This window comes from Lampris incognitus, chromosome 10 (genome assembly GCF_029633865.1).
Source record: "Lampris incognitus isolate fLamInc1 chromosome 10, fLamInc1.hap2, whole genome shotgun sequence".
In the NCBI taxonomy this organism is placed as follows: domain Eukaryota; kingdom Metazoa; phylum Chordata; class Actinopteri; order Lampriformes; family Lampridae; genus Lampris; species Lampris incognitus.
In genome coordinates this window covers 55,744,438-55,887,035 of record NC_079220.1, presented here as the reverse complement: position 1 = coordinate 55,887,035, position 142,598 = coordinate 55,744,438, and the positions used below count along the sequence as shown (strand labels likewise).

The following is a 142,598-nucleotide window of genomic DNA, read 5'->3' as shown; positions in this document are numbered from 1 at the left end:
TCTTTTTGTGTTTGCAAGAGCCAAGGCAAAGGCAGAGGGAAGATATGTGTTGAAACAACAAGGGCTCGAGATCCAGCTGTCTCAACACAGGCTTTCCTTAACGGCGGCGTGCCCTTGTGTAAACGGCAATGTCAATTCCGAACTGGCGCTGGGGAGGACAGACGATCCATGAAAACAGCCGGTGGCCACGTCTACACTTGGACCGCCATACGTTGTGCGCACGCATAGAAACACACACACACACATACGCACAGATGCGCGCACAGCAGCCACACACACACACACACACAAGGCCACAAGCGACGGGCGCACAATCTGAAAAGGTTTCGACGCTACTCGGGGTACATCTGCTCCTGATCGTCACTCAGTGATCCAAATTTTCCCGTTCCACGCCCCCCCGTCAGGACGCAACACGTCGGCACGGTTACGAGCTGCCGATGAGTGGCAGCCCGCAGGGGCCTCGTGGTTTATGGTTTAAGGGCCCCGCTTCCTACGCGGCAGTGCTCGGGAGATCGCCGGACGCCGCTCGCAAAGCGACACACGTCGGGGACCGAGGTGAGGCGTTGGACAGCGTCCGTCGACCAGAACGCCGTCATTAGAGGGGAAGGGAAGGAATGAGCTCATAGACATTAATGGCTGCGGGTTTGACGGGGAGGGGATAAGGGGAGGGGTGACGGAGGGGAAGGCAGAAACCGATGGAAAAGATGAAAAGGCAGAGAAAATAACACACAAGAAGAGCCACCGCCAGATGAAAGGATGGCGGGATGGCGGGCTTTAGGTTGATGGAGGAGGGGAATTAAAGAGGAGTTAGCGTGCCGTCTTTGATGACTGCACATGGACCTGGAATGACCTTGTGCCGTCATCGGCCTCCTCTTATGGTGAACATATGGATTCGGAGACGGACCCGCTGAGGGATATGCACTCCACCATAGATTTCATACGCCCGTATATGACACACCCGACACACGACCGCTGCTCTTTCCCGTCCAACGCGGCGTTAACAAGGGGCCGGTTTTGGGGCACGGATTAGGTTTTCGCCACCGTTCGACGAACCGGCTGACTCGACAGCAGCCCGCTCCGTGAAAAGGGATATCTCCGTATAACTCGGTTTGACCTTAGCACGGGGTCGGTGCAGCGCCGGCCTAAAATAAAAGCACGCTTATCTGCGATCTGTGTGAAGGACGGGCAGAAATCAACCGTGCCCTTCGGCCCTCTTTCAGCGCCGTGTAAAATCACAGGGCGCTCTGTGGCGGTGGATGCGATGCCTCTGGTCGACTTGCACCATAGGCCCAGAAATAGACATTCTAGCAGGAGGAGACGAGCCAGTGTCTGCGCGTTAACGTGCACGTGATGCGAGGAATCTCACGGCACGCCGTGTTGCCCGGTTCAACGGGGATTCTTTAAATACTCATCTGATATTTAAACGCTGAAGATGCACATGACCTCTAAGCGCACGTGCCAAGAAGCTGGCGCTCTGCCACTTTCTGATGTTAGCGTTCACATTTTGCTCGAGTTTCTGACCTGGTTTCATCTGGTTGGGAGCGACAGTGAGTCAGCGTGTCAACAGTAGTCCTACTCCCCCGATTCGCTATTGTCCTGCACTGTCCTCTCTTGCCCCCCGTGCTCCGGCAGGGTCAAATCTGACGACAGGCGCAAACCTATTTAGAGTTTGGAGTTCCCCAAAAGTATGTCAATGAGTCATGTCTGAGTCACACACCCAAAACAGGGTACTTTTAGAATATCTAGCTTCAGTAGACCACAATAGATGGAAAAGTAGCTTATTGGAGACGTTAAGATCAGAACGGCGTCAAATTGTCAAAATGCCTTCAACGCGGGTGGCCTACAAACAGGAAGACCACCCGGTTCATTTAGTAGAAAGGGTCGATATTTTTGCGTCACACCTCTGGTCCATCTAAACCGGGGGGGAAAAAAAGAGAAAAGCTCAGGATGTAATCACATGGCACTCGGCAGAAAATGGCGGCGATCGATCCCATCTTCGAAAATGTCCGGCGCCGAATCGATAGCTAACGGGAATAGGCCAGCTCCGGTCGAGGGACGCGGACCCGAGCGGAGCTGGCCTGCCGCCTTAATGGGAGCGCCACTTCATTCTAACCTGATTCTCCATGCTGTCATTGAAAAGCTATTTTTATAAGAGGGCCATGGGAAGAAAGACGGCTGAGGAGGAGCGCAGCTCACACACACACAGGGAGGGCTGAGAGAGGCCACGGGCTGTGGCCCCTGAATGACAACGGCAAGAAATAGCAAATCAGATGACCACATTTAAATTAGTCTCCATTGATCAAACCTCTGTATGCACACACAATCAAACACATCTACGCAGGTGAGGGGGGATGGCGGTATCGAAACAACACCCGGAGGCAAGTGTGGTAAAATTCGAGCCATTCTGTTTTGTGACTTCCAGAAGTAGCGGCGACAATGACACACGCATAGCACGAAGTTGTCTGAGCGGCGCTGCAGGCGGAGGTCTTCCGACGCTATAAACTGTTTAGTCTGTTCTGCTGGCCAGGGGAATTCCTGGCAGAGTGATTTTTGAGACTAAAGGACTGAATCACATTGCCAGGGATTTCCAATGGCTGGCATGAAGAAGGCAACCAGGAGCTGGAACGCACATGGGCCTGCGTTTGTCCATACTGGCACACTAACACGCCCATATTTCCCTCCCTCGTCTCATATAAACACAACACTACACACACCTGGTTGCGTGGCAGCAGGACTTAACCCACATGTGAACAGTGTTAAATGCTCTCCATGTTCACAGTGGTTAAGTTCTGCCACCACTGTGCCACAGTCTGCAGGTATGGGCCCGGGATAGGGGGCACCGTCTGGCGGGCACACGCCTGCATCAAACTCCTGCTCTCCACTTGGGAGTTTGCGCTACATCATCGCCAGACTTCCTCGAGGCCCGACAGCGTTTAGCATCGAGGGGGATTCGTTCGACGGACCCCGGTTTGGGGTTTTGCGTCCGCCAGTGCCAGACGTCGCTTGTCAAGACGCTCGGTTTACTTCCTGTGACTCACGAAGGCGTTCGGGTAGCTGCCGTGGCCATATTAGTGAGAATACAGAGGCCCTGAACTCACTGACAAACACGCTGCATTACTGAAAGGACGGGGGGAAGCCGGTGCTAGCGTAGAAGCTACGTCTCGACCGGCAGGTTCTGTGCATCAGCTGCAGCTCGCTCGTTCCGCAGGTTCTCGCAGCCGCCGCAGCACAGAGAACATGGCGTGGCAGCTAGGTTTTGTTATCCTGTGTCTGAGACCGGGCTGGCTTTTTATGGGTGTAACCAGCCTCAGACTCGCGCCTAATCATTTCTGCTCTCATGGCGTGCCTTGAAGGTATGTGTGGCTGAGTGGGTGGGTGCTTGTGGCGTTCCCAAATGACTCACTGTTCTTGTGATGATTGTGACCGTGTTGGGCAGATGCCCCAGTAATGTGGCCGGGGTGGGGGGGGGGTGGGTGGGTGGGGGGGTTATGATTGGGAAGTATCGTTGTTTCTCAGCATCTGGTATTACCACTGATAATCTGTCAAATCGACTGAAGTCGCTTGACTTCGGTTCGGTCTCTTTGGTTTCTCACAAGGTTCCCGTAGCACGAGCAGCAGAATCATCGTTTTATCGACAGACGCCATCGGCGGTCTGAAGGGGGCTGACCTTCTCCAACCTTCTGTTTATATCTATACTCTCGTTCGTGTACTTCCTTCCGCCTGTTAGTCCCCGTGTGGCTGCATGTGTCTATACTTACCACTGCTCGGCCACGTGTGCATGTGTGTGTGTCAGGGTCTCTCTTGGCCACAGACCCCCACCACCCAAACCCCAACCCACCCACTGGGCTGGTCTCCTGTGCCTGCTGTGCTGATAATCAGTGTGTGACATCGGCTGGCTCAGTTCAGCAGGAACAGGAGACTCGTCTTGCCACCACACACAAAGAGAAAGAGAGAGAGACACACACACACACACACACACACACACACACACACACACACACACACACACAGGTCATCCATCTTCAGCACCACTGTAATGACTGTATGCTGCCGTCTGTGTTGCAAGCATTAACTGAATGTGTGAAAATATTTATTTTGAATTAAAGCATCCGTCATGTTTAAACAGCGATTCCACTTCGCTCCTCGCTCTTTAAAACAAACCAAACAAAACAAATTTTTTTTCTTTTTTTTTTTTGCACGGAAGAAAAACATGTTGTTCAGCTGCTGAGCTTTGACCCGAGTGTTGAAGACAGAGACGTTTTTGCCAATGTAAAGATATGGATCAGTGTGTCCCGGTGATAACCTTTACCCCACACCGAATGGGGCCCGTTCCATAATGAGACAGATTAGCCACTCGTCTGCTCGGTAACTGCATTTGAAATGGACCAACACATCACACGTCCCACTTCGCCAGCTCCACGTCAGCAGCTAAAAGCATCCACCGGGAGGAGGAGGAGGAGGAGGAGGAGGAGAAGTGACGTTACAACCAAGTCCCTGTGCAGCTCAGCCTGGTGCTCCTCAATTAAACCCCCAGACAGGCGACGGGGGGGCTGTAAACTCACTGTGGAGGAGAGTTTTATTGGTCAGAGTCGCTTACCTAGCGGTCTGTTCTGTTGCCTACCAACACGGGGATCGCCGGTTCGAATCCCCACGTTACCTCCGGCTTGGTCAGGCGTCCCTACAGACACAATTGGCCGTGTCTGCGGGTAGGAAGCCAGATGTGGGTGTGTGTCCTGGTTGCTGCATTAGCGCCTCCTCTGGTCGGTCCGGGCGCCTGTTCAGGGGGGACAGCGTGATCCTCCCACGTGCTACGTCCCCCTGGCGAAACGCCTCACTGTCAGGTGAAAAGAAGCAGCTGGTGACTCCACATGTATGGGAGGAGGCATGTGGTAGTCTGCAGCGGGGGTGGAGCAGAGACCGGGACGGCTCGGAAGAGTGGGGTAACTGACCGGATACAGTTGGGGAGAAAATTTTAAAAAAAGAAAAAGAAAAAGTGGCTCACCTTGGATTTGAGTGTAAAGTCCAAACAACCTGAAGTGTTGTGTCCTGAAGTGTTGTGTCCTGAAGTGTTGTGTCTATCATCAGTGTGTTGTAAATACAAACCTACGGTCACGTCTCCTGCTGTACGAGGGATTTAGCTGCAGCATCTCCGCCCGTTTTCTTATCGGTGTGTGTGTGTGTGTGTGGGGGGTTATTCTCAGCATATGGGAACCAACAAAAAAAGAAAACTAAAACACGGTGACTGAATAAATGAAGCTTGTACCATCACTACGCCCATCATCCGTGTGTACTATGTCCTCCGTGCCTTTTCCCAACGTGTTAATAAAACCAACTTCATGTACGTTGTGTGTCCCTGCCCTCTGTGACTCGTGTCTTTCCTTTGATAAGATCAGCGAAGACGTTACGAAACATATTCTGGATCGCACACGCTCGATTTCTGGTGTGTCATCCACACTTCACCGCTCTGTCTTCACTCACTCCCGCCTCGCTCTCGGCCTCGCCTCGTTGCACTCTGTGCACACGACGTGTTGGTTAAAAAGTTATAAGAGATACAAAAGCCTCACTTTAAGTGGACCTAGCTATACTGTTGTTGTGGGTGGGGGGGGGGGGTTTGACATTGACCTTCGGCCTTTTGTGATTTGTCTGTGATTCACCACCAGAGACAAGACCGCAGAGGAAACAGCCGGCAACGCCCGGCGACACTTAATCCCGTCCATGAGACTGTCCTCCACCAAAGAACCACCCCATAGGTCGTCTGTACAAGCAGCTTATTACGACCTATAGTTATGTTTTCAAGTTAAGCGACCTCTAGCGGCCGGGCTGCCAACAGCACTCTTAGTTGCTATACTAGACGGCAAAACAACGCAAAAACTCACCGACTACATATCCTGTCGTTCCACCGTTGTGTTTATCACTGTTTACTGACGACTCACCTCTGTTAGCCCGTTGTAAAAAGGACGTCAGCCAGCAGATAAAGAACCCACAATGCACAGAGGCGAGAAGTATCTGTGGCACATCTCCTGCTGCTGGTAGGGGCGCTAATTTAGGAAAGGCTCCTGTGGGTCGTATCGGAGGGTATACGACCCATGTGGCGGTATGGGCTGGAGGACAGTCTCAGTATTTACACAGAAAACACTCCCCAGTGTACCGACGCTGCACACTCGGGTCACGGCGAGAGCTGACGACTGCAGCTGAACCGATGCCCGTCTCACAAGAACGCCGACACAGAACGTGATGAATCCATACACCGAGACGGCCACATGCCACCACAACGTCACACCTGCGGGTTGGTATGATGAAGAAAATATTCATATATAATGGGGTCAACGAGGCCGGACGACACCTGACCTCATCATTTCGTCCTCATCTGCAGAACCCAGAGTCCAGGTAGACGGCTAGGGGCCCCCTTTCTCTCCACCTGCCCATTATCATCTCACGTTATCATGCTATACTAGTGGCCACCCGTGGCGGTGTGACACGGTTATGGCGGATCTGATAAAACCAGAGATAGGGCAGCTACAAGTCATGCAGATGTTTGTCCTTGCCTGGTCCGTCACTATGGCAACAGATACACGTGTCCGTCATCGGCGTCAGCCAGCTGCGTCAGTCGAGGAGACGGCGGTTCAACTGACAACTTCCTGTTTCTGCGAAAGCAGCGTGAGGTGCCCGCACGTTCCCTCCAGCCATTGCACCCTCTCACACTTCACCTCTGCTTTCCTCCTCCATCTGCCTCGCTGTCACTCACTTTACCCTCCTCCATCCGCCTCTCCTTCTCTATCACCTGCCACGAGCATATCACTCGCTTTGTCCACACCTGTACCCGTCTGTTTGTCTTTCTGTCTCAGTCAACCACTCCTTAGTCTCTCCGTCTCGCTCTCTCAGACCTGCACGCCCACACACACCCGCTCCCTCACCTGCTGCTACCTCTCAAGGTTGGCCAATGGGGTTGCTGAGGCGGGAGTTGCTATAGCAACATAACAGGTAAACACTAGTAGAGATAAGGAAGGCGGGACGTTATCCCACGATGGCTCTTGAGCGCACACACACACACAAAATACCTGGTAAATTGATAAATATGCAAATGAGCCCGTGTCTTTCCGTACCACTTAACGTGCGCCCTCTCTCGAACTCAAATTTACCAGACTTTATTGGCACAACGGGGACAGCGCCTTTATCCAATAACACAGCAGCACTAATGGCGGCAGTAAACATTAGAAAATAATGAATAATCTGCCTCTCTCGCCATGTCCGTCTCTCTCTCTCTCTCTCTCTCTCTCTCTCTCTCGGAGCAGACTCACCCCGCCCTGCAGCTGTGCAGCCGGTCAACGCTGGCCTCCCCCTCCCTGTCTGGCCCCTCGGTTCTCACAGTAAATGGCTGCCAATCTGGCTGGGAGAAGGCATAATTGCCATTATGACTGCTGTGGCACAGCACATCACACAGTGTGCCGATTGTTCGGCAGGGGAGGGGGCAAACAGTGCGTGCTCTGTTGCAGACGCCACACAATATTATCATAGCGTGACTACAGCTCATCCATACACGCACGGCTTCTATCTCCGTCCCTCCGCCTCGCCGTCTCCCTGTCATCTTTCCATTAAGCACTAAATAAACATATAGGCTACGTGATGGAAACTCTCTATAGTCTACCGGGGCCTTCTGGGCCACCTTTTAACTGTCAAGCCCCGGGTGAATACACACACACATGCTGTCAAACATACACACACACACACACAGACACTCACACGCACACTGCCACAGCCAATAGGAAATGATAGAAAGATTGAATGGAAAAGCAGTTTGGGCTGAAAGAGGAACGCCCAAATTGAGTGTCGGGGTGTGTGCGCGCACACAAGTGTGTGTGAGGCGTTACCTTGCACTGCTGAAAAGAGTGTGTGATTTTTACGCATTTGCATGTGTGTATGTGCGAGAGTGACACGTTGGGCTGAGGTTTGGGAAAGTTGACCTTATCCTAGTTCTATTCCACTTCAGTCTCCATGTCCAGAACTGAAAAGGTCATCAAACTCGCTCAAAATGAGACACTGACAGACGAAAATTCCCCACACCACCAAGGCTTCAACGCACACACTCTTCTGGTATGAGCCACATTTCCATTCCAGGGCTTGCACATATAATTGGACTGAGGATATGACGTCAACCGGATATAAGAACTGCTATTAGCCATGGGAAAAATCCATTCCCAAAACAGGAGAATGGGACATTGCTTTTGCCCCGTGTGTCTCGGTCGCTGATAAATGAGGACTACGGGGTTTCTCTTGCGTTGCATGCACGCCCCCTGATGGGCGGAAACCTGTGTTACAGCAGAACGGCATACACGCTTCAATCTTGGAGGCCTTCGTCCGACCATTTCCGGAGGAAATGACGGCCATGACCTCACAAACATCAGGCCTTCTGGAGGACTCATCACCGGAGGTGACTTGGGGTCTGGAGCAGCTTCCCATGCACCTATTCTGACTGACTGACTCACACACACACACACACACACACACTTCTCAAGTTCACTGGGTGAAGTGATTACAGCTGACCTACTATAGTCGGGGTCTGCTTGCAGGTTCACATATTGCTCAGCACGCTAAATTTGGCGTTCCCCGTTAACAAAGTAGCATAAGGCTTTTCTAATAGGATTTCAGGAATACTATTACAGTTACGATGTCAAGTAACGCGTTACCACCCGAAATACACCCGGCATGGAGTTTCCCTATTGCCTGTGAATCAGCGCAGTGGTTCGCATGCTAACAAATGCAATATACCGCTGCTCGTGGACACTACCGAAACACCTCATTGCGAAAAAGGCCAATTGACAAACTCACGAGCCACCCACAGAGTGACAATTATTAGTGTCTTCAGAGAGTTCGTAACTGAATCATGAGGGCTGTCTCGCCAAGACTTTCCATGACAATGGTAGCAGCGATTGTAGCCAGGTAATTATCTTCTCATGTCATCTCATCATCAGACGCTTCTCCGGGGTGGGGTCGTGGTGGCAGCAAGCTAAGTAGGGCCCTCCAGACGTCCCTCTCCCCAGTAACGCCCTCCAGCTCCTCCTGGGGGATCCCAAGGCGTTCCCAGGCCAGATTGGACATGTAGTCCCTCCGGCGAGTTCTGGGTCTACCCCGGGGTCTCCTCCCAGTTGGACGTGCCCGGAAAATCTCCAAAGGAAGGCGCCCAGGAGGCATCCTGATCAGATGCCCGAACAACATCAACTGGCTCCATTAAACACAAAGGAGCAGCGTCTCTACTCCGAGCTCCCTCCGGATGTCCGAGCTCCTCCCCCTATCTCTAAGGCTGAGCCCAGACACCCTATGGAGAAAACTAATTTCAGCCACTTGTATCCGCGATCTCACCCTTTCGGTCACGACCCAAAGCTCATGACCATAGGTGAGGGATGGAATGAAGATTGACTGGTAAAATGAGAGCTTTGCCCTCTGGCTCAGCTCCCTCTTCACCACAACTGTCCCGTACAACGACCGCATTACTGCTGACGCTGCACCAATCCGCCCGTCAATCTCCCGCTCCATCCTACCCTCACTCATGAACAAGACCCAAGATAACGCCTTCACACTTGAGGCAACATCTCATCCCCAACCCGGAGGGAGCAGTCCACCATGGTAATCATTTCATATAGAAAATAAATTGGCACTATATAACTGTATAAATAATCAGGGTTTGAAAAGGGCGGATCTAGAGGGGCGGATCTAGAGAAATACCCATGGGGGGGCAAGAGGGTGGCATGGAGACTTTGAGGGATGGAAGAAATATATGCACATGCTAATTTAATTGCAAACGATCACATATATCAATATTTATTTGGAAAAGCCCCCAAATTGAGATATTTGAACTTAAACATTATTGTGGCACAATTAAAACATTGAATAGAAATATCTGAAGCTAGCATTAGAAATCTTTTTTTTTAACCAAATCTTTTGATATTTTTGGATGTTCCAATAAAAGGATGAGGACAAAACCAACAAAATTGAGAAACTAAAAGTTGAGGCCAGCTTTAATCCCTCTGCAGCCTAAAAACTAGGCAAAAGCAGCAAAAACCCATTAAATTATTGCACTATATAAAAAAGCTGACTTGCCTATCCTCTTTCTTTTGCACTATTAGACCAGCACGGGTCATCAAATCTACGCAAAGACGGCTGCAATAGGTCTGTTAAATGAGTGAAGCTCATTGGTATTTGTCAGACAATTGTAGGTAAGAGTTATTCCGATCAGCTGTCAATCATAAGTCCAACTTCAGTGCAATAGTCAAATTTAGGTACAGGATGAAGCCATCCCATTCTGCTTACATTCAGTTTCCATACCTTCTACGGCAGCAATTAATCAAAAACTGGCTTCATCATTTAAGTTTTTTGTGTAAACATGAAAGTTTCAGCTGAAATGAAGTGGATGGAAACGATAGACCTGATTTTCATCAACAGTGTAATAAGATTCTTCGGACCATAAAAAGAAACGAAACAAGGATGTACATTACACATATTCGTGGCTTTCCAGAAAAAGCCTACCATTAGTGAGCAGAGCCAGTGCAGCATAAAGGTGACATGAATCTACAAGAGCTGAATACGGCGACTACCATGTTGTTCTGCAAAACACCTAACACACTCATTTAGATCCCAAGCTTTGCTGCGTTTTGATTCAACGCTGAGTATAGCCAAACTTCACAATCTGTTCCCTGTCATAGTAGACAGCAAATAATTCTGTATGATCCTGAGAGTCGAAAAACTCTGTTCACACGCTGCACTGCTCACAGACTTATACTATACTTCAGCTATAACACATCCTGACATGGCTCCAAAAACTGTGCAAATTCCATCAGAGTGCCAGGACTCCCTTTTTCTGTTTTCTGCAGTCTATCCAACACTCTCCTTGTCTGATGAAGTTCATGTTTTAGATCGTCAGCATTTGACTCATAAGCATTGGCCAATAGGAGAACGGCCTCCTCTCTCAAAAAACTACTGCTTGAAGGAGCAGGGGTGGGCAGTCTCATCCAGAAGGGTCCCGGTGTGGGTGCAGGTTTTTGTTCCAACCAAGCAGTTCCACACCTGATCCCACTGAACCAGTAGAGTCCTTGCTGAGGAACTTGATGAGGAGACACAGGTGTGTAACTGCTTGGCTGGGACAAAAACCTGCACCCACACCGACCCTCTCTAGATAAGACTGCCCACCCCTGATAGTGCCTGCACACCTTTCATGATGTTGCAGTTGGTATTTGAAAATCGTGTATTTCAGCGGTGGCTAACCATGTGGCATGGAGAGCCATGTGCATGCAGGTTTTCATTCCAACCCGACTCCACACCAGGTGAGTTCACTGACACATTCTTCCTCTTTGGTTGAAGGGTTGCTAATCGGTGAAATCACCTGGTGTGGAGTCCGGCTGGAACGGAAACCTGCATACACATGGCACTCCACGGCACATGGTTGGCCACCCCTGGTCTATTTCTCCCGCCATGTTATCCATGACTGGGTAGTACATTTTGCAGCGAATTAGGGGGGGCAGCCCGGGAACCGCCACAGCCGGGACGCGAACCCGTATCTTCCGCACCGCGGGCGACAACGTTAACCAGTCGACTAAAGGGTCCGACCCGTTAGCCCTTGGCTAACGTGTCTACTTATCCATGCACGTTACACCTTTGACACGAAAACGGTCTTTGTTATCGAGCACTACATGGTGTCCAAGCGTTGAAAGGTTCTCGTTGTCCGCGTGCACCTCTTCAGGTTGTTAAAATGTAACTTATCTTACGCGTGTCAAGTGTTCCGGTCCACACGTCCTCAACAAAGGCCTCACTAGCGTAACGCGACAGCCTCTGAGCGCTGCAGCCAGCTCAGCAGCCTTAGCATGCTCCGCTGCTTCAGACTGCAGCATTCCGGGTAACGTTAGCCGCCTGCCCCCGAACCAGACTCGCAGAAGCACCGGCGAAGACCTGCGTTAGACTTAGTCCGGTTTAATCCGTCTCAGAGACACGTTTTTATTACCAAGCAACACGCTTCTACAAAACGACCCCACCACTAACCTTGTGCGCCTGTTCTGTGACGCAACACACACACACACGCGCACACACAGTTAAGTTGGCACCGATCGCTTGGTTGCAAACGTGGCTAACGGCTAACCGTTCGCTAGCAAACGTGGCTAACCGTTCGCTAGCAAACGTGGCTAACCGTTCGCTAGCAAACGTGGCTAACCGTTCGCTAGCAAACGTGGCTAACCGTTAGCTAGCAAACGTGGCTAACCGTTAGCTAACAAACGTGGCTAACCGTTAGCTAGCAAACGTGGCTAACCGTTAGCTAACAAACGTGGCTCGTTTAGCGAGCAAGCGCTTCATGTGGTCTTCGACACACCGGCGGCGCTGCGCTTTTCTGATTCCTCTAGCGTCTTAATGGATCAGGTGCCGCAGTATTACCGTGTGGTCCGACTGCCGTCCTCCTCCCCTCCGCATCGCGGTCCGCAGGCCGAGCCGAGCAGCCCCTGTTCAGGGGGGCGTCGTGTCGCCCCGTCGCAGAATCAAGGAGTAGCGTCACGTCTTGGGACGTTGACGTGCATGCGGACGTCGGAGTTTCGCTCTTTCTTCTTCTTCTTCTTCTTCTTCTTCTTTGGGGCTTTTCGTTCTTCCCAGCCAGCCACAACTTTTCACACGTTTTCAAGGGTGGGCAGTCTTGTCCAGAAAGGGCCAGTGTGGGTGAAGGTTTTTGTTCCAAACACACCTGCGTCTGCTAATCAAGTTCCTCAGCAAAGACGCGACTGGTGGATCAGCGGGATCAGGTGTGGGACTGCTTGGCTGGAACAGAAACCTGCACCCACACCGGACCTTTCTGGGTAAGGCTGCCCACCCCTGGATTAGATTGTTCAGAGCTGGGGTGGCAAGGCATTTTCTAGTGGGGTGGGGTGGGCAGCTACCCCATGCCCCCGCCCCGGTGGAGCCGCTTCTGGTTACAGTCGACGTTCACGGAACTGACGTCATAACAGCCGCTTTATAAACGTAGTCACGCAAGACACAGCCGCTCACACGCCAGCCTTCCAGCCTCGTGTTACCTGCTACGCCACTGCGCCTGCGCTGCGTGCAGGCTACTTTGGAAAATGGGGGAGTCAAGTGGCAAATGCTTAATTAACTGGATCGTTTTGGGGGGGGGTCCCCTTTTTCTCCGTAGTTGTACTTGACCAATTACCCCACTCTTCAAGCCGTCCCGGTCGCTGCTCCACCCCCTCTGCTGATCCGGGGAGGGCTGCAGACTACCACATGCCTCCTCCCACACGTGGAGTCACCAGCCGCTTCTTTTCCCCTGAGAGTGAGGAGTTTCACCAGGGGGACGTAGCATGTGGGAGGATCACGCTATCCCCCCCCCCCAAGTTCCCCCTGAACAGGCGCCCCGACCGACCAGAGGAGGCGCTAGTGCAGCAACCAGGACACATACCCACATCCGGCTTCCCACCCGCAGCCACGGCCAATTGTGTCTGTAGGGACGCCTGACCAAGCCGGAGGTAACACGGGGATTCGAACCGGCATCCCCGTGTTGGTAGGTAACGGAATAGACCGCCATTAATATGCAATAATCATTTTTTTTTAAAACAACACACACACACACACAATGTTGCATTGCTGCGCATCGCTTATTCCTTTTTTTGTTTTTTTTTGCTAAGCCTTAGCACATGCCTAACATCACTCCACCTTACATTGTACGTAACATTAATTTTATCAACACCTCTAATCCCAAAACGATCAGTGTCAAACAGCAAAATAAATAAAATCATATGACCAGTGTCACATGGACGACCCCTTGTGGATGTCTGACCTATAGCAGTTCTATAGTATGATCCATACAGAATCTACTACTTCTACTTTCGGCTGCTCCCGTTAGGGGGCGCCACAGCGGATCATCCGTTTCCATCTCTTCCTGTCTTCTGCATCTTCCTCTGTCACACCAGCCACCTGCATGTCCTCCCTCACCACATCCATAAGCCTCCTCTTTGGCCTTCCTCTTCTCCTCTTCCCTGGCAGCTCCATATTCAGCATCCTTCTCCCAGTATACCCAGCATCTCTCCTCCACACATGTCCAAACCATCTCCATCTTGTCTCTCTTGCTTTGTCTCCAAAACGTCCAACCTGAGCTGTCCCTCTAATATACTGGTTCCTAATCCTGTCCTTCATCACTCCCAATGAAAATCTTATCATCTTCATCTCTGCCACCTCCAGCTCCACCTCCTGTCTTTTCATCAGTGTCACTGTCTCCAAACCATATAACATAGCTGGTCTCACTACCATCTTGTAAACCTTCCCTTTAACTCTTGCTGGTACCCTTCTGTCACACATCACTCCTGACACTCTTCTCCACCCACTCCACCCTGCCTGCACTCTCTTCTTCACCTCTCTTCTGCACTCCCCGTTACTTTGGATAGTTGACCCCAAGTATTTAAACTGATAAATAAAGAATAATGAGGAATATATGATTTATTGAGCTATGCAGGCACATCCCAACTCCTAAATGATGGAAACATACAGGTGTATGAATGACAGAAGCTGTGAAAAGGGTTTCCGGTGCCAACCAGAGGAACACTTGGCAAGGAAACTAAACGGGCTGAAATGGGCTGCACGGTGGCCCAGTGGTTAGTGCTGTCGCCTCACAGCAAGAAGGTCCTGGGTTCGAACCCCGGGGTTGTCCAACCTTTGGGGGGGGGGGGGATCATCCCAGGTGATCCCATCCCATCACGGAGAGAACATGCAAACTGTGTGGCGTTTGAATGGTCTCCCTGTGTCTGCGATGGGTTTTCTCCGGGTGCTCCGGTTTCCCCCACCATCAGAAGAAACATGCATGTTCGGGTTTGTACTCCTGTCTGGGCCCCTGAGCAAGGCAATGGGAAAAGAACTGGAGTCGGTCCCCAGGCGCAGCGTGACGGCGGCAGCCCGCTGCTCCGAGCTACACAGATCACAGCTAGGATGGGTTAACGTGCAGCAACTGAACTTCCCCGAGGGGCTTAATAAAGGAAACTTAATTCAATTAATTTAATAAACATGTACACTGGTCAAGTTTTCTTTTCTTTAACAAAACCAAATTTGAATTAAAAAAAAACTTGAGTAACATGACCTCATACGGCGTGCTTGTTTTACAAAAATTTCAAACACTCACACAGACATAGTGTGTGTTCACATATGTACACACATAACCCAAAATCCACTTTATTCTCCAGTCTTTGGTGCATGCTGCAGCATGCTTCCATACCCGTTCAGTACCCAAGTAAAAACAAAACACCAATACCTGTCCAAAAAATGCATATATGTATATATACATATATATACACAGCCATTATGTAAAGAATCAAGTGTAAAGTATAGTCTCGTGTAATTAAGCAATGTCTCCTGCTCAACAAGGCATCATTCTCTTTTATAATTAACCCGTTTTAGCATTAATCGCCTTTTAACTCGCTACGCCCACTACTGTGACTTCAACAGCGGTAAAGTAAAACTTGCATTTTTGAGAACAGTAAAAAGGGGAATACGAGGACAGCGAAGAGTACACCTGCTTCCCAACAGAGGACTTGAACTGGCGTCTTTTTTAATCCGTTTTCTTGCCGGCTGTCAGTTTGTCGGCGTGGCGTGCGAAGGTCTCGGCCACCAGTAGGGGGAAGACTATTGAGGCGTCCGCATACACCTGGGGAGATCAGAAAAACACACACCCAACAAGGTTAGGTACTCCTTTTCTTTGTCCACCTCCTCTTGCACTGTCTGGAGAGGACTTCGTGCCACCCTGAGAGGCAAACAGGACTTTGGGGTGAGGGGGAGAACCATCGCCATGATGAACTGTTTTGCAGTGAGCATTATTGCCTGTAATAAGCCCTCAGGGGTGAGCAGTTATGTCTTCATTTGTCTTGACATGTTGGCCTTTTTGTTGTTGCGCTGAAAAATGTGTTTTATCTGCATTTACACCTGGAAAACATCATCTAAATGTGACCCGTAACACAAGCAGACAAGACAGACGGATAGATCATTTAGAAAAACTAAAATTGCGGGGAGTCCGGGTAGCGTAGCGGTCTGTTCCGTTGCCTACCAACATGGGGATCACTGGTTCGAGTCCCTGTGTTGCCTCCGGCTTGGTCGGGCGTCCCTACAGACACAACTGGCTGTGTCTGCGGGTGGGAAGCCGGATGTGGGCATGTGTCCTGGTCGCTGCAGTAGCACCTCCTCTGGTCCGTCGGGGTGCCTATTTGGGGGGGTAGCGTAGCGTGATCCTCCCACACACTACGTCCCCCTGGTGAAACTCCTCACTGTCAGGTGAAAAGAAGCAGCTGGTAACTCCACATGTATGGGAGGAGGCATGTGGTAGTCTGCAGCCCTCCCCGGATCGGCAGAGGGGGTGAAGCAGAGACCGGGACAGCTCGGAAGAGTGGGGTAATTGGCCAAGTACAATTGGGGAGAAAAGGGGGGGCGGGGTAAAAAGTTTTAGTGAATAAATAAATAAATTTAAAAAAAATGATAGTATAGATCACTACATCAAATAGTAACAAGAGTCAAAGAGATTCAACTGTGTGTGTGTGTGTGTGTGTGTGTGTGTGTGTGCGTGTGTGTGTGTGTGTGTGTTAGCACATGTGAGAACAGAAAATGAGCATGTCCTTGTTCTTGGTATTTTCACACCTAATGCTACTGGGTGAGGAAATAGTACCTTGACGGGCTTTGCATCCATTCTGATCTTGCCCCAAGACACAGCCTCATCTGGTCTGGCTCCAGAGTCTGAGCCGTCAAACTCCTGCCCCGTGTTGACGAAGACCGAGTACTCGGCCCCGTTCCTCTGGAGGCAGATCAGAACAGTGTAAGAACACGGTGGAGAAAGACGTGAGAGTGTTTTTGTGTGTATTTGTGTGAGCGAAAGTCTTATCACACAGAGAAGATAGTGCTCCCACTTATATTTTAAGTGTCGAAATGCCCAACTTTTCCAAGACCTGGAATCCATGATCACATCTTGAGATTTTGATCAGCTTAGCTCTGCTAATGATGGATGAGTAATATGTCCACAAACCCACATCTGACTCAGTAACTAAATATTACACACAAACCATGTGTGACTTGACAATATGTCTACAGCTAAATAAAATGTATAGTCTTGTGTCCTGGGCTAAACAATATTTTTCCAAAATTTTCCAGACTATGTTCAATATATATATATATATATATATCTTTTTGATTTTCCATTGCATCCATCCATTATCTGAACTGCTCATCCTGCTCTCAGGGTCGTGGGGATGCTGGAGCCTATCCCAGCAGTCATTGGGCAGCAGACAGGGAGACACCCTGGACAGGCCATTACCGGCCCGGCCCGGCCCGCCCCACCCACCCACCCACCCACCCACCCACCCACCCACACACACACACACACACACACACACACACACACACACACACACACACTCACTCACTCACTCACTCACTCACTCACTCACACCTAGGGACAATTTAGTACGGCCGATTCACCTGACCTACATGTCTTTGGACTGTGGGAGGAAACCGGAGCACCCGGAGGAAACCCACACAGACACGGGGAGAACATGCAAACTCCAGAACAGAGGACAACCCGGGACGACCCTCAAGGTTGGACTACTCCAGGGCTCGAACCCAGGACCTTCTTACTGTGAGGCGACAATGCTAACCACTGGGCCACCATGCCGCCTTGGTTTAAAAGTCACAAGATCAAGAAATGACCAACAACCCGCCCCCCCACTTCTCTTCAAGGCTTTTCAGACCTGTGTAGTCGCCTCGGTGTGAGAGTGACTGGGGGAAAGTTAAGAATCAAACCACATAATAATGCGTTGCTTTTATATCAACAGGGTCTAAAGAATTACACCATACGGAGCTTAAACATGAACGCTGGTTACCATGAGATTGGCATTGGCGATGTGGTGCTTGACCAGGCCTCCCCCCAGGATGATCATCCCCGTCCGTTTGGCAAACACCGCCTGGCTGTTCACCCTACGGATATCTGAAATCAATTCATATTCATGATCAACTTTTTGCTTTTGTTACCTCGGAGCAGGAAATCCATTTAGCTTTTGTTTATTTTATACCAATTTGTCAGAAAGGTGGACATGTGAGAGGAAGGGAGACAGAGAAACTTTGCAGCAGGATTCGCTCACAAGGCGGCGGGGACATACAGTGTACGCCGCGCCGGTGGCAGAGATCACCACTTGACTATATTCGAGCACACGGTCGACTTATGACCCAAAGATGAATCCAGTTTGGCACCAGCGTGGTTCTGTTTACCTTCCACGATGTCCAGCACCAAGCCGGGCTTCTTGAAAGAATGGAAATAGATCATGTCTCCCAGGGAGCCGTCCGTCAGGGCAGGGCTGAACACTGGGATGTTGTTCTGCAACAGACAGCAGGCCAAAAACAGCCCAGTCACTCACACTTTTGTAGTTTTACACATCGTCGGTACTCACTGGACGGCGAATTAAGTACAAAAGGCAGGTTATCATAACCGAATGGATGGGAATCGTACATTTTTTTCCCCAGAGGACTGTTAACTGCACCGCCTCAAAAAGAGTAGAAAACACATACGTATTCATGTTGTGTTGCTGTTAAGCCCACTGAGGCAAATTTGTAATTTGTGATATTGGGCTATACAAATAAAATTGATTTGATTTGATTCATGATAAACTCTCTTCACCACTGTTCTTCCTCTGGACTGCTGGTTATGCCAGCTGCTCCCTTCTAGTTTCCTACAGTGGTTTACTAAATGTAATCCCGGGTCTCACTTTGTAAGCCCAGTAGTAGACCGAGTCGGGATTGTTAATCTCCTTGCCCAGTCGATGGATCATCTTGGATGGGGTCCAACGGGTGCCCTGAGGGAGGGAGGGAGGGGTCAAAAGTACAAAATCAAAATCCTACACACAACGATGTGACAGCCAGGTTTTGGACATCAAAACTGTACAACTGAATGGAAAATTTACCAATGACGAGAAAAAGAGTTAACCTCCACCTGTAGTCTAGCATTTTAGTTAACGTAACTAGCGAACAATGACATCTTCATCTTTTTGGATTTTTCCCTCTTTCCCCCCCAATTGTATCTGGCCAATTACCCCACTCTTCTGAGCCATTCTGGTCGCTGCTCCACCCCGTGTCGATCCGGGGAGGGCTGCAGACTACCACATGCCTCCTCCCATACATGAGGAGTCGCCAGCCGCTTCTTTTCACCTGACAGTGAGGAGTTTCGCCAGGGGGACGTAGCGCATGGGAGGATCACGCTGTTCCCCCCCAGTTCCCCCTCCCCCTTGAACAGGCATCCCGACTGCCCAGAGGAGGCGCTAGTGCAGCGACCAGGAGACACACACCCACATCCGGCTTCCCACCCGGAGACACGGCCAATTGTGTGTGTAGGGACACCCAACCAAGCCAGAGGTAACACAGGGACTCAAACCAGTGATCCCTGTGTTGATAGGCAACGGGATAGACCACCACACCACCCTGACGCCCCCCAAAACATCTTCATCTTACAGTCAAACTAACCTCTGTTTCCTGCTCCAGCACCATCTGGTCCAGAATTGGCATCAGCCAGTCTTCAAATTTACAGTAGTTAGCATTTGGCACAAGCAAGTTACCTATCCTATACAGAAAAAGAGGGGAAATGGGGTGGGGAGGGGTCAGTTTAACAAACAAAACGTGAGCTGTTTGAGCATGGAGCAACCCTGCCCTGGTTATGATGCATTTCTCAGACTGGTGGAGTGATACCAATGACAGTGCTGTAGAGGCCAACCTGTTGATACCCCTCTGGCGCAGCTCCTTGCCAGCCATGGCAAAGTCCCCTAAGTAGGTATGAGCAAGACACTTTATCAGATCCTCCTCTATACCACCAGCTGTGGTTACGATCACATCCACCTATGCAAGGCAAACAAAGACCGTACTGAGGACAGTTCAATGTCACTGAAGGTTGTCAATTACTTATTATGTATTAAATATCCATTAGCGCACTTAAGTGTACGTGTGAATTGCGGGTTGTACCATTTTGTGCTGTGCTAGGTAACGGATGCTCTCCCTAACTCCAGAACTGATGAGGTTGGAGGTATAGCCCAGGAAGATGGTACACCCTTGTCGGATGGATTCAGTCCAATCGCTGCCTTCCACGGGCTCAACTGGCTCAAGACGTTTCTCTATCTGTGGGAATAGAGTGGATGAACGAGTTCCCTTTACCAAACTTGTATCACCAGATCTGGCATCATTGAGAAGTCAGGTGATTCTCATGAACAACATCTTAGTAACAGGTGATCAGTGATATAAAGCAGCACGCAGTCACAAACCATTCTTGTGTCTGTTACTGTGCCATATATAGTAGTAATCATAAAACCAGTGTCCTCTACTGTAACAAGACTCCGCTATTTATGACACTGTAAGTCAGAGGTTTTTCTTTTAGTGGAGGGCCATTATGAGGCCTTATGCCCCACCCGGGGTGAAGACGATAAGTAAGTCGGAGGTTTTCAAAGTTCCCATATGAACACTCGGGTTTCAGCTTGCAGCAGTCATGTTAAAAATAAAATAACCCGGTATTAATTAATATACAAAACCTTGTAACTGACAATACTGACAAAGCATTGTAGCATAATATAGTTTCATTTTGGCCAGGCTACAAGTCATGGACTTTGAAATTACATATGAAATTATGACAAAATCATTCTTAAAGGCCCAGCATACCTCTAGAGTAAAGTAACTGTCCATAGAGTTGGTTGAGATTATCAACTATGTGGATGAGAACTGAATTATCAGTGCCTGCTTTGTCCACATAAATAAAAATATGGTATTAATTAGCAGGATAATCTTAAAATTTGATGAATATTCAATACTTTTACTGAATGAAGGCTGGCATTATTCAGGTTTTTTGAAGCACTGCTCTATCAAAATAAAGATTACCTCAGGCAACCCAACAAAATATAAGATGATTATTCCTACCAACGCATACGGCTCATAGAATTTTTTTTACTTTTCAAAAATGAAAGAAGTAACCATTTATGCCCATGTACACTTCTGGCTGCAGCATCCAAACTATAGGCAACAATCTAGCACACACCCACCCACCCCCTGCATCCCTCTAACCATCTTATTGATCTCCTCGACAGCCATGCCCATGCTGCTGGCCTGGAAGCCAGTAGTAAGGTAAGACTGGAGCAGCGCCCGGTGGTCGACCCCCTGGTTGAAGTCATAGCCCCGGATCTTGGGCATGTCTTCTGGAAGGTCAGTGCTTTGCTTAAGGACCGCCTCCATGGCCACTGGAGGGGCATGGTCTGCCATGTCTTCTGCAAACAAACAAAAAGTAAAGGCAGCAAGTCAGATATGTCAACAGGGTGATTTCTCATCAAGGAGAGGGATAATGGGATGCTGTAATAATGGATATTGTAATAAGGATGAATGCACAGATGGATATAATTCTCCATTTTGTGGTAGACAGATCATAGTGCTGCTTTAATCGCCACGTATGGACAAAGAGATCCAAGCTTTAGGTTTTGGTGCTCGAGCTTCATTGATATGGAGCAACGACTTTATTGGGGGCTGGGTTTTAGCCTTTGATATGTGCACAACAACATACTGTAAAGCTGGTCCCAAAATATCAGGGTGGCTCAGTGACCCTTAATGGAATAACCCAAGAACATTTGGTCATGGTCTCATGATTACACTGTTGTAATAAGTCTTCGCAGAACATCCTGAAGGAGACATTCTCCAAAAGCCCTCTAGAGGAACTTTGTGCAGTGGAATTGACCAGCAGTTTGGAAGTATTCAGATGCCTTGTATTTGTCGAACTGGTTTACTTTATTCTGGTGGTGGAGGGCTCTATATACTTAATAAATCTTGTTATTTTTTGTTTTGTTTTTTTGCAAAATTTCACATCCATGAAAGTAATTTTTTTAATAATAAACCGTTTTTCCCTGCTTTAATTATAGAAATTGGGAAATATATCTCTACCATTTCCAGAAGCACAAACAGAAAAGCAGTCAAACATATAATGCTTGCTTCCATTATAACATTTTCACTTAATGTTCACTGTAAATTTACCCCCAGACAAAAGTGCTTCAGTTTTGTTCAACATTATCATCATTATTATTGTTAATACTACAGTTCATTCATTTTCTTTATTTACTTTTGTTATGACCATGGAATGTAAAGGTGTCAGGTTGTTTATAGTTGATTGGTCTGATGATATGTATGTACAGTGTTCCTGTATCGCTTTTCTTGTCAATAATAAAACAAAAAGTGTTGTGAGTGTGCGCTCGCAAACGAGCGAGCAACAGCGGCAGCGTGTTCTTGAAAACTGTACAGCCATCCTGCAGGAAGTGGTACTGTGGAAAATGGCTTCTTTTTTTTTGGAAACCATCCATCCATCCATTATCTGAACCGCTTATCCTGCTCTCAGGGTTGCGGCGATGCTGGAGCCTATCCCAGCAGAAACCAGGGTTATATATATATTAGCCACAAATGCTTCACAACATTTTCCCTTTTTTGGGTGTGTTAGAACAGAACTACAACACCTGGTTCCAACCCGTCACCCATCCCAAATTCTCAATGAAAACAGGGGAGAAGAAAAAAAATGCACATAGAGAACTGAATAAGTAAATAAGACACATGTACACACACACACACACACACACACACACACACACACACACACACACACACACACACACACACACACACACACACACACACAGAGTTGATAAAAGGAAATACAATAAAGTAGGGAGGTCAGTGCAATAAAAAAGGAATGGATTCATTGATAATCAGCTGGGGTCCAGAGAGGTAAGAGAATTTACATACGGGATAATAGGCTGCCATCTTTTGTAGAACTTAGCAGCTGAGCCTCTTAAGGAGCACTTCGCCTTCTCTAATGGGAGGACATTAAATCCTTGGTAACACTTTAGTATGGGGAACATATTCTAAGTAAAAAAACTTAATTACTAGTGAATTAGTAATGATCAAGATGTCACTTTAGTATGGGGAACATATTCTAAGTAACAAAAACGTAATTTAGAGTAATGTAACACTATGAACACTTGTAGTTTTGTGTTTTGTTATGTAAGAACAGACCATATTCATTAAGTGTTAGTAAGGGAGAATAACTCTTCTTGTGGTACTACCACCTTATAAAGGCCATACTAAGCAAAGCATATTGAGATGGTACTACTAATAAGCAATACTTCTGAGGTTATAGAGGGAAAACTCCTAGTTAATGGCTTACTGATTGTATAATAAGGCCATGCAGAATAAGGCATTAATGAGTACGTAATAATGACCAATTAAGAGCCAATGCTGCTAATTTGCATGCTAATAAGCACCTAATTAATGGTGACTACGTTCCCCATACTAAAGTGTTACCAAATCCTTTAACCGGCAGGTGGTGGGAGGAGGATTTGGGCTTTTCCACTCTACCAGAACGCGTCTGCGGGCAATGAGTGAGGCAAAGGCAACGGCGTCAGAGATTCTTCTTGCCAAGACCGGTGGGTATGGGGGGCCCAAAGACGGCTATCGGGGGGCAGGGATCCAGTGTAATATCGAGCCCCCCCCCCCCGTCAGCTTAAACAAACCGGGCCAGAACTCAGCTAATTTTGGACAGGGGGGGAAACATGACCGGTCCGCCGGTGATGAGCCCCCATCTATCGCAGGTATCACCCGTGCCTGGCAACAGCCCACGAAGCTTAGCTTTTGTAAAACGAACTTAAACTGAGCTAAACTTAAACGGGACCATTAGCGGTTTAAACGGCTCTTTAATAAACAAACCATGACAGACCAAATAGAAACGATGCAGGCCGCGTCGGTGTGTGAAACTCCGCCCATTTCCACCCCGGCGAACCAATTCCGAGATTTGATTGGACGGGGCGTCGTTTTTCTCGGGCAAAACGTCGAACTCGATTGGTTCATGGTTAAATCAATCAGCGGGGAGGGCGGGGCTGGGCGGATCCACGCCGATGGCAAGCCGCTGTCTTGTTTGTGTCCGGCGGCTCTTTGTGAAACGCGGAGCGGCGGCGGCGGCGGATGTGAACACGCCGTTGTAAACATACCTGTCGCGGAGGAGCGTACGGAGCTGTCGGTCAGAGGACGCCGGAGGGGCCGCCGTCCGGGAGCTACTGAGTCGCGCAGGAAGCCCGCATCGCATGGCGCTTGCTCGGCGCAAGGAAACTCCTACGGAAACCAAACGCGGACAAACTTCTTCTTCTTCTGGTTTGTTGGCGAATTGCAACCAGGTGGCGCGTTATCGCCACCTACTGTTACATTAAAGAATTAATGTATATCCTTCCCCATCAATCCAGTACCCTTGAGAGAGGTGAAGATATATTTCAGCAAATCGTTCCCGGTGCTCCTTGTGAAAAGTTGAGTTTAGGTCCATGTGCATAATTCCTGTTTGTTCCAATATAGTTTGTAGTATGACTCCCTCTCTCTCTCTTGCATATGTTGGGCAAATAACAAATACATGTTCTGTTGTCTCTGGTTGGCGGCAGACATCACAGCTCCCAGTTGATGCTTCCTGGCGAGTTGCAATGAGGAATTCAGTCTTGTATGGCCAAATCTTAACCTGCTAATGATGTTCTGTTCTCTCCTTCTCTTCCCCCAAGTCCTTTCTACTCCTACTTCCTGTTGGATCCGGTGCAAATGTTTCCTTTTCTATTATCGTCCAGTAATGCCTGCCATTGTGCCTTGATTTTGGGTCTTATAAATGATTTTGTTTCTGCTTTGCTGCTTGGAACTGACAGTTCTACATGACTTGCTCTCAACCCGTTTTTGGCCCGTTGGTCCACTGTTTCATTTCCCCTAACACCTACATGAGCTGGTATCCACATAAACTGAGCGTCTATTCCCAACCTAACAGTCCTGTATAATAGCTGTTATATTTCATAGAGAATATCTTGTCGACAGTTTGAAGATGTATTTTTTTAAGCTATTTAAGTTTGCACTGGAGTCTGGGCAAATGAAAACTCGCCTTGGTTGAATTTCTTCTACCCACTGAAGAGCTATGAGATACCCAACATTTCTACTGGGATCACTCGGTCGCTTTTTCACTGACCTTTAACTCAGGAACATGAAATGCACAACCGGTGTTTCCATTCTCTGGATTCTGGGATCCATCAGTAACCTCGCTGACAGTTCGGCAGGATATTGTATTCAGCAGAAGTCATCAAAAATGAAAAAAAGTAAAAAATGAACAAAGGAACAAACACTCAGTCACATAGCTGCAACAGATAAAAGAGAAAACACAGTCTTTATATACTATGATTATACCACGTCCCTGCCTGGCATGTGTGCGTCCTACTTTAGAAAATGTTTTATGGTGGTAATATGGCATCGTTAGGAATTGCATCAAAAATAATTGCAATTTTACGTGATTTCATATGTGGGTATTTCAAATTCCTCTACAAACCATACATAGGGTTGTAAATAGCTGTAAGTAGGATTGCAAGTAGCTGTAACTGTAAGTAGGATTGTAACTAAGTAGGATTATAAGTAACTGTAAGTAGGATTGTAACTGTAAGTAGGATTATAAGTAACTGTAAGTAGGATTGTAAGTAGCTGTAAGTAGGATTATAAGTAACTGTAAGTAGGATTGTAAGCAACTGTAAGTAGGATTATAACTAACTGTAAGATTGTAAGTAGCTGTAAGTAGGATTATAAGTAACTGTAAGTAGGATTGTAAGTAGCTGTAAGTAGGATTGTAAGCAACTGTAAGTAGGATTATAAGTAACTGCAAGTAGGATTGTAACTAAGTAGGATTGTAAGTAACTAAGCAGGATTATAAGTAGCTGTAAGTAGGATTGTAAGTAGCTGTAAGTAGGATTGTAAGTAGCTGTAAGTAGGATTGTAAGTAGCTGGAAGAAGGATTGTAAGTAACTGTAAGTAGGATTATAAGTAACTGTAAGTAGGATTGTAAGTAGCTGTAAGTAGGATTGTAAGTAACTGTAAGTAGGATTGTAACTGTAAGTAGGATTGTAAGTAACTGTAAGTAGGATTGTAAGTAACTGTAAGTAGGATTGTAAGTAGCTGTAAATAGGATTGTAAGTAACTGTAAGTAGGATTGTAAGTAGCTGTAAGTAGGATTGTAACTGTAAGTAGGATTGTAAGTAGCTGTAAGTAGGATTGTAAGTAACTGTAAGTAGGATTATAAGTAGCTGTAAGTAGGATTGTAAGTAGCTGGAAGAAGGATTGTAAGTAACTGTAAGTAGGATTGTAAGTAGCTGTAAATAGGATTATAAGTAACTGTAAGTAGGATTGTAAGTAGCTGGATTGTAGTAGTTGGATTCAAGAAGAGGCTGAGAAAATATGTAATGCAGAAAGAGATTATCCAGTAGTTGTTTTTTTGTTTTGTCTAATTGGGTGTGATGGGTATAGAGGATTTCGTGTAGTGCTCAGAGCTGGTTGATGAGTTTAGTTTTGTGTGACGTGTCTGGTTGTTGCTGTGATATTGATGTATGTTCTGTTTTTGCTTCTGACTTTTGAATTAACTGTTGTGCTGTTAGACCCCAGGAAGAACAGTCGCTGCTGAGGCAGTGACTAATGGGGATCTGGAATAAAGAAAGTAGCCTAATCTGTTCATTCGATAGTTGAATATTTCACTGTTAGAGTACCGTTATTTAACTGTACGTGAGGAAATGATAATAAGCGTTTGGTTTTTGAACAGGACGTCTTTATTGTTCCATGTGAAGCAACAGGCAGTTCAGCACACATCCTTCCTCAGCTTGCACTCTCTGATGCTGCAGCATCCACCCGCCTGCCTGCCTGCCTGCCTGCAGGCCCTGGCCTCCCTCCCACCGTGCAGTCGCTGCTGACTTGCACCAACATTGAATGTGAATTTGCTCCCAACCGCCTTACAAGCACACACACACTTTAAACCCATTTGAATTGGCTGCACTAGTTTTTGATCGGCATACGAGGGTTTGGGAAACGCCGCCGCTCGCACGAACAGGTGTGTAGGTGGGGTATAGGCTGTAGCGGGACAACAGACGCAGTCCTGCGATGTCTCCGATCTTTCATCATCGGGGGAGGCCGCGAGGGGCTGTGTGATCTCTCCGTGACCTTTCCAGATGTGTGTGGCGTGACCTCTCTGCTCTTAACACATCACACGGCCCTTTGAAATACCCCCTAAAGAGAATGGCCACGAAGAGGGAGGAGACGGGGCAACAGCTAAAAAGGACACTCGCATGTTCGTCCGACCAAAAGTCCCCCAGAAGACCTCTAGTAACCTCCCAGATTGTAAAAAGTTGGGACAGCGATCAAGCACACGTCGTGCAAGACTTCATTAGAGGTGAGCTTCTGCAAACATCCAAGCTATTTCTCTGTCTGTCTTCGGGGTCGGGTGAGGGGTCAATATGAGGGGGGGGGGCAGATATTAGGACCGCTTTGAAAACCCTCTGTGGAACCTTTGTGCTTCCGTGCCCAGGAGCAGGGCGATGTCCGGAAAGGTGTGTAGTAGCAACAGCGTGGTGCAAGCCCGGCGAGTGGTGGACCAGCTGCGGGTGGAGGCCGGCATGGAGAGAACCAAGGTATGTGCGTCCACCCTTGGGTCCAGTCTGCTTCGGCTCATCTGTGCCCTGCGAATTGCTTGGCAGCATACACGCGTGTACGTCTAACGTAGCTGCTTGTGCTGCTACTAAGTAACTGCTAAGTGTCGTTTCTTGGTCGTTACAAGCGTTTCCAGATCCAGACCCGGACCCGGACCAGGACCAACTTCCTCGCTAAACGTTTAACTGACAACGATTACTAGTGCAACCCGACCCTTTAAATGGTGTTTGCATGACAAGAGTAGACTGTCACTCCCCGTTCTGGGTCCCCTGCAGGTCTCCCTGGTGGCAGCAGAGCTGGTCCAGTACTGCCAGGACCACATGCGCACTGACCCTCTGGTCACGGGCGTTGTCGCCTCCGCCAACCCATTCAAAGACAGGAAGACCTGCGCACTGCTCTAAGAGGGCTGCTCCATGAAATACCCCGCGTGACCTGCGCACCCAGCCGGGCACTACAGCAAGGCGTTTATCCAGCGCTCGGCTGGCAAACCTGTTGCACGTCACAGTAAAGCGCAACAGCGGCGGCTGTCGGTCAGAATGCGAACTGAAAAGAAGATGAAACTTTCGGGTCTTCTTCGACTCCTTGGTGCTGGCGTGTCCGTAAGTTCTCAGTTTGTTGACAAATGCGCTATTAGCTCCATGAAGTACTGCAGAATCATAGCGGTCAAAGCTAAAATGCCGGACACTTGTCGTTTTTGTTGAACTTAGTGACACCTGGTGGTACCGACGGCTAACTGCAGCGATGTTTGACCCAGACTGAGGAGGTCTCCACTACTAGCTGCCAAACAGAAAGCACGACGGAAGCTGACTTTAAGACAGTGCTGTTGCAGCATCTGTTGGTTTCCTAAAGCTCGGTCTCCCCTAGCTGCTCATTGGCCAGAACAACTCTGCCTCTCCGGACTCTCGCCCCTGCAGCTGCCCCGCTCCCAAGTGCTGCTGCTGAGCTGTCATTTGCCCCGGGAGAGTCCTGCTCAACAGAAACCACTAAACCGGACAAATGCAAAAGCAGGCAAGAGTCACGTGTTCACGGATGAGCCACTGTCCTCAGCAAGAAAGCATTAAAAAAAAAAGTCACATGCAAATCTTCACTCACGTAGCTTTAAAAGTTAAAAACTTTTATCAGTGAAGCCTCGTTTTCTCCTTTAATTCCTCCTGGTCAACGTATTTCTCAGTCATGCGCAGTGCTTTAGCAGCTTTACTGTGGCAATTCACATGGATTTTTAAAGTGAGCCCCGGAAAGCGATCTACACTCCTCCGTAGAGGAGGCGGCTAGCTCAGAAACCAGACCTCCTGGCCTACACAGTGACAGACATGTATGTTGGTCAGGGTGACAACAGTGCTTCACTTGACACAGGTCCACATTTATTATGCTTTGTGATATACAATATGCATACGTGAGTTGTGGATCATATTATTTAGACTGATATATACATGAATCTTTCTAAATCAGAGACTACACAATGTGTGAGACACACACACACACACACACACACGTACACACAAATGCTGCAAGGACAGCGCAACAATGACACGCTGAGGAGGTGTGACGGTGTAGGTACAGAGACGGTGAAGAACACACCGTGCGAGTCAGTGCTGCGTTTCGAATGAGTAGGTTCACAGACACAACCCGACACGTCGAAACAAGGCTCGGCTGTGTCAGAGGTAACCAGCACAACCACCGCGGCCACTTACAAACACAAGGGTTAGCTCACACTGTGACCAAAAAGCTGACCTTTGACACTGACGGCCCCGACATCACGGAGCAACTGCCTGGAAGGGTCTTTACTGGAGACGGACTCAAGTCAGTTGACTTCATCCAGAGAGCACTATTGTTCATATCATGAATAAATACAACAAACCACATCCAGGTTTCAAGCCTCCAGAAAGACTTTCTGGATTTGTTTGTTTGTTTGTTTTTTTTGTCTCCGTGGTGATGGCGGTCACGTGGCTCGGGTCCTGGGCTGTTCCAGTGGCGTCTGGACACTGCTTGGCATCCTCCTCCTCATCATATTCTTCATATATTTTATAATTCCATCATAACTGTGCTATCCTCTTTCAGTGTTGTATTGTGTAAGTTGTGTAAACACAACATCATGTCACGTTGTGCATCTTGGGAGAGAGAGATCCTCCTCTGTTGGTCTCCTCCTGTTTTTCCTCTCTGTTAAAGGGTTTTTAGGGAGTTGTTCCTTATCCGATGAGAAGGTCTAAGGACAGGATGTTGTGTTGCGGTAAAGCCGACTGAGGCACATTTGTAATTTGATATTGGGCTATACAAATAAAACTGACTTGACTTGGAGTATTTCTTGCCTCCGGTCTTTTTTCAGTGAAACAGACTTTGAACATAATGTCATTGAAAGCTTTGCGTGCTGGCCAAACCTTCTTTTTCTTTTAATATTCTACGGGACAAGCAGTAGCAACCACAGAGTGGAATTTTTCCGGGTTTGAAGGTAAACCCCAGTTTAGCTCTCAATGGAGATGGAAGTCCCTAACTGAATGTCCTGATGCATGCTCAATAATCCAGGTCAGAAAACCAAATAAGGTTGAATCAGTTCATCTGGACACAACATGTACTGACAGATACATTTCATCACTCACAACACGTCAGGCCAGGACTCCACAGTCTACACCATCTACAGGCCAGTGGCCACTCTTTAAAGGATGAGGATGTGCACATCCTTGATAGGGAGGAACGCTGGTTTGAACGGGGAGTCAAAGAGGCCATCTATGTGAAGAGGGAACGACCATCTCTGAACGGGGGGGGGGGGCTAAGAGTACATCTGTCACCATCTTACAATGCTGTGATTGCAACTATTCCCCAATCCTCTGTGAATAGTACACATGACTATTGTAAATCTAGTTAGTGGTCACGCCATATTTGCAGATGAAACTGGTCGTTGGTTTCGGTCGTTGTATTTTACTGTATTGTATTGTACTGTATTGTTTATAAGGGTGAGGATACCTGCAGTCAGTTGAGACTGAAGAGGCCACTCAGTTGAGGCATGAAACGTATCTGTCCATAAACGTTGTGTCCAGATGAACTGATGCACCCATCCATCCATTATCCAAGTCGCTTATCCCAACGGAGGTCGCGGGGATGCTGGAGCCTATCCCAGCAGCCAGACTGGGTGGCAGGCAGGGAGACACCCTGGACAGACCACCAGTCCATCCCAGTTGAACTGATTCAAACTTCTTTAATATTACAAAGTCTTCAACTGTTTCTGTAACGTCATCCCACATTAATTCAGAGGCGTTTGCAGGTCTTGGTTGTTCATTTTCGGGCTCGCCACACCTCCACGCACATAGTCCCTGATGCTATGGCTAGCACTCCTGCCTCCACACTCAGCTGGTAAAGACAGAAATGATGAGTTAAATTGGAGTGGTGGTTGGTGTTTTTTGTTGTTGTCTGTCATGTTGAATTAATCTTATAAAACTAAGTCAACAATATGAATGCTAACTATCTGAACTTGTAGTTGTGCGTTCTAATCAATGTGCAACACTAACCCCATTGACCCCAGCCTGGTGACGCAGTGTGCATAGTGTCCTTGGAGGAGCACAAGGGAGATGTACCTGGAGAAAAATGAACAAAAAAAAACAAAAACAAAGACTGACATCAGAGAGCATCTGTGAATGAATGAACACAAAATTATAGCAATTACATCACGATTATGAGGAAAATTTACATCACAAACTGCACAACATTAAAAAGCAGAGATGTATAGATAAATACAAAAAGTAAGGAAATGTGTATTTGGTAGATTATCTCTTTGTTCTAACAATGCTTCTTGGCAATAAATCTTATACCGTTGGAAAGCCTGTTTATTTCCCTTTTAAATGGGGCCACATGTGTAAGGAACTTGCATTTGTGGGATGAGCAGCAGAGCTGAGTATGTGGGTTGCGCCCATGAAAAATTTGCCAAATCTTCTCTGCCAATGCCAAACAGCTTATTTTGCTGTTGCTATTGACTCTTTTGAGCCTCTGGTACCCCAGGTGCTGACAATCAGGTGCCTGATATAAGACTTATTGCCAAGAAGCACTGTTACAACAAAGACATAATCTACCAAACACACATTTCCTTACTTTTTGTGCTAAGTTTACAACACAATGGACATTTGACACAATGGAATTTTCAAAGCCTTACCTTGATGGTACGATCGGATGAGCAGGTGTAGAGGCTGCCAGAAGACCTGTGGATGCCTGTGACCAGAGAGGTATGTCCCACATCAAACTGGGACAGGGTCTTTAAACACCCTGCCTGCATGGAAAATGCATGGAGCATGCCCCTGTTGTCTCCTGCCCACACCTCATTGCCGTTGTAGCTCATGGAGAGGAAGTAGGTGCTGAGCTGGGAACAGGGGGAAGGGCTAAACTCTATCATGGTGTATACAAGCACATGTGCACAAATATGTATACAATGAGACAAAGCAACTGCTCTAATGATATTATGACAGTAGTAACGATGAGTACGAGTGTGTGTATGCATGGTTACCCTGAGTCTCTTGAGGGGTTTCCCTGCCCTGCGGTCATAAATGGCCACAGTGTGGTCTTTGCTCCCAGAGATGATGTACCGTTCGTCTGCAGCCAGGCACATCACAGCATTCTTATGGAGAGGAAGGCTCTTCACCAGCGGCTCAGGCACTGCGACACACATTTATGAAATTGTAAACATTTTCTTTCTTAGATAACAGCTGATATCTAAGTAATTCTAAAAAATGCAGCGTTGTATATTCATGGTTAGAAAAGTCTCACCTCTTCATTTATCAATCAGTCAGATGACGTTGACTCATGTAGCACATTTTCAACACCTTTACAGCAAAGTATTTTAAGTAAAAAGGTCAAAACAGAAGACAAAGTTACCCCTCACCTCTGGTGTCATAGATGCTGACCCTCTTGTCAATTGTGCCAGCAAGCAGCACATCCGTCTGACAGGATAGACACAGAACAGCAGCCTGAGCCCTGATTAAGCTCCTCTCTGCCCCACCCGCCTCCAGGTCCCACAGCTTCACTGTGCTGTCGAAGCTTCCTGAAGCCAATAGGGGACCCTTTGATGCTAGGCACCACACCCAGCCTCGATGGGTGCTATAGAGGCCCTTCCCCCCCAGCGTACACAACATCCTGCCACTGGAGCCCTCTTGCAAATCCCACAAGATAACATTCCTGTCCCTAGAGCCTGAAGCACACACTGCCCCCTTGTCCCCGATCAGCAGGACTGAATCCACCTGGGCACTGTGGCCATAGGAAAGGGTGATGCGTTCTAAGGATGGTGGTGGACTTGGGGTTCTTTGAGGCTGATCTTGCTGCACCCCCATCTCCACCTCTCTATCAGCCTGATACCTGGGGTCTGGCAGGTCCTCATGGTTGTCCACTTCATCAACCACTCTTTCTCTCCCCTCGTTGTCATCAAGCACTTCTCTCTCACCTCTGCCTTCCTCCATTACTGCTGCAGCTTCCTCTTCTGGCCTCTCTTCGAAGTCCTCCCTCATTCCTCCCTCTGGGTACCTTTCTCGGTCTGGCTGCAGCTCTCTGTCCTCTCCGTCCAATGGAACCTCCCTCATTTCAGGAACACCAAAGGCTACCTCCTGTGCTGCAATTCCAACCTCATCTTCAACGTCCAACGCCTGACACCTGGGGTCTGGCAGGAACTCATGGTTGTCCACTTCATCAACCACTCTTTCTCTCCCCTCGCTGTCATCAAGCACTTCTCTCTCACCTCTGCCTTCCTCCATTACTGCTGCAGCTTCCTCTTCTGGCCTCTCTTCGAAGTCCTCCCTCATTCCTCCCTCTGGGTTGCTTTCTCGGTCTGGCTGCAGCTCTCTGTCCTCGCCATCCAATGGAACTTCCATCATTTCAGGAACACCAAAGGCTACCTCCTGTGCTGCAACTCCCACCCCGTCTTCAACGTCCACACCAGCATCTTCTTGTCCTTCGGCTTCTGGTTCTTCATCTGCCCTTGGCTGCTGTGCTTCTCTCCCCATCTCCCCATTATTCTCTTGGGTCTGTCTGGCCACCCAGTCTGCCTGACTTGCCCAGCAGTTTATCAGGTGCTCCATTTCCAGGCAGGCAGTGGGCCAGTCAAAATCCTCCCTTGGACCCACAGGGAAGCCAGCTTGGGAGCCTGTTAGCCTGCGTGCTCGGAGCTGCCAGGCTGTGCTGTCCTTACCCACATAACCCAATGCATGGCACACCTTAACAGAAAGCAGTGAATCTTAAGTTACATCGTTATTCCACTGAAGTACAAGAAAAGGCCAATTAAATACATCCTCAGTCATGTTTTTTTTAGCCATAGCTGTTTCATCACATCTTATAGGTCAAACGAAACTACTCTCAGATAAAAGCCTGCTGGCATAAACCAAACAGCTGAAGCATAGCCAATGTATCATACTGGCATACAAGGAAAACCTAGAAGATCATTATTTTAGCCAGTCAGTGTTGGGATTATGGAACATAAAGTCAAACTGTACATGCTTTATTACATTGTACAGATATGAGATAGTGAAAAGGCTGAAAATAATATCAGAAAAGATGGAGAGCAAGAATGAAAAAACATGAAAAAAGAAAACGCCTGAACTTCTCATTTGCTGTGATAATGTCCTCTACTCAACTTTTCCTCACACACACTGACTACTGACACAAACTAACCTTTGGTAGCACAGTGATGACACACTGGGCAGGGAGATGTGAGGCAATGAGGGCCATCATCTCCCAGGGCAATGACAGCAAACCACTGCTCTCAACTGAAGGAGAGGGGCTAGATTCTGTTGAGGAAGGACAGGGACCTGCTAGAGGACTGGGAGAAATATGGGGATGAGGGAAGAAAAATGAAACGCTGTCCAGAAAAACAAACAGACACTGTCACTTGTTGTGAGTATTCTGTTAAGTTAGGGTGACAACATGAAGTTACGGAAAGAAGGGCCATGAGATAATTCAATATTAACGTTTATCTTTCAACAGTACTGTATCGGGATTACATCTGAATATGGACATATTGTGACACACAAATTTTTGTCTAAATCAATAATAACAATAATAATCTATTACTTATAACTTCTTAAAAAAGAAGGTCTGAAATATTTGAGGGAGTGTCGTTTGAAAACTAGTTTTGGCTTGATATTATACAATACCAAACAGCACAATAGGATGAACTTCCGCTGGAGTCCAAAACATGGTAATTGAATATGCAAGCGTATTTATCATGATATACAGACGGGTGACAAATTAAAGGAAAAACTGATATAAAGTGTCTTAGAAAGGTGTTGGGCCACCATGAGCCTCCAGAACAGCTCTAATGCTTCTTGTCATAGATTCAACAAGTCTCTGAACTCTACTGGAGGGATGGAGCACCATTCCTCCAAGATATTCCCTCATTTGGTGTTTTGATGATGGTGTTGGAGAGCGCTGTCTAACACGTCAGTCCAAAATCTCCCATAGGTGTTCAATTGGGTTGAGATATGGTGACTGCGAAGGCCATAGCATATGATTTACATCATTTTCATACTCGTCAAACCATTCAGTGACCCCTCATGCCCTGTGGATGGGCGCATTGTCATCCCAGAATAGACATTCCTGTCGGGACAGAAAGGTCTCATAACAGGAAAAGGGTATAATAACTCAGAATCTAACTTTGTTTTGATTTTCAGTCACCCTTTCCTCTACAAGTGGACCCAAACCATACCAGGAAAATGCCCCCCACAGCATAAAAGAGCCCCCAGGCCACCTCATTGTAGGGGTCAAGCATTCAGGTTTTTCCTTTGTCACCCATCAGTATATCGATAACACATAAAATTCCTTATGAATATTGTGGTAATAACATTTTCCTTATTGCCCAGCACTAATGGAAAGCTTTACCCTAGCAGGTCATGTCTGGGCGTTTCGCTGGTAGGAGGTCTCACAGGATCAAGAAGTGGTCCGTCCTGGTCCTCTGCCCTTTGTCTGTCTATTCCTGCCTCCTCTTCCTCCATGTTCAGCCAGGCCTCAGACATCACGTTTTCTTCTCTCAGCACAAGACAGCCAACCCTACCGGTTAGCTAGTTGACTGATTTTAGGGAGGCACTCACCCACACACACGTATTACTACGATTTGATAGATCTGTTATGCTACACAAAGAATTTTAACCAGAATAAGAATCAGAATACTTTATTCATCCCCGAGGGGAAATTGGGCATGAATATTATAATAAAAAAAAAATGCAATGAAACAGCCATTAAGACCATGTCAAACAAAAGACTACCAGGGATGGGCAACATGACCCAGAAAGGGCCGGTGTGGGTGCAGGTCTTTGTTCCAACCAAGCAGTTACACACCTGAGTCTATTAGTCAACCAATAGTCTTGTTCCAACCAAGCAGTTATACGCCTGAGTCTACAAATCATGGTCAAGTCAAGTCAATTTTATTTGTATAGCCCAATATCATCAATTACAAGTTTCAAATTACAAAGGTCCTTAGCAAAGTCTATTGGTTGACTAACAGAATCAGGTGTGTAACTGCTTGGTTGGAACAAAGACCTGCACCCACCCTTTCTGGACCATGTTGCCCATCCCTGATAGACAGCAAATAGCTTCCTTTCGAAATGGAGTCATATGCAATTATGGTGTTACTTATAATCATTTACTCACCACAACTTCCGTTTTATTCAGGTCGGGTCTTCTGTGACAGTTCACCTGATATCGATCTTGGTCATCATATGTAGATGACAGTTAACAAGAATGTACTTTTATTATCAACAATAAACGGCCATATGGCTTAAATACTTTTAAACGAGTCTCGATATCGGAGGTTCCGGCCCGGCATGGTTCGGTTCGGGAGGGTGCGTTTACTAACCAACCACTGATAACGGACACATCACTAATGTCACTGAACTCACAATGTTATCGGCGTTATTAACATTGTCGTTATTGCCGAGATCTCACCCCATTGTCTTTGTTTGTAATTTTCACAAAACGTAAGCACAATAAGTGGTTAAAAACATGCCAACTGACAAATCTTCGACAGATGAGATCGGAGAAACTACAAAAACAAAAAAAATTCAAATTACCGCTTCCGGCGTTGAGAAATGTCGTCATCAGACCGCGCTTAAGGCTGATTGGACGCATCCGACGCAATAAAAACAACAAAGGATGCACGCGACGGCCCGGCAGCCTGTGGTCACGTGACGTGCACAACGTCGGCGGTTTGACGCGTCGCCTCAAGATTGTCACGGGCGCGTCCCGAGCGCTCTAAAACGATGCGTGCTTCCGTAACCTGAAGCAGTTCCACCCAATATGGCGACGTCCACCCGTCAATCAACCGTAAACTTTTAGTGGCGCAAAGCCAAGATTCACCAGCTAAGCGCTAACACGCCCCACTTTTCAAAGTTCACAGCGTTACGTCCCACCCGTCTGCCCCGGTTCACCCGGAAACACGTCACGATGCGGAAATCGGACGCACGTCTCCCGTCACCACGCCCGTGACATTTAGGTCACCTCGTGTTCATGTCTGTGGTTCTAATGCGCAGTCACAGCCGCTCCGCTCGCCTGGGTACAACGGACGACGACGGACATCACCCTCCATCCTTCCGACTGAGGAGCCATGGTGGAGGGGGGGGGGCATGGGGGGTGGGAGGGGACCCTCAGGGAGAGGGGTGTCTCCTCCAGGACAGACAGGCGTGCAGCAGGCACCGAGCCGGGGAGGTGGACAATGCGGCGGCAACAGGCTGAGAACTGAAACAGTGATTTTGTCCAGGGTGTCCCCCCCCCCCCCTCTGCCTGCCTGCCGGGATAGGCTCTAGCATCCCCGCCACCCGGAGGCCGGGATAAGCGGTTGGGATGATGGACGGATGTTTATCGTGGGATACCAATGTTAGGAGTGCTGTCTTCTCCATTTTCCTGCTGGGGCAGGGCATGGCACTGAAGGGTCCGAGTCACACCGGAGCCCCACACACTAACACTGTGTGCACTTATTTCAGCTGGGATTAAGCCAAGACGGATTAGATGGGGAGATTTGAGCTCCTTGCCAGCCCGACTGTGTCGTGAAAAGACGGCACATCAAAAGGCCATCGGGGCTGTATTGGGATAGGAGAGACGCACCCAGGTGTAATTACATCTAAACTCGATTTATATTATTCCACCCAAGTCTAGAGAGACAGACAGGCAGACAGACAGCGAGACAGATAGGCAGACAGACAGAGAGAGACAGAGAGACAGATAGGCAGACAGACAGAGACAGACAGATGTCATCGCTTTTCACTACCCCTCTATTGAGCCACCGTGGGGCGGCCCTCTCCCTGGCGGCCTGCCAGGCCGCTACAGATTAGCAGACACAAGCGGTGCCATTCGGTTTCACTTGTAGCTAATTAAACAGGGCACGTGCCAGTGTCCTCCCAACGGTGAGCCCGCGCTGTCATCAAACTTGTTTAACATATGATTGCGCCATGAAAACATTTCCCTGAGGCCAGTACCTGGGGAACCACAATCAAGGCTCAAAACCAAATCTAATAATCAGCAATATGAAGACTGTAGTCTGCACAACCTTGGTTTGGTTTTTTTTAGTAATCATTACTTAACCAACGTTGATTGGAGACCTGCTCTCAGACATTAGAATTAGCCAGTATTGTTGCTCTGTATCAGCTCCTGAGATATATATGCCAGGGTTAATTAAGATCTTACCCATTTGGCTTCCAGCACAATCAGGAGTTAAGCTCTGATAGTTTACTGTAGATGTTACGCTGCTTTGCAGGGAACGTGGAACAACAGTGTTGAGCAGCACCTTGTGGTTCTTTTTGTACCAGGCACACAACACCCAGGTGGATGTGCCCCCCCCCCCCGAATGCTGCGAACTGACCACTGTTTAGAAATGCCTTGCTGGTTGCATGGGTATGAGCAATTCTGGTTCATGTCATAAGCAATCATCGGCTGTCCATAAAGCTACCCTATATATGTGTATACAAACGCACACATTAGGTTAAATTTAAATAGGTTGCCATAGAAAGGCTTTTACAACTTGTTGGAAACAAGTACTGCATCCCCACTGAATATTTAACATCCACCAAAACAGCCTACATGTCAGTTGAGAAAGCCTGCATCATTAGGATGCAAGTCCAACTCTATTGAAATCTATTTTGGTGCAGCTATTCTCCCAACGCAACCGACCTGAGGGGTCATACAGGCTCTGTATGACCCCTCATAAGAGATATTACTTCAGAGATGATGGTAACTGGTCCGCATACAACACAGACACACCTCCCGTGGAAAAAAACAAAACACAAAAATCACCACACCTCAGTTGATTTCCAGCTTGATAGAAAACCTTTTATTTTCCCCCATTCACAAAAGTAAAATAGAAAGGGATAAAATAATTAACGTCCCATCTGCACCACAGTTGAGAAATAAAATACCAGTACTACATCCAATTCATTCGCCAGACTGATTTCAGATTTAAACAAATTATGAATGAGATCTTCACATTCTTTCCCTTCTTCCCTACGGTATGCACCAAGCTGTCTCTCACTCTCAGTCCTGCCACTCTGACATTAAATGAAGAAGAAGAAAAAAACAAACAAAAAAAAGAAAGGAAAAAAATTTTTTTTTAATGGTCCGCTATAAAACAACGAAAACAAAAAACTCTTTAAACAAAGAAAATTGCAGGAAAAGAAACTTTTAAAGTCTAAAACATTTGTGCACTTGGACACAAAATAAAAAAAAAATCAAACCAAAAAACATAAATAAAAAAAAAATCTCATAACGAGTTTCAAAATAAGAAATTAAATAAAAAAACCCTCGACTTGTGGAAAACCTTACGTTTTAGGAAGAGAGCGCGTTTGTGTGTTGAAGTTGGCGTACGGCTACGTCGCGAGGGGTGGTGGAGCCTCGACTTATCGCCCGTTATTTCCGGCACAGGACCGGGGTCCACCCTGAAGCATCTGTGCAATGGATGATTTGATAGTAAATTATTTTGTGCACATCTGTCCTACTCATGACCTGAGAGTGGCCACCCATCCCTCGACATTTGCCCGTCAGTTAACCCCGGGGAACAGTCACCGTTTGGGGGTGGAGCGACTTACAAAAGCGTTTAAAGATCCAAAATACTTTTGCAATAACTTCTCATACATCGATAGCTTTGTGCTAAAAAAATTCCAAGTAATATATATATTAAAATCTATGGCTTATCCAGAAACTACATATCCATAGATGTAAGCAGAGGCCCGAGAAAATGCTTTGAAAATGCATTTTTCTGGACAATCACATATATCTTGGTATTTTCGATTACTGGAAGGTCTGGAGAACCTCCGGATGACCTGAAGTCGAACACACAATCAAATTGAGATACTAACTGCAATGCAAATGTAGATATCCCAGGTGGCCTCATAATTCAGGCATGACGTGGGCGAAAAATACCCAGATACCTTGGGGGCCAGGGCCGGTGCAAAAATTAAGTCTAAGCGGCACTCTCTCATACACACTATTACAGTAAAACAGACAAGTAAACATCCATACAAATCAATTTCACTTTTAACAGAATAGTCCACTATGGACAATGACAAAAAGATACAGCGGGATACAACCACTCCCATACATGCGCTAACCAATGTCAGGGGAGGACAATTCGGATCAAGTCAGTGTATTCCCAGGTATATCCTACACAGTATCAACGGGTGTATATATGGCAAATGGCAACAACTCGCTTATTTGATCTTAAATCTGGAAAATGCGATTCATTAGTCCAACAGCGAGTTAGGCTGCCATCGAAAAAGCTCTTCAAACGCAGATCCCTCGGGTGGTGGGACCCGTTTTAAGATGATCTTAAAAGGGAAAAAAAAAAAAAAATGAAAAAGGAAAGATAGATCACTGAAAAGCATGCAATATTGATCATGACCGTTAAGAAGAGGCCAAAAACAACAGCCGTCTATCTCCACATCTCACGATGCTGTCATTTTACAAAAAAAAAAAAAAGCTTTTATGGAAAAGCAAGTACGTCTCTAAACACATATGGACTGGCAGGAACACCGGGATATGGATCCAAAATACTGTAATTAGGGTGTCCCCCCTCCCCTTGAAACCTTATCAATCCATTTTAGGAGGAGCTACCTTAAAGCTTACCCTATACACAGAGGCCTCAACTCTTACCTATTCGTCTTACCATTGCTTAACAATATCATTATGCTGTTCGCTTACTTTAGCAAGCCATTAACAGTCCTAAAATCACTTATCAAGAATACTATACCTTAAGATCGGTATATTATTATTACTGAGTGTCCTCACGAGTGAGATTCTAAATTTTCTTACAAAAAAAAAGGAAAAAGTGCATGTATATCCACAAGAGACAACTTATTTAACTTGATGCGCTAACTGATGCTTTACCACTCTCTTAAAGTCAATTTTGTAAATACACTAAAAATAAAGATGCAGTAGCAGCAGATGGACTCTTGTCTTGCCAAAAGTATTTGCCCTTTCGTTGCAGCGGGTGATTCTCCAGTCTATCAAATACGATGGACCCTGTTTTAATCTGCTTATAATGGGAGCACGGCGACAAGACACAACCCCACGATTAACTATGGTGACGAGCGGGAGTCGACTACACACCGGATATGGAGAAAAGGGCAAACATAACCAAGCGTCTCCTCGCCACAGCAGCCTCCTCCCGTTGCCGCAGCCGAAAGCGATGACTCAACTTAAAAGTGTGATTAATGTTGGCTCCGATGTCTGTCAGTTAACAAGAGACTGTCACACACGGTTTCATAACTCACTCGTTCTTCAGCTCTCTCGTCTCGGCAAGTAAAACTCAGTTTTCAGACTTAGGATTGCAAGGCTGCGATTCCTGGTAGGAAGGAACAACACGCGCCACGGTGTTAGAACCCTTGAGAAACAACAGACCTAATGTGTTTTTTCATTTCCCCTCAAACGGGAGGGTAAATGAAACATGATTCGAGGGGGGGAGAAGACAAATTCTGCAACCAAAGGAAGAGCAGGGAAACATTCAGTTGAACGTACACTGTAAATCAAGAGGAAAAACATGTATATGTACTCTGTGAATGGTTTATGTGATTTATGTAGTTTGCGTCAAAGGTGCAAATGACTATTGTACATCTCCCGCATTATTACGTAGAAAAGCATCTCATGCTTTTTTTGTTTACCCTCTGGTTGCCCTGGAGGTGGCTGTGATATTTGCGCTACATCTGTCCCTCCACAGTCTGTTATGGGTAATGCCTATAGTACATGAAAGCGATTGCCAGCGTTAAAGGACCTCTCAGCCAGGGCAGCTTGCCGCCGTCTTTACCCACGTTTGTGTGTGTGTGCCAGTCTACTTAATATGTGCATTGTGATATTTTAAACTGTGGCGCCCTGTGCTGGTTCAAATAATTCTTTTATATATGTACGTATCTGCCACCCCCCTCCCAGCCTTCATCTAGCACAACAGAACTATCAGATATAGAAAAGTTGGTGGTTAAAGCCAGCCCCTTCTGCCTACACTTCCCCACCCTCCCCTTTCTAGGATACTTGCGATGTTGTTGGCGAATGTCTGGTCTATTTTTCTTTTTTCTTTTGTTTTTGATTTATTGAGTGTGTCGGATTTAACTAGGCATTTATCCAAGAGGTATGTGTATATCCCCAGATTACCCTCCCACACCCACCACCCTCCTCCCACCCTAAAAGAGACACAGGGCACTGGGGGAAAAGGGGGCCGTCCGCAGAGTGGAGGATCAAGGCCGATCATGTGTCTCCCTCTCCTTTTCTCTCCCCGCGGTCAGGGCAGTGCAATTACACAGATGGATGAGTTCCCCAGCAACCCTCCCCTTAGACGAACCTGAGAAAGACAAGAAGCAGAAAAGGCCATGCATTGAACTGTGGGGAAAAGCAAAGCTGCTGAAATGTGTCAAGAGAATACAGGTCCCAGTAGTGGGCGCTACAACAGAGGAACATTATCTGGATCAGAAAATCATTTGGGAACAAAAGGTATCATTATTTATCAATGAGCTGGGTGTGTCATCATATCCAGAGAGGTGGCAAAGGTTGGGACATTTGAGTGATCTGGCAGGCTTTGTCTGTCCTACCTAACAGGCCAGTGTCCCATATGGACCAGGGAGAGGTTGGGCTAGACACCGTAGCAGGCCGACAGGCGCTCCTTCAGCAGAGGAGGGAACTGTTCCGAGAACTGTTGCCAGTTGTCCTCACCCACCTGGTCCTTGAAGCCATGAAGGATCTGACGACAGCATGCAAAGACAAGTACACAGATGTGTTTCAGAACACAACCTAAACCTCATTCAAGTGTTGTAGGGCTATATTTAAAATTATACTGACAAAAACGTTGCTGAATCTTCTCACTGGGGTTAAGTGCAGTCCTACGAAGCAGATGTTAAGCATTCATAAAGTGTGGCACATCACCTTTTTAAAAATAGGGACACGCGTAATACAGTCACACATAACTTACTATGTTCCTCTAAAAGAATACCATACTTTCTATGAAGTTAAAACACATAACATCTTCAAATATATTTTCCTTGCGTCATTTGCTCATGTTAACTATAAAATTAAAGTTGTTGCTAACACTACTGGACTGCCAGGTGAACGGACTTCCTGTTCTCACAGGTGAGGAAGTTGAAAGCTGGTTGGGATGCACTGTGTCAACTGCAACAAGCAATTCCACTTCAAATCCGATTTTGTCCCTATTCAAAACATTCCGAATAAACCAAACAAATCAAGATGTGACTGGACTGTGAGCGCCCCATTTTTGAAAAGGACATACATCATGGTTTAAGGGTTTAAATGCCTGCCCCACTGGACTGTGTAAAAGTCCAGTTATGAGATTTAGCAATGTGGTCAAGTTTCTCAATACAGAGGTCGATCAGAGTAGCCTTCCACTTTACAATCCTGACTGTCAGACCGAGATAGTTAAAGGGTAATTCCAGTATTTTTAAATCTAGTCCCTATTGTCCCATCATTTGGAGTCTAAATGACTAATCGGGACAAAAACTTTTGGAATTGGTCCAGTATCGAGTAGAGCTGTCCCTGGAATGTACTTCCAGCTGGGCCCAACTGACACTAGTCAGACACCAATAGCCCCCCACACAGCAGCAGTCCAACAGTCGAGTACTGCTCCCTCTGAGGGTCTCGTATCATACTGCAACAACCCACCGAGGGCTCGACATAGCCGACTGAAGACAAGAACCCCCTTGACCTTGCATCGAACACTGCATGGAGTACCGAGTCAGCAGTCATACCTCTGAGATATAACTGCACGAAGGTTAGAGGACCAAGAAGCCGCCAAGCAGATGTCTTCCACTGACACTCCCCTGAAAAGTGCTGTAGAGGATGCAATGCCTCTTGTACAGCACCCTCAGGCCCACAGAGGCGGGGCTGCCTATAGCATCGTAACTCTTGCGGATTGCGTCACAAATCTAGTGGGCAGGCTGTTGCACCAACAGAGTAGCTCCCTGAGCCCAACAACCATGGCAGATAAATACTCAGTCAAATTTCTTAGTAGGAGGAAAGAACGCTCTCAGACGAATGACCCTCAACCTGAATGACGTGACGACCCTCGACCAGAAGGACGGTTTGAGGCGTAATTCCACCGATCCGTTGTCGTCACTGACAGACATGCAGGAGGGATGCACCGACAAGGCTCACAGATCCCCTGCCCTCTTGGCTGAAGTAAAAGAACAGCCAAGAGAGTAGCCATCTTGATAGATAACAACTCCAAGCTCACCTGGCCAAGTAGTTCAAACGGCGGGCCAGCCAACCAGTTAGAACCGTTTGCAGGTCCCATTGAGGAACAAGGCATCGAGTAGGGAACCTCAGCCTACAGACCCCCATCAGGAAGCGTGTGGCTTGACCAAGGGGTCAAGCGCCAAGGGGTGCCCAGTTTCTCCGAGTACGTCAGTCCGGGAGGCTGGACTTGGTGAGCTAACACGTCTACACCTGTTGGGGGTAGGTGCGTTAGCTCACTACATCTGGTCGGCTATGTCCGGGGAGAGGCTCAATTCCTCCTGGAGCAGGCCCCCTCCAGACATCTTGTCTTCCCCCGCACTGAGAGACCCCAGGACATGGCGGGCTTTCAAGGAGCGGAGATGTTTATCTGCCCATATCAGCCTGGAGACCGTCATACCGTGCAGGACCGGGACTCCAGAAGGTTTATGTGGTGAGGAGCACCAGACCAAATTTCCCCCCCACACTGGTTTGATGGAGGGCCCTCCCCAGCCAGCCAGGGAAGCATCTGTGAAGACCTGAATACAGTGGGGGACGCACCCCAGCCGAACTCCCTCGCGGAGACGGCCAGGAGGGTCCCAAAAATCTCACATCTCTCCACACCAGTGCAGGGACATGGGGCTCGTGCTGTTTGTCTCCGATTGGGTTCAGTCACACGACCCAACATTGCAGATTTCTCATAGCAGCCCTAGATGCACCACTGGGGGAGCTGCGGACATCATTCCAAAGAGGGACATGGCACTCCCTCCCGGCACCGAGACCAATGGTAAAACGCATCGAGTCAGCCACAACAGAACCACCACACGCTCCTCTGACAGATGCACCATCACAGCGTGGGAGTCCAGAAGCAGACTGAGGTAGGGCCTCTGCTGGCTCAGCTGAAGGGCACTCTTGATGGGGATTATAGTGAAGCCCAGCTGCATGACGTGATGGATGACCAGGGCTGTATGTATCAGCCAGTCGTCAATATTAGTCAAGATTCTCACCCCTTTCGCCGCGAGCAGTTCCAGTGCCTTTTCCACACATTTGGAGAACGTGAGCGGAGCCAGGGAGTAACCAAACGGAGATGGGTGTATTGATAGATCTGTCCTCCCAGCGCGAAACGCAGGGACTTCTTGTGACGTGGCAGAATGGGGATGTCGAAATACGCGTCCATCACGTGTGGTTTTGGATGTTTACAAAAGAACTAGTCCCGCCGAATCTTATCAGAGCTGTCAATTTATTTCCAAAGTCATGGCTGAATATTTAGTAGCTGATTTTGACAATATGGATGAGGCATTTGAATTCGATGGCCGCCCGTATTTGTTTGAGCCAGAGTATACAAACGGAAGAGCTCCTAGAGATTGGAGAGAGATAAAGGGGCAACAGGCAGAGGAGGATGAACCAGCTTCTTTGGCAGGCAGTGGTCATCGACCGAAACCGGCAATCAGTCTCCGGTTTCATATACATGCATTTGCATTCATATGCATATGATCACAGTCATTACACATCAGAACGTGATTCCATAAAGTGGAATCAGTTCAGTTCATCTGGACACCAAGTTCAGTGGGAGAAATGTCTACACCCAACCTTATAAACAGCACAGTTGCATAACGTGATGAAACGTTTCCCCAACTAAACCTTGTGTCCAGATTAACTGAATCAATTTTCTGGGATCAAAACCTAATGTGTAATGATGGTGACCAGTTTATGAAACCGGCATATGAATGCGTATGCAACTGGCGATCACCGATCACATATGAAACAGGCGACTGACGGTTCCATATGCATTAAGTTCAGGCACCATGTCAAGTAGATGCAAAAGTAATTACTAATCACATGACATGTTAACAGGAAAGTTAACATGTCATGTTAACATGTCAAATTAAATAAATGTTTGCGCTCATATGGGGGTGCTCACCTTATAAAACATGTCTCTCAAATCATCCTTGGGGTTGACCCATGAGGCCACAGCATCACAGAAGAAAATGAAGTCCTAAAAACACACAATGAGAACACTCATTTTGTCACTTCGTTGATTTGATGCAGGTTCATTTGAAACCTCTTCTTCTCTTGCTCCAATGATCTCAGAGTGTAAAATATGTCTACCTAATTTATTCAGATTTCGAATGTCTGTTTAGGGTTCATCATAGATCCAAACAAGAGTGGGGGAGGGCATTATAAAGTAATCAATTGTTCAATACCAGATATCCCATATGCAAAAGGCCCACATCTGATAAAACTCTGAAACTCCATCACCTCACCTGAACCACACCACCGGGGTTGACGCCGATCATCATGCAGATGCCCCGGAATGCAGAATCCTTCTCTTCATTATCCCTAATATTCCTCAATGATGTACACCTGGGAAGAGAAGCAGTTAAATAAAGGGGAAATAACCATCCATGTAAGTCTAAGTCTACATTCAAAGAGTAAGCAAAGCAATTAAAACCAGTTTTTCTCAAAAACAAAAGCCTTTGCAATTCTCCTATGTTGCAACCCACAGGAGCAATAAGTCCATTATAAAAATAATTTCTCTTGATAGCATTCCAACATGCTTATAACCACCCACAAAGGGGGGGGGGGTTCTTTAAAATCTGGATCAGAGAATAACATGGGAACAAAATGTATCACTGTTTGTCAATGAGCTGGGTGTCTCATCATATCCAGATGCTAAACAGTGGGTAAGCATTCAGCAAAGGGGAACCATCTTAACCACACGCATGCACAGACAATGACTCACCATGGTCTGATGAACTGCTGCAGCTGTGGCGCCACCTCCTGGGGACAGACATAACCTAGCCTGCCAATAGTAATGGCTGCACAAACAGGGAGACACAAAAAATTCAGCTCAAAGGAGACCAGGAAAGCAGAGCATGGTCTGACAGAATCAAGGCATTTTACTGCCCACACTCAGAGCCATAACGTCTTCAAAAGAAATTCCGATTTCGAATGTCTGTTTCAGAGATCATCATTGATGAGGAACGATTGTGTGCGTGCATGCGTGTGTCTGCATTTATACCGGTGTTCTCTAGCAGGGTCTTGGGTGTGTTGGGTCTGTTGATGATCTCCACTAAGTGCGGCAGAACCATGCCCACATATGGCTGCATCTCTGCACCTACAGACAAAAGAACAGTGGGGGGGTTGGGAGTGACATTGTCAACTATCAGAATTTCCTCTGTCCACCCACGATAGTGCTCCAAAAGTGTGGAATGACCTCTTATCACTGCTGCCATTTTCACTGTGTCACTACACTTAAAACATTGAGCAAATTTGGACAGAATCAAGCCATTTGGCAGCACTTTCAATTAGTCTCAAGAATAAACATAATTGGAGGGCATTAAGAGGAAAAAAGACAGCCCGGTGATAGTTGGCTATATTTTTCAGTCATGAAAAAGGCATAATTTTCTTGTCGATATAAAATTAACAACAATGGCTGATCATCTGACCCATCAAGAATATCAATTAAACCCAGTTACTTAGAATTATAGTATAAACTATGAATTTTTTATCTTTAAAGTGCCAAGAATTTACAGCCTTCACACATATGACTCTTAACACTCAGCATATTGTTTCATGGAGTTAACTGTTAGGACATTGGATTATTGGATACCTTTCTTGTTTGCAGCATGAAGCTTTTTATACACTTGGGGAATGGAGAAAAAAACTCAAAGGATTTACAGGAGGAAAATGAGCCACTACTTGACATAAAAGTGGAGTAGAATCACAACTGGAATGACAGCCATGTTTCATCCCAGCATTTTAAGGATTCTCCCTTCAACTCAAGGAAACATGACCACCAGCAGAAAGCATTTTAATTAAAATGCGATGCAGCTCTAGTGTAGGCAGAAGACTCTGTGGTCTTCTGAGTTCACAGGACCATTTGTGACATGTCGCTTATTTTTTGTTGTGTGAAAACCAATCTAACGTTTATATTTTCCAGCCTTATAACAGCTACACAAATCTATCAATTTTCTGCAACACTGATCAAAACACCAAGAACGTAGATTGAGTTTTCTTATTTTTGCTGATTGCCTGAATTAATTTGGGTTATATGCATGAGAGGAAGTCTCAGGATCTCCGATTCTTGTTTGATTTTGCACCCTTGGACTAAAAAGTGATGATTGGTTGGTTTCCCTAAGCTCACCTGGACAATCCCCTGTCTGTGGCTTGACACTTCTGCCTGTGGGGATATCATACACACACACTGTCACTAGGCTGATTGGATGATGCACAACGGCTGACCTGGCATGCACACACTCGCGCGCACGCACATGGGTAGACGCACTGCAACTGCATAACCTGATGGGCTTTGGGGTAATGTATCATCTCAAGACGTAAAGTTACACAAATAGAGGCTTCATGCTCTGTTCAGTTACGCAAGCGGTAATCTACATCGTAATTCGGTCGGAAATTTTTTTACCAGCAAACTGCACAACACTGTTGTTTTCATGTTCAGTAGAGTCAAAGTCTGAGATGCACACAGCAATGCACACATCATTACAACTGTGCTTCCAATAACAACATTTTAGAGAGAAAAGTGCAGGAAGTCTCACAGGAAAGTCACAGCGAACACAAAGAGCTGTTGTTATCGTTGACATGCAGATTTGTTAGCACATGAGGTGCAGTCTGTTCGACCCGTTTTGGAACACCACATGGTAACCAATTGTATCAGTGTGTATCTATGAGTTGGGCCTTTCATCATATCCAGATTGTTAAGGAGAGAGCACAAAAGAAGCAAACATTTAGAAGACAGGAAAAGGACAAAATAAAATGAGACAAAAAGAGACGATAAGAGAAATGGCGAGACCGGTATCCTTACCCATCTGCATGGAGATCTCGCCAATGGCCCAGGTGGCGTTGTTACACACCGAAATAAACTCTGGGTTTAAGTTGAGACCCAGGATGGGCATGAACTCAGCTAGAGGAAGGAGACAGAAAACATAGTGGTTACAAAACAAGCAGAGTCCTCCATACACTTGGGTAGTGAAACAATTTCTCCTATAATTTCCTGCATATGCACTCGTTCACACCAAAGTAATTGGACCTGCACGAGGCAACATACAGTGGTGCTTGAACGTTTGTGAACCCTTTAGAATTTTCTATATTTCTGCATAAATATAACCTAAAACATCATCAGATTTTCACACAACTCCTAAAAGTAGATAAAGAGAACCCGGGGGTCCGCAGTGGTGTAGCGGTCTAAGCATCGGCTTTGTGTCGATGCAGTTGCCCACTGGGGACCGGGGTTCGCGCCCCGGTCTCATCAGATCCAACTATGGCCGGACTCGATGAAGCAGCGATAATTGGCAACGCTGTCTTCGGGAGGGGGGCGGAGTCAGCTTGTGTTCGTCACATGAATGCGTCTCTGTTGTGTGTGTCGGAAAAAGCAGTGGTTCGGCCTGGATTCGCCTTGTCACGAAAGTGGGGAGGCGTCTCCTTCGAGACTGCCGGCCGGAGAGATGCAGTTGGCGAATGCATGCAGCACGGGGGTGGGTGTCTGAACTAAAATAGGGATCGACTGGCCACTAAATTGGGAGAAAAAGGGAAAAATCAGAAATAAATGTATGTATATATATATGTATATATATATTTTTTTTTTTTAAAGAACCCAATTTTACAAATGAGAAAAAAATATTATATTTGGTCATTTATTTATTGAGGAAAATGATCCAATATTACATATCTGTGAGTGGCAAAAGTATGTGAACCTTTGCTTTCACTATCAGGTGTGACCCCGCTTGTGCAGCAATAACTGCAACTAAACGTTTCTGGTAACTGTTCATCAGTCCTGCACATCAGCTTGGAGGAATTTTAGTCCATTCCTCTGTACAGAACAGCTTCAACTCTGAGATGGGGATTTTTTTTTTACTACTTTATTAATCCCCGTGGGGCAATTCTTTCTCTGCATTTAACCCATCCTAGCTGTGTAGCTAGGAGCAGTAGGCAGCCGCTGTGCAGCGCCCGAGGAGTTGGTGGGTTTCCTCACATGAACTGCTCGCTTCAGGTCCTTCCACAACATTTCGATTGGATTATGGTCAGGACTTTGACTTGGCCATTCCAAAACATTAACTTTATTCTTCTTTAACCATTCTTTGGTAGAAGGGCTTGTGTGCTTAGGGTCGTTGTCTCGCTGCATGACCCACATTCTCTTGAGATTCAGTTCATGGACAGATGTCCTGCCATTTTCCTTAAGAATTTGCTGGTATAATTCAGAATTCATTGTTCCATCAGTGATGGAAAGTCGTCCTGGCCCAGATGCAGCAAAACAGGCCCAAACCATGATACTACCACCACCATGTTTCACAGATGGGATAAGGTTCTTATGCTGGAATATAGTGTTTTCCTTTCTCCAAACACAATGCTTCTCATTTATACCAAAAAGTTCTATTTTGGTCTCATCTGTCCACAAAACATTTTCCAGTAGCCCTCTGGCTTGTCCACATGATCTTTAGCAAACTGCAGGCGGGCAGCAATGTTCTTTTTGGAGAGCAGTGGCTTTCTCTTTGCAACCCTGCCATGCACACCATTGTTGTTCGGTGTTCTCCTGATGGTGGACTCATGAACAGTAGCCAATGTGAGAGAGGCCTTTAGTTGCTTAGAAGTTACACTGGGTTCCTTTGTGACCTGGCCAACTATTACACGCCTTGCTCTTGGAGTGATCTTTGATGGTCGACCACTCCTGGGGAGGTTAACAATGGTCTTGAATTTCCTCCATTTGTACACAATCTGTTTCACTGTGGATTGGTGGAGTCCAAACTCTTTAGAGATGGTTTTGTAACCTTTTCCAGCCTGATGAGCATCAACAAAGCTTTTTCTGAGGTCCTGAGAAATCTCCTTTGTTCTTGCCATGATACACTTACACAAACACTTTGTGAAGATCAGACTTGATAGATCCTTGTTCTTTAAATAAAACAGGGCACCCACTCACATCTGATTGTCATCCCATTGTTTGAAAACACATGACTCTAATTTCACCTTCAAATTAACTGCTAATCCTAGAGGGTCAAATACTTTTGCCACTCACAGATATGTAATATTGGATCATTTTCCTCAATAAATAAATTACCAAGTATAATATTTTTGTCTCATTTGTTTAATTGGGTTCTCTTTATCTACTTTTAGGACTTGCGTGAAAATCTGATGATGTTTTAGGTCATATTTATGCAGAAATATAGAAAATTCTAAAGGGTTCACAAACTTTCAAGCACCACTGTATGTTGAAAATTTTTTAATGTATAGTATTCTTTCATGGGCAGATAGTAGTGGAAAGAGGAGTAGCTCATTCCATTGTACTAAAGTCAGTCACCACTCTGGTAAAGCAGACTCACCGATACAGGGCTTGACGTGGGGGAAGCAGGCTTTGGTTAGATCACCAAGCAGAGCAAAGGAACTTTGCCTCACCTCCGGCATACTGTCCTGTAACACGGATACAAACAACCAACTGGTGTGATGTGAACACAAATACACATGTCAGACATAGAAAACTAACCCTCCATCCATCCATCCACTATCTGAACCGCTTATCCTGCTCTCAGGGTCGCGGGGATGCTGGAGCCTATCCCAGCAGTCATTGGGCGGCAGGCGGGGAGACACCTTGGACAGGCCGCCAGGCCATCACAGGGCTGACACACACACACATTCAAACCTAGGGACAATTTAGTATGGCCAATTCACCTGACCTACATGTCTTTGGACTGTGGGAGGAAACCGGAGCACCTGGAGGAAACCCATGCAGACACAGGGAGAACATGCAAACTCCACACAGAGGACAACTCGGGACGACCCCCAAGGTTGGACTACCCCGGGGCTTGAACCCAGAACCTTCTTGCTGTGAGGCGACTGCGCTAACCACTGCGCCACCGTGCCGCTGGAAAACTAACCCTATCCCAAAAATGGTCTGAAGTCAATTTCACACCATTTGGACTCTATATATTTCTTTCCTTCTCCAAGCATACACACACACACACACACACACACAAGGGAAAAATATGAAGGATCTGGATCAGAAAATAATATGGGAACAAAATGTATCACATGTGAATCAATGAGCTGGGTGTTTCATCATTTCCAGATGTAAAAAGCAAAGATCATTCTTATTGCAAACACACGGTCATTCATACCTGCATGCACTGGAAGAGCAGGGTCATAATGTTGGAGCGAGCCACAAGCTGTTCCACATGCCCCCCCAGGCCTTCAGCCAAGCCACTCAGCAGGTCCAGGGCCACTATCATAAAGTCCTTGTCAGGTGCCTCATACTGGTCCGGGTGTTGGTTGTACATCTGTGCATAATAAATGGGACATGCACATTCAATATATTGATAATGTGGACAGGTAAAAAATGACAAATTCTGTTGCACATATATATTAGGGTGTGTGTTTTGAGCGTGTGCGCTTACCATAGCCTGAGCTAGTGTTTTCTGGACTAGGGTGACGCAGCGCTGGTAGACTGGCTCACAGTATGGCAGGAAGCCACTCTGCAGAGCTGTGGCTACTGAAGATAGACACTGGATACAAACAGAAAGCTGGTCAAGTAGACAGCTCCATAACAGTGCTGGTGGCTTCCTAACAAGGGGTTAGTCTAACTAAGTCATCTCAGCCATTTTTAAGTCCACTTTAATTTATGTTTAATTCATGTTTCATCAAGCAAAAGGCAAGTAGACATGTCTGCTGCTCAAGAAAGTGTTTTATGGCTTCATTAGACTTTATGATCATGTCTGGGAGATAGTGAAAACGCTTGCACATTGTGGTGCTGAGTTTATATTAGCAGAATGTTGATGAAAGATTCACATATATTATTGGCTTTCTTTTCATGATTTGTGAAACAAAGTTACATTTAAACTTGATAGGGCGGGCGTCCGGGTAGCGTAGCGTTCTATTCCTTTGCCTACCAATACGGGGATCACTGGTTCAAATCCCCGTGTTACTTCTGGCTCGGTCGGGCGTCCCGTCCCTACAGACACAATTGGCCGTGTCTGCAGGTGAGAAGCCGGATGATGTGGGTATGTGTCCTGGTCGCTGCACTAACGCCTGTTCGGGAGGGAGGGGGAACTGGGAGGAATAGCGTGATCCTCCCACACGCGACATCTTCCTGGCAAAACTCCTCACTGTCAGGTGAAAAGAAGCGGCTGGTGACTCCATATGCATCGGAGGAGGCATGTGGTAGTCTGCAGCCCTCTCCGGATCGGCAGAGAGGGGTTGGAGCAGTGACCGGGACGGCTCGGAAGAGTTAGGTAATTGGCTGGATACAATTGGGGAGAAAAAGGGGGGAATCCAAAAAAAAAAAAAAAAAAAAACCTTGATAGGGCACTTAAACCTTTTCAGTGAGCTTTAACCACAGCAATAACGCAACAGTACTTCAATCATCAAGAGACAAAAATCAGGTCAGGGGTTAGATAAAGCACTTCTCTATACCTCTGCCCCATCAACCACCATCACAATGTATGGAGCTTGTGGAAAAAAAATCTTTTCCTGTGAATTTCCATTTTGTTTTTTGTTTTTTCCCCCTAGGAAAGTAAACTCATTGTGAGGAAGCTTTAAAAAAAAAAACTTAAGCTACCAATCCACAGTTCCACAATCTTCTTAAAGTCAATTGAATTCTGGAAAAAATATCAGAAGACTGATGCAAATCAATCCTTGAATTATCTTTCAGCTTTGAATCTGGGAGCATCACTTGTACACTTGGTTGAGTACAAGTCTTGTGTGATGGGTTTGCTGTATAAATGTTAGCTCCCCTCACCTCCAGCAGTGGGAAGAGATCCTTGTCTTCATCCTTAAGTTCGTTCCACTTGGCGATGAGCGGGGGCATCAACTTTTGGATGTACTCCTGAGTAAAGAACACCACCAAGTGAGATAATACAGATGTGTCTTTTACAACATTATGAAATGTTTTGTCGCTGTGAGAGGCCATTTGAGAGTAGGTTCCAATGGCCTTGTGTCTCATAAGTGTTGTATTGCAATTAGAGCACTTTTTAACCTTCCAAAGGGAAAACCCTTTTTCTTAATGAACAGAACATTTTAACATAAACATCTGTCCTTTAGCACGCAACTATTCACTAATAAACCTAACCTCGGGAATGTAGGAAGTGGCAGAAATTGACATCTCCCAAACTCTAGTACATGTGAGTTTGCTCCACTAATTTTTGCCGGTTCAGATATGTTCTGGGTTTGTGCAATGTGACTTACAGGCTGGTTAAGGTGGTGTCCCACGGAGTCGGCCAGGGTCCCTATGGCGTCGTAGAGGATGAGCAGGTTCTTGTGCTGGTACTTTCCAAAGGCGAAGACCAGCGTGTCCAGAATGAAGCTTAGGTAGGGCACTAGCTCTGTGCATGCTTCCTCCTCCAGGGTGGCAAATGCACTGAGAGGGGAGGAAGGAATGGGGCAGGGGGGAGAAGGAAAGGAATAAAGCATTTTTTATAATGGGCCCAAACAAGACAGTTCTTGAAGTCCAAGGAAGACAGTAGAAACTGGATCAGAGAAAAAAGGAACAATGGTCAAATCGAAGAGAGCATTAAAGTAGAAATTAAAGCTGGGACCCAAACATCATTCCTCCTTCCCACACTCCCACTCACCTGCAGGCAGCCTCCTGCACCCTTTTGTTGCCATCCAGGATGCGCTTGAGCAGCTCAGTCATGAGGGGCTTCAGGTGGGAGTCCGGGGGCTGGGAGACAACCCAGTGAGCATAGCGACTCAGGGTCCAGCAGGCAATAGAGCGCACCAGGGCCTTCTTGTCACACAGACACTGGATGAGGTGGGGAATAAGCTCTGGCAGGTATGGCACCATGCCTTGCATACAGCCTGGAGCATGGAGACAAGAGGAAAGGAGAGGATTACAAGGAAAGGAAAAGAATGTTTTAAATCATAATAGGTGTTTCAAAGTGCAACGAAAACAACAATTTTTTTCTGCTGTGTCTTTCAGCTGGCTTAACATGGTTTTCAATGAGTCACACGACAACTCTCTTACCTATACGACTCAAACACCTAAAATAAATCCAGCCTGGGAGAAGATTCACATAAAAATGGATAGGTGCAAATGAGGTTGACTGGAAGCAAATTAGATGTAGGATGCCTGCATTACCAAGGCCTAAATGAAGCTTTATTTGGGTAAGTGGGTAGCAGCTATGAATTTTTTATAATCACCTGCAATCAATATCTTAAGAGATAGCGAACATGTCCGCCAACGTGTGTGTATTTGTGAGTGTGCATGCACACGTGTATTGTCTGCTTTTTAAAAAAAATGTATTTCTAGTTTTTCCCCTTATCCCACCCGATTAACCCAATGGCATATGGCTGGAACTCTTGTCGAATAACTCCCCTGGCTCATGTTACCACAGGAAGGAGATAGTCGTAACACCAGCTTCCTTCAAACTCGTGTCGGCTGCTCTCGCTATTTTACACGCTGAAGTCTCGCATGGATTGCATTACCTTCAGGCCGCGAAGAAGACGTAGGGAGAACGCTTTCGGTTGCTTGGCTACAGGTGCCCGGATGGGCCAGAGGGGTCGCTGGAGAACGACGAGTCCCCGAACACTACACCGATCTACACCCACTATCCCTCGGGTATGGGTGGCCTAATGAATGCCTTACCCTGTGGACGCTCTGGCCGTGACCGGTTACGGTGAGTCTGGGATACGAACCTCCCAGCCACAGGACGAGGAGATGGCAAGAACGGCGGTTTAGTCCGCTCGGCCATCAGAGCGGCCTATTGTCTGCTTTAACAAAACAATATTTGCTGAGTTATATCCTATTAGGCTGCATCCTATTAGAAGTCTGTAACTGGGTCAGTGGGATATGTAGCAGTAAGTCCAGATGACTCATTAGGGCAAACTCCAGTAAGCACTACCATACCACAACATCTGTACTGGGCATCAGTACATATGTTGTACTGCCCCCTGAGGCAAATTTGTAATTTGTGATATTGGGCTATACAAATAAAATTGACTTGACTTTTAAATATGCAAGACAGCGCCCAGTAATAGTCATCCACCAATGAGCTGGAGGTTTCAACAATCTAAAGACCAGAGTAGCTTTGAGGGAAAAAAAGGAAAATGCTAGGCTTTCCAAGTCTTACCTTCAGCAATAGCACCCAGCACAAGAATCCCAGACTCCTTGATAACCCAGTCGGGGTGAAAGAGCAGGCCTTTGAGCAAGGGAAGGAGGTGGGGCAGCAGCTCATCACGGAAGACATTGGCCAGCACGTCTAGGGCTGCTGCAGAACACTTTCCTACATGAATAAAAAAAAAAATTTTTTAAATACCACTATTCTTACACACAACTGGGCAGTAGGACTGCACAATTCTGGATTGAACAGGAATTGGGATTTTCTTTGGTCTTAGAAATGACAGAACGATTTTCACTTACGATTCTTAGATGCACCAATTTTGTAAATAACAATATATGTATATTTATTACATTACTTTGTGTAATGCTGACTCAAATTTATAAAATGAACAAAATTATCATAAAAATTCCTGGGTAAATTAAGTTACCAAACTTAACCACCACTCAACCTTAACCCTACCCACTGTAACTGTAGCTGCAGTCACTAGTGCACATGGTTTGTGATGGTAAAGGTAGGAACTTGAAAAAATGAACTGCACACAAAAAAACATGAATCAGCTGCAGACTTGACATGTTCAAGTCATGTCATTTGTACACCACTAGTTGAGAATGTAAATCCGCAGGCCCTACCGATCATGACGTGTCAAAGAGAATATCTCTAAAGAGCTCTCATGGTCTTCTTGATGCGCCTGCATCATGCACGCTTGTAATTGCATAGTTAAGTGTCACTGAACACAGCAAATAAGGGGGCACTTGGTTTTAGGCATGGGTCATCCCAATGCTGCAGAATTGATGCCATTGATGATTCAAATTGCTTTGAGAAATTAATCGAGAATGTGATTTTAAGATGAATGCGATTTTAAGACGAACTGTGCAGCCCAACGCCAGCCTTATACTTTGACAACAGCTTTTTCTCAAATTTTATAGCTGGTGTAAGTGTCAACTGGGTTTCTAAATTATCATGTTTTTTGCCAATAGAACCTCAAAAAAATGGTATTAAACCAATGGAACTGAACCAAATTGGTACCAGACTACATTTGAGGATGTCCTTTAAAAGGACTCTTAAGACGCTACATCCAACTTCCACTTTAACTGAAAATTGTGCCACTGTTGTGCCAGGTCGAAAAATTCCCTTATTAGATGACTGGAATACCTGATATAACAGATAAATGTATTTAACTACCTGGCAGAAAAGAAAACCAGCAGGATTGAGGGTCCCGGAACACTGAATTGAGAACCACTGGTGTATATACATAATGGGAAGAGGCAGGGTGGAGAGAACATGTCATGCAAAGGTGCCCAGTCAGACTCCAAGGATGTCTTTTTGCCACTCCGTTCGTTGACCCTAGCTAGCACTTACGCAAGTTCCAGTCAGACAGTGTGTCATCATCGTCATCATCATCATCTTCGTCTATGTCTTCGTCCTCCTCTCCTTCCCCACCCTCATGCTGGAGGGTGACAGTGCGCGACTTGTGAAAGCGAGGCTTGATGTCCTGCTCACTGTCCGGTACTGCCTCATCCTCCTCCACATCACCCTGAACAAGCAGACAGATATGCATCACACATACAAATATTATGGCACACCTTTCATCATTGTGTTATCTTTACAAATAACAAATGGGGCAGTCTGTTCTCATCAGAAATTGTTTTCAGGGAGACAGTAAAGAGGCTGTAAGGGATATAGCATGAGACACTAAAGAGAGCAGCTTGTAGATGATAAATCCCAGGTCAACTGCTATGAGCTGAGTTAAGATGTGTTAATTTCCTCATTTATCCAGGTTAATCATGTAAGAGGATGATGCAACAGGGCACCAGTGATGTGTGCAGGGATGACGAGTTCTTCAACAACGTGCCTTCACAGTTGCCTGATATCAGACAGAATTGTCAACCCGTTACACTGCATTTCCATCTTAAGTCCGACATTGCCTCCACTCTAGCTAATTTCCATGGAGGAGGGGCATTCGATTTCCCCTAACCAATCACTAGAGACCAACATATCTGCCCGAATCTAACGTCTTTAAGTTGATAATGATGCGTAGCCATGCCAACATACTGGTTTTGCCGGGGTTTTAAAAGTGGAGCCGAGCGAAGAAAACAAACTATGATGTTGGGCGATATTGAGAAGACATGCCGTCTTAACACTGGCATTAGCCCTGCCCATGGTGCTAATTGGCTAATCATTAGTCCCCCCACAGCGCTCATTTTATTATCACTTTTTCAACCGAGAAACCACTGTTTCATGTCATGATGCCAGACCAGAAGAATCAATCAACTCAATGGAGTGAGCGAATTCAAAGATCTGGACGCAGGCAACCTTTACAGACCAGATCACACCGACTGTTAGCTATGAATGTTTCCCCAAACCCAGTTCTAATAAATCCGGGCTATAAAAATACTGTATACAAATGTTTGGGTCAGACAGTATGAATACAACACACATCACAGAGTATCTCATGTGAACAGTTGTCATCACACCCAAAGAGGAAGTGGGGAGGAGAGATGGTGAGAGACTTCAGACAGGTCTCTGTGCCAGAGGCAACACAGAAATCAGAGGCAAACTTTAGGGCTCACCTTGAGAAGTATGATGTCAATCTCTGAATACTTCATCCCATTCACCAGGATGGGAATCAGTCTAAAATGAAGGACAGAAATATTTGACAATGACACCGTCAACCAGTAAAATGAGTCTTTAAACTAGAAAAAAAAATGCAGAGTATGAATTAGAAGGGCAAAGTGCATTGTTGTGATTAGTGTGGTGTTTTCCCTATCCAGATAGAAAGAGAATGACAAATTTGTTTGTTCAACAAAGAGACAATAAAATGTTATAGAAACAAAACAGATCTCCAATCATTGTCTTATCACATTTCACTGAAGCAGCTACAAAGGGATGGTAGTTTCCTGGTTTAAAACGTCTCATACTTCAAGATCCGTCAAACAGTGAAACACACAGAAGAGTGTTTCAAAGCTTTTCCAGAATGCTGTTGAACTTTGGCCACTTGGGAATGTGGACAGGGTAAAAAAAAACTAAAAAAAACACACATCTTGAAGCATATGGACCAGCGGCTGCTGTCAACACTGCAGTAGTACTCTACTTACCTTTTGAGTAAAGGAAGGTATTTGAAAAATCAACTGTGTCAATGGATGTCTTGAAGACATATTTTTAAGCTTTGTGCTGCACACCCCATTTATATACTATGTTGAGTCATGAGTTACTTACTGCACCAGGTGCCCAGAAAGCACCTCCTTACAGATCGGCTGCTCTGCCAGGGTCAGCCAGAACTCACAGGCCTCCAGAGCAACGTTCTCGTCAGGGTCCTGGGTCCGCTGCAGCATGTACTGGAGGAGAGGACACATGGAAATGTCATTATGAGAAAGTGGGAATGGCCACACATGTGAGCTGACAACAATTTCAAGGGTTGTGGCTGGCCAACAAGGAAGAGGGTGCTGATGGGGGGAATATCTTGATTATTGAAATGTAACTTTTCTTGTCTATGTGACCTTATAGTACGAATGTGAAATCTGGATACATTTTTTTATTTTTTTTGTAGGAATTTCATACTTGGCCAATTACCTCACTCTTCCGAGCTGTCCCGGTCGCTGCTCCAACCCCTCTACTGAGCCGGAGAGGGCTGCAGACTACCACATGTCTCTTCCAATACATGTGGAGTCGCCACCAGCCACTTCTTTTCACCTGACAGTGAGGATGACGCTATTCCCCCCACCAACCCCCTGAATAAGCACCCCGACCGACCAGAGGAGGCGCTAGTGCAGCAACCAGGACACATACCCACATCTGGGCTTCCCACCCGCAGACACAGCCAATTGAGTCTGTAGGGACGTCCGACCAAGCCGGAGGTAACACGGGGATTTGAACCAGTGATCCCTGTGTTGGTAGGCAACGGAATAGACTGCCACACCACCTTGGACGCCCCCTGAATAAAATTTTTTAAATCTTAAATATGGTATATCAGTGACCTATATTTATTAACACTAGAATGGCCGGGATTTCATTCCAACCTAAAACGACCATGGGTGGTCAAAATGACCGGCGGTTCTTAAACTCTATATTGTGTCAAGATAAATACCCAATGCATTACATTTGTTATTATGTCTGTTGGGAAACGACTGACACCAAAATTAACATTTTAACAACTTTGATAGTATTTTTCAAACAATTTAAAATGGCCGCTGTCCAATGCCTGTAAATACTGCAACACCTTGGTGGTAGTCATGGTGTGTCTGTAATGACGTCTGTAACCAGACATGTTGGAAATAATCAGAAATCAAGTTTAGTTTCTCAAGTTTAGTTTCTCTGCACTGGAGGATGCTAGTGTGTTTCTAGGACAGAGCAACCAACTTCACGAAGGAAATGATGCGACCAACACACGTATAAATGTGGCATGACGCGCACGATCACGCACAAGACATGTGCGGTCATTTTGACGACTCATCGTCCTTTTAGGTAGACCTTACCATAACTTTTTTTGCAATTGATCTAAAACTCATTTTAATGCAAATACATACAATTTTAAGAGCATTCAGGGAGCGGCAGGTCTGCATCTTATTTTTTCAGTTATTAAACTTTGAAAACCCAAAACCATCAAAATGGCGGCCTTGGTCATTCTAGTGTTAAAGTAGATGCCAAGCCAACAGAAAGTTATGAACGAGAATACTTTGAATGAATAGGTGCTTGTAAGACGAACTACAAATTCAAGCCCAAGAACACTGGCAGGGTTCCCATTCTTCAAGAAGTAATTTTCCAGGACTTTAAGAACATTTCCGTGACTTTTGCTTGGCTATGACAGCCGCCGTTCACAGAAGGTCATGTTATTCAGTATTAACCATCAACAGAAGCATCATCAGCCTCTAAATGGACTGTGCAGGTTTTAGCTGGTCACTTAAAGCTGCTGTAAGCTACAGCTTTCTGTTAAGATAAGTGTTAAATAGCTCTACATTACGACGGCCATCACTGTGTTCAGTTAGTACCATGGGTCTCCCCGTCCCGCTGCTCTCAGTAAACAGAAAATGAGTTTTCTGGTATCCCGTTCGCACTTTCTCCAATTGGGAGAGAACGCCACAAAGAGGTGGTCCTCTCTGCGTGTTAACGCACGGGCAGCAGAATTTCGGTGCGACAGACCGCGGCAGAACAGGTGAAGCTACCGAGTCAGCGCTCCAGTGCTGTGCTTAATATTGTTACTGGCGAACACCGCTGCGCGTTCATGTGGTGACGTGAGGGAGGAGGGAGGGGACCGCTAACTGCAAGAATGGACAGGAAGTTAGCTAAAATGCTGATATCGCATACAGCACCTTTAACATATCCCCCAGATTTCAAGTACTGACGTGTCATTCCAGCAGATAAAAATATCTGATCTCAGCAAAAGGCTACAGGTAAAAATAAGATTTTATGAACCAACGTTAGTTTTCTATAACTTCAAAAATACTACCAGGACATCTGATCAGTTTTATCATATTCTAGGTGTTTTAAGTGACTGGCAAAATAGTTGATCCATTTCCAGGTTTTCTAAGATATGTGGGAACCCTGACTGTAAACCGTTAATAGTAATAATAAACTATTTATATCGCACCTTTCTGAACAACATTACAAGGTACCTCACACAACCAGATAAAATAATGCACAGTCGAGCTAAAACAGCAAAATACAATAAAAATATAGGACATTATGCCAGATCCGCTCCGCATAACCACGGTCAGGATAAAGTCACAAGAGCACAATTAAAACGAAGACAATTAGAGCCGATAAAACAAGGATTATGATAAAAACAATTAAAATAAGGTGATGAAAAAGAAATATAAAATATAAAGAATTAAAAATGTAAAATTATAAAAGTACAAGATACAAACAATATAACAAATAAAAATTGGGCAACAACAGATTTACTATAAAAAAGCCTTCCAGTAAAATTAGGTTTTAAGAATTGATTTAAAAGAAGGCAGTGAGTTGGATGAACAGGAGGTCTAGTGAAACCATCAACGCTGACATCACAAAATGTGGCAGTTCAGAGGGCAGGTGCAGATTTACCTGAATAATGCTGTGCATGTGAGGGATGAGCCGATCGATGCGGACCTCCAGTAGCATGACCAGGGCCCGGCACACATTCTTCCTCACCTCCGAGTCCTCATCTGCTGCCAGCGCAAACAGACTCTGGGGAGGAGTGAGGTGGGTTAGGAAATTAATGAGAAATGGTTTGGGAGAGACCAGGATGTAATTAAATCCAAGGGAGACAAAAACTTGAGGGACCAAGAGAGGCAGAGAAAGAAACAAGTCTTCTCCATGGCCCCAGGTCTCTCAGTTTAGTTAACAACATGCACCATGGCAGTTGGCTTTGTTTTTAGAGTTGACAGTCAAACTCACCTCTATGAATGTGTCTATGTTGTCCATGAGGGCTTGGGCTCTGCCAATGATGAACTGGTTCACACAGGCTATGGCATGGGACCTGAGGGGATGGGAGAGAGTCGCTGAATCCAAATGTTCACCCTTCTGGACTTGCAGACTGAGCCCTCACGGACTTCAGTCGTACATACTGTGACATGTCCACCGTCGTCACGTCAAGTCTGCGAGCGTGCGAGACTGCAGGGCTATAGAAGTTGCCAACAGACAGGCCTCAAGTCTATTTCACTCTTTGCTGTGGAAACACCTGAGCAACAACTACAATCACATACACGGAAATCGGTGCAGCACTTGCCTATTTAATCACTGTACACCTTACATGACAACAGAGGCCGAGGGTTGCCTGTATCTCCCATTTCTTTTTGGCTTGCTCACTCGACAAGACCACTGAGCTTCATTTTATTGAGAATTTTCCTGGGAAGAATCCACAGTAAGACAAGGTGTCGTTCTACATTAACAGCTCTTTCATTTTCTCATGATATGCATAATGAAACGAGCCACTACGTCATGCACAGCTTTCATAGGGTAAGCTGGAATAATAAAATGCATCTTGATTACCTCTATACTACTTCAACTATGTATTGCACAGTATGCCAGAAGTTTGAGAGCAAGGCGGATAAAAGGGGGTCGTTTTTCAAAGGCACGCCAAAGTTTCCGAAAAACATCGCTGGAGTGCCATAACAAGAGCCGACAGCATCTGGCCTGCATGGCAGCTAAGAGGGCTGCCCACGACCCCTCCTCCGGGGCCTTGCCTGTGCTTGTACGAAACATGAACCCTGAGACAAGTAAGGTAACTGCCAAACTGATCACCACAGCATATCATATTTTTAAAAACGCACAGCCATTCGCGGCGTACTCCAGTGCGATTCTTCAAGAGAAGAACTGGCTTGACCAGGGTATGCAGCACCACACAGACACGGCTTGTCGAAGGCATCTAATGTTACACTGTCATTCTGTAAGTCAACTGCACTTGCAGTTTATTTTCTATGGGTTTAGCATTTTGTGTTTTCCAGAAAAATATTTGCTAGTGATCAAACTGATTTTACAACAGGTGTTATGAAGAGCTTATCACTCGACCACATCAGAACCATGAAAAGGTAATGGGCAATTACTCACGTAAATGATAAAAACACAGAAAGTTGATTTTGTATTTTGTCAATAGAAAATTACGTGAGAGTGTAAAGTTTACGAAGTGTGTGTGTGTGTGTGTGTGTGTGTGAGCGCATGGGGTGGGGGTCTGGTCAACTTCTGTACTATTCTATAAAGGATATATGGCTATGATTTAAAAACAAAGGTGGCTGAATGAATTTTGGTTAAATGTTGGGAGTGACAGACTGGGTTTCATGAAAGCTATCCATTTGTCTCTCATAAGATTTGCCGTGGTCATATTTGGCAACCTTCGGGAGCCGTTCTTGGAGGACCTCAGAGCTACCAAGTTCCTCAGTGTCCCGGCAGACTCCGCCACTGATGTGAGCATCCATGACCTTGAGGGAGTCTATGTCAGGATCCTGAAAGATGGGGAGCCAAAGAAGGCATTCTTGGCAGTAGAAGAACTTCACCATGCCACTGATGTTGGGACACCGTGCAGCTGTTAATGCCAGTAAGTTCTAAACTCATTTGAGGAAAGAACTGTTGATGAAATTTTGTTGTTTCATTAAAAGATGTTTGATGGTAGTTAAAAAAATTGACATAATTAACTTGTCGCTCTGGAAACAGTATTTCAGAAAGCTGGCCTCCCAGAATGGAAGCAGAAGTTAGTCGGCTTTGGACCGTATGGGGCCTCAGTGATGGTCAGGAGGCATGGGGGCATCTCCTACTCTACTCCAGGAAGAAGGCCCCCACCTCATTAACATCTAGTGTTTTGCCCATGGACTAGAACTGGCAGCCATGGATGCCATGCAGGGATGACAAAATGAAGAAAGTGCTACTGCATAAATTTGAAATCAATGTATGTTTAACCCAGTAATCTTTTATTACCTATACTAATTTATTCTTCTCTTCATACAGGTGACTGAGCTTCAAAGGCCTCTACAAACAGTACCACTATTTGCCCAAAGCCTGGAGAGAGCTCAACGTGCTAATTGGAGTCCTCCACCATAAGATCTGGAAGCTGACCAATCTGGGGGGGAAGAAGGTGGCTCTCACATATGGAGAGAGCTCTTGATCTGGCGCTGGATCGGCTGGGAGAGCTTGGTCTGCTGCGGCAAAAAAAACCTGTGCGCTACTGAGAACGGTACAGTAGGATGACATAGTGGCTGGCAGAGCCATACTACCGACTGGATATTAGTAAAATTGATATTTAATATTTATGTTAATGTTCACACAGTGTTTCTTTTTCTTTTTAGATTTTATCAAAAAGTGCAATCTACATGGTTATATATTACATGTTTATTACAAAAACTGAGTCATCTAAATAGTTTTAGTGTCAGAGCCACAGATTTGTTCTTTATATTTCTGCACTTTAGTTTGTGTGATTTGTTACTGTTACTGACTGGAGATCAGTAAGACTCATTTATTTTCATGTTAATGTTCACACCAGGCCTGTTGTTCTGCAGTGCTTTATTGTTCCTTTTTCAGATTTTATTATAAAGTCACGATAATTATATTACATGTTTGCAAGGCCTGAGGCTAAATCACTCAGTCAATAGTCTACTGTGACTGAATGTTTTTCTTTTTACAGTTAAACGGTTAAAATAAAGATGTTATTCATACCAACTCATACATGAATTCATTTCATCTCATCAGAACACGCAGGCCTGGCCTACATCATAACACATAGGCATGGCCTACAAGAAAGAGCAGTATATATGTTGACTCTTATATTGGTCATACTAAGGAATGATTTATTGCTCGTTTAGCGGATAACACAGAAGAAGAAAATCAACTTAGAAAAAAAAAATCGCATACTAAATCGCAATATTGGTCTAAAAAAAAAAAAAAGAAAAAATACAAGAATCGCAATTAGATTTTCCCAAATCTTCCCGCCCTAGTATACGTCCAACTTACATAGGGTCAGGAGAACTCGTGGATACCTTTTTGAGCCCGCACATGGAGTTAGAAGGTACGTTGAACGGTACACTTGGCTCAACTGCTCGGTGTCTACTGGGATTGCTAGCAAATTCTCTCAAAAAATAGAAAATGCACTTTCAGAAGCTGATCGTTAGTACTTTTTTACTAATTATTTAATTAATTTACTCAATCTTTGTTTTCAAGTACATGCAAAATCCTAAAAATATTTTTTTAGGATTTTTAGGAAATTCCGTGTGGGAAGCCATCTTCCCTTAGTTTGTTTGACTACCTTGTAAGGCAAGCATGGCAGCCCACAGCATCCCTAGAATATTTAAATTAAAAACACCCATCCAGTCCATCTCTTTTGTTAATTTAGATGTTGAACTACATGTTCGTGTGATTTTGAGAAGTGGGTGCTTGTGATGTCTATGTAAATATTGGCCGTGATATTTGCTAGCTTGCAGTGTACCAGTGTAGCGCCCACTCAGTGGAAATGGTGCAGGTGAAGAGTTAGCTTTTCAGTTGTCTGTTATCCATCTGATGTCATTTAATGTATTTTACACTAGATCATGTTATGAATGTCTTATTTAAACACACAGTGATTTGTTGTTTTCAGTGTTATATTATTACTTTGCACCATGCACTGTTGCAATGGAACATGTTTTCTAATGTCTATGTAATGTATGCAATATGCACGTAATGTATGTAACGTAATGTATTTCGTCTTCTATGGCAAAAGGTGGTGGATAATGTGTATTATAGAAAAAGTTCTATAACCAATTTTTTAGGGTTTGCATGTAATTGTGAAACCATTGGTTAAGAAAAATTATGCTAGGCTAACGAGCAACAAAAAAAAAATCAGCTTCAGAAGGCACCATTTCCATTCTTTCCTTCTTCTAAGCTAGGCTCAGCCCACCATTCAATGTACCTTCAAACTACACAGGAAAAAAAAAAGCTATCCACAAATTTGTCTGACTCTGTACAAGTGGGCCATATAGTAAAAACCCCAGAAAACAAGCTATCCCTCCACATGGGACATTTAAGACATTATGGGTTCTGATCAATATTTTCCATTCTAAATTGTTCCAATCCAGCAATTACACCAAACCTGGGTCTTTACAACATCTCAGTGGCTTATACTGTGTGAAAGAGACAGATTCAGATAATAAGAGATTTGGAATGGAATCTTAAGTTTGCCTCAAGTTTAAATTGCAGTGCAGCTCCAGAAGTGTCAGACAAGGAAAAAAAATTTTCACTATTTCATGTGAAAATACTTTCTTCTACTTCTAGGTTAAGCATTATTACCTAATCTCATAATTCTAATTTTTTCCAATTACATTAACTCTTTAAGAGCTGTTCCAAATATTGCTTGGGTCACAAAATCCCAAACAGATTCTGAAACTGGACAGAATTGCAGTTTAACTGATTATGAGAATGTGCAGTGTTGAGTATCTGGATCAGACAGTATGAATACAAACACCTTCACAAAGAGTCAGATGTTTTTTTTATGCATCATGTCCAGAGGGCATGGGATGATGAAAAGGGAGTAAGCAAGAAGGGGAGAACAGGATTAGACTCCCTGTCCCTGACCTACCTGATCTTGGGGCTGCAGTGCTTGAAGAACTGGAGGAACTTGGGAATCATGATGTTGAGGGGTCTGTTCAGAGCATCGCTGTCCAGCAGCTCCGACGAGTCCTCACAGATCTTCTGCAACGCTCCGAATGAGCCCTGAGACACACACACACACACACACACACAACTTCATCAAATGTGAATATACAAAAGATTTAGGGAGAAAAGAAAAGAAAATGTCTTCGGAATCTGAATCAGAATGAAAATATGGGAACAAAATGTATCACCCTGAGTCAATGAGCTGGGTATTTCATCACATTCAGAGGAAGGGCAAAATAATTTAAAAAAAAGGGGGGGGTCCAGACCTCACAAGTGTTATAGTCCTCTGAGTTGAGTAGGTTGCAGAGTTGGGGCAGCAGCTCGGGCCATGTCTGAAGCTCTCCCTTGGAGGCAATAGTTGTAATCAGGATACCTGTGGAAAAAAAGAGAGAGAGGGTCAGATGATGATACAAATCAGGACTAATGCCAGTGCTTGTTAGAATTCTCTGAAATCAGACAGTATAAATACAAACGCCTCCACTGACAGATGTTTTTATGCATCATGTCCAGATGCAACAGAAGTATAGGGCAAAGGGAAAGAGAGACCGAGAGGACATCAGAAGTGGTATTTTGTTTTTTTTGGGGGGGGGGGGTCCACAAAATGTAAACTGTTTTGCAAGAACACATTTTCGCAAGTACAGACAAGTACAAATAGGCCACAACAAAGACAATAAAACATACCAATGGTGGCCCGAATGAGAGGCGAGGGGTCGCCTATGTTGTTGAGACATTCCTGCTTGATGAAGTCTGCCACAGCCGAGGGGAAGTTCTGGTAGTGGGCCTTCACGTTGTTCTTCAGGATCAGACCACTCAGAGAGCGAGTGGGCTCATCTGAGCAGAGAAAAAAGGAAAGCCAAGAGAAAAAGGTAGAAAAATAGATAAGGGAGGGTAGGATTGCATAGTGAACGATATCTTTGGCGAGAGACCAGCTGAAAAACATGGGGATGTGCCAGATAACTTTTAAATGTCTATCCAACACACAGGATCAGTTTGAAAGGCAGAACACTAGATTTTACAGTAAGAAAATTAATTTATATTCATATAGTCACCAGTCTGGGCCGATATCAAAATTAAAAACACCATTCACTGGTCCGGTGTTTAATTGCACTGCAGCAAGTCTTTTGGCAATCTTGTAAATATGCTCGTTTTCACACGTCATTAAAAAAAAAAATTAAAAAAAACACGCGGATGGTACTGGACTGATTCAGATGTAATCCATAGTTTGAAAGCTTTAATAGATTAGTAATGGACTGAAAGTAGAGCCATTGCTTCCAACATGCTTAAGAGTGCAGAACACTGAATAAATTAGTTGGGAGCACAGGGACTCACCTTCAGTTTTCAGTCGTGTGAGGACAAAGATGAGATAGTTGTTGAAGTCAGGGAATTGGTTGAGCTGTTCAAGTTTCTGGCATGACAGTTAAGGGTCATAACAATCAAAATCCAAACTTGAGCAGCTAGAACGTCACTTTCCAACACCCAAGAGATCCTAGCGTGCAATGTGACAAACTGAGAAACCCAGAACGTGTTATATTTAATCATCTAGAGGTTTTGTTGCATACCTTTCACAAGTGATAACTTGCCACAATAGCGGCACCTCGGTCAGAATTCCCAACTGCAGCCTTATACTGCAGTCACACTTGTGATAACGTCAGACAACAAGCAAGCGTGCAAAGTGGCTCATCGACACAAATGAGCGGAATCTAACTTTTTTTTTATAAATAGTTTGTTCTTTATAAACCAGACTAAAAGAGATTTTAAATTACCAGACAAATTAGCATTAGTGTCCATCAGGCCCCTAGCATCGACAAAGGCTAACAGGAAGTTTGATAAAATGCATCACTTCCTGTGTGACAATATTTTCCTACCAGCATGGTTACCAGTAAACCAGCTATTGGAATAGGCGATTGAATAGCGAAGGAACTCAAGCTAAGCTGAACACGTTGTTGCATTTCTAACAGCCTGATGACAAAATTTAAAATTAAAAGTTAATCTTACCATAAAAAGTTATCACATGGAGTTTTCAGGCAGATAAAGTTAAATTATATGTAATCCTCTGCCACTTATTCCAATTTGTCAAGAGGATAAAATAAAATAGGGGACATTAAAACATCACTTTGCACTAGTGTGAAAACAAAAAGAAATGGAAACTTTATTAAAACAGGGTATTTTGGGGTAAAAAAAAAAAAGCTTGAAGAGTCAATTTTCCCATTTAAAGTTAACTAGCGGCATCTTGCAAGCAAGCACCGGGCACAGTTAGCTCTGTAGTAGGATACTTGTTGGACAGCTCTCTGTGTGGTTGTATTTGGTGATTGAGAGTCCTTAAGGAGTTGGAGGACCTGCTGAAGTCCCTGCTCATCCGGCTGCCACTCCATCCTGAAGAACACATAGTTTACAGTCATTTAGATGATTTGTCATGCCTCAAGTAGACACATTGATTCAGTTAGGACAGAAGGACAATACATCTTTACGTGGTCTCTGGATCAAACCATCACGAAAACCATCATAGAAAGTCATTAGATTTAATTCATCATCTCACGACGACCTCTCTTTACACCAACACAAAGGGGTGCACTAATTTCGCTGCGAAAAGAATGCAAAAGAACCCAAATTATGCATCATCATGGAGCTCAAGATGGCCGAAATGTGGCCATACAGCGCTACATGGGACGTGTGCCTCGACCTTTGCACGAGGTAGAATAATCCACGAAATCAAAATTCAAGTACTTCAAGAAGAACACTGCTGTTGAGGACTCTTTTTTTTTTTTTTGCTCATCTGTACCCTCTCTTTTGTCACCAGACTCAAAACTCAAACAGTTAACAGTCATCGGTTTGTCATGAGATCTTCCTTCAGCCACAATGATATCCCCGGCTCTTCCACTTTGATTAAAGCAGCGGCTGAAAGCCAACACACTTTGCACTGGCTTTGTCAACTCTGCCCTGACCCCTTTGGTGGGTGGGTGGGGGGGGGGGTCAAACATTCGTCCGAGACGTTGTTCCGGCTCTTTAAGATACTTGGCTGGTAAAATAATGACGTGGAGGATTACATTTGGAACTCGTATTATAAGCCCTTGCAGCAACCAGCTGACCCCCCCCCCCCAAAAAAAGTTCCCCCTTCCGACTAAAAGATACATTTGATCCAAAAAAAGTAACCATTCCACGAAGGCCAGCGTCGACGAGCTACACAAGTACGTACGGAGTGAAGGGTGGCAACTTGGGCCGATCATTACCCCCTTATACCCCCTGCGGTTGATGTCGTGCCTGTGCCACGCGGCTGAGCGGCTACACAATAGCCCATATGTTGTTTAATCGTTTCGGACGACGTAAAGGTGAACAGTGCACATGGTGCCCGGGTCATGGTGGGGGAGGCGGATAGGGCCTACACTCTTCCGGAACGGCCGGAGCGAGCGGCTGAGACGTTTGGGCAGCAGAAGTTTGTCTCGGGGATCCTTGCATACTAAAACCCAAATTATAGTTGGAAATCGGTTTGCGACACACACACACACACACACACCAAAAAAAACCCCAGGACATTGTGGACAACACAACTAGCAAAATCTGTGACCCGGCTTAACCGCTTTAATCCTCTCCACCCCCCCCCCCCACGACAGCCAGCCTGCTACACAGTCGGTCCAAGGAAACGCTTGCGTTTGAAAACGAATACGTTCGGTAATAAACAGATGAAATCCAAGACCCGACCCAAAACAGGGCTCCGGGTGGTTCGGACCGAGTCACGTTTTAGAACGCGGTCGACCCGCCCCGCGAGGCGGCGTTGGGTTAAGGGGGAGCGGGCTTGCGCTTTTCACGGCGAGCCGCCGATCGGTGCACCAAAAGGCACGTCTGGCCGGCCCAGTCAGGGCACAGACTGCGCTGCTCGTTTGGTCTTCCTGCTGGGGAATATGAACCGTTTTTCAATCGTGCCGAACGTCAACCGGACCTGAGCGACGACCCGTCGAATCAACGCCATTAAATTTGCCCTTCTGGGCCGGGCCTGGTCCGCAGGGCAGCCCCCGGCGATGTGGTCGAATTAGGCAGCGTTTAAACCACGAACCGAGCCCAATTGAACTAGGAAAGCCTTAATCGAGCGATACAATAAAGCCCATTAAGGTAACTAAGGGATCCCACCGAACTTTGTAAAAAAAAAACAAGGTAGACGTTTCAAACGTTTGGTCGAGCAAAAAAAAAAAAACGGTACGAAGTTACAAAAACACGTTTTGCTAGCTAGCTAGCCAGCCCGGCTAGCGGCTAGCTAGCTCGACGGAGACGCCGAACAGACAATGCTAATGTCACAAGCTAGGCTAACGCTAGCTTGCGGCTAGCACATTCCGATCAACTACTTAACGTCGCCCAACCAAAAGCTGCCCCGGGCGGGCTTAGCCGCGGAAAGGGGCGCTCTCTCGCTTGTCCCACGAAACGCCCTGTAAAAGAAAGCACGACCATCGAGATACCTTACGTACAATATTGCTTTGTGGGTTGAATATCACGACGGGGCCGCTTTCCTCTCCTGCTACTGCGCGGATCCTCGCTAACTAGTTCAAACGAACGTGCGGAGGAAGCTCGGCGTGTCGCGGCTTCCGTAGGTTGCGTTTTTTTTTCTTCTTCTTCCCTCCCTCCTCCCCGCACGCGAATCAGTTCGCGCTTCTCTGAAGTAACGGAGACCGGTAACTAAGACGCACGCCGGAAGGAGGTCTGGATGCTTCCGCATAAGTAGCTAATCACAAACTGTGCAATCACGCCTGTACGTTTATGCAAAAGAAGAAGAAGAAGAAGAAAGACAGATAATTTATCTAGTGTAATAAATGTTACACTTATTTTTACACATACGCATGTTGATTGCGCTGCAAATGTACACTACCGTTCAAAAGTTTGGGATCACCCAAACAATTTTGTGTTTTCCATGAAAAGTCACACTTATTCACCACCATATGTTGTGAAATGAATAGAAAATAGAGTCAAGACATTGACAAGGTTAGAAATAATGATTTGTATTTGAAATAAGATTTTTTTTACATCAAACTTTGCTTTCGTCAAAGAATCCTCCATTTGCAGCAATTACAGCATTGCAGACCTTTGGCATTCTAGCTGTTAATTTGTTGAGGTAATCTGGAGAAATTGCACCCCACGCTTCCAGAAGCAGCTCCCACAAGTTGGATTGGTTGGATGGGCACTTCTTTGAGCAGATTGAGTTTCTGGAGCATCACATTTGTGGGGTCAATTAAACGCTCAAAATGGCCAGAAAAAGAGAACTTTCATCTGAAACTCGACAGTCTATTCTTGTTCTTAGAAATGAAGGCTATTCCATACGAGAAATTGCTAAGAAATTGAAGATTTCCTACACCAGTGTGTACTACTCCCTTCAGAGGACAGCACAAACAGGCTCTAACCAGAGTAGAAAAAGAAGTGGGAGGCCGCGTTGCACAACTGAGCAAGAAGATAAGTACATTAGAGTCTCTAGTTTGAGAAACAGACGCCTCACAGGTCCCCAACTGGCATCTTCATTAAATAGTACCTGTTAGAGCCTGTTTGTGCTGTCCTCTGAAGGGAGTAGTACACACCGGTGTGGGAAATCTTCAATTTCTTAGCAATTTCTCGCATGGAATAGCCTTCATTTCTAAGAACAAGAATAGACTGTCGAGTTTCAGATGAAAGTTCTCTTTTTCTGGCCATTTTGAGCGTTTAATTGACCCCACAAATGTGATGCTCCAGAAACTCAATCTGCTCAAAGAAGTGCCCATCCAACCAATCCAACTTGTGGGAGCTGCTTCTGGAAGCGTGGGGTGCAATTTCTCCAGATTACCTCAACAAATTAACAGCTAGAATGCCAAAGGTCTGCAATGCTGTAATTGCTGCAAATGGAGGATTCTTTGACGAAAGCAAAGTTTGATGTAAAAAAAATCTTATTTCAAATACAAATCATTATTTCTAACCTTGTCAATGTCTTGACTCTATTTTCTATTCATTTCACAACATATGGTGGTGAATAAGTGTGACTTTTCATGGAAAACACGAAATTGTTTGGGTGATCCCAAACTTTTGAACGGTAGTGTACGTCTATTTGTATTTTGACTATTTGTATTTTTTTTTCCTTCCTTAATTTTGTGTTGCACTTAATGTCGCCGTACGGCCGCGCAATGACAAATGAAAGGCGTTTATTTATTCATTCATTCATGAAAGAGGTGTCCCTTAAAGCAGCGTTTCTCAACCGGGGGTCCGCGGACCCCTAGTGGTCCGTGGTGTAATTGCAAGGGGTCCGTGAAAATAAAATATATTAAAAAAAAAATCCTATGACATTTATAGAAATAGGATTATTTCACTCAAATGTGACTGAGACCTTTATCTGCCTAAACTATAAAGGGTAACAGGACTTTTTTCTCTAATTACATCTGTTTCACAAGTGTAATTTGTTGTATTTTAATAAGAGATCTCGCTCCCGTTTGCATTGTTAAAAGTTACTGCATAAAAATTCTGTTGTTACATATATCTGAAAGTTACTGAATACATATTCTGTGTTGTTACATATATCTGAAAGTTACTGCATAAGAATTCTGTTTTGTTAACTATATCTAAGTTACAACTGAAAGCTCTTATTTTTGCCCCAAAGAGTGAATAAATGCTATAATGCAATTTAAAATGCAGTTTCTACTGTTTCTATCAAATTGCAACCCCCCTCCCCCAAGATCAGGTGGAGGGGTCCTCAGGGTAGATCAAAAATTCGCAGGGGGTCCAGGACCCCAAAAAGGTTGAGAACCACTGCCTTAAAGCATCCACAAATATCACCCCGCCAATCACAACATGCAGAAATGTAAAAGAATTGTGACCACAACCTGCTCTTCCTGTGACGAACGCCCAGAAACAGTGTTACCCCTATTCTGCCACTGCTGTCACGCCAAGGCATTCTGGCAGCACCTTTGCAGATTGGTCACTGATCGCCTCTTCAAAGACTTGGTTCGTTATGGGACAACGTAATATTTGGATTCTTTAAACACCCCAAAAAGGCGACAAATATTGTTTTCATAATAAAGCTGTCGATAACATTGGCAAAAAAAAAACTATTCACAAAAGCAAATTCACAAACAAAAACCTTTTCTTTTTTTGTTGTTTTCGTGAAAGAAATTGAGGAATATGCAAAATCTTTTTCTACAAACAAAAAAGGCTGTCAAAACTGTTCATTTATGTAGGTCTTTTAATATCTTTATGGAATTGAATGGGATGTACCCCCGGCTCCTTTGTTATGTGTGTTCGTTCTGTATACTGTTCTCTGTATACTACATCTGTCGTGTTAATAAAGATTTTTTGAAAAAAAAAAATAATGTAAGGGAGACTGGTGCATGTGGATGGACTGGGAGCGCCAGGGTCTCCTCTTTACTGACTAAACCACCAAAGACATAACACTGTGTACATGACGTGGTGGCACTATATACATATATGATGTGACCTAGAGTTTAAGTACGTGCATCTTATTTTTGCTGATCCCTTTTTACATGACAGCAGACCAAAATCAGCCATGCGACTGAAAAAAGGCCCTACTTCCATAAGCAACAGATTTGACTGAACCCTGCATAAAGCAAGCTTACAGAGGCTTCGGGTAGTTTATAATGATGCAGTGAGAATACTACTGAAAACACCAAGATGGTGGAGTGCAAGTGAAATGTTGGTGGCTGCAGGAGTCAGTACCTTTCAGGCTCTTCTAAGAAATCTCATGTATAAATTCATTTGCCGGCTCGGTGACTCTGATAATGTAATCATCAACCCAAACAGACACGAGGAGAACATGCAAACTCCACACAGAGGACAACCCGGGATGACCCACCAAGGTTGGACTACCCCGGGGCTCAAACCCAGGACCTTCTTGCTGTGAGGCGACCGTGCTAACCACTGCGCCACCGTGCCGCCCTCTCTTTGAGTATTCATTTTTATTTGATGTTTATTATATTTCACAAAATATAATCAATTAGACCAACACTGTTTCCCTTTATTATGATAAGATTGTAAAAATCTGTCCTTCAATACAAAATATACAAAAAATGGCTAAACCCAACACTTACTGGGCTAAGAGGTACTGTGGTTCTGAGGTGTCTGAATGCACATCAACCTTCCACATATTTTTAACATTATATCCAAGAAGAAAATGTAACAAACACATCTGGTATATGGGAAATCTGGGTGGCATGGTGGTCTGTTCCGTTGACTACCAACACAGAGATCACGGTTCGAATCCCCGTGTTATCTCCGGCTTGGTCAGGTGTCCCTAAAGACACAATTGGTCCTGTCTGCGGGTGGGAAGCCGGATGTGGGTGTGTGTCCTGGTCGCTGCACTAGCACCTCCTCTGGTCGGTCGGAGCACCTGTTCAGGGGGGAGGGGACTGGGGGGAATAGTGTGATCCTCCCACATGCTATGTCCCCCTGGCGAAACTCCTCACTGTCAGGTGAAAAGAAGCGGCTGGCGACTCCACATGTATGGGAAGAGGCATGTGGTAGTCTGCAGCCCTCCCCAGATCGGCAGAGTGGGTGGAGCAGAGACCGGGATAGTTTGGAAGAGTGGGGGAATTAGCCAAGTACAATTGGGGAGAAAAAAGCCACAAAAAAACAAAACAAAACACATGAGGTATAAGACAATGGTACACATCTGTTCTTGGCACATTTGAAAAAAGTACTAAATAGATTTTCGATGAATTTCGGGGGATATCATCATACTTATTGCCGTAGAGCAGAGCGAATGTGGTTTACAGTCCATGGCAAGACTTTTAGAAAATCTATATTTGTTTATAACAAAGCCCTGCGCTATGCAAGGCAGGCTTATTTCTCTGGCATTATAAATTAAAACAGTAACAACTCCAGCGTCTTATTTTCCACAACTGATCGCATTATAAATCCTCCCCAGTCTCACGAGCAGTTATGCCCTGCATCTAAATCAAAATGGGACAAGTTTGCATCATTCTTTGATAATAAAATCATTAATATCTGAGCAGGTATCATGAATAATGTTGTTAATCCAAACAGTCAAACTGCTAGGAACGACTCACGGGGAAATCTAATTTCCTTTTGCAAAATTAGTGAACAGGAACTTCATAAAACCATCTTGCAGATGAAGTCATCCACCTGCTCTCTGGATGCAATTCCCACTGCCTTTTTTCAAGAAGTCTTAGATAGTTTGATTGGTGATGTTTTGGATATTGTAAACTCTTGTTTAGATTCAGGTATCTTTCCTGATTCACTGAAAACAGCTTTAGTGAAGCCCTTACTCAAGAAGAATAATCTTGATCCGTTGGTGCTGAGCAATTATAGGCCTCTTTCTAATCTGCCTTTTCTGGGCAAGATTTTGGAAAAGGCAGTGTATAAACAATTGGATGGGTTTTTTTTGCATGAAAACAAGATTCATGATGAATTTCAGTCCAGTTTTAGGAAAGGACACAGTGTTGAAACAGTGCTTGTAAAAGTAGTCAACGATCTCAAGAGTGAGCGCTGATAATAAAAATGTTTCCATTCTTTTACTCCTTGATCTGACAGCTGCCTTCAGTACAGTTGATCATAATATACTTCTAGTCCGCCTTGAGAATTGGATTAGCCTTTCAGGCACTGCCCTATCATGGTTCTACACTTATCTTACTGGCAGAAGCTATTTTGTTAGACTTTCTGACCATGTATCGGACAAACATGTAACTTTCTCAGGTATTCCACATGGTTCTATTCTTGGTCCTTTATTGTTCTGTCTGTACATGCTGCTGCTTGGGAAAATTGTTTGTGATCATGGAGTGAATTTCCATTTTTATGCTGATGATACCAGTTATATTTATCTGTAGCACCATATGACCCCAATGCTCTCAATCCCTTGATGAATTGCCTGTCTAGTATGAAACAGTGGATGAGTGAAAATTTTCTCAAATTGAACGAAGACAAGACAGAAATTCTCATCATAGGTACTAGTGCACAGAGAGAAATTATATCAAGTAGAATGGGGAGTCTGGCTGTACAGAGTTAGTCTGTAGTAAAAAGCCTGGGTGTCATCATTGACTCTGAGTTGGATTTTAAATCACATATCAACAATGTTACAAAGGCTGCCTTTTTTCACCTAAATATATTGCTAGAATTATACCCTACCTCTCCCTGGAAGATGCCAAAAAGGGGACGCATGCTTTTATCTCTTCGCGTCTAGACTATTGCAATGCACTTCTTACTGGTTGACCAAAAAAAAAGTATCGATAGGCTGCAACTAGTACAGAACGTGGCAGCAAGGGTCGTAACAAAAACCAGGATGAGAGATCACATTACCCCAGTTTTAGCGTCTTTACACTGGCTTCCTATAGCATTGAGGATTAATTTTGAAATTATTTTACTTGTGTTTAAAGCTCTACATGGTTTAGCACTCTCATACCTATCTGACTGCTTGTCTGATTATGTTCTGAGCTGCTCTCTTAGATCCTCTGGTGCTGGCCTGCTCAATGTCCCTACAATGAACTACAAAAAGTATGGAGAAGCAGTATTTTGTTTTTATGCACCGACAGCTTGGAATAGACTCCCCCAACAAATAAGAGAAGCAACGTCTATAGATAGTTCCACCTGCTGCCTTGTGGGTTGATGCCTCTTTAGGCAAAGGCTAGGAGAAGGGAACACTCTGACAACAAAACCACCTGCTGCCTTGTAGGTTGATACCTGTTTAGGCACAGGCTAGGCGAAGGTAACTCTGAATTCAAATCCCCGGGCAGAGTCTACCCAGCTGTCAGTATCCGGAAAGGGTAAACCATTCCCCAGGCGCTGCACAGTGGCTGCCCACTGCTCCTAGCTACACAGCTAGGATGGGTTACACACAGATAGGGAATTTCATTGTATATATGTACAAATGACAAATAAAGTGTATTCTATTCTAGTTTTAAGAATCAGCTCAAGACATATAGCAAACTTCTTGACCCCTTTAGTGGGTGAAACACCTCACCATATCCAAAACTCCATTGACTTTGTGAACAAGGTCCAAGGCGTAAAACTGGAACCGAATGAAACCATTGCTACGACGTGACCTCGTTATTCACCTGCATCCCAACCATGGAGGCTTTGGAAACTGTGAGGCAACGTTTGCTACGGGACGACACCCTCCACGATAGGAACAACCTCAGCCCAGACCAGATTTGCCAACTACTGGACCTTTGCCTGAACACTACATATTTCCAATTCAGGGGCCAATTTTACAGACAGAAACACGGCTGTGCAATGGGTTCACCAGTATCTGCCATTGTGGCTTATATATGGAAGAGATAGAACACAGGGCCCTGAACTCCTTCAGAGGAACACCTCCGGGCCACTGGTTCAGATATGTGGACGACACATGGGTCAAAATCCAAACATAAGAGGTGCAAGCGTTTACCAAACAATTAACTCAGTGGACAAGAACATTAAGTTCACAAGGGAAGACGTAAAGAACAACAGTTTGCCCTTCTTGGACTGTGACGTCCACATTGGGGAAGACAGGAGCCTCCACATTGGGATTTACAGGAAACCTACACACACAGGCCAATATCTATCTTTCGACTCACACCACCCTCTGGAACACAAACTGAGCGTCATCAGAACTCTGCAACACAGAGCTGACAATGTGCCCAGCAGCACTCAGGCCCAACGGGAAGAACACAAACACCTGAGGGGAGCTTTAAAAACCTGCGGCTACCCCAGTTGGACCTTTGTGAAAACTGCAACACGTTCCAAAAAGACCAACCGGGTAAGCGATGAGGAGAAGAGGAACAGAAGGAATAGCACAGTCGTCCCGTATGTTTCTGGGGTCTCCGAGAAACTAAGGAGATTTTTTAACAAACACCGCATCCCGGTATACTTCAAACCCAGCAACACACTCCGACAAAGACTGGTTCATCCCAAAGACCGTGTACCACACACCCAGAAAAGCAATCTGGTGTATGCTGTACAATGCAATGAGGATTGCACTGACCTATACATAGGAGACACCAAACAACCACCACACAAACGGATGTCCCAACACAGAAGGCCAAACTCCTCAGGACAAGACTCAGCAGTCTATCTACACCTAAAGGAGAAGACACACTCCTTCCAGGACAGCAACGTACACATTTTGGACAGGGAAGATAGATGGTTTGAAAGAGGGGTGAAGGAAGCCATCTATGTGAAACTGGAAAAACCATCCCTCAACAGAGGAGGAGGTCTGCGACACCACCTATCTCCCACTTACAACGCCGTCCTTTCATCTCTACCCAGGAGACTCAAGAAGCCTAGCCTCCAAGAACAACAGTCGCTCACTAACGGCTCCAACGGCTCTCATGACCACTGAATGGAGCACTAACGAAGTCGAAACTAACAGCCCCCAACGACCGTCGCTGCTTAACATCGGATCACAAAGAGCCACGCATATCAATACCTCTGATAGCGACGGGCGTTGCCAAATATAAGAACACAAAGAGCCATGGACATCGATAGCTCTGATAACGACTCCAAAGAGGATAAATATCTGAGTCTCATCAGCAGCCAGTCAGACTAGCTTGGTCTAGTCAGAAAGGCACGAACTGAGGAAGCCTCTTGGATGAGAGGCGAAACGTCTTCACGGATATATACCAAGTCCTGTTGCACTCAATTCAATTCCTTTGGATAACCATGACCTGGATGAATGAGAACATTCACAGACAGCTCAAGACCCATTTTTATGCTCTTGCTTTTAATTAATTCCACTTTATGTTTTTTTATTCTTATTTTTTTATCTTGTACTGTGCTTTTATTTCTTGCCTTGCTCTATGATTTTTTTTGCCTAGGTCTGTGTTTTATTGTTTTTAACTTATTTTATCTGTATTGTTGTTGAGTTATATTGCTTCCTATGTTTTTAATGTAAAGCACTTTGAGCTACATTTTATGTAGGAAAGGAGCTATACAAATCAAGTTTATTAATGTTATTATAGTACCTCTAAGGCAGTGGGCATGAAATGTGTTTCGTAACCTGAGAAAGACTGATCATTGTCCGATGAGCTTAAATCATCATCCCTCTCCTCCTCCCCATCCTCATCCCTCTCTTCTTCGGAGTCAATCATTTTGCTGTAATCCTGTCTTCCAAATCCATGTCTCCGCTCTGTCCTTTCCCACTCTTCTTCACTGGCAGCCACTCCCACTTGACCCCTTTCTCTGTCTTTATGTGAGCACTCATCTCCTGCCTCTTCCTCAGTCACTCCATCAAGATGAGAGGCTTTCCTTGGGCAGGACTTCAGAGTATGGGGCTGGATTTGCATGACTTCCAAATAAGAGATTTGGAGATTGGGTTCGAGACTAGGAACACAGTTCCAAGAGAATTCATTGATCTACATGGACAACACACACAGAAATAAAGACAATCAATTAGTATGTAGGCTACATTATTAGACATGTGACTGTAAACGGGAGAGGCAATGATCAGCTGAAAGGCTGCAACGGGTCCACCCATCCATCCATCCATCCTTCATCCGAACCGCTTATCCTGCTCTCAGGGTTGCAGGGATGCTGGAGCCTATCCCAGCAGTCATTGGGCGGCAGGCAGGGAGACACCCTGAACAGGCCGCCAGGCAGTCACACAGGGCACATACACACACACACACACACACACACACACACACATTCATACTTAGGGGCAATTTAGTATGGCCGATTCACCTGACCTACATGTCTTTGGACTGTGGGAGGAAAACGGAGCATGAAAACGCCACACAGAAGACGACCTGGGACAACCCCCAAGGTTGGACTATCCCGGGGCTCGAACCCAGAACCTTCTTGCTGTGAGGCGACCACACTAACCACCGCGTCACCATGCCGCCCTGCAACAGGTCCACAGTGAGAAAACAACATCATCATTCATGATCGGTTAGAAAACCTATTCTGAGATAAGATACAGGAGCCAATGGGGCTCGAAACACTCTATCGTGGGGGTCGACCCACAGCCCGCGGGTCGGGCGGGTTCGGGTAAGCTAGCTAGTAAATATCACAGGTTCGGGAGGACTGGTCAAAAAGTGACAAAGCAGCGCTCCGAGTAAGTTATAAATAACTTACAGAAACATTGCGTGCTATAGGCTAGGCTATGCATTACTAGTCCACCCCCCCATCTCTCTCTCTCTCTCTCTCTCTCTCTCTCTCTCTCTCTCTCTCTCTCTCTCTCTCTCTCTCTCTCTCTCTCTCTCTCTCTCTCTCTCAACTGATATGGGAATCGGTTCTGTGATGGAAAATTAAGTCTTTATCGGACAGATTATTGTGAAGGAGTGACTTTGCTATGCTCAGATTGTTAAAATATGTCATGGTAAAGTGTGTTTGTTGTTAAAACTAAACTTGTCTTACAACTCAACAAAATGGAAGACGAGCTCTTTTGTTGGATGTGTTATGGTAAAGGAGTGACTTTGCTGATATTGTCAAAAGATGTGTCATTTCCTGTTTAATAAAGAGCTGTTTTAAATTCAAATTCTCTCTCTCTTGCTCTCTCTCTCGCTCTCAAACACACACACACACATGCACACAAGCACCTCTAAGTTTTTTTCCCCAAGTGGTATCCGTAGCTTTTGTTTACACCACCAAAATACTTTTTTTGGTCAGAAAGAAGAGGATTGTGTGTGTGTGTGTGTGTGTGTGTGTGTGTGTGTGTGTGTGTGTGTGTGTGTGTGAGTGAGAGAGGAAGACAGACGGTTCGTGTCTTTAATGAAAGGTTACTTGTTTTGCTGATACTCAACAATAAAAAACACCGTTTGGGGGCGGGGGGGCATCCAGGTAGCATAGCGGTCTATTCCGTTGCCTACCAACACAGGGATCGCTGGTTCAAATCCCCGTGTTACTTCCGGCTTGGTCGGGCGTCCCTACAGACACAATTAGCCGTGTCTGCGGGTGGGAAGCCGGATGTGGGTATGTGTCCTGGTCACTGCACTAGCACCTCCTCTGGTCGGTCGGTCGGTCAGGGCACCTGTTTGGGGGTGGGGACTGGGGGGAATAGCGTGATACTCCCACGCACTACGTCCCCCCTGGTGAAACTCCTCACTGTCAGGTGAAAAGAAGAGGCTGGCGACTCCACATGTATGGGAGGAGGCATGTGGTAGTCTGCAGCCCTCCCCGGATCAGCAGAGGGGGTGGAGCAGCGACCGGGAAGAGTAGGGTAATTGGCCAAGTACAAAAATCCCCCCCTCCAAAAAAGAACCCCGTTTGGAACAATTTGTCTGTTTATTTAGTCGCCTAGACCCAGACTCTACCAGGCTGATATACAACAGGCTACGCGTTGCCATCGGTGTATTATGCCGGGCAAGCAACCCAAACATGATGTAGCGCAACACAGCCCACTTTGCTGTAGCCTAGACTTACTTTGGAGGTTTGCAGGTTGGGCCGGGTTCGGGTGGGTAATTAACGCATATTTTAGCGGGTTGGGCAGGGCAGAGTGGCTCCCGTAACAGGTTGGGTGGGTGCGGGTATTAAAAAACCCTGAGCGGCGCATCACTAGTCAGTCAGTCGGTCGGTCTCTTACCTGATACGTGGTCATGTGTTGGAACACGGAGCTGTTTCTAGGGTCCGGCACTTTCTCACAGTAGCCCAGTGGTATCAGGGGACAAGCTTTACTTCTCGACACATTAAAAAAGACAAAATTAGGGATACTCTTAAAGCGTATAATGACAGACTGTTTTAGCAAGACACAGACCATAAGTGTTCAGTGATGGAGTAATCTATTTGTATGTTTTGTCTGCAGCGTTCGAGACCATGTCAGCATTTCATTCGATGGCCCAGCTAGTGACATTCAAGTTGAAGGCTTTCGTTTCTGCTCTTTATTCTACCAACTCAAATAAAGATGTTTGCTTATTTTTGTAAAATTGCTCCAGGTATCTGCAGTGAGAGTAGGGTGCAGGTTGAGGAGAGCCTGGAGAGGTGGAGGTATGCACTGGAGAGAAGAGGAATGAAAGCCAGTAGGAGCAAGACAGAATACCTATGTGTGAATGACAGGAAGGACAGTGGAATGGTGAGGATGCAAGGAGTAGAGGTGACAAAGGCGTGTGAGTTTAAATACTTGGGGTCAACTGTCCAAAGTAACGGGGAGTGCAGTAGAGAGGTGAAGAAGAGAGTGCAGGCAGGGTGGAGTGGGTGGAGAAGAGTGTCAGGAGTGATGTGTGACAGAAGGGTACCAGTAAGAGTTAAAGGGAAGGTTTACAAGATGGTTGTGAGACCAGCTATGTTGTATGGTTTGGAGACAGTGGCACTGATGAAAAGACAGGAGGTGGAGCTGGAGGTGGCAGAGATGAAGATGATAAGATTTTCATTGGGAGTGATGAGGAAGGACAGGATTAGGAACGAGTATATTAGAGAGACAGCTCAGGTTGGACGGTTTGGAGACAAAGCAAGGGAGGTGAGATTGAGATGGTTTGGACATGTGTGGAGGAGAGATGCTGGGTATATTGGGAGAAGGATGCTGAAAATGGAGCTGCCAGGGAAGAGGAGAAGAGGAAGGCCAAAGAGGAGGTTTATGGATGTGGTGAGGGAGGACATGCAGGTGGGTGGTGTGACAGAGGAAGATGCAGAAGACAGGAAGAGATGGAAACGGATGATTCGCTGTGGCGACCCCTAACAGGAGCAGCCGAAAGTACTAGTAGTAGTAGTAGTAGTAGTAGTAGGCGGCGTAGTAGTAATAGTAGTTCCAGGTATTGTGAATGATTGGGACGAGCCACATCTTACAGTATATTTATCAATCAGTGGTGGGATAGAAGAACATAATTGTGTTTCATATATGTGAAACACCCAGCCAGTTAAAGACTTGATCAAGATTGTCTCACCTCATAAAAATCAAGAATATGACAATAACTATAGAGAAAACTGAAACAATGGAGCCGAATACTGTCCCAATGTTGTAGCCTGTGTGAGAAAGAGAAAAAAAGTTTTCATAATATGTAGCGCATGACATGTGTAAACCAAATACATTCACGTCTTTCATTATGTCATAGGATTTCAAACTACATCTTATCGAATATGTTTGACAGGACCAGCCAATGACTGATTTCATACCACTGAGTTGTTGCTGTTGTGTTTTGAACCTAACGATTGCACTGAGTCCTGACCCCGCAGCGGTCACAGCCCTGATCTCCACCTCATAGTCCTGGCCTGGGTTTAGATTCTCCAGCTGAAATTTCGTAATTTCATGCTGCAGGGACACATTCACGTTGTACACTGAGACAGAAAGACGGAGAATAATCAGAAAAAATAATTTTTACATATCAAAACATGTCTACTTGTACTACTACACTGTGACAAAGGCTTGGACCTGCGTTCTTCTGCACCGGCCCAACAATTAACAATATCGACAGTGATATCCAGCCATCCATTAGCCAAACCGCTTATCCTGCTCTCAAGGTCACGGGGATGCTGGAGCCTATCCCAGCAGTCACTGGGCAGCAGGCGGGGAGACACCCTGGACAGGCTGTCAGTCCATCACAGGGCCCGCCCACCCACCTAGGGACAATTTAGTATGGCCGAGTCACCTGACCTACATGTCTTTGGACTGTGGGAGGAAACCCACGCAGACACGGGGAGAACATGCAAACTCCACACAGAGGACGACCCCCAAGGTTGGACTACCCCGGGGCTCGAACCCAGGACCTTCTCGCTGCGCTAACCACTGCGCCACCGTGCCGTCCTGATATCAGAGTGATATCAAAAAATGTTAAATAAATTCCTCCGTTCTTGTCTTTCTTCGTTGAAGAAATTTCTGATAAATCTTTTCTCTACGAAACATGAATTCCATGTTGACTAATATTTCTTTAAATTAGAATAAATAATTGTAATAATTGTATATATATATATATATATATATACTACTACTACTACTTTCGGCTGCTCCCGTTAGGGATTGCCACAGCGGATCATCCATTCCTTCCTGTCTTCATCAATATATGAATGAATATATATATTCATATATTCATGTACAATGTGTATATTTAAATATATGTTTAAATAAACACATGCATACACATGCAAATTTTTTTTTTAATTTATTTCTGATTTTTCCCTTTTTCTCCCAATTTAGTGGCCAATTGATCCCTATCTTAATTCAAACACCCACCCTCCTATTGCATGCGTTCGCCAACTGCATCTCTCCGGCCGGCAGTCTCGAAGGAAAGCGCCTCCCCACTTTCGTGACAAGGCGAATCCAAGCCGAACCACTGTTTTTCCGACACACACAGAGACGCATTCACATGACGAACACAAGCCGACTCCGCCCCCCTCCTGAAGACAGCGTTGCCAATGATTGCTGCTTCATCGAGTCCGGCCATAGTCGGATCTGACGAGACCGGGGCGCGAACCCCAGTCCCCAGTGGGCAACTGCATCGACACCAAACCGATGCTTAGACCGCTACGCCACTGCGGACCTTGCACATGCAATTTTTAATTGTTCCATCTAGTTATGTGAAACGGCCTTCAGACTCTGACAAATGACATCAAAAGTGCATAAAGACCGGATATTCAAGAGTGAAACAAACATCTATAATGCCTCAATTTCTTTCCCAATTATGTGCCCTTGAATATTTACTCCAAGGGTCTACTTTCGTACTCTACCTTTCTGGTTGTCCACCACTATCTTGTAGCCCAGAATCACCCCTTTCCTCTGATGCAGCGGAATCGGCTCCCAAGACAGGTTGACATAGGTGGACTCAATAGCATCCACCTTAAACGAAGGCACTTCGGGTGGGGCTAAGGATTAATTTGGAGAGTGTTAGAAGACCCTCGGGTTAGGAGTGTCTAATAAAAATATCAACACGACGACAAAAATATCAGCAAAAATGTCACAAATAAAGATTTCCATATGAGCAGCTGCAGACAGTGTTTACAGAAATACTTACTCCCCTGAAGGACATAGCCAATCGCCGAGGAAAGTTGGTGGCTATCGTCCTTTTTTGACATGGCGAACAGTGACACTTTGTAGCCAATGTAACTCTCATAGTTCCCTATGGATGGAGACAGACAAAACACTTGCTGATAATGTGATGCAGGGCTGAAATTTCCATCCATCCATCCATTATCTGAACCGCTTATCCTGGTCTCAGGGTCATGGGAATGCTGGAGCCTATCCCAGCAGTCATTGGGCGGCAGGCGGGAGACACCCTGGACAGGCCGCCAGTCCATCACAGGGCCGACACACATACACATACACACACACACACACACACATTCACACCTAGGGGCAATTTAGTACGGCCAATTCACCTGACCTACATGTCTTTGGACTGTGGGAGGAAACCGGAGCCCCTGGAGGAAACCCACACAGACATGGGGAGGACATGCAAACTCCACACAGAGGACGACCTGGGACGGCCTGGGGTTCGAACCCAGGGCCTTCTTGCTGTGAGGCAACAGCGCTAACCACTGGGCCATTTTTCTTTTTTCTTTTGTGTGTGTGTGTGTGAGTCTGCAAGTGCTCGAAGCTGCTGTGAATCGGGGTCAAATTCATCGTGTGCACAGGCACACTTGGTCAGAAAAAAAAACACACGGCTGAATCTTTAGCTATCTGAGTATCTATTGGTGAAGGTGTGACGAGCTTGTTCTGCCATATCTGCTTGCTTAACACAACTTTGCCTCTTCTTCAGGTTCGCCGCTGCCTGCCCTACTCTTACAAATGTCGCGACAATGGGGAAGGAGTAAACTGCTACGTCTTCATGCTCAATACTCCAGGTAAGGAAATCACAGAAAGCTGAAACAGTTCATCTGGACACAATATTTTCTTGAGAGAAAAGTTTCATCAATCATCTAATGCCCCTTTTCCACTACATGGTACCGGCTCGACCCGACTCGACTCAACTCAACCCGACTCGACTCACGGAGTTTTAATTTTCCATTAACGTAACAGTACCCCCTCAGTGTAGCTGGCCTGAATTGATTTTAGTACCCCCTCCAGTTTGTTTGGAACCTCGACAAAGGTGGTACCAGAAAAGTGGGAACAGTTACCAAAGTGCCGGTACTTTCCAGTAGTGGAAAACGAAAAAGTCAAGTCGAGTTGAGCCGGTACCATGTGGTGGAAAAGGGGCATTAGCGACCTCTTCGGTCTCAACTGACTGCAGGTATCCCCACCCTTATCTATTAACAATACCGTGGCATAACGACCGAAAATAACGATCAGTTTCATATGCAAATTGCTGTGACCATTAACTAGCATTATAACGGCCATGTGCACTATTCACAGAGGACTGGGGAATGTCGTCGACACTCTTTCAGGGATGAGGATGTGCGCATCCTTGATAGGGAGGAATGCTGGTTTGAATGGGGAGTCAAAGAGGCCATCTACTATGTGAAGAGGGAACGACCATCCCTGAACCGGGTGGGGGGTTGGGGGGGGGCTAAGAGTGCATCTGTCGCCATCTTACAAAGCTGTGATTACAACAATTCCCCAATCCTCTGTGAACAGTACACATGGCCATTGTAACGCCAGTTAATGGTCGTGGCAATTTGCATATGAAACTGGTTGTTGTTGTCGGTCTTTATGCAACTGTATTGTTTATAAGGGTGGGGACACTTGCAGTCAGTTGAGACTGAAGAGGGTGACACACCAGGCCGATGTCTGTGACCCCAGTTTTTGCGGTGTGTCCCGCACTGTCGGCACGAGTCAGACCCCTGTGGGCAGCTTTTCAGCCGATTCAGTACGTTGAATCCGGCAGAGCCCGTCAGTGAGAGAGAGAGATCGCTCTGACTGGCTGTTCGGCTTAGCGAATCAGTGCAGAACGTACATGCTAGTTGGCCGTCGGCTGTAGTCTCTGCGGTGTGGTCGAGTGCTACTTCTTGGCCCAGACGGCAGGCGACGCAACAGTCGGCCTTCATCGCCGCTAGTTGGCTTGGTGTGTCTGGGCCCTGAGATGAGCGATGAGATGTTTCTAAATTGTGCCCAGATGAACTGATTCAGCTTTCTGTGAGTAAATGGCTGTGCGCAGTGTTCTCCCCCCATTAAAGTCCTACACAGCAGTAACAACTGAAATTAGCCTTTACTTTATGCTTTCAATACTTGTGGACTAGCTTCTGACTTGCATGTAAAGCTTCAGGTTTGTACCTTCAGTAAGAATAAACAACCCCAAAGTTTAAATCTGTAACGATCATGATGAAGGTCTTCTTTCAGATTAGCATTTTTTTTAAAACACTTTTAGAAATCGTCTAAAATATACCCATCCATCCATTATCCCAACCGCTTATCCTTCTCTCAGGGTCTGCGACCTGGGTCATTGGACAGCAGTCATTGGGAGGCAGGCAGGGAGACACCCTGGACAGGCCGCCAGTCCGTCACAGGGCTGAGACACACACACACACACACACACACACACACACACACACACACACACATTCACACCTAGGGACAATTTAGTACGGCCGAGTCACCTGACCTACATGTCTTTGGACTGTGGGAGGAAACCGGAGCCCCTGGAGGAAACCCACACAGACATGGGGAGAACATGCAAACTCCACATAGAGGACGACCCCCAAGGTTGGACTACCCCAGGGCTCGAACCCAGGACCTTCTTCCTGTGAGGCGACTGCACTAACCACTGCGCCGCCGTGCCACCCTGTCTAAAATATACATTAAAATAAAATATTTAAGTGAAAGACACCTGTCAAGATGCTCGATGTTTGGCTTTTGTTCACTCTGACCCAATCAAATCCTTGTGCTGGAGGACTTCCCTGCTGCTTATATTGCACCACATATCCCGTCAGGTTGTCCATGAGTTGAAAAGGCACATCCCAGGACACGTTAATGACGTTTGAATTCATCTTCAAATCAATGTTTTGCTCATTGATCACTTTACCTTGACGAAAGGCAGAGAACATCATGTTATGTGTGCCAGCATAAAAGAGCGAAAGCCACCACAATTCTAACACTGACATCTGTGAAGGATACTCATAGGAACACCATTTTCCACAGAAAAGTGTGATTACTTCTCTCACAACTGTGACAATTATTACAACCATCCTATATAAACCACTTAAATACCACAAAACTTGTATGACATCAAAATGAATGGCGTTCGTACCTGGCATTGTTAGATGAGCAGGCAGCGTTGAATTGCGTGCGCTGTAGGCTGACACATACACCTCAGACACATCTGCTGGAGAGGACGTGAGGTGGCACTGCATCTCGCCACACTCCAGCTGACCTCCCGTCTCCGCCGTGGACGCGTTAATGACCAATACCGTGCCATTGCTGTGAATCCATTTAACTTCATATCCAAGGATGAGTCCGCGAGCCTGGGATCTGGGCAGCTTCTGAGCGAGGTGAACAACAGGAGTTAGAAAGCACACAGTCTGCATAAACACCACACCGAGTGTTATTGTTGGGTAGTCCCATGCAGTAGAAACTGAGCTGAATAATTAGCTTGCGTACCTTCCACATTAGCACACATTTGGAGATTGCGGGAGTCCCGCCACAGTCCCACCATATATTCGGCTTACCAACAGGGGCTTTCAAGATGGAGAGGAGACATGGAAATGAGAGAACACGAGAGAAAAAAAAAAAACCTTAAAAAGAATCATAAAGCCTGGGCAGCGTAGAGGTCTATTCCGTTGCCTACCAACAAGGGGATTGCCGGTTCGAATCCCCGTGTTACCTCCGGCTTGGTCGGACGTCCCTACAGACACAATTGGCCGTGTCTGTGGGTGGGAAGCCGGATGTAGGTATGTGTCCTGGTCGCTGCACTAGCGCCTCCTCTGGTCGGTCGGAGGAGGGGGAAGGGGGTAGCGTGATCCTCCCACACGCTACGCCCCCCCTCCCCCCAGCGAAACTCCTCACTGTCAGTTCAAAAGAAGTGGCTGGTGACTCCACATGTGTCAGAGGAGGCACGTGGTAGTCTGCAGCCCTCCCCGGATGGACAGAGGGGGTGGAGCAGAGACCAGGACAGCTCAGAAAAGAGGATAATTGGCCAAGTACAATGTGGGGGGAAAAAAGAGGGGAACCCCCCCCCCCCAAATAAATAAATAATCATAAAGCCTCAACATGTCCTTTACTAGTGTTATCATGAAACTGATCATCCCATACAGCTATGCTCTAGCTAATTACAATGTCAAAGGTCAACATACGACATCGCCAGTTGAGCACTCACCTCCCTCAGCACTCTTCACCTTCTGGACTAAACTCCAGTCACTCATTGAGCCAACGTGGTCTGCACAGGAACAGCGTACCTGTAACTCGTATGTTGTGAAGGGCTCGGGATTGTCTATGTAGTATACACCATGGAACCCCCCTTCCCCCTGTAAAAGAAAACAACAACAACAAAACATTCTTTATATCCCTGAGAGCAAAATACTTCCAAAATCTAAAAAAAAGTTCTGAGGGGATTTTTTTTGTTCTTCCTTTGCCTGAACCAGAACATTCCTCCTGTCACTTGGTCCGCTGTACTGCAATGTAAACATTTTTTTCTATATATAGTGAAGCACTTTGAATAACGTTCTTGTCTTACATGCTACACCTGTCCATGCCATTTCTGCCACGCAAGATCCTGCCACTTCTAGTCTAGAGAGCACCAAGGAAAGCAATGTCGCTGAAACATCTGTTATGTAGTCCATTTTCTGTGTGTGTCTGTGTGTGTGTGTGTGTGTGTGTGTTACACAAAAACATCTCCCTCTCACCCTTTTTCGGGCGGTGTGTGTCTTCCTCAAGCTTGGCTCCTCTACCAGAGGCCTGGGAGTTTGAGGGTCCTGCACAGTATCTCAGCTGTTGCGAGGACTGCACTCTTCTGGACAGAGACCTCAGCTGTTGTTCCTGGAATCTGCTGGAGCCACTCTCCCAGTTTGGGGGTCACAGCCCCTAGTGCTCCTATTACCACTGGGACTACTGTGGATTTCACCTTCCACATCTGATCTAGCTCTTCCTTCAGCCTTAGTATTTCTCTAGCTTCTCGTGCTCTTTCTTCCTGATGTTGGCATCGCTCGGGATTGCCACATCAATCACGACTGCTGTCTTCTGTTCCTTGTCGACCACCACAATGTCTGGTTGGTTGGCCAGCACCTGCTTGTCAGTCTGGAACCTGAAGTCCCACAGGATCTTAGCTCTGCCATTCTCAACCACCTTTGGTGGTGTCTCCCATTTGGACTTGGGGACTTCCAGTCTGTATACAGTACAGACCTGTTCTTGTGCTGCTATGATCAGAGTCTCTGTGCTGTCCTCCAGTCCAGCCCTTTCTATACATATATACTCTCTATTCTGCCACTTTCGGTTGTGCACTATGGAATAAATGACTTTATTTTTTGGATTACCACTGGCCCAGCCTTTCTTTTGCAGTGTGCAGTCCCCTTTCTCCTTCATTTTGATGATGTCTAAGGATTCCTTGCACTTGCATAAACCATGTATTCATCTGAGTGAAACCAGCATCTCTGTTCATTTTTCAGTATATCCATTTATCTACTGTAGTGTCTAAAGTCTGTGTGGCTGGTGTGACAGAGGAAGATGCAGAGGACAGGAAGAGATGGAAACAGATGATCTGCTGTGGCGAGCCCTAATGGGAGCAGCTGAAAGTAGTAGTAGTAGTAATCGTAGTAGTAGTAGTAGTGTCTAAAGTCTGCAAAGTGTATAAAGTCTATAATGCCTATAATCCAGCCACTGCGGATGCACAAGCCAGTGCATTCTTAGTGCCGGTCCCAAGCCTGGATAAATGGGGAGGGTTGCATCAGGAAGGGCATCCGGCATAAAATCTTTGCCAAATCAAATATGCAGATCATAAATCAGATTTCCATACCGGATCAGCAGAGGCCCGGGTTACCAACAACCGCCACCGGTACTGTTGGCCAGCAGGGTGCCAGTGGAAACTATGCTGCTGTTGGGCGAAGGAGAAGGAAAGGGGGAAGGCATGTCCAGAGGCAGCGGGAGAGGAGGAAGGGTAGGAGTATGGAGGTGAGAGTTGGAACCATGAATGTTGGCAAATATGACTGGTAAAGGGAGAGAGCTGGCTGATATGATGGCGAGAAGAAAGGTAGGCATACTGTGTGTGCAAGAGACCAGGTGGAAGGGGAGTAAGGCCAGGAGCATCGGCGGTGGGTTCAAACTCTTCTACCATGGTGCGAATGGGAGGAGAAATGGGGTAGGGGTAATTCTGAAGGAAGAGTATGTCAAGAGCGTGCTGGAGGTGAAGAGAGTGTCGGACAGAGTGACGAGTATGAAGCTGGAAACTGAAGGTGTGATGATGAATGTTATTAGCACATATGCCCTGCAAGTTGGGTGTGAGATGGAAGAGAAAGGAGAATTCTGGAGTGAGTTAGATGATGTGGCGGAGAGTGTACCCAAGGAGGAGAGGGTGGTGATTGGAGCGGACTTCAATGGACATGTTGGTGAAGGGAACAGAGGTGATGAGGAGGTGATGGGCAGGTGTGGTGTTAAGGAGAGGAATGTGGAAGGACAGATGGTGGTGAATTTTGCGAAAAGGATGGAAATGGCTTTGGTGAATACATATTTCAAGAAGACAGAGGAACACAGGGTGACGTACAAGAGTGGAGGAAAGTGCACACAGGTGGATTATATGTTATGTAGGAGGCGCGATCTGAAAGGGACTAGAGACTGCAAGGTGGTGACAGGGGAGAACGTAGCTAGGCAGCATCGGATGGTGGTCTATAGGATGACTTTGGAGACCAAGAAGAGGAAGCGAGTGAAGGCAGAGCCAAAGATCAAATGGTGGAAGTTGAAGAAGGAAGACTGTGGTGTGGAGTTCAGGGAGGAGTTAAAACAGGCACTGGGTGATTTTTATTTTTTTCATTTTTTTATATACTCTATTGATCCCTAAGGGGAAATTACGCTCTGCATTTAACCCATCCTAGCTGTGTAGCTAGCAGCAGTGGGCAGCCAATGTGCAGCACCTGGGGACCAACTCCAGTTCATCTTGCCATGCCTCGGTCAGGGGCACAGACAGGAGTATTAACCCTGACACGCATGTCTTTTTGATGGTAGCGGTAGTGAAGAGTTGCCGTATGGCTGGGCAAGCACTGCAGAAATAGTGAGGGAGACAGCTAGGAAGGTACTTGGAGTGTCATCAGGACAGAGGAAGGAAGACAATGAGACTTGGTGGTGGAATGAGGAAGTACAGCAAAGTATACAGAGGAAGAGGTTGGCAAAGAAGAAGTGGGATAGTCAGAGAGATGAAGGAAGTAGACAGGAGTACAAGGAGACGCAGCATAAAGCGAAGAGAGGTGGCAAAGGCAAAGGAAAAGGTGTATGGTGAGTTGTATGACAGGTTAGACACTAAGGAAGGAGAAAGGGACTTGTACCGATTGGCTAGACAGAGGGACCGAGCTGGGAAGGATGTGCAGCAGGTTAGGACGATCAAGGATAGAGATGGAAATGTGCTGACAAGTGAGGAGAGTGTGCTAAGAAGATGGAAGGAGTACTTTGAGGGGCTGATGAATGAAGAAAATGAGAGCGAGAGAAGGTTGGATGATGTGGGGATAGTGAATCAGGAAGTTCAGTGGAATAGCAAGGAGGAAGTGAGGGCAGCTATGAAGAGGATGAAGAGTGGAAAGGCAGTTGGTCCTGATGACATACCTGTGGAGGCATGGAGATGTTTAGGAGAGATGGCAGTGGGGTTTTTAACTAGATTGTTTAACACAATCTTGGAAAGTGAGAGGATGCCTGAGGAGTGGAGAAGAAGCATACTGGTACCGATTTTCAAGAACAAGGGCGATGTGCAGAAATGCAGCAACTACAGAGGTATAAAGTTGATCAGCCACAGCATGAAGATTTGGGAAAGAGTAATAGAAGCTAGGTTAAGAGGAGAGGTGATGATCAGCGAGCAGCAGTATGGTTTCATGCCACGAAAGAGCACCACAGATGTGATGTTTGTTTTGAGAATGTTGATGGAGAAGTATAGAGAAGGCCAGGAGGAGTTACATTGTGTCTTTGTAGATTTAGAGAAAGCATACAACAGGATGCCGAGAGAGGAGGTGTGGTATTGTATGAGGAAGTCAGGAGTTGCAGAGAAGTATGTAGGAGTGGTGCAGGATATGTATAAGGGAAGTGTGACAATGGTGAGGTGATAGACAGGTTGACGGATGAGATCAGGCAGGAGTCTTCATGGACTAGGATGTTTACGGATGACATTGTGATCTGTAGTAAGAGTAGGGTGCAGGTTGAGGAGAGCCTGGAGAGGTGGAGGTATGCACTGGAGAGAAGAGGAATGAAAATCAGAAGGAGTAAGACGGAATACATATACGTGAATGAGAGGGAGGACAGTGGAATGGTGAGGATGCAAGGAGTAGAGGTGAAGAAGGCATATGAGTTTAAATACTTGGGGTCGACTGTCCAAAGTAACGGGGAGTGCAGAAGAGAGGTGAAGAAGAGAGTGCAGGCAGGGTGGAGTGGGTGGAGAAGAGTGTCAGGAATGTTTTGTGACAGAAGGGTACCAGCAAGAGATAAAGGGAAGGTTTACAAGATGGTTGTGAGACCAGCTATGTTGTATGGTTTGGAGACAGTGGCACTGATGAAAAGACAGGAGGTGGAGCTGGAGGTGGCAGAGTTGAAGATGATAAGATTTTCATTGGGAGTGACGAAGAAGGACAGGATTAGGAACGAGTATATTAGAGAGACAGCTCAGGTTGGACGGTTTGGAGACAAAGCAAGAGAGACAAGATTGAGATGGTTTGGACATGTGTGGAGGAGAGATGCTGGGTATATTGGGAGAAGGATGCTGAATATGGAGCTGCCAGGGAAGAGGAGAAGAGGAAGGCCAAAGAGGAGGTTTATGGATGTGGTGAGGGAGGACATGCAGGTGGCTGGTGTGACAGAGGAAGATGAAGAGGACAGGAAGAGATGGAAACGGATGATCCACTGTGGCGACCCCTAACGGGAGCAGCCAAAAATAGTAGTAGTAGTAGTAGTAGTAGTGTCTAATGTCTATCTGTTGTTATCTATCAATAAATGAATACACAAAAATACACAAGCAATGTCTACAAGTAGGCCCTGGCTAAAAATAGAAATCAACAATGACACAAATCGTCAATCCCTTGTGCACATGTATAAATAATGGAGTTATACGAAACATTCGAACCACAGCGTTGCCGTAACTCACTCTCTCTCTCTCTCTCTCTCTCTCTCTCTCTCTCTCTCTCTCTCACCTTGGGCCAGAATTGATCAGCCTCGGACCGATATCGGACCTCACAGACTCCCTCAGAGTGTCCCTGCAGAGTACATTGTGACTTCCAGGAAATGGACAAGGGGTCCTGACTGACGGAGATGATTTTGGGTTGGGGCAGCTTCACTAAAAGGTGTGAGAGACAATAAAAAGGTTTTCAAAAAAATCCAAGTGAATATAAAAGATTAGAAGAAAAAAACACTAATCATATATCTGTGTGTGTGTGTGTGTGTGTGTGTCGGCCCTGTGTGATGGACTGGTGGCCTGTCCAGGGTGTCTCCCCACCTGCCGCCCAGTGACTACTGAGATAGGCTGCAGCATCCCCGCGACCTTGAGAGCAGGATAAGCGGTTCGGATAATGGATGGATGGATGGATGGATGAAGTACTGGAGCATCGAGTCTCAGACCAACAGGTTTCAAGGCAACTTCCACCCCCGAGCCATAAGACTCTTAAAATGACCGCTCATTGCTATTTACACAAGTTTACTGCTCTTTACACAAGTTTACTGCTCTTTACACAAGTTTACTGCTCTTTACGCAAGTTTACTGCTCTTTACGCAAGTTTACTGCTTACAACACCTGTTTCATTATGAGTAATCTTACCAACTGTCTTCTGTTATTTGCACTTTTTACTGTTACAGTTATGTTCATTATGGCTACTGTTACTGACTGCACAATCTGCCATTTGCACGTGTATTGTTTATAACACCATTACTACTGTACTACTGTAATTTCAGGAAAAATCAATAATAAGGAGAACAATATCAGGTCAGTGTTGAGGAATGTGTAAATTAAAGAGATGGGGACAGTGAGTGAGGGTATCCCCGGTTAGGACAAGGGGATATCCAGAGTTGATTCAGTTTGTACCCAAGTTTTAGAGAAATCTGGAGATTTCAACCCATGTAAACATCAAAATATTGCCTTAAACCAGCGACTCCCAGGAAAAGAGTTCTCCATTTCCATGTAAATGTACTCACTGATGTCTGCTGTGTTGAAGGAAGCACTGGGAGAATTGGCAGAACCGTACACATTCTTCGCCTGGACCCACACATTCAGTTGACTGTGGCTTTCAAAGTCGGGGCGACGAATCGACGCAGTGAAGTTGGTCGCCTCCACGTGTCCTCGGCTAGAAAAGGGGAAAAGAAGATACTGATATTGGATTATCCCTGCAAACTGTTGTCATTGTACAATTCCATTCAATTTATTGTCATTAAAAACAATGTGCAGGCATGTGTTAAAAATGAAATAAGGGCTGCAGCTTCACCAGACAGTGCAGGACAGACATAGACAAACGCAGTATAAGATATACACACATGAAGACCAAAAGCTAAGAATAAGTTAAAAAAGAGCACAAGTACAAAATATTTAAAAATATCCACAGACATTCAGTGACTGGCTAGGTTCAAGTGGGCAACAGCTTGGGGAAAGAAGCTGTTTCCGAGACTGGTAGTGCGGGCTCTGTAGCCTAACCTCCCAGAGCACAGGGGGGAGAAGATTCAAGATTGAAGAGTTTTATTTGTCATGTACACACAAGTACAAGTCCCGAGTGCAGTGAAATGAAAAAAGGCACGAGCTCTGAAATGTGCAAACAACAAAGTACAAGAATAGTCCGTGGTTGGGGTGGGATCTCTGCTGATGCTCAGACCAAGGACCAAGACTAGCTTTCTATCCCGAGTCTGGGTTTCTCTACACTAGAACCACTGGGATTTCACTCCTACCTAAAACGACCATGGGCGGTCAAAATGGCGGTGGGTTCTTAAACTCTATATTCTGTCAAGATAAATACCCAGCTGAGATATTAACGCATTGCATATGTTAGTATGACTGTTAGGAAACAACTGACACCAAAATTAACACTATTTTTCAAACAATTTAAAATGGCGGCTGTCCAACGCCTGTAAATACTGCAAGGCCTCGGTGGTAGTCATGGTGCATCTGTAACGGCGTCTGTAACCAGACATGTTGGCCATAATCACAAATCAAGTTTAGACTATTTCTCTGCACTGGAGGACGCTAGTGTGTTTCTAGAACAGAGCAATGAATTTCACGAAGGAAATTCTGCGACAACACGGGTCATAAATAGTGACATGACATGCACGATCACGCACAAATTACGAGCGGCCATGTTGTCTGCTCATGGTCGTGTTAGGTAGAGCTTATCATAACTTTTTTTGTTTTGCAATTGATCTAAAACTCATTTTAAATGCAAATATATGCAATTTTAGGAGCATCCAGGCAGCAGCACGGCCGCATCTTGTTTTTTCACAAGCTCATTAAACTTTGAAAATCCAAAATGGTCGCCTCGGAGGAACATTCTTTACTTGTCGTTGGCTGACTCCCAGTGCAGAGTGTAATTGGCTGGGGTTTTCGGGTCAGGTCCTGGTTCCCATGTACAGTGGATCAGTCCAGTATGTACCATCCATTCCTGCTCCTCATATGGAATATGGCATTCGGGTGGAGAGGGGGGAGGTGGAGGACCTGCATGAGAACAAAAGAGGAACAAGAGAGAATGAGAAAAAGACCCAGACACTGGAGGGCAGAGAGGATAACCACAAGATCAACACAGGTAAAGTGCAACCCCCCCCCAACACAAACACATGCACAGAGCGGGGTAACTGGCCAGAAACAACTGGGGAGAAAAGGGGGAGGGGGGAAACGAAACACATGCAGATAGCAGCACCCCTCTTGGTGACAGCCTACCCGCTACCTTCAATAGTTCATAAAAAAAGAATACAGAGAAAAGCTGTAACCATTTTGTGTGGACTCGTTTTTGACACCATTGCGTGGTGTTTCTTTGTGTTACTCTGTCGACTTGGCACCTACTGCAGGTCTGTGTGTGCTGGGAGAGGACTCCTTCCTCTGTTGCTCTTCCTGAGGCGTTTCCCCCTTCTTCTTTTTGTCTTGTCAGCCTGTTTTTCGGTGTATTCCCTCATCTGAATCGAGGGTCTCAGGGTTGTGACTGTGACTGTACAACTCGCCGGGACTATGTTTTGATCTGGGGCAACACAAACACATCTGACTCAACTGGCTCAGCTTCCTTCTTTTCTTACCGAGTTCCTTACGCGAGGGTCTGGGAACAGGATGTTGTGTTGCTGTGAAACCTACTTGGGCAAATTTGTGATTTGTGATATCGGGCTACACGAATAAAATGGACTTGACTTATAACCTTCATTACAGAAGCAGAAACAGCTTTATTGGCCATGTATGGCTGCGCACACGAGGACCTTGACTCTGGTTCACAGCAGCTTCGAGCACTTGCAGACTCACACACAAAAAAAAAAGAAGAAGAAGAAAAAAAACCCAGAAGAACTAAATGGAACGACAACAGGAAATTGGGGGCAAGCATGTATGTACAACAAGTATGCCACTTCTATACAGAGTTTTGTTATGGTTGCATAATCAACAACCTATGCCCATATAGTACACCATATAGTACACTATATATTACACCATATCACTTACATACAATACTGCACATGCAGTATACTATATTGCAGACCTCCATGTGTACACGGCTACAACTCTATCAATGGAACAGCACTCTTCCTCGAGGCAAGTAAGTATATATATATGTGTGTGTGTGTGTGTGTGTATATATACATACATATATATATATATATACACTACCGTTCAAAAGTTTGGGATCACCCAAACAATTTTGTGTTTTCCATGAAAAGTCACACTTATTCACCACCATATGTTGTGAAATGAATAGAAAATAGAGTCAAGACATTGACAAGGTTAGAAATAATGATTTGTATTTGAAATAAGATTTTTTTTACATCAAACTTTGCTTTCGTCAAAGAATCCTCCATTTGCAGCAATTACAGCATTGCAGACCTTTGGCATTCTAGCTGTTAATTTGTTGAGGTAATCTGGAGAAATTGCACCCCACGCTTCCAGAAGCAGCTCCCACAAGTTGGATTGGTTGGATGGGCACTTCTTTGAGCAGATTGAGTTTCTGGAGCATCACATTTGTGGGGTCAATTAAACGCTCAAAATGGCCAGAAAAAGAGAACTTTCATCTGAAACTCGACAGTCTATTCTTGTTCTTAGAAATGAAGGCTATTCCATGCGAGAAATTGCTAAGAAATTGAAGATTTCCTACACCGGTGTGTACCACTCCCTTCAGAGGACAGCACAAACAGGCTCTAACCAGAGTAGAAAAAGAAGTGGGAGGCCGCGTTGCACAACTGAGCAAGAAGATAAGTACATTAGAGTCTCTAGTTTGAGAAACAGACGCCTCACAGGTCCCCAACTGGCATCTTCATTAAATAGTACCTGTTAGAGCCTGTTTGTGCTGTCCTCTGAAGGGAGTAGTACACACCGGTGTAGGAAATCTTCAATTTCTTAGCAATTTCTCGCATGGAATAGCCTTCATTTCTAAGAACAAGAATAGACTGTCGAGTTTCAGATGAAAGTTCTCTTTTTCTGGCCATTTTGAGCGTTTAATTGACCCCACAAATGTGATGCTCCAGAAACTCAATCTGCTCAAAGAAGTGCCCATCCAACCAATCCAACTTGTGGGAGCTGCTTCTGGAAGCGTGGGGTGCAATTTCTCCACATTACCTCAACAAATTAACAGCTAGAATGCCAAAGGTCTGCAATGCTGTAATTGCTGCAAATGGAGGATTCTTTGACGAAAGCAAAGTTTGATGTAAAAAAAATCTTATTTCAAATACAAATCATTATTTCTAACCTTGTCAATGTCTTGACTCTATTTTCTATTCATTTCACAACATATGGTGGTGAATAAGTGTGACTTTTCATGGAAAACACGAAATTGTTTGGGTGATCCCAAACTTTTGAACGGTAGTGTATATAGTACAAGCTTGTTTCGTGCGTCGCGCACTCATCAGCTGCCAATGTCTTAATGACTTACTTCAATGAAAACAATTTATTAGAACAAACAATTAAAAATCGACTAATACGGGGTGTCCAGGTGGTGTGGCGGTCTATTCTGTTGCCTACCAACATGGGGATCACCAGTTCGAATCCCTGCGTTACCTCCGGCTTGGTCAGGTGTCCCTACAGACACAATTGGCTGTGTCTGTGGGTGGGAAGCCGGGTGTGGGTATGTGTCCTGGTCGCTGCACTAGCGCCTCTTCTGGTCAGTCGGGGCGCCTGTTCTGGGGGAGGGGGAACTGGGGGGAATAGCGTGACCCTCCCACGTGCTACGCCCCCCTGGTGAAACTCCTCACTGTCAGGTGAAAAAGAAGCGGCAGGCGACTCCACATGTATCAGAGGGGACGTGTGGTAGTCTGCAGCCCTCCCCGGATGGACAGAGGGGGTGGAGCAGAGACCGGGACGGCTCGGAAGAGTGCGGTGATTGGCTGGATACAATTGGGGAGAAAAGGCGGAGGGGAATCCAAAAAAAAAACATCTCTCCATTCTGTGAACCTACAGACTCTCTGTCTCGTGAAAGCGCATTTTGTTGATTGTTCTGCCATGGAAAAGATTATTTAAAAAAACAAACAAACTTATATTTATTGGATTTTGCATTTTACAAATCACGAATCAATCATGAAATAAACCCAGTATAATTCCCATCCCTCCCCTGTTCCCTAACATGTCCCCTCCCCAACATCCTCCGAAATGACATCAAGTACAAATAAATATGTGACAGATGTACAATGACCTCATTCACATGAACACAGACAAGGGGGAATATGGAAAAGATTCTGACGTCAAAGCAGTAGTTCCGCACTACATTCCAAGGATGTAGTGCCTGTTTGCCCATTAGGCAAACTGTAGGGGGTCTAGCAGGTGTCCTGTGTTGTTCTTTAGGTGCCCAACACCAGTCATCCGAAAGTCTTCATGACCACAGACATCAGAACGACAGGCCTGCAGTCATTCAGTCCAGTGATGGAGGGTTTCTTGGGACTGGGATGATGGTGGTGTGTTTGAAGCAACAGCGGACTTCACACAGCTCCAGGGATATGTTGAAAAACTGCGTGAAAATGGGAGCCAGTTGGACAGCACAAGCTTTAAGACAGGAAGGGGGGGCGGGCACCGTCTGGACCCGACATTTTCCTGGTCTTCTGTCTCTGGAAAAGCCGACTCACATCCTCTACATGTAATCTTGAGTGCAGCCTGAGTGTCAGGGGGGGGGCAGAGGTGTATTGGGGGCTGTTGTCATTGGGCTGGAGTGGGTGGGGGGTATGAATTTGTCTCTCTCAAATCTGCAATAGAAGACATTCAGGTCATCAGTCAGGTCTTCGTTTGCCTCAGCATGGGGGGACGGCTTTCCATAGTTAGTGATGTCTTGCAGGCCCCTCCACATTGATGCAGGGTCGTTGGCTGAAACCTGTTTTTCAGCTTTTCCGTACAGCTTCTTTTAGCCACTCTGTGATCGCCTTTGTGGGTGAATTTCTGGCCTGCTTGTACAGGGCTCTATCCCCTCTGCTGTAGGAATCCCTCGTGGCCTGCCGAAACTGTCTTAGTTTGGCTGTGAACCATGGCTTGTTATTGTTGTATGTGCAGAAGGTGTTGGTAGGCACACACATGTCTTGATGTCAAGATGTCACAGTGTCAGTTAGTTCATCCAAGTTGCCAATTGCAGCTTCAATTACACTCCCATTGGTGCAGTCAAAACAGTCCTGCAGTTCCTGCTTTGCTTTGTTTTGCCAGTCCATTTCTTCACTGTTTTAGCCACAGGATTTGCAGATTTTAGTTTCTGTCTGTTGCAATACGATGAACCCAGCAGAGATTAGAGTGCCCCAAAGCTGCCTGGGGGGGGGCAGAGCAAGACGCATCTTTAAGAGTTGTGCAGCAGTGGTCCAATGTGTTGTTTTCCCTGGTGGACAATTAATATGCCGCCTGTGTTTTGGTAGTTCGTGGTTTAATTTTGGTCCGTTATTTGATTTATCAAACGGTCTCTCGACAGGAAAGGTTCAATAAAAACCCGATGTTATATGTTCGTTTCTCTCTGAACAGGTCACTGTTTATCAAAACAGAACAGATTCAGCCAAATGGCTGGCGGCCAAACCAACACGTCCCCTGGCTCTGCCGAATGGTGGAAGCTAAGCGGGTATGAGCTTGGCTAGTACTTGGATGGAACCCCTCCCGGGAAAACATGAGTTGCTGCTGGAAGTGGTGCTGATGGGCCAGCAAGGGCAGTTTTCCCACTGGTCCTAATGGAATATAAAAAAAAAATCCCAGTGCCCCGGCCCAGTGACAGGTACACTATGCTGTAGGAGACGTCGTCCTTCGGCTGAGACGTTAAACCGAGGTCCTGAGGTGTGGTCATTAAAGATCCCATGGCACTTATCACAAATTTCCCAACCGGTGTGTGTCATCTGGCTGTCTAATCACCCCCCCCCCCCCCGTGTGATTCGCTCGATGAGTCCTCCCTCTCCACCTCAAGCTGATGTGTGGTGAGCGCTCCGGTGCACAATCGCTGCCGCGCATCGTCCGGGTGGTGCTCACTCATTGGTGGTGGTCGGGGTGAGTTTACCCCCTTCGACGTGAAGCACTCGCTGCAAAACACAAAGGAGGAACGCGGCCTCCTACCCACAGTGTGCACGGCCGGATCACGCAGCACACCCAGCTCATTGTTCAGGATTAACATTTTTTTTGCACAAAAACTGGCCAACACGGTGAGCTGCTCGTGACACGGTTCGTGAGAGTGGTTAGAGCTGACAAATGCAACACAAGTGTAGATGTGTGAGTTACCTGGAGGGGCTGAACGGGCAGGCAGGCTGAGCAAGAAGAAGGACAGAAGCCAGCGGGTCTCACATCCGGCTGGGCGCTGGGCCTTTAAGTCCTGTGAGGTAGGCGCACTACCCCCAACCCTTTGCACGCACGCACACGCACACGCACGCACGCACACACACGCACACACACACACACACAAAATATACAACTTTTAATATTTTTGGTGCTGATCTTACCTATTGGTTGTGCATACTCATGTCGCGTCACAATAACAGTCTGAACGAGCCGTCCGACAGGGAGCGTGACAGCGCTTCCTACAAGTGCCTCGGGAGGCCGACGGTGCGCCACGGGTTCGAGCGCAACGAGCGTAAAGTAACGGTGACCCCCCCCCCCCGTCCCCGTCCTGTGACGCGGTGACGAGTCCCACCATAACCGTCCAGCCACGCAGCTTACCTCGTACGAGAACCCCCGGAGCGCTCGTCCATGGGTGGTTGGGTGAGATGCGCGGGGGAGAGCCGAGCCGAGCCGAGCCGAGCCGAGCCGGCGGAGGTCGGAGAGGAAGCCGGAAAAGCGCGTCTCTGTCGGGGCTGCGCTTCACACGTGAGCCCCGCCCCCTTGCCGGAGCCCCCCCGTCACACGGTTTCCCTTAAACGCCGGACCGGTGTTCCCGGTCATCCTGGTGTGACTCACAGCTGCTCCAGCCCACAAATGCGGGTTGGAAGGACGGAAGAAAGACGACTTGTGTCCAGCGGCCACGTTTCCTCCTCCGCTTTAGTGAAAACACGTTTACTTTCCGAGCGATGTGAAGCCCCGTGAACGAGTCGAGTCTTTCGAACGGGCTGACGGGACACGCTCTCGCCGCGCTTCCGCGGAGAGTGATGTGAAGCCCCGTGAACGAGTCGAATCTTTCGAACGGGCTGACGGGAAACGCTCTCGCCGCGCTTCCGCGTAGAGCGATGTAAAGCCCGTGAACGAGTCGAATCTTTCGAACAGGCTGAGGGGACAAGCTCTCGCCGCGCTTCCGCGTAGAGCGATTGAAGCCCCGTGAACGAGTCGAATCTTTCGAACGGCTGAGGGGACACGCTTTCGCCGCGCTTTTACGGAGAGCGATGTGAAGCCCCGTGAACGAGTCGAATCTTTCGAACAGGCTGAGGGGACTCGCTTTCAATTCGATATCAATTCGGCGTTATTCATTTCAAAGTTTGAGCAAATTCTGTAAAGCATTCTGTAAAACGCGATGCGTTGCACGTGGAAAATTGCGTCGTTGTTAACACAGAATTGGGTCTGAAAAACGGAATTCTGTTGCCGTTTTTCGGGCCACCCCACCGGCCTATACAGACAGGGACACTGACGAAGATGAAGGTGATGAAGATGGCGTAGGCAGAAATCACAGTGTGGGTGGGCACAGAGAAAACCAGATGGGCTTAGCCCGTCCAAGACCAGTCATACTTATGCTTAATAGGTTGTGAAACGCTTTTTCATCCATTCACCTTCAGCCGCTTCTCCGGGGTGGGGTCGCAGGGTCAGCAAGCTGAGCAGGGCCCTCCAGACCTCCCTCCCCCCAGCAACGCCCTCCAGCTCCTCCTGGGGGATCCCAAGGCGTTCCCAGGCCACATTGGACATGTAATCCCTCCAGCGAGTTCTGGGCCTACCCCGGGGTCTCCTCCCAGTTGGCCGTGCCCGGAAGACCTCCAGAGGAAGGCGCCCAGGAGGCATCCTAATCAGATGCCCGAACCAGCTCAACTGGCTCCTTCCGACGCGAAGGAGCAGCGTCTCTACTCCGAGCTCCCCCCCGGGTGTCCGAGCTCCTCACCCTATCTCTAAGGCTGAGCCCAGACACCTTACAGAGGAAACTCATTTCAGCCGCTTGTATCCGTGATCTCACCCTTTCGGTCACTACCCAAAGCTCATGACCATAGGGGAGGGTTGGAACCAAGACTGACTGGTAAATTGAGAGCTTTGCCTTCCGGCTCAACTCCCTCTTCACCACAACATCCGCATTACTGCTGATGCTGCACCAATCCGCCTGTCAATCTCCTGCTCCATCCTACCCTCACTCGGGAACAAGACCCCGAGATACTTGAACTCCTTCACTTGAGGCGGCAACTCACCCCCAACCCGGAGGGAGCAGTCCACCACCACCAGGTTGTGAAAGGCTTGTTAAACCAAAATAGGCCGCTACAACTATACTTCCCTGAATGCAACACAGTTTAATCACACAAGGCTTAAACATCATCAGAGGTCATGTTACAGGCACCAAGACCAACATTAACCGCAACTCACAGCCTGGCACGGCGGCCACATATTCACACACACACACACACACACACACACACACACACACACACACACACACGGCTGACAGACACAACTCCATCATTAATCTTTATTTATGGATAGATAGAGGTACACCAGCACGGTGGCGCAGTGGTTAGCGCGGTCGCCTCACAGCAAGAAGGCCCTGGGTTCGAGCCCCGGGGTAGTCCAACCTTGGGGTCGTCCTCTGTGTGGAGTTTGCATGTTCTCCCCGTGTCTGCGTGGGTTCCCTCCAGGTGCTCTGGTTTCCACCCACAGTCCAAAGACATGTAGGTCAGGTGACTCGGCCGTACTGAATTGTCCCTATATGTGTGTGTGATGGCCTGGCGGCCTGTCCAGGCTGTCTCCCCACCTGCCGCCCAATGACTGCTGGGATAGGAGGTAGTGTAGCGTGTTCAGGTTCACCAGGGGGGTATAAGTATTAGCTGTACATAATTGGTTGGGAGATGTTTTGCAGTTCGGGGGGGGTACACTGTTGCCGGGTCAAGGGTTAGCGGGTCGGGACTATGTGAGAGAGAGAGAGAGAGAGAGAGAGAGAGAGAGAGAGAGAGAGAGAGAGAGAGAGAGAGAGAGAGAGACAACCTGTGAATCAGGTTTAACGGTTTACGATGAAAGCTATTCGGGCCAGGGGGGGATCGAATGTTTTGAAAAAGCTTGGGATGTTCTTTAAGAGCGAATATTGATTGTTGGCCCGCAGAGTGAAAAAGCAAGTAATTGTCCCCTAACTAGACAGAGACTTAGACTGCGTTTATTTGTCACTGCCTTATATGCATGTCTCATACATACAAGGGAACGAAATTACGTTACACAAGGACCTCAACGCAACGCCACATCAAAACAAAATAACACACGGGGGCTCCGGTTTCCTCCCACGGTCCAAAGACATGTAGGTCGGGTGAACTGGCCGTACTAAATTGCCCCTAGGTATGAATGTGTGTGTGTGTGTGTGTGTGTGTGTGTGTGTGTGGGCCCTGTGATGGCCTGGCGGCCTGTCCAGGGTGTCTCCCCGCCTGCCGCCCAATGACTGCTGGGATAGGCTCCAGCATCCCCGCGACCCTGAGAGCAGGGTAAGCGGTTCGGATAATGGATGGATGAATATTAAAAACAAAAAGTGCATTAAAAAGAAGAATTACTTCACAGACCTAAACTTCACAAGCACACCTGACACGGACGGCGAGTGAGAAGGTCAGAAAGTCTTTCTGCGGAGGTCTCGGTGTTCAGGCTGTTGAGGAACCTCACAGCCTGAGGAACGAAACTGTTGCACAGTCTGGTGGAGGCTGCACGGATGCTGCGGTACCTCCTGCCAGAGGGTGGGTGGGGTCTCTCACAATGCTAAGAGCCCCCCGGGCGCACCGTGCGTCATAGATGGGCTGGATAGATGGGAGAGCGCTTCCTATGATCTTCCCAGCTGTCTTCATTACCCGCTGTGGGGATTTGCGGTCGGAGGCCTTGCAGTTCCCATGCCAGACAGAGATTTGGTCTAAATAATAGTTCACTATTATTCAGACCAAATTATCAGCCAGATTATCAGTCAATATTTTGTCCTTTTAGCAAATATTGGATTTACTGGGTGGCCTAAAATGATGTAATCCCTGGTTTTTAAAAGCTCCGGGTCATTTTTGCATCAACTCTGTGAGAAAATCTGCGGGCCGTGCTGAATCATAAAGAGTACCCGATGTAGTTTATATCGCCCAGACCTTAACGGTTTAACTGTGGATATGTTGCAGTCGACTGGCATGCTGCAGTGCCAGTGGCACAAAAGGATGATCTCGCACATCGCCCTCCGCAAATAAACCGTTTTCAGGTGTGGCACTTTCTAATAGCGGTCTGTAATTTGTAATTTCCAAGAACCCGCAACTGACAAGAGGCTCAGTCACATCTGGAGACGGATACGTCTGCATCAGCTGGGTAGAGCCCTTCTTCCTTACTGTGTACACTTCCTGCAGGTTTCCTGTTATCTGATTCTGTCTGCCAGCAAGTGAATGAAAGAATTCTCAGGGAAATTTTCAAATATTGTGAATATATATATATATATATATATATCAAATGTTTGTCAAACAAGAATGAAACACCCTGGTTTTGGATTGAAAACAGGAAATGTATTTTACAACCATTAGAAAGCACTCATTATGAATAATAATAATAATTAAAAAAAACAAACGTACAAGCATCTTTGAACATTTGCAGCCCTTTCTATACATCTCACAGACATGGAGAATTAATTAAACATGACCCGTCTCTCCAAACAACTGTCACAGCTCTAAAACAGTGGAAGAAAAAGTACCGGAGATCAATTAAGAGGGCCAAAAATGTGGGTTGCTTGGGGGGGGGGGGCAAGATATGTGTATCTTATGATGGAAAGCGCTATATAAACAAAATGCATTGTTATCATTATCTTTGTGTGTGTGTGTGTGTGTGTGAGTAGGCGTATGTTTGTGCATGCATATCGGGCCCGAGCTGGCGTTCCCCTGACCGCCTGTGTCTGTGTGTGACCCCATGCTCGTGTTTACGCCGGGCATGGCGGAGGCAGGTTCTCAGCACAGGGAGCTGATCTCGCTCTTGCTGCAGCCCCACTTGCAGCAGGCGTTCGACAGACCCACCACCACGTCGCGGCCCTTGCGGTCGGCCTTGCGCAGAGCTTCCAGGATCTCCTCGGAGATGAAGGAGCGGGCGGGCCTTCTGAACACGCCGTCTCCGGCGAGGCCGCGGGGATCAAGGTCACTGGTTTGCTGAAAGAAGCTCTCCAGCGCGGCGTCTTGACCCCAGCGCTCCGACGACTCCTTGTCAAACGGGTCTTGTGAGAGCTCGTCTGGAACACAAGAGAGCGGGGAAATGTGGCAAGCTTCGAAAAGAGTTACAGCACGGTCTGCATTATCGAACGGCTGTCCCCGCCAGAAACTAAAGACACGTTGTCTCTGTATTTGCAAGTGAGGTCACACAAATGAATGGAAAATATTAGTATGAGGAGTACCCGGTGAGCTCTCTGCAGAAATATGCACTTTTTGTTGTTGTTTTGTTCATGGCATATAGCTGCATCATAAAAGGATGCTTGCTTGGGCCCAATGCTCAAACAAGAACTTCACAAGTCAACAAAGCCAGCCCTCGTTCATATGATGCACACTTGAGTGGTTAAAGCCTGTCTGTGTGTCTCAGGTGGCCGTAGAATTGCTCCTATTTGTAAACACAGACTGGCCCAACTAATGTCAGATCCCTTTCATGACACGTGCGCACAACGCTGAGCAGTGTTCACCTTCAATGTTCAGTTTGAACTGCGGTGTTGATTTGCTCCCCTCCTCGGCCATATTTTTCACCGACATCTCGACAAATGGATGATCGCACAGAATCAATGAAACAAAGCCAAGGTGAGAAAAGTCCTGGATGAGCAGGACATGGCAGAGAAATTAAACTAATGCAGGGATCCTCCTATGTCTCTTCTTTACACAAGGCTCTAAGAGACCTTAACAAACAGAAAGAATCATGGTGCTAAACAGGGCAAACGTCGATCAGCTGATCCTGTACCTACGATACAAGCATTTCAGCCCAGGGAAGAGCCAAAGAGCTGTTGCAGTTCATGAACAGCTCGTGGTCAGCCCTATGCCAAAATGCACTGCTTAGTGTCGGCATCTCACCTGCGCTCCTGAGCGACCGTCTCCAGCGGGAGCCTCCGCAGGTGAAGATGACCGCCCGGATAAACTCGCGGCCGCAGAGCTTCACCCCGTATGTTGGGCCCTCCATGGCCTCGACCCTTGCCACCAGCAGACACAAAGCCAGGGTCACCGCTTTCCACATAGTGTCCCCGAGAAGACAAGTCGAGAGAGATGGCTGAAAGGAGAAGAGATTTTCCTTTTCTCACACCACGCTGTTGTGTTGCTGCGTTATTCTGTTGTGAGTTATGCGTGGCCTTCGCTGCCTGTCTGCAAGAAATGGGATTTTGGGCGAACCAGAAGTGGTTTATAAAGGGGTTCAGTGCACTGGGAGGGAGACATGCAAGCCATGCGTGCAGGCCCCCCCTAAGAGCCTTCCAGATCGGAGGGGCAGATAGAGCCAGAGACCTTTATGGATACAAAACCCAGACCACAAGGTGACATTTTTAACCTGCATTGCTGTTATCACAGGTCTCTGTGCTCTGATTGTGTACCAGCAGGTCAAACGCACCTTTTTAATTCAGGATCCAATTTCTCATCAGTTTTTTGACATAACCAAATAGTTAAATATATAGTTAAATAGTTATATGGATGATGAATACCTTAATTAGTTAAGTTATTCATAATTGTATAAAGACTGTTATGTCATGTTTACCATCTCTGCGCTGTTTGTCCTGTTGTCGTGTCTATGCTCACCGCCCTGTAAGTTTTCTTGTTCTTTTAAATGTTCACATTCTCTTCCATCCGAGAGGCTTTGTCCGTTACTAAGGTACAATTATACAAAATAATTCTTAAATACTCACGGTTCTTGTCTGATGTTAGCTGACTATAGTGCATTGTATAAGGTCTAATATAAAAGTGAAGCGAGTTATAGTGTTAGACACACCCAGGGTATATCTACCAATAATTGCATATCGTGATAATGTACTCTGGCTTCTCATAGGTTTTGCATGCCACAGTTGAGTCCACACCTGACACCTTTCAAACCTCACCCATGTATAATTTTCCTTTTCTATCAACAGGATCTTATTCTCTTGTCTATTGGCATAACAGGGGGCTTGGTAGTAAGAGACTGGGCTGGGACCAGTGACATTTTCATGGTCAGATAACACAGAAGTCACAGTATGAGTCAGGCAAAATCCCAGAGCCCCCCTATCTGTGTGTCCACGCAGTCAAAGGTTGCTCATTTTAGAAATGACAATAGGGATAATGAATTTGTAATTAATGTGTTGATAACAAGCAAACAACATGGCATTTAAAGAGGACTGCCATCTATGACATCCATTTTCAATCCATTTTCACTGTGTCAGAGGGGGGAAGTGGATAGTTCAGGAATACAATGGCAGGGCAGTATGGACTATGCTTTTGTTTGGATTGTGTACAGATCACGTAAAGATCACGTAAATGATGATGTCAGCCGCCTGGATGCCAGTTTGGTCCCTCCAATTTTTCCCAGTTTTCAAATTGAGACACTGACTCTGAAGTTAATTTAGAAGGCTCCAGCCATTTTTTATGCTTTTGGTAGATTCTTTTCAGTGTTGAATGTGTGTGTGTCTGTGTGTGTGCACATGTTTATATTTGTCCTGCATTGCCAAGACAGCAACATAAGATTCAGTGAAATCATTAAAGTTTGTTCATGTCTTCTCCTGGATCGGCATCTTGTCATGGTGGAGAAGCTTGGCTCCTGGTAGGGTCACCCAGGGCAGATAGCTCAAGGGGTAGGTTCCAGATGAAGCGCAATCCAACAAAGACCTCAACTGGCATAAATGGCGGAGGATGTCTCCAGGTCACAACGGCAGTGAAGGTGAATGAAGGCTGTAACTGAGGGTGGTCCCCAATCGTCTCCGTTCTCCATGCCATTCGACTCAGACCGACCCCTTCTAAGGGCCGTGTGGAGACTGCAGGCGCGTTGTTGTGTTGTTCTTCTATTTAAGTACGAAACCGGAGTCAAATTCCATGTATGCGCAAACCTGCATGGCCAATAAGCATGATTGTGATTCTGATCTGCCGCTCCACGTAAAAAAGCTGTCATGCACAGGCGTCCTCCCATGATGTGACTCCAGGATTAGCCTCTACACCCACCTGAGGACCCAGAGGGACCCAGAGGGAGGATGGTTATACTTGACCCCGAGTGACCGCCGATGATGATGATGATGGTGGTGGTGGTGGTGGTGTGTGTGTGTGTGTGTGTGTGTGTGTGTGTTTACATTCACATGTTTATATTTGTCATGCATTGCCAAGAGAGCAACGTAAGATTCAGTGAAATTATGAAAGTAAATAATGTAGCCCACTGCTGAAATTATCTTAGTATTAATGTATGTTGATTTTAACGTATGTTGGCTTGAGTCGTGCGGGCAATTTTAAAAGCATTACATATGGGGGCTGCATTATTGTACTGTCTGCTCTATCAATAAAACATCATATTGTGTCATCATGCAAAGACCAAATCACTGAGTGCAAAAATTTGACAAGCACCTGAATAAGCCAATTAGTTTGCTTGACATGCATCCGCCTGAGGAGCAGCTCTTCATACCTATGACAGACAGGGGCTTTCCTCAAATGGATGCGGAAGGTTTGGAATGCTGCGTGGGGACCATTTTGACGGTCCTATCGCTTTAAGACCAGTTTCGAGTACGCGTCCAATCAGAACGAAGACGAGGGAGGGAAGAGAGCGGGTGGGTAGCAACAGTTGCCCTGGTGAGGACGAAGCGCCATATCCACGGTAGCCCTGGCGACAAGAACCCAGCAACGAGAATCAACAACAACAACTGAATTCTCCACCAAAAAAAAAGAGATAAAAATTAACCGGTGGGAAATTCATACTGAATCAGAGGTAAAACTCTAAATATATAACACGCCCATGCTGTCCGCTGCTAAAGGTACAAATGAAAAACACGCTTTTTTTTGCTTGTTGTTTCAGTAGCCGTAACAGAAGCTGTGTCTCAGCGTGAGCTAACGTTAGCCCGCTTGCTAGCTAGCTCATTGATAATTAGCGAGGCGGTTTTTTTTCTCCTCCCTGAAGTCGTCAGTTAGTGTTCGCTGTTCGTTTGGGTAAGGACGGCGCTTGCCGCGGCGACGCAGCCACATATGTATGCCCGATCAGGCCGTTGTTATGATGATGATGTCAAACGCAAAGGGTACAAAATGGCGGTTGACCAGTTAGCTTGATACCTATGCCTAGCCGCTGTGCTATCCCCCTTAGCGCCGGTGCCGTCCTAGGAGAGCCGATCTTGCCCGCGTTGGTAAATATCGGGCTGACTTGACGTTTCTGGACACCCAACTCGCACGTTTAGCTGCTATTTTAACATGGCGGAGGGTTTATCGACCGCACTGTGTGCTGTCAATAGACGGCTGGCATGCTCCCAAGCAACCACAGCCCGTAACCATTAGCTAACTTCGGTAACGTTAACACACACACACACACACACACACACACACACACACACACACACACACACACACACACACACACACACACACACACACACACGGAAGTCCAAACGTGTTCACGGACAACTTCAGAGTGGACCTCTTGCTCATTACGTGGCTCTCTGGGTTGCGTTTGCTTTGTTGCAACGTACAGGCATCGGTGGTAAAGCAGCCCGACTAGACGATGCGAAAATAACTTCCCTTTAAACCAGACAAAGTTAAAACCACAACGGCAAAATGTTAGTTGGAACGACATATGGAAGAGGCGTGGCAGGGAAGGGCGTTTTTTTTTATTTTGCAGGTGCTTTCCTCCCAACTCAAAAATATGCAAGAAATCAGTTGAAATATTGATACTAACGAGGGTTATTTACACCACTTTAACGTCATGCATTATAAATATTTATGCATATGTATTATTAAAGAATATGCTATCACAGAGGGAAACATGATCATCTATACCGACATGAATGTGTGTATTGTCTACGTGCGAGGGGAAGGGTAGGAGGAAAAAGGGAGAAGCAGTTTGGGTTGGACCAAGATTAAGGGGAATGTTTATTGAAGTTGTCATTCCTATGTTATTAACGGTATTTTTAGAAAAGATTTAACCCAATTTATGTTCCGATAATGGTGTACATTTCACCCTCTTTATGTTGTATGTTACAATCAGGTGGGTGTGACAGCGTAATTCAGACTGTATGAAATTACATTATAGTACAAGTTTCAAGGGATTTTCCCGGTTTCTACAACAAATGTGGTAGATAAAGCCCATAGGCTGTATCTGTAGCGTTGGAGGTGACTGTATGATCACATTACAGGTAATAGAAAACGCTACCCTTTTCCTGTCAGTCCTCCTCCCCCACATCTCTCCACTAATAACTGCAACACTAAGAGCTTAGCCAAAGAAGCATTCGCAGTTTCAGTCGTTTTACTCATGAACCTTGACCTGGAATGCATATGATGATTTAAAGTAATCCCATATATCTTAAGGATAGGAACCACTGATCTTTCCAACTAGGTAAAAAAACAAAAAAAACAGATCTACAAAAGGCCTGAATGTAGCTTTGTAGTTTTAGTTTGCAGTAAGGTAGCTGATAGACACACATTTCAATTGCTTTCATTTCGCCCTACTCAAGTTTCAAATGCATGTAAGAACAAAGGTATTTCACTTTTTTTTTTAAACCATTGATGTATTTATTCCCATGCTTTTGCCTGTTGTTAGTGATTCCCAGCTCAAGTAATGGCCACCTCAGGCTACGTGGGAGAGATACAGCCAACCACCCAACCCCAGGGGGCCATTGTAACTGTCACTGCCGGGCAACCTGCAGCCAGCTCCACCTCTAACACCACTCCTCAGTTTCTGACTGAGATTCAGACCACTGTGGCCACTCCCACTGCTGCCACACCTACTGGCCAAAGTACTCCCGCTGAGCAAGGCACTTCCATTGCAAGCCAGAAGTCTGCAACTGGTGGCCAAGCCCAGCCCACTGCACAGGCCCAGACCGCTCAGACACAGTATGTGGCTGCAGAGATCCAGGGCTCTCCCACACAGTCTGGGAATGCTCAAAGCACACCTCAGTATATCGTAGTCACTGTCACAGGTAAGGCTGTGCATCATATGCCTTTATGAGCCATTGGCATTAAGCTGGAGCTGGGACACAACCAGCCCCGCAGCACGTGAACCCTACCCTTGCTTAAACTTTCAGTCTTTTTGTTCAGCAGTAAGAATAGCAATTCCTGAATTATTTGTAACCACAATTTATTGGTCCTTATGAACCTTGGATATGAATATGTACCCAGTATTTTAGGAAAGACTGACTTATTTTAGACAATCAACACCAAATTTCCTAGCAGGTGAGATCAGCGATCACTGGAACGTTTACATTGTATTATTTTACTTATGTTCCCTTTTTCCTTCCTAAACTGTAAGTTACACATGCATGTTATGGGGTTTTGAAATCTCTAGGGTCTGTTTACTTAATTATAAACTGTCTGCTTGATTCTAACCATTTTGAAGATGCAACTGTGACAAATTGTAAATTATGAGGCATGTGATTTTGTCAAAGGAATGAAAGAGTTTCTGGGCATTTTAAAAGTAATGAAATTAGAGCAATTTTGGTTGACTGTGCCAACTGATTTCTGTTTGTGCTCTTCAGTGCACAACTGAAGTATCATCATTCCAAATTTCACTCCAAAAGAATTATTGCCCACATTCCATGATACTGTATCTTAAAGCATAATTAAGCCCTAAATGACATTTATTGGACTATAGCCATATCTTCATACTTGCTACCTGATAAAACCTATCAATACTGGACATAATTTTAACAGTGGCCAGGATAACTTTACTAAACCACATTAAGTGAAAAAGCAAACATACTTGTGTTTTCCTGTTGATTGAAATTTTTGAATCGGTGATGTGGTACTGGGGATGCCAAGGTAATCTGATATCAGTGGGACAGTGATATCAATTTGAAACTGTGTATTACATCACCAGTAATTCCTTTACAGGTGTCTTGGAACATTTGGCCCATATTCATAAAACTTACCAGCAGAGTTGACAATGTAGTAGTGGGTAGTAGCGAGGAGGCAGGCATTTTCAATATTCATAAAAAGGTGGCACAGTGGGGCAGTGGTTAGCATGGTCACCCCACAGCAAGAAGGTCCTGGGTTCGAGCCCTGGGGTAGTCCAACGTTGGGAGTCCTCCCAGGTTGTTCTCTGTGGCGTTTGCATGTCTGCGTGGGTTTCCTCCGGTTGCTCCGGTTTCCTCCCACAGTCCAAAGACATGTAGGTCAGGTGAATGGGCTGTACTAAATTGTCCTTAGGTATGAATGTGTGTGTGTGTGTCGGCCCTGTGATGGACTGGCGGCCTGTCCAGGGTGTCTCCCCGCCTGCCGCCCAATGACTGCTGGGATAGGCTCCAGCATCCTGTGATCCTGAGTAAGGATAAGCGGTTTGGATAATGAATGAATAAAAAGGGGCTTATTGTCTCACTTTACCACATGTGCTATTTTGATGCGACTGCCTCCTTTTTATGATTACCATGTCCTGTAACCGATTCATAAAAGCACTACACTGGGCTAGAATTTTATCCTGCTCTTGCAGGCAAGATGGTATAGTTACTAACTTATTATCTACATTAAGAAAGTTTCATTATTGAACAAAATATCTCTAAAAGTACTATTTTGTCCATTTGTGTCAGCACTATCCTTGGTAACGTGTCTTAGTAACAAAATTAAGAGGCAACATTTGGCACTATATTTTTGATTGCCTATTATGGACCATATATACGGCTGAGTCTCCATCTAATTGATTTGGATTTATGGAAAACATTGTACTTATAGCATGTGCATGTAGAAGAAGGTGGTAGTAGAGGAGAAATACCCAGAAGTTAGATTAGAAAGACATTTTGACCCAAGAGACGACAACCTCCTCTCAATACACAGACTTCTGCTGCTGAAAATGCTGGTTTTCTTTGCCTTTCTGATCAATCAAATCAGCGATCCCTTGTGATTTCACATGGCCGTGGATGATTGGGTGTGTTAACTATGCAACACTTAATTTACATCTCGATTTTAATTGGCTTTCACCGCTGCCACAATGACAGTAACGCCACTGTAGAATGTCTCTGTGGTGTAGCCAATGCCATGCTAGTTTTATGAATAAGCGCATTAGAATGGCATAGATGGGCCTTAATGGCTTCAAAAATCTATACAGAACCATGTGAGGAGTAAGTACTCACTGTCTCCTGTCATGAAAACGACTGTAAACCTGTCACAGAAAAACAGAATTAAATTCTATAAAACAGAATTTTGAAACTTAAATATGTTTTGGTTTAACAACTATTAGAAAAAAAAAAGTATAACTTCTCTAAATCTGTTCTTGAATGGCAATATTAGGTGTCTATTTACTCTTCAGTCATGGAATTCTGTACAATTACAGTTTGTGGCATAGGTTAGCTATGATTATTGGAACAGACAAGCATAGTTTCAAGCATTCTAAAAACACTTGTATAGCCAGAAAATGCAGCAAAGTTGGCTATTTCCTCCTAATAACCACATGATAAGGAACTGTAACTGTTGCTTGGTCAGTTTCGAACTGTACGTGAAAAAGAAACTGACCAGTTAGCCAATGTGTGGCATGTACTGAAAAGAGATAATGTGTTGTGTATGACTTGAGGCAGGGTCACACCGCTTACCTGAGCAGCACGTGCGTGCCACTGAACCTCTCGCTTTTCATTTTGGCGCCCATGTTCGCAGGTTAGAGCAGCCACACAGCCCGCATGAGGAGCATGGCTCAAGCCCAGATGCAGTGATGCATCATTGACATTTTTGGTGTCAAGCCTATTTTCTCTGCATGAGGTGTGCGGTTCTCTGCAAAAATAGACAGTAAAAATTATCTGTTGATGGTCACATTGACATCATACTAGCAACATTTCAATACAGACACCTTTCACTATAATTTCAATCATGTCTATAGCTGTAGAATATGTCAAAGACATGAAAAAAAAATTTTTTTTTAACCATTTTAACAAAGGCATGTAAGGAGAGCGGCACGGTGGTGCAGGGGTTAGCACGGGCACCTCACAGCAAGAAGGTCCTGGGTTTGAGCTCCGGGGTAGTCCAACCTCGGGGGTTGTCCCGGGTTGTCCTCTGTGTGGAGTTTGCATGTTCTCCTCGTGTCTGCGTGGGTTTCCTCCGGGGGCTCCGGTTTCCTCCCACAGTCCAAAGACATATAGGTCAGGTGAATCAGCCGTATTAAATTGTCCCTAAGTCTGAATGTGTGTGGGTGTTTGTGTGTGTGTATGTCGGCCCTGTGTGATGGCCTGGCGGCCTGTCCAGGGTGTCTCCCCTCCTGCCGCCCAATGTCTGCTGGGATAGGCTCCAGCATCCCCATGACTATGAGAGCAGGATAAGCGGTTTGGATAATGGATAGATGTAAGGAGAGAGCAGAGGCTGCATGTGTCTAAACTAAATATAAATGAAATTTGTAATGAAATGAAACATTTGATTATTGATGGCCAGTATCAAAGGCAAACTATTTAGAAAGCTAGGGCTGTCAGTAGCCGTGCCGCAACAGCAATGCTGTCTGTGTGGACACCATAAGCGTGCGAGCCGCAGCGGTTCAAGGTAGTCGTAACACTCAGGTAAAGGTAAGTGGTGTTATTGCATTACCTTATTACATTACCGCTATTTTCTGTCCATCTTTGTCCTCCAGAAGGCTCCCTCCATTCAAGTGACAGTGTGTCAGACTCAAGCCCACCTCCGGCTGTGGTGCAGACAGGAGTTCCCACACAGGTGGTTCAGCAGGTGCAGACGGCTCAGCAGGTAACACACACACACAAACACACACAGATGTTTAACGTACCTTATAGTATATTTTGTTCCGACTGAGATGGCGCACAAGTAGGACACTAATGTAGCAGAAGTTACTCTTTAACATATCCTGTCTTTTGTGTATTATTATGTCATCAGAGGTCCGTAGTGCAGGCCACGTCTCAAATTACCAAGACCGAGCCAGGTACCCAGCTCAGTGTCACCAGCCTACAGCCAGTCCATATCAGCCAGGAGGTAATACACACACACACACACACACACAGTATCACAAAGGGGGCACTTTTTGCCCCCAGGACCTTCGAAATATGATAACTAACTTAACATTTCACCTTAATATCAGTTATGTCAACACATATGAACAAATCTCACCACTGCTCGCCCCCAGTGTCCTCATAGCAGCGAACAGGGAGCATGGGTGCCAGTATCAGGCAGACACAGGGAGCTAGAGGAATGGCAGCAGCAACAAGACAGTAGACATTCAGAGTACCTGGCCGGGGTGCCAGCAGACCACATCATGGACGACAACATCTACATGCTCCTCTCCTTCCTCATGGCCTGCCCTTTGAACACCCTCTCCCCATCCATGGACTGGGAGGACTTAATGACAGTAGCGATAGAAGAATATTCTGCAGTCACCATGTCAGGCTACAACAGTCAGGCACCGCTGCTGGATGCAGATATGGTATTTCAAGTAGGTCAGAGGCGGTGCTGGTGTAGAGTAACAGGGAGAGAAAATCTTTTTTGGTTGGTACAAAATGCACTCAAGAATAGTAAATGTTATTTCAAGAATATGCTCCTGAAATGAGTTTAGGTTTAACATGTGATAAAATTGACCAGTGTAGTGGAGAGGGAGTCATCCAATTGTGTGTGTGTGTCCATTAGGTGCAACAACTGACACAGGTGCCCGTGCAACATGTTTACACCAACCAGGTGCAGTATGTGGAGGGGGGAGATCCCAACTATACGACCAGCACCATGTAAGAGCAACGATGTGTCTGTCACTTTCTCTCAGGCACACATGTAGACCAACAGAAGTTGCCCCTCCCCCACTAACGACAACTCTTTTCTCTGTCCCTTCCTGCCACTTTTCATGGCTCCCGTCCAGTCGTTCTGGCAGTTTCTCCTACACAGAGAGTCCCCTGTATACCCAGACTACTGCTGCCCAGTACTATGAAGCACCACCAGCATCAGGCTCACAGTCTTCAACCCCTGGCACACCTCTCACCGTTGCCGTAACTGCAGGCACCACCGGGGGGGTATCTATGTTTGTCGCCCAGCCTACCAGCACAACAGGGGAGGGGGCCACTGTGGTGACCACAGGAGGCACAGCCAATGGGGCAGGGGATGGGGCGGAGACCAACGGTGCTGCAGCAGGCAGCTATGTGATTCAAGGGGGTTACATGCTGGGCACCAGCAGCGGAGGGGCGGGCAGTAACAGTCAGAGCTATTCTCACACCACCCGCGCCTCCCCGGTCACTGTGAGTATTACAGAGGGCGAGGAGAGTAGCGTGCCGTCGGCAGACAAGAAGGTATGCAGAGGTGCCAAGCGCGGGATTCTCTTCATTTTTGTTCTCATCCACACTACCCTTTGGTGGCGCACGCCAATGATGATGTCAGTGTTGAATTTTGTGGAGTAGAAAGCACAGTTAAAAGTTTGGCCAATCTGACTCCTATTAAAACCAGCACAAGTTAGCTAAAGTTTTCTTTTCCACCTATCCTAACTCATAAACTGTGCAATGTTGGAAAAAAATGAAACTGATTTAACTGTGATTTCCTCCTCATAGACAACTGAGTCATGACCTCATCATGTTTCATATCATTACAATGCATGTGATAAGGGGCATCTTTGATTTTGTCTGTAATAATCCAACACTGTATTTTCCATCCGGAATTCATCATATTGACCCATTAGATAATGTTAACAAACTTTTGTTGGGCAAGCATCCCATAACTCTTCAAGGTCATTAATTCATTGCATACCAAAGCTGTATGCCACGGCACGCAAACAATTAAATTTGTGTTTTCATTTCTGAATGAGTGACATACTTTTATGTGAATGTGTTCACATTTATACAGTGAATATAAAAAAAACCCCACACAGCCCTGTTAAAATGGCAGGTTTTTGTGATGGAAGAAAATTAAACCAAGACAAAGCATGTCGGAACTTTTTCCACCCTTAATGTGAAATTGCAACCTATGAAAATAAATTGAAAAACAAACTGAAACCTTTTAGGGAAAAAAGTAAATGAAAGTAAATAACCTGATTGCATAAGTGCACACCCCCTAAACTAAACCTTTGTTGAAGCACCTTTAGATTTTATTACAGCACTCGGGCTTTTTGGGTAAGAGTCCATCAGCTTGGCACATCTCCGACTTGGCAATATTTTCCTACTCTTCTTTGTAAAAACATTCTAGATCCATCACATTCCAAGGGCGTCTCCTGTGCACGGTCCTTTTCATGCCACCCCACAGATTCAAGTTTGATTCAGGTCTGGGCCATTCCAAAACCTTGACCTTCTTTTGGTGAAGCCTTTCCTTTTTTGATTTGGATGTATGCTTTGGGTCATTCATACTGAAAGATGAAATCCCTCTTCATCTTCAGCTTTCTAGCTGGCGCCTGAAGGTTACCTTTTTTTGGGATTTTTCCCCCTTTTTCTCCCCAGTTGTACCTGGCCAATTACCCCGCTTTCTAAGCCATCCTGGTCGCTGCTGCACCCCCTCTGCTGATCCGGGGAGGGCTGTAAGACTACCACATGCTTCCTCCCATACATGTGGAGTCGCCAGCCACTTCTTTTCACCTGACAGTGAGGAGTTTCACCAGGGGGACATAACACATGGGAGGATCACGCTATTCCCCCCAGCCCCCAACCCCAAACAGGTGCCCTGACCTACCAGAGGAGGCGCTTAGAGCAGCGACCAGGACACATACTCACATCCGGCTTCCCACCCACAGACACGGCCAATTGTGTCTGTAGGGACGCCTGACCAAGCCGGAGGTAACACAGGGATTTGAACCAGCAATCCCTGTGTTGGTAGGCAACAGAATAGACCGCTATGCTACCCGGACGCCCCGCCTGAAGGTTTTGTGCCAAAATCAACTGGTATTTGGAGCTGTTCATGATTCCCTCCACCTTGACTAAAGCCCCAGTTCCAGCTGAAAAAAAGCAGCCCCAAAACATGATGCTGCCACCACCATGCCTCACTGTGGGTATGGTGTTCTTCTGGTGATGTGCTGTGTTGTTTTTAAGCCAAACATAGCTTATGGAATTATGGCTAAAAATTTCAACCTCGGTCTCATCAGACCACAGCAAATTTTTCCACATGGTTTTGGGAGACTTTATGTGTCTTTTTGCAAAATTTAACAGGGCTTTGATATTTTTTTCATGTGAAAAGGCTTCCATCTTGCCACCCTACCCCATAGCCCAGACATATGAAGAATATGGAAGATTGTTGTCACATGTAGGGAGCAACCAGTACTTGCCAGAAATACCTGCAGCTCCTTTAATGTTGCTGTAGGCCTCTTGGCAGCCTCCCTGACCAGTTTTCTCCTTGTCTTCTCATCAATTTTGGAGGGACGTCCTGTTCTTGGTGAAGCCACTGTTGTGCCATATTTTCTCCACTTGTTGATGATTATCTTCACTGTGTTCCATGATCTCTCCAAAGCCTGGACAATTCTTTTGTACTGCTGTCCTGACTGATGTCTTTCAACAATGAGACCCCGTTCATGCTTTGTAAGCTCTTTGTGGACCATGGCTTTTGAAGTTGGATGCAACCATGAAGATATCGGGAAAATCCTACAGGAACAGCCGAACTTTATTTGGGGTTAATCACAGTCACTTTAACTGATGGCGGGTGTATACTAACTAACATTTAACATGATGTGATTGGTTAATTCTGAACACAGCCACATCCCCAATTCTAAAAGGCCGTGCACACTTATGCAACCAGGATATTGTATGTTTTGTATTTTTATTTTTTCCCCCCTAAAATGTTTGATTGTTTTTCACTTTATTTTTATAAGTTGCAATTTCACATTAAGGGTGGAAAAAGTTCTGACATGATTTATCATGGTTTCGTTTTATTACATCACAAAAACCTGCCATTTTAAGGGGTGTGTAGACTTTTTATATCCTCTGTAGTTTTGTCATTTGTAATGTGAGTCAATGTTTGTATTGTAATTTCAACTAAATATGTGTGTGCGCATATTTAATTCAGTTGATGAATTCATATATCTGCATGCTTGTATATTGTCAGATGTGTTGCATATGGTTAGTCTGAACTACAGGCTTTGCTAACTGCTCCAGCCTCTTTCCTCCTTCCTGCCTATTTGTCAGGTACAGTGGTTGCTGGACAACTATGAGACCGCTGAAGGAGTGAGTCTTCCACGCTCCACGCTCTACTGCCACTACCTACTGCACTGCCAGGAACAGAAGCTGGAGCCGGTAAACGCAGCCTCCTTTGGGAAACTCATCAGATCTGTCTTTATGGGGCTACGCACACGACGCCTTGGCACAAGGTAAGTTGTGTCATAGGACACACACAAACACAGGGGAGCATGCGTATGCATATTATTGTTTTTCATCACTGTTGTGAGTATGTGGCTGTATGAACCCCTCCGTTCCCCCACAGAGGTAACTCCAAGTACCACTACTATGGCTTGAGGATCAAAGCCAGCTCTTCTCTCATCCGTCTGATGGAGGACCAGCAGCACTTGGCAATGAGGCAGCAGCCTTTCTCGCAGAAACAGAGGTGTCGTCACTACACACACACACACACACAGATATACCTATTGCCTACAAATGGTGTTGTGCTTTTCCCACTACTTTTCAGTTTTCCCATTGGTTTCCATAGTCTGTCATTCTTACTCTCGCGCTATCACAGCTTCTCCATTTTTTTTTCTTTTGGAATTGTAAGACTGTCCTTACATAACCGTGGATTAAACTATAATTATATATATACTGTATAACTACAGCTGACATGTCAAAAGTCAAAGCTGTTTGATGCATAGACCCCTTGTATTAATGACACAATGAACAATAAAATTGATACTAATGGATGCTAACAACACAGAACTTCCTTAAATGATGCATTGCTCAGAGTACTTCAAAAAAGTGGATGAGACTATTTGTAGATACAAGATTTTTAGAAGTATCTCTTGATAATGTCAAAATGAAATGGAAGTATTTATATGACTAAAAAAACCTAATTCCCTAATGAATAAGTATTAACCCCCCTTGTATTAACAAGTAAAATTGGGCCAGGTGTATTCAATTGTCTTGAGAGATCACACCGAACACGCGACCAAGGTTTACCTATGTTGATTCAAATCCTTGTGTGTTCTTTTGCATGACTGCACAGTAAATGTCACCAAGGTCTCACAATTGGACCAATAGACCAGATCACCCGTGGTGCCAAAAGGACTAAAAAACTACTTGTGGAACTTTGAGATGAAGATGTTAGGAGAAAATTGGCAGGAGAATTTTATAAAAAAAGATTGGCAAAGCTTTTAACTCTCCTAGAAGCACCGTTAAGTCTATTGTAACATGGAAAGGTGTGGCACAACCCAGACACTGCCAAGATCAGGCAAAATAAAATAACTGAGCAGCCAGACCAAAATTGCAATTGTCAAAGAATTGATCAAGAGACCAGCTGCAAAGCTCAGAGAGTTTTGCAAAGCTCATTGCTTGAAATGGGAGAAACTTTCCAGAAATAAATGATCTCCACAGGTTTTCACATCACAGGTTTTTCCTCAGGTCATGCTTGGAGTTTGCCTGAGTCAAATCCTGTATCTATGGATCGCCTCATCCACTTTTTTGAAGTACACTGAGCAATGCCTCATGTAATGAAGTGTGTTGCTAGCATATATTCTCAATTTTATTGTTCATTGTGCCTGGAGTTTGCTTTAAGTCATGTGACAAAATCTGAGGTCATCTGGAATAAGATATTGTAGTCTGATGAGATTTTTTTTTTTTTACCTGAAAGAAAAAGATCCAGTTTGGCACAAACCTAACACAGTCCATCACCCAGGTAACACTGTTCCTTATTGTCAAGCGTGGTGATGGCAACATCATATTATGGGGTTGCTTTTCAGCATGAAGGACTGGAAAGTTCATTCCCATCAAGGGCAAGATATGTATATGTCACCATATACAGGCAAATCCTTGAGGATGAATCATTTCAGTAAAAAGAGATCTGTGATTAGGGTGAAGACCCATGTTCCAACAGGAAAATGACCCAAAATACACAGGAAAAACTACCGAAGAGTTTTTTAAAAATGGTTAATATTGTGGATTGCCATGGCCAGATTTAAATCCCACAGATAATCTTTGGTATGACCTGAAAATTGCTCTGCACCTAATTTGGAAGAGTTGGACTAAATTGTATGGAGGATTGAGCAAACATTTAAAGACTCGCTGTGCAAAGCTTATATGTGCATACCCAGGAAGACTGTCATAATTGCTGTCAAAAGCGTATCTAAAAGGTCTTAACTCTGGGTGTTGCTTACTATTGTTCATGAGAAATTTGTCATAGTCAAAGAACACATTCTCTGGTAAAAAAAAGACAAATCTGTTTGATAAATGTGTAAATTGATTAAGTGAAAGTGGGAAAATATTTTAATGCATTAAAATTTGAAGGTACAACAGCAGCATGATGTGAAAAAGCTCAAGTGGAAACTGTATCCCCTCACAACTTTGCATTCTCTTCAAAATCACCACTACCGGCCTTGTTCTTCTGCTTTTGGCTGCTGTGACCTAGTAAAGTGCAACACTTCCTGTGCACTGACTCATTTTTTACCAAGAATGTCACACCCAATAGAACCATTGAAATAAGTTAATATATTTTGGCCTCGTATACAGTCGACATTAAAATATGCCCTACTTCCACCTGACATCAAGAGCAAATGGCTGGAAATGTCAGTAATATTTGAATTTAGAAATATATTTATGGAATTATTTTTTCAGAGACAAATTGATAGGTATTTGTATGTATGAAAAGAATTTGTGGTTTACTGTCTTTAAGACGTGATGTACGTTTGTAAATCATGTTCTCTGTATTCATTATTCATCCATTATTGCTTCTCTGCATTAGTTCTGAGTGACTAGTGTTTTCTTATGCCAAATGTACATCACACGACTTTTAAAATCTTTTAAAAATCCTGTAAAAGGAGAGGAGCTCACATCTAACAACTGTCTGAAGACTGTCTTTTAGAAATCGTTGTTGATAGAGCAGACACTAGGTGATTTAGGAAGGACAGAGAATCATAGTGAAAATGGGAGGAGAAATTGGGAGGGGTAATTCTGAAGGAAAAGTATGTCAAGAGTGCGCTGGAGGTGAAGAGAGTGTCAGACAGAGTGATGAGTATGAAGCTGGAAATCAAATCGGATGGCTGGGCAAGCACTGCAGAAATAGTGAGGGAGGCAGCTAGGAAGGTACTTGGTGTGTCATCAGGACAGAGGAAGGAAGACAAGGAGACTTGGGGTGGAATGAAGAAGTACAGCAAAGTATACAGAGGAAGAGGTTGGCAAAGGAGAAGTAGGATAGTCAGAGAGATGAAGGAAGTAGACAGGAGTACAAGGAGATGCAGCGTAAAGTGAAGAGAGAGGTGGCAAAGGCAAAGGAAAAGGTGTATGGTGAGTTGTATGAGAGGTTAGACACTAAGGAAGGAGAAAAGAACTTGTACCGACTGGCTAGACAGGGGGACCGAGCTGGGAAGGATGTGCAGCAGGTAAGGAATATCAAGGATAGAGATGGAAATGTGCTGACAAGCGAGGAGAGTGTGCTGAGAAGGTGGAAGGAATACTTTGAGGGGCTGATGAATGAAGAAAATGAGAGAGAGAGAGAAGGTTGGATGATGTGAGGATAATGAATCAGGAAGTGCAGTGGATTAGCAAGGAGGACGTGAGGGCAGCTATGAAGAGGATGAAGAATGGAAAGGCAGTTGGTCCTCATGACATACCTGTGGGGGCATGAGGATGTTTAGGAGAGATGGCAGTGGAGTTTTAACTAGATTGTTTAACACAATCCTGGAAAGTGAGAGGATGCCTGAGGAGTGGAGAAGAAGCATACTGATACCGATTTTCAAGAACAAAGGCGATGTGCAGAACTGTAGCAACTACAGAGGTATAAAGTTGATCAGCCACAGCATGTAGACATGGGAAAGAGTAATAGAAGCTAGGTTAAGAGGAGAGGTGATGATCAGCGAGCAGCAGTATGGTTTCATGCTACGAAAGAGCACCACAGATGTGATGTTTGCTTTGAGAATGTTGATGGAGAAGTATAGAGAAGGCCAGAAGGAGGTACATTGTGTCTTTGTAGCTTTAGAGAAAGTACATGACAGGGTGCCGAGAGAGGAGGTGTGGCATTGTATGAGGAAGTCGGGAGTTGCAGAGAAGTATGTAGGAGTCGTGCAGGATATGTATGAGGGAAGTGTGACAATGGTGAGGTGTGCGGTTGGAATGACAGATTAGTTCAAGGTGGAGGTGGCATTGCATCAAGGATCGGCTCTGAGCCCTTTCTTGTTTACAATGGTGATGGACAGGTTGACGGAAGAGATCAGGCAGGAGTCTCCATGGACTATGATGTTTGCAGATGACATTGTGATCTGTAGTGAGAGTAGGGTGCAGGTTGAGGAGAGCCTGGACAGGTGGAGGTATGCACTGGAGAGAAGAGGAATGAAAGTCAGTAGGAGTAAGACGGAATACCTATGCGTGAATGAGAGGGTGGACAATGGAATGGTGAGGATGCAAGGAGTAGAGGTGGCGAAGGCGTATGAGTTTAAATACTTGGGGTCAACTGTCCAAAGTAACGGGGAGTGCAGAAGAGAGGTGAAGAAAAGAGTGCAGGCAGGGTGGAGTGGGTGGAGAAGAGTGCCAGGAGTGATTTGTGACAGAAGGGTACCAGCAAGAGTTAAAGGGAAGGTTTACAAGATGGTGAGACCAGCTATGTTGTATGGTTTGGCAGAGTTGAAGATGCTAAGATTATCATTGGGAGTGATGAAGAAGGACAGGATTAGGAACGAGTATATTAGAGGGACAGCTCAGGTTGGACGGTTTGCAGACAAAGCAAGAGAGGCAAGATTGAGATGGTTTGGACATGTGTTGAGGAGAGGTGCTGGATATATTGGGAGAAGGATGCTGAATATGGAGCTGCCAGGGAAGAGGAAAAGAGGAAGGCCAAAGAGGAAGTTTATGGATATGGTGAGGGAGGACATGTTGGTGTGACAGAGGAATCTACAGAAGACAGGAAGAAATGGAAACAGATGATCCGCTGTGGCAACCCCTAACGGGAGCAGCTGAAAGTAGTAGTAGAGAGAATCATAGAGGGGTCGCACATCAAAGGTTTTTTACAAGACTTTTTCCAAGTCCTGAGAAGCTGATTTTCTATACACAGGTGAGAAAAGTTCGCCAAATACCTTCACATAATAATGCCCGACTGCTAGCTAATATATTATTTTGATCATAAACATGTAAAAGTAGGAGGGCTACGACGTTCAGAGGCAGTTAATATAAGTGGAAATAGTTTGCTAGCCATCATTAGCTAATGTTAGCTTGAAATAGTTTTAACTCACCGGGTAGTTGAAGGGCATCGGTGATCTCATACCACCTTTTATGTTTCTCCTCTCTGTCGTTGTAAACGTCTGCCGCGACGTTAAAAAGGCAAAGTCATGTTGCTGCCACAGCTCCACCATCATCTCCTCTCGTTGTCTCGTCCACTTCTTCCCCACCATGTTTTTGGTTGTTTATTCTTCTTCTTCCAAAGGTTTAACGGCAGTTGGCATTTGGTTTTATTGTAAACTCATTCATTGGCAGTTGGCAATCCACATGAACAGTTGCCACACTGCACGTCCGACAGACCTCTGACAAAATCAAACCATTGGGTGTCCGGGTAGCGTAGCGGTCTATTCCGTTGCCTACCAACACGGGATCATCAGATCAAATCCCCGTGTTACCTCCGGCTTGATTGGGCGTCCCTACAGACACAGTTGGCCGTGTCTGCGGGTGGGAAGTCGGATGTGGGTATTTGTCCTGGTTGCTGCACTAGTGCCCCCTGCAGCCGCGACCGGGACGGCTCACAAAGAGCGGGGTAATTGGCCAGATACGATTGAGGAGAAAAGGGGGGAGGGAATTGGAATTGAAAAAAACAAAACAAAATCAAACCATTTTGAAATGAGCCGGTAGGTTGCCGACAATTTCCAGACTGGAGCGGGACAGAAAAATCCCATCTTTGACCATCTCACATTACAGGACTGCAGACTCTGAATTTTGCAATGATTTCTTCAAGATTATTCTGCAACTGTAAAATTAGTCAAAGTTCCGTCAGGGACTTAAAATCGGGGCAAAAGCCGGCTGATGTACACCAGCCTTTAGGGTTCAGTTCCATTTGGAAATAAATGTTGATTTCAAGTACAATTTTAAAAATTGTTTTTGACTTTGACCAGTCAAAACTGTATCAACCATTAAAGTTTTAAGTGTTGTTTAAATGGTCCAAATTACCACCAGTTTTAGCCAATATTTACAAATTTTACGAATGTAAACAAAACTTTACCAGCATTGAGCATATCAGCGGTCAGTGCATCCAGTTCATCACTAAGAGCTCACGCAGCCGATTTGAGAATGAAAAAAATAAATCTCCAATCCCTGTGTTTGGCTTTCGGTGGTGGGACAACGGGTTTGTTTCCATTTAGATTACAGATTGCACCTTTAACAACAATACCAATGCTGCCCTTTCTCTTACTCTCTGGCTCAGCTCCTCCTCTCCCCTCTGGCTCTGATACTTCATGTAGTCTCTCTACTGCTGTTTGCATTTTGCCAGAACTAGAAAACGCCAGAGATGGATTATGGCCCATGTCACTGTTACAACACTGAACTGAGTTGAATATCTTACATATATAGCTACAATTTTGAGCAGGCTAGACCCTGCATGTCATTTTGCTGTGCTCCAGTCAGTAGTATGCACTGTGTGTCATTTTCTTCCGTAGCATCAACTTATGAAAAAAAAAAAAAAAAAACCCAAAAACAAATGTTAACTGAGATTAAGTATATCTAAAAGCTGAACGAATTGCAATCGAATCGGGTTTTTTTTTTTTTACATAGACGATTAACTGAAATTTTGGTTAATTGTGCTGCACTACTTTGCATTAAATTCATTTGGAAACCAATCTGATCCGATAGGAAAAGCACACTACAACAAGACTTGTTTTGCCTGACTGGTTAAAAAAGACATTCGGTCCCAAAGTTGCTAAACGTTTGTTTTGCTATTAAGGAAAATTAATTGATTAGTTATTATTGTGTATACCTGAATAATTTATTAACTCAACCTGCTACTGTCAGATTGAAGCCGGTGCATAAGGTGGAGGGGATGACCAATGGCACATCGTCAGGGGCAGGCCAGCAGCAGCAACAGCAGCAGGGAGTGGGGCTATCTGACATCAGTGCCCAGGTTCAGCAGTACCAGCAATTTCTGGGTAAGTACTTATCACCATGCAACAATGGGTGATACCTGCCAGCAATCCATGCTCTAGCATCAAAACTTTAATATGATATCACAGGTAGTCCTATGCAAATTCTTCCTACAGAAGGACTGTGGCCAGACCTTTGAGTAGAAATACATCATACTATGTTTTAAGCATGTAAGTTAGTCAGATGTCCACATTTTCTGCTTTTTTGAAATGATAGGCATAATTATCAAAAATTATCCCCAGAAAACATAACTCAATATACCCACTGGTGGATGTTTGGTTTCTTCATGAGTAACCACCTCTTGTCCCTGTGCCCTGCATCCAGATGCATCCAGAGCCCTCCCAGAGTTCCCAGACATTGACCTACAAGGAAAGGCCTTGCCTGATGGCATCGAGTTGGAGCACATAAAAAGCTTCCAGCTCCTATACAGGGAACACTGTGAGGTAAATGGCTAGAAAGGGCATTGGTTCATGATGGGCTTAGACCCAGAGGTTGACCACTGAATATTTCTTTCGGCAGTCTGGGTGTAAATATGCATCTGGATACAAACAATGACCCAAATATAATCAGAGTTCACATGATAACACACCTCTGAATCATGACTGTAAAGGCAGACCTGAAAAAGCAGATGCAAAACTTGTCATTTACAACGAAAAAAAATCATCTTGTTACAAGAATAAAGTAAACATAGAAATCCTGGACTTTTTTAGTGTGTGGTAAGTTTATATTGTTAATGGACATTAGTTATTTCTGTGATCATCAGCACCTTGTAAGACACACAGACAGGACCTAGACATGCTTTTGAGATAATCACATTTTCTGTCTTTTGTAAAATTCACATCAGCTAGTGCTGTGGATGTAAATAACTGATTTTGCAGTTTGGAGTATGGACAAATTAGAACAATTTTTTGTTTTTGTTTTTTTGGTGGGGAGAATTGAAAAAACAGCAGAAGGGTGTTTGATGAATAAAGGCCCTTTAAGATGACGTCTCTCCTAACTTCTAATTTGTTGTGCATTTTCTCCAACAGGCCATATTGGATGTGATTGTCAACCTCCAGTTTACGCTAGTGGAAACCTTGTGGAAGACCTTCTGGAGGTTCAGCCAGAGTCAGGCTGGAGACACCGCCACACTGGCTGTGTAAGTCACTAGGACGCAAACAAAAAAACAAACACATTTAGATGTCAAAAGCATTTTATGTACACATGTAAGTAAACACAAAATATAAATCTAGAGTGCAATGGCAGTCATACATTGAATTTATTGAGCTGGTACAGCATTAAAACAGTAGATAAAACTTGAACTCCTCGATGCCAGCATTAAAGCAACCAATTGAGCATTTGCTCACCTCCTTTAGTTGCTGTTGTTATTCCCAGTAAATTCTCGGGATGATCGCTCCTATTCAATGTCACAGCCACACAATAAACACAATAAACAGGCTAACTTAGTAAGTAACCAACTTATCTTTGAGATGTAAATATACCTGTTGAAGGTTTTTTTTATTGAGTTTAAAGTGTGATCGAGGTTTTTTTTTTTTTTTTTAAGTGGCCCCCATTAGTGGGTTGGCCCCTTTTAGTCGAGCGGTTAGCGATGTTGCCTCGTGGTGCAGTACAACCCTGGATCGAATCCCGCAGCGGACAGAAATTTGCTCGGTTACATGCGAATAATTGCGAGGATAGAGGTGAACCAAATGACCATTCTTTGGCACTGGGATGGCGTGGCGACCTGTCCAGGGTGCTGGGATAGGCTCCAGCATCCTGCGACCCTGAGAGCAGGATAAGCGGTTTGGATAATGGATGGATGGATGGAGTTTAAACTGTGGTCTTCTACATTTTAATCCATAGAAGGCGCTCCTGTCTGATTTGGGTTTTGGGAAAGGAATATAAAACACATTTGGCCTCATGCAACAACTGTTTGTATCCACAGATCTACCCTTGAAGTGTGCGTACAAACTATGTAAGAAAGCCAATATTCTTTTATTTTTGATTTGTTTGTTTGTACAAACTGATGCACCTTGATAAATTTAGGAGCGGTGCAGACCTGTTTTCAGCGAATACACCCAACAATTCAGCTGGTTAACTACATCTTTTGAAGAAGTTTGAAGTCCATAAATCATTAGTCTGCCTTACGGTAAGACTAGTTTTAATATTGGAGAACATAAGTAAATATATTTTGGCCTAAATTAAAATAAATACAATGGGTATATAAACACTCCATAGTCATATCTTAGGTTATTTTCATTTTTGTCAGTTCTTAAAAAACACTTTGCATAACTGTCACTTGTTTGTATGGATGCAAATACGGAAATAAGGAGAAAAGAGAGCAATCTAATATAAACAAACCTCCCACACACTGCACTCTGGCCAAACACTGGGTTTATACGCAGCTCGTGGAACAGATTTTATATGGAAAGGGGGCCGCTTGTTATTTATACCAAATGCTGGATAGCTGTGGAGTACCCAGGCATGTCTGTATATGGAACAACCTGAAATGGGTAAACATCTATTTTCATTTAGATAATTCAGTGACAGAACAATTTTCATTTGGAAAGTAAAACTTAATGAGGTTGGACATTCATCATTCCTATGGTTGCTGGACATTTATCATTCCTATGGTTACTGAATTTACCTTGGTGCTCATATAGGTAATAAACAGCCAATAACCACAGGAAGATACAGGTATAGGCTGCAAGATGGAGTGGTTTGAAGCCTGGACCTATATGGCTCTAGATATGATGCATACGGGCTCATAAAATGCATTCTTTCAATGTGTTTTTGAGAAAACTGCGTGGAGAAAATATACTAGATGCCAAAAGTATATACATTCTGTGTGGAGTCATGGCTCGTGTAAACACTTAAATCTACTAATTGGGCACCAAATGGGCGCGGTCTATGCTTCATAGCTGCTGCCTAACTGGAACTGATGAGACTTAACATTCCAGTATAAAACCTTCTGTTCAAGGTTGGAGGAAGAGGGATTTTGAACTAAGCAGAGACTGTTGCTAGATGCTTGTCGGTGGATCTCTGTAAACAGTTATGTTTACAGAGATCCATGCTCATTGGTGGATCTCTGTAAACAGTTCACTATATGGAATGAAGGGTCAATGTAGCACACTAAGGCAAAAGACCTTAAAGACATTATCATTTCTCTCTAATGATCATTCATGTTGAAAAAGAAATTCCTGGTACAAAATACTACCTATTCCGAGTAAGGAATAAGAACACATCGAAATGACAAAAAAAATGTCCAGCGACGTGCAAATATCAGTAAGATGCAGAATACGTTGGAGAAAATGTGTTTAACACATTTGTTCTAACAAATGGTGCCTCCCGTGTTGCACTCTCTCAGTCATGACGAGTCAGAGAAGCGCCTGCCCAAGTCCTGTCTGGTGCTGCTGTGTAAGTATGACCCGGTGCTGCGCTGGAGCCGTGACTGTGACAACAGCCTTTACCAGGGCCTGGTGGAGATCCTCATCCCTGATGTCCTCAGGCCCATCCCCAGTAAGACCCTAGACCAAGCATAATGTGTAGTTATTTTTAAAAAAAATAGTATTTGTTATTTGATTTAAAGAGGAGAGAGAGGTCGAGGTGCCTTTTTAGTATTTTGATTCTTTTTTTAGCTGGTGGGAGAGAGGTCTGGCAGAGTTGAGGCAGGAGTAATCCTTGCCCAGTGGTTGCAGAGACAGTGGCGTTAACACCTTTACTGTCTGGGCACAATCAGTTTGGTGGTTTAATATTGACCAAAGACTAAGATGCACATACCAAAACAGCAAATAAAAATGGCACATCCTTGTTGAATGTGATTGCCTCCTTTACATTCTTTTAACTGCCTTGCCCCCACACAGTTATGCAAGTACAATTAAAAGTCATCCCCTGGGCTTATTGCACAGCCTACCTTAAAATAACTAGCAACAGTGCGCTTAAAGAACAATTATCTAAATGATAAGATAAACTGTAAGACTCAATGGAATTGTTCTTGAAACGGTCTCATCACCTTACACCCACCATATGTACTAAACATTCTCCTGAAAACATCAATTACATTGTTCAGAAATTTCTTCTGGAAGCATAGCGTGAATGGTGTGACACTTTTGAGAAGGTTGTATAAGCCAACAGTTTGTAGTCTGTCTGCATTTACCATCTATTGAGTTTAGTTAAGCGATCACACCATGGAGAGGAGTCTTTTATTTGCTTTGTACTGCTCTTTGTGGCAGTGTCAAAACAGAAATATGCAGCTGTGGATATGGGGGTGGGGAATCAGCTACAGAACTGTCCTTATTTTCACATTAAAATATTCTGTTCATATATTACAGAGCAGGATAAGCGGTTTGGATAATAGATGGATGGATGGATATATTACAGGAGAAAGGATGTTACTATACTACACTGTCACAGTAAATTATGCAGCAGAAAATTTTAGTTCTTTTGTTATTTCTGTCATCCTTCCCAGGTGCCTTAACTCAAGCCATCCGCAACTTTGCCAAGAGCCTTGAGAGCTGGCTGACCAATGCTATGATGAACATCCCTGAGGAGATGGTTCGCATCAAGGTATACTCGCCATGAGTGCACATGTTTGTGTGTACATCTTGGTGTGTGCCTGTTTGTTTGTTTCTTCATGTGGGTAAACATTCATATTTTTCTGTTACGTGGTGCTGTTCACCAGCACAGCCATCCTCATAGCTTAACATCCTGCTCTTCCTCTTCCCCTTCTTCTTGTTTAGGTAACGTCGGCCAGTGCATTCGCCCAGACGCTGCGTCGCTACACCAGCTTGAACCACCTGGCTCAGGCGGCCCGAGCTGTCCTCCAGAACACGGCCCAGATCAATCAAATGCTCTCTGACCTCAACCGTGTCGACTTCGCTAATGTCCAGGTATGTTACTTCACATGTACTCTGATATCTTTGGTTCATCATTGCTTTAGTCATTTGTGTTAAGCTCATAGAGCAAACACTCCCCCATGGTTTAGCTGTGGTATTATGTATGACTAAAGCAGCACATTAGCTTGCTCACAGTAAAGTGGTTCTCTTTCAAACATTTTCTTGGTATCGCACTATGGGGTATGCCCCTTTGGTGTAGTCCTCAGAAGCCCAGTATCATTATGCCAGCAACTGGCTGGCAGTCGTGACAACTGCATCAAGAGGAGAGACATTCTCTCTCTACAAAAGGGATGACTCAGCATCATCACCTTATTCAAACACCTCTTCTCACCTTTAACTCAGAAAGCTATATCTCTTGATGCGACTGCAAATGGGACTACTACCGTAACTGTCCACCGACTGAGATAACCACTCGATAACTGGGCGCTAATTTTTCCATGTCTGTGAATGTTCTCATTCAGAGAGTTGCATATAGAGTTCTGATTTCTTCACCATAGAAATCCAGGGTTTCAAGCAGAAGGGATATACGCTAGTGTTACTGCCCCCATACAGCTAACTGTAGCTCCTCACCTGTTAGCCTGTTGAGAAACAGTAACACCAAGTACCTTAGCCCAGCTAGCCACCTCACTAGCAGTAGCTAAGCCTGCTTTCATGAAAAAGTGATATTGTGGCACACTATTGTTACTGCCCCCATATAGCTAACTGTATGGGGGCAGTAACAATAACAGACCTGTTAGTCTGTTGCCAAACAATGATATCAAGCACCTTAGCCCAGCTAGCCACCTTACTAGCAGTAGCCAAGCCTGTTTTAGTTAGTTGTAGCGACTAGCTAGCCACAACACTCGCAGCCTGCATACTAACCTGGAATGTGTGGTGGCGCTTCATCAGTGGAACTTCCTGTATTTTTGACACAGGGGATTCCAATGGGACCCGTCCTGACCAGGAAGGTGGTCACGATGGACGTATCACCGCAGGGGTGGGGAGCCACTCACAACGGCAGAATTGTGAACAGGTTGTAGGCTCCTCACCTTCGTTTCGCCTACATAAACTCCCTAGAACTACAAGCAGTATCCCAAGAACTGGGGCACTTTCTGTCCATTATAAGAGGTCATCATGTGCTCGTAAGGTCAGACAATACAACTGTGCTGGCATATATCAACAGACAAGGTGGACTGTGGTCACCTCAGTTGCACACACTTGCTCCCAGACTGATTTTGTGGGACAGTGTGCATCTGCTGTCACTGAGAGCCACTCACATCCTGGGAGTACGGAACTGTGGGGCAGATTTACTCTCCAGAGGCAACCAATTACATGGAGAATGGAAACTCCATCCAGAGGTGACCAATTGGATTTTGGTACGCTACAGTCGCCCCAATGTGGATCTGTACACCTCAGGGAGAACACTCAGTGCCCCATGTTATTTTCCCTGAGAGACCAGGATGCACTGATGGGGATAGATGGGCTTGCACACAAGTGGTCATGGGTTCTGCTTTATGCATTTCCCTCTCTGGCCCTGATTCTGCCCATGCTGGCTAGAGTGCGATAGAGGGGCTTATCACTCATCCTGATAGCCGGGGAAACATTGGTTGGCAGACATCATCCAGCTCCTTTACAACCAACAATGGCCTCTCCCTTTACGCAGAGACCTACTGTTGCAGGCGCAACGGGGGATATTTCACCCTCACCCAGAACGCCTAACACTCTGGGCCTGGCCCATGAGAGGCTAAATCTGGATGCAGTTGGACTTCCACAGAATGTCATAACAACCATTGAAATTGCTAGAGCCTCTCCTACCAGATCACTATATGATTACAAATGGCATGTTTTTGAGGACTGGTGTTCAAGGTCACAGGAGGTGCCTTTACAGTGCTCGGTGCCCTTAATTTTCAGCAAGACTTGCTGGATAAGGCCAAAGCCTTCTCCACAGTTAAGGTATTCATAGTTTTCAGTCACGTGACTGACGCGGAGCCCTGGTGGGCAAAACAAAGTTCCAGCATGGCGGCCAACAGTGGAAACTCTGTAGAGCAGCAGCCCAGACCTGTCAATTTTCCAGCTGTTCCAAGCAACGACTAGTTGGATCACCTTATGAAAGAAGAAAAATATATATTAACAAACTACAAGTTTTGGGCACTTGCAATCCATATACAGCCCCCGCTGCAGTATTTCAGTCTTGAAAAACAGCGAAGTCCCTGCCAGAGCTCCAATTTGGTGATGTTTACATATATCTTGTGGGGAATCCCTCTCCTTACACTGCCGCCAGGATGAAAGCTTACAAAAGTACAGACAGTTATATGTATTTATGTTCTGGATGGGTCAATAATGCTGCCGTTTGGGAAGTGTTTTGCCCGCCAGATGGGTGTTCGAATATGAATGTGACGTCACGTGAAAACTATGGATACTTGGCTGCTATTACAGCTTGCCATGTTGGTTTTGACGGTAAGGCTGTGGGAAAACATCCTCTAGTCAGCTGTTTTATGAAAGGTGCTCACCGTCTGTGACCGGTATCCAAACAGCTTGCTCCATTGTGGGATTTGTCAACTGTTAGGGATGCATTGTTTCACCCCCCCACCCGAGCCTTTGAATCGGGCAGATCTAAAAGTGCTCTCACTTAAGACTGCTCTTTTGTTGACACTGGCATCTGCTAAGTGGGTCAGTGATATTCATGCAATTTCACTGCACCCTGGCTGTCTTCAGTTTGCCACAGGAGACCTACATGTGGTGCTACGGCCTAATCCGGCCTTTATACCGAAGAATCCCTTTTTGGCATGTCTCCCCCTTGACCTGGCAGCCCCCCCACCTTTCTCCTCTGAGCAGGAGTGGTTGAATATATTGTACCCGGTGCGTGCATTACACATCTATGTGGACAACACGTATCAGCTGTTCGCGTCATGGGCAAAACCTCATACTGGTAAGCCTATCACAAAACAGCAGCTTTCTCATTGGATATATTGGGGCCATTTCATTTGGCCTACAGTAGCATGGGGCTTTAGGCTCTCTTGATGCAGTCATCACGACTGCCAGCCAGTGACTAGCGTAATGCTATTGGGCATCCGAGGACTACGCTAGGGGGATACCCCATAGTGCGATACCTCACTCATGTTATCAGAGAACCAGGGTTACCTGTATAACCAAAAGTTCTGGACTGTCATGATTGCTTTTTTTTAACTTGGTTTTTATTTCAGTTTCAACAACTTATATAACTAAATTCACAATTTTGCCTTCCGTTATCTTCCATTTGAATTCCCTCCATGTGTTTGAATTGGTTCCTAGATTTGCTTCAGTGTATATTTCTTCCCACATGTCCTGTGGTATATCTCTATTCATTTCGGTTTCCCATCTTCCTTTTATCTGCAGCGTATTATTCATATTCAAGCCTACAAATATTTTGTAAACCTGACATATGACTTTCTTATCCCCGATCCCTGTTTGTAATTTTATCAAGAACTCTTCAATTGGAGTGGGCCCCAATACTCTATCCCACTCTTTATGTTTTGTTAAAAAGTCCCTTAGTTGTAAATATCTGAAAAAGTCTGTGTTAGGAAGTGTAAATTCCTCTCTCAGCTGTTCAGATGATTTAAGGATGCCATCCTTATGAAGTTGGTGTAGTTTAGTGAGTCCATGTTCTGACCATTTTCTAAAACCTGCATCTATATGGGAGGGTACAACATCCTTTATAAATCCAACACTAGTTAGTGCAGAAATTACTTTAGGCAGTCCAAATGACAGTTTTATTTTCCTCCAGATGTTTAGTGTAACTCTAGTCCATGAGTTTCTCTTAAGGGAATCTAGGAAAAGCAGGGTCTGTAGGGGCTTCACACACAAGCTTTTCACTATGTTAAGCCAACGAGTACATGTAAGATCCTAAATCCATATTGTTAAAGGTTTTCACTGTGCAGCCCAAAAATAATATCTTAGATTCGGGAGTTTGAGCCCTCCATGCGGTTTAGATAGCTGTAATGTTTTTAGTCTAATTCTTGGTTGCTTTCCTTGCCATATACATTTTGAAATTAGCCTGTCTAATTTATCAAATAGAGGGTTATGGTCTCATAGTGACCCTGTGTCCTCCCTTCTGCCACTCCAGGAACAGGCATCCTGGGTATGTCGGTGTGAGGACCGTGTGGTCCAGCGGCTGGAGCAGGATTTCAAGCTGACCCTCCAGCAACAGAACTCTTTGGAGCAGTGGGCTGCCTGGTTAGACGGGGTGGTCTCCCAGGTCCTAAAGCCCTACCAGCACAGCCCTGCCTTCCCCAAGGCCGCCAAGCTCTTCCTGCTGAAGTGGTCCTTCTACAGGTGAGAAAGGGATGCGATTACAGGGTCACATGGATGTGTTGAGACAGATCTTTACTGTCATTTTAATGAGTAAAATGGAACTGGCATCAAAGCTATTATCCTAACGATTGTTGTTTTTATTTAATTTAAAGACAACTATGGTGAAACTAGGAACTGCATTGGTGTGTGGCGACTCCATCCCCAAAATTCATTCAGAATAATTCCCCAATACTGTTGCGTCAGCACCTCCCCAAATGCTAAAACAAAAAGTTCCCTCTTTTTCTCCCCAATTATACATGGCCAATTACCCCACTCTTCCAAGCCATCCCAGTCGCTGCTCCACCCCCTCTGGCGATCCAGGGAGGCCTGTAGACTACCACATGTCTCCTCCGATACATGTGGAGTCGCCAGCCGCTTCTTTTCACCTGACAGTGAGGAGTTCCGCCTGTGGGACGTAGCGTGTGGGAGGATCACGCTATTCCCCCCAGTTCCCCCTCCCCCCGAACAAGCGCCCCGACTGACCAGAGGAGGCGCTAGTACAGCGACCAGGACACATACCCACATTCGGCTTCCCACCCGCAGACACGGCCAATTGTGTCTGTAGGGACGCCCGACCAAGCCGGAGGTAACACGGGGATTCGAACCGGCGATCCCCGTGTTGGTAGGCAACGGAATAGACTGCTACGCTACCCGGACGCCAAGTTTTTTTTAACTGATATTGTTAGTCAAGGTCTTCCCAAGTTTATTCTGCCAAATCCACCTGTTTGGCGTAACTTTGCTTCCTCTTCAAACACGCCACGTTCTGCCTCATTCTTCGCCATTTTGCTGCTATAGTAAAGATGAAAAATGCTGTCTGCCCTATCAGTTTTACAGGTAAAGTCAGACAGTAAACATTTAAATGAGCAACCACAGAAGATTTGTCATTTAACTAGTATCTTGCGACCAAAAGGAAATTTTTCGAAATGAAAAAACATCATCATTTTCAATTTGTTGTGTTAATGATAGTTGTCAAATGTAAAAGAAAATTGTCTTGCATCTTTATGAACTTGATAATTTAGCATGACTGCTTGAGAATAAGCTGAAAAATCCATTGCACAGTGGTTTAATCCAGTCCCTGCTCCTCTCTCACGTTCAGCTCCATGGTGATCAGGGACCTGACCCTACGTAGTGCAGCCAGCTTTGGATCCTTCCACCTGATCCGTCTGCTATACGATGAGTACATGTACTACCTGATAGAGCACAGAGTTGCCCAGGCTAAAGGAGAGACCCCAATCGCTGTCATGGGAGAGGTAAAGACACACACACACACACACACACACACCTCACTGATGAACATCTGTGCGTCACTTGCAATACCGATATATTTTCTCTTCTCATTCAGTTTGCCAGTTTGGGCCGGAGTTTAAATCCACTGGATCCCGACAAAGGTAACTTGATTCGACCCTGGCTATATGATGCCTCGTGCTTATGCTGTTCTCCCATTACTACTGCTGCTACCATATCTCACAGTACCTGCTGTTCATTTTGCAACTAACCCCCTTTTTCTTGTGTCTGTCCCAGAAGAGGAAGAGGAGGAAGAGGAGGAGAGTGATGAAGAGGGTCAGGAGCTGTCCCTCCCATCGGATGGGGCAGTGCTTGGAGAGGAGTCTCTCGAGCCCCCTGCCAAGCTGGCCAGAACGGACCAGAGAGTTCTCTTCACCACCAGTACTGCCGACAGCTGAACAGAGTAACGCTACCAGACATACATTGAGTATATGTCGATACACATACTGATGTACAAAGTACACTAATTTATACATTCAATATCATGTGTAGGTCTTGTAAACATGGATGCACATACACACACAACTGCTGCCATCAGTTGCACTTAATTACTAGCCTACCTGTCTGCACATCCACAAACAAATCCACACCCAGTCAGTACCACCACATCCTGGATGGCGCCAGTGCCCATGTGTCTGTCAAAGTGTTGTAACTACAGACTCTGCCTGGTACAAGCAAACAGGTACAACAATCTCTGGCACGGCAACAGGGTGTGGTTCTGTCTTTGACCTGACTATCTTGTGTGTCCTGCAGCAAAGAGTTGTGTGGATCTGTAAGACAAGGTAGAAGCTGCTGCGTCTCCTAATTCAGTAAACTGTAACACTGAAAAGCCTCTGCACACCTGGGCCGGACTTTTACTTGTGGGCGACTTTTGGCAAATTCTGTGGGAGAAGAGGAGTTGTAAAAATGACTCTGAAAGAACGGGGCTGCTTGAACTGGTTGTGGGTTTCACCAACCCATCTAGCTGTTTCCTATTTGCCAAACAAAAGCCCATGGACCATTCAAAGGGAGAAGTGTCAATAATGACAGTAGATTAATGGGGTAACTGGATGTTTTGTCTTGTTTTTGTGTATCACAACCCCTAGTGTGTGTCGTCTGTATGCTTGTGTGAGCACAGCGGTCTCAGTCGTGCTGACATTTCTAGATTCGGAGTGAACGTGGTTTTCATGATAACATTTGCGCGTGTTGTAACTCTGCGTGCCTGGTGGTCTGAGTGTAAGTCATGCCAAGTTGGGTTTTTTTTTTCTCTTTTCATTAAATATTTTCCAAGGAATTCAATTTTGGAGAACTGTGTAGGTTTCTTGTTCAATTTGATTTGCCTGTAAAGAAGGTGTTGTGGTCTTGGGTCACCTGTGGAAGCCTCACACACTTGTAAAAAGGCGCCCGTGGCTGTGAAACAAGTGTTCGTACTGGGTACGAAACCCTCCTCGCTTCGTGCTGAACATTTACTTCAATGAAAGCAGAACATTTTCTCATCCGAAGTGCTTCGCTCCATTTCGTTGGACCGGTTCCTCAGTGGCTTCCTTCCCCTCACACATACTGTATCGTCTTGCCTTATTTCCATGTGTTTTCTCCATTTGTGTGCCAAGCTTCATCAGCCTGCCTTCACCCCTGATCTTACTGGCTGTGTTGTCTGTTCTGAGGGCCGCCTGACTGAGCCAGAATAGTAACATATAGCTAGAATGATAATATCACTACACACACACACACGTATAGATATGTGTATGTGTGTGTCTTTATCCACTATTTGAACTTGTTGTGCCACAAAGTGAACCTCTTGTGCAGTGTACAGTGATGTGTTGTCACACATTGTGAGCATCAGTTGTATTGCCGTGTTTATTGAGTGTTAGTGCGGTTGACTTATCATCTAAGGGTTTTCCACGCATGGGCCGAGACCCTGTTGCGTTTAAAGCTCAGGACACGTCTCTCCGAAATGTTTTCAGCAGGGTTGTGTGGTGTGTGATGAAAACCGGGGCTGTGCGCGTCAGGCTGCGTGGGGAATTCCCAGATGTGTGGTTGACATTGTTTGCGCCGAGGGTTCAGAGGGCTTGCTGGGAAGTGAGACAAGATCTGGTTGCTCTTTCTAAACAGTCCTCCGGCGGCCGTCATCGTTTCCCATAACTGAGCTCTATAACCTCACCGCATCTTTTCTTCACTTTGCTGCCGGCGCGTTGTGTTGCGTCACATCCGCCCTCGGAGGACGTTTTCCACCGCCATGTGCCGCTGCCACGCACGTCTTCAATGGGCGTCGCAGCTGCCGACCATCGCGTTATCGTTTTCTCAAGGGAGTCGATCACAGCCGAGAGAGAACACGCCCCTCTTGTCACTCAGTACATAGGAGGTCTTTATTCAGCCCGGGGAAAGGCTTTGTCATTTTGTAGTGCTTGGTTACTTGCGTTCAAAAAGTGAAACAAATAAGGAAAAAAAGAAAAAGAAAAAAAAGATGTCCAGTGGCAGTGTGTTATTATGAGTTGAGTCCGCTGTTAAGTATGACTGTGCCTTTGGAGGTTGTAGAATGCAAATTCAGATGTTTTTAATTTTAAAGATGTAAATTAAAAAAGAATTTTTGAAATCGTGCCGAGTCCTTCTTGTACGCTTGATTTCTCCAGCCGGCCTCGCGAGCAACCCGTTCGTTTTGAGTCCTCCGGCCACACTGTATCCCCTTCCCACGCGTTGCGCCACGTAAGGCTGCCCCGACGTCACACCTATGCGCCTTATGATCTCTGCGGCCGGCTCCCGTACACGCGATCCGACACGCCGCGGCGGCTGCAGCTGCAGCGTCCTGCCTTGTTTGGCGAGCAGTCTGCATGCGGTTTCCTGGGGCTCACAGACACGCCGCCATCACGCTTTCCTGCGCGTCCATGTGACTGCATAGAAATGGGGTGACGGCGTGTTGTGAAGGACTGTGACT

The 142,598-nt window shown here is 45.6% G+C and overlaps 7 protein-coding genes, 1 long non-coding RNA gene and 1 other non-coding gene across 12 annotated transcripts; 3 read left to right on the top strand and 6 right to left on the bottom strand.

The window, feature by feature from the left end:
- Window positions 1–14,448: 14,448 nt before the first annotated feature.
- dhps (deoxyhypusine synthase) lies at window positions 14,449–24,145 on the bottom strand. The gene is made up of 10 exons (XM_056287893.1): window positions 24,033–24,145; window positions 21,079–21,278; window positions 19,993–20,145; window positions 19,748–19,869; window positions 19,501–19,597; window positions 18,750–18,836; window positions 18,256–18,361; window positions 17,871–17,974; window positions 16,664–16,789; window positions 14,449–15,655 (listed from the first exon to the last, which is right to left on the bottom strand). The coding sequence occupies exons 2-10, from the start codon at window positions 21,271–21,273 to the stop codon at window positions 15,560–15,562; spliced, it is 1,086 nt and encodes a 361-aa protein (XP_056143868.1). The 5' UTR covers window positions 21,274–21,278; window positions 24,033–24,145; the 3' UTR covers window positions 14,449–15,559.
- Window positions 24,146–27,410: 3,265 nt separating this feature from the next.
- On the top strand, window positions 27,411–28,471 carry LOC130119654 (guanine nucleotide-binding protein G(I)/G(S)/G(O) subunit gamma-12-like). Its single transcript, XM_056288231.1, has 3 exons — window positions 27,411–27,503; window positions 27,798–28,121; window positions 28,230–28,471. Exons 1-2 carry the CDS (start codon window positions 27,411–27,413, stop codon window positions 27,921–27,923), a joined length of 219 nt encoding a protein of 72 aa, XP_056144206.1. The 3' UTR covers window positions 27,924–28,121; window positions 28,230–28,471.
- Window positions 28,472–30,563: 2,092 nt separating this feature from the next.
- Window positions 30,564–36,927, bottom strand: fbxw9 (F-box and WD repeat domain containing 9). Of its 2 annotated transcripts, none has more exons than XM_056288529.1 (9): window positions 36,552–36,927; window positions 36,133–36,188; window positions 35,365–35,532; window positions 34,159–34,306; window positions 32,384–33,704; window positions 32,009–32,157; window positions 31,661–31,864; window positions 31,023–31,088; window positions 30,564–30,864 (listed from the first exon to the last, which is right to left on the bottom strand). In XM_056288529.1, exons 3-9 carry the CDS (start codon window positions 35,496–35,498, stop codon window positions 30,790–30,792), a joined length of 2,097 nt encoding a protein of 698 aa, XP_056144504.1. In that variant the 5' UTR covers window positions 35,499–35,532; window positions 36,133–36,188; window positions 36,552–36,927; the 3' UTR covers window positions 30,564–30,789. The 2 variants fall into 2 exon arrangements, with proteins under 2 accessions (XP_056144504.1, XP_056144503.1); XM_056288528.1 differs by having other exon boundaries at window positions 35,365–35,506.
- Window positions 36,928–42,109: 5,182 nt separating this feature from the next.
- Window positions 42,110–71,841, bottom strand: LOC130119097 (transportin-2). The gene is made up of 25 exons (XM_056287500.1): window positions 71,774–71,841; window positions 69,593–69,692; window positions 68,649–68,724; window positions 68,001–68,150; window positions 67,586–67,692; window positions 67,243–67,376; window positions 62,604–62,685; window positions 62,271–62,393; window positions 59,448–59,566; window positions 58,802–58,862; window positions 57,591–57,765; window positions 56,241–56,393; window positions 54,744–54,969; window positions 54,358–54,529; window positions 53,912–53,998; window positions 52,572–52,679; window positions 52,296–52,454; window positions 51,504–51,591; window positions 48,995–49,093; window positions 47,195–47,290; window positions 46,916–46,991; window positions 46,437–46,536; window positions 46,094–46,168; window positions 42,543–42,691; window positions 42,110–42,295 (listed from the first exon to the last, which is right to left on the bottom strand). The coding sequence occupies exons 2-24, from the start codon at window positions 69,689–69,691 to the stop codon at window positions 42,584–42,586; spliced, it is 2,673 nt and encodes an 890-aa protein (XP_056143475.1). The 5' UTR covers window position 69,692; window positions 71,774–71,841; the 3' UTR covers window positions 42,110–42,295; window positions 42,543–42,583.
- Window positions 58,640–58,709, bottom strand: LOC130120251 (small nucleolar RNA SNORD41). Its single transcript, XR_008810954.1, has one exon. It is a non-coding gene; the product is annotated as a small nucleolar RNA SNORD41 (small nucleolar RNA).
- An 8,366-nt stretch (window positions 71,842–80,207) lies between the features above and the next one.
- On the bottom strand, window positions 80,208–104,034 carry il12rb2l (interleukin 12 receptor, beta 2a, like). 2 transcript variants are annotated; one of them, XM_056287512.1, is made up of 15 exons: window positions 103,493–104,034; window positions 103,058–103,176; window positions 97,705–97,861; window positions 96,361–96,509; window positions 95,367–95,509; window positions 90,374–90,521; window positions 89,659–89,735; window positions 89,309–89,540; window positions 88,889–89,083; window positions 86,141–86,245; window positions 85,857–85,991; window positions 84,309–84,470; window positions 84,080–84,158; window positions 82,786–82,876; window positions 80,208–80,617 (listed from the first exon to the last, which is right to left on the bottom strand). In XM_056287512.1, exons 1-15 carry the CDS (start codon window positions 103,522–103,524, stop codon window positions 80,219–80,221), a joined length of 2,223 nt encoding a protein of 740 aa, XP_056143487.1. In that variant the 5' UTR covers window positions 103,525–104,034; the 3' UTR covers window positions 80,208–80,218. The 2 variants fall into 2 exon arrangements, with proteins under 2 accessions (XP_056143487.1, XP_056143488.1); XM_056287513.1 differs by lacking the exon at window positions 88,889–89,083.
- Window positions 98,272–110,736, top strand: LOC130119105 (uncharacterized). The gene is made up of 3 exons (XR_008810824.1): window positions 98,272–98,729; window positions 98,866–98,939; window positions 110,676–110,736. It is a non-coding gene; the product is annotated as an uncharacterized LOC130119105 (long non-coding RNA).
- rln3a (relaxin 3a) lies at window positions 107,890–109,347 on the bottom strand. The gene is made up of 2 exons (XM_056287514.1): window positions 108,985–109,347; window positions 107,890–108,164 (listed from the first exon to the last, which is right to left on the bottom strand). Exons 1-2 carry the CDS (start codon window positions 109,142–109,144, stop codon window positions 107,890–107,892), a joined length of 435 nt encoding a protein of 144 aa, XP_056143489.1. The 5' UTR covers window positions 109,145–109,347.
- Window positions 110,737–111,579: 843 nt separating the features above from the next.
- rfx1a (regulatory factor X, 1a (influences HLA class II expression)) lies at window positions 111,580–142,259 on the top strand. 2 transcript variants are annotated; one of them, XM_056287410.1, is made up of 19 exons: window positions 111,580–111,832; window positions 113,648–114,026; window positions 117,644–117,753; window positions 117,901–117,996; window positions 118,148–118,453; window positions 118,645–118,739; window positions 118,868–119,291; window positions 122,103–122,278; window positions 122,392–122,511; window positions 129,093–129,226; window positions 129,546–129,664; window positions 130,250–130,359; window positions 132,568–132,719; window positions 133,669–133,766; window positions 133,940–134,089; window positions 138,177–138,385; window positions 139,500–139,653; window positions 139,746–139,791; window positions 139,925–142,259. In XM_056287410.1, the coding sequence occupies exons 2-19, from the start codon at window positions 113,666–113,668 to the stop codon at window positions 140,083–140,085; spliced, it is 3,021 nt and encodes a 1,006-aa protein (XP_056143385.1). In that variant the 5' UTR covers window positions 111,580–111,832; window positions 113,648–113,665; the 3' UTR covers window positions 140,086–142,259. The 2 variants fall into 2 exon arrangements, with proteins under 2 accessions (XP_056143385.1, XP_056143386.1); XM_056287411.1 differs by lacking the exon at window positions 118,148–118,453 and having other exon boundaries at window positions 118,868–119,240; window positions 122,097–122,278.
- The last annotated feature ends 339 nt before the right edge of the window (window positions 142,260–142,598 follow it).

Excerpts from the sequence above, each read along its gene's own strand:
- dhps (XM_056287893.1), bottom strand. The coding sequence starts at position 21,273 with ATGGCAGACCATGCCCCTCCAGTGGCCATGGAGGCGGTCCTTAAGCAA. Across the intron at positions 20,146-21,078 it reads TCGAGGAGATCAATAAGATG|ATAGAGAAACGTCTTGAGCC; the intron begins GTTAGAGGGATG and ends CTATTCCCACAG. Across the intron at positions 15,656-16,663 it reads TGGATGCAAAGCCCGTCAAG|GTGTATGCGGACGCCTCAAT; the intron begins GTACTATTTCCT and ends TGATCTCCCCAG.
- LOC130119654 (XM_056288231.1), top strand. The coding sequence starts at position 27,411 with ATGTCCGGAAAGGTGTGTAGTAGCAACAGCGTGGTGCAAGCCCGGCGA. Across the intron at positions 27,504-27,797 it reads CCGGCATGGAGAGAACCAAG|GTCTCCCTGGTGGCAGCAGA; the intron begins GTATGTGCGTCC and ends GGTCCCCTGCAG.
- fbxw9 (XM_056288529.1), bottom strand. The coding sequence starts at position 35,498 with ATGTCTGAGGCCTGGCTGAACATGGAGGAAGAGGAGGCAGGAATAGAC. Across the intron at positions 34,307-35,364 it reads CCCAGACATGACCTGCTAGG|TCCTCTAGCAGGTCCCTGTC; the intron begins GTAAAGCTTTCC and ends TATTTCTCCCAG. Across the intron at positions 30,865-31,022 it reads ACCAGGCTGGGGTCAATGGG|CTGAGTGTGGAGGCAGGAGT; the intron begins GTTAGTGTTGCA and ends TGTCTTTACCAG.
- LOC130119097 (XM_056287500.1), bottom strand. The coding sequence starts at position 69,691 with ATGGAGTGGCAGCCGGATGAGCAGGGACTTCAGCAGGTCCTCCAACTC. Across the intron at positions 67,693-68,000 it reads TCTCATTCGGGCCACCATTG|GTATCCTGATTACAACTATT; the intron begins GTATGTTTTATT and ends TTTTTTCCACAG. Across the intron at positions 46,537-46,915 it reads CAGCAGTTCATCAGACCATG|GTGTACATCATTGAGGAATA; the intron begins GTGAGTCATTGT and ends TTCTCTTCCCAG.
- il12rb2l (XM_056287512.1), bottom strand. The coding sequence starts at position 103,524 with ATGGACGAGCGCTCCGGGGGTTCTCGTACGAG. Across the intron at positions 89,736-90,373 it reads GGTGAAGAGTGCTGAGGGAG|CCCCTGTTGGTAAGCCGAAT; the intron begins GTGAGTGCTCAA and ends CCATCTTGAAAG. Across the intron at positions 89,541-89,658 it reads AATGTGTGCTAATGTGGAAG|AAGCTGCCCAGATCCCAGGC; the intron begins GTACGCAAGCTA and ends CACCTCGCTCAG.
- rln3a (XM_056287514.1), bottom strand. The coding sequence starts at position 109,144 with ATGTGGAAAGCGGTGACCCTGGCTTTGTGTCTGCTGGTGGCAAGGGTC. Across the intron at positions 108,165-108,984 it reads ACGGTCGCTCAGGAGCGCAG|ACGAGCTCTCACAAGACCCG; the intron begins GTGAGATGCCGA and ends CTTGTGTTCCAG.
- rfx1a (XM_056287410.1), top strand. The coding sequence starts at position 113,666 with ATGGCCACCTCAGGCTACGTGGGAGAGATACAGCCAACCACCCAACCC. Across the intron at positions 119,292-122,102 it reads TGCCGTCGGCAGACAAGAAG|TGGTTGCTGGACAACTATGA; the intron begins GTATGCAGAGGT and ends TGTCAGGTACAG. Across the intron at positions 139,792-139,924 it reads TCCACTGGATCCCGACAAAG|AAGAGGAAGAGGAGGAAGAG; the intron begins GTAACTTGATTC and ends TGTCTGTCCCAG.